The following is a 144,179-nucleotide window of genomic DNA, read 5'->3' as shown; positions in this document are numbered from 1 at the left end:
CTGGGCAAATGGCAGTGCAACACAAAGGGAGTTGTTTGCCACATATGGTGGAGAGTGCGGGCAGACACTGAAAAGTCTGTGGGCTTGAGAAAAATGTGGGGATTTAAAATGGCCTTTTAACAGGGTGGGTCCAAAAAGAACCCCAAAAGTTCCTATATCTGTCACTCACTGTTGCAAAAAGTGGGTGAGTAATTACTACATGAGATATGAATATCCCTAACAGAATGGTCAATGACCAGAGGCTAACCATCAGCTGACATATATAATACATATATGTCTACAAAGGACTAAAAGTGAAAAAAAAAATAAAGTTTTAATAAACATATAAAATGAAATAATGAACATATAATGTGTGGTGTAATAAAATCCTCTTAGGAAGTGGGCACCACCTATAAAGCTGTTGGCATACGCATCATGTAACCAAATATGTAATCCCCTATACAAAAATGAATTGCGGAAGGATTGTCCATACTGTATGCCAGCTAAGACCAAAGGTAAATGGTGCAGCAGATAAATCAGATGTATACATGTAGTTGTGAGAAACCTCACTATATCCAGAGAGATAACGCAAAGTGTATATAGGCATGGACAAAGCTATATAGGAGATGAAACCACATGTACCTATATAACAGAGAATCATACAAATAGGGTTACCCAAGTATGCACCCATAAGGCAAAAACAGAGTAAAATAGCATACATATAGATATATAATACTAATAGATATAATACAAATAGATATATATATATATACTAGCTTTTGTGCCCGGGGAGCTGCCGGCACATCTCCTCGTGCTGCCGGCACATCTCCCCACCCTCCCGCTGCCGGCACATCTCCCCGCCCTCCCGCTGCCGGCACATCTCCTCGTGCTGCCGGCACATCTCCCCACCCTCCCGCTGCCGGTACATCTCCTCGTGCTTTTGGATTTTATTGCTGTTATTGCTGATCCACTAACTTCAGGTACCAATATTATTGCCGTGCGGTCACAAGTTCAGTGTGCTGTGACTGTCTGTTCCTATTGGGATGGTTACCTCCGCTGTCTGTATCCACGTGCCTCTAAGCACACACCACCGGGTCACGCAGAGCTGCAGACGCAGATTGCTGAGCTCAAGATACAGCTCACCAAAAAAGAATAGACGGAGGAGTCGTCAAGTGGCCAACCTGACACGGAGGTATGAGGCCAAAATGGTCGATGCCTGCAAATTTTTGGGACCAGATGACCAATGAGACAAGGTCCGGGAGGATCACCGGCAGCTGCAGGTCAGAAATAAAGAAAAGTAAACATATTTAAGCCTTGCTCTGAGTCAGCTGGGAGATGTGGAATCACGTCAACTCCAAAGAAGCTGAACTGGCAACTGCATTGAGTGGGAAAAGAAGTGCAGAAGGACAGCTTCAAGAGCTGAAAACTGAAATAGCTGGTCTTGAATGCTCTTTAAGTGATACCACGAAAAGGCACAAGAATAGGAAAGTAGAAATAGATTCTGGACATCACACAGAGTTCAAAAGCAAGCTGGCAGAGGCTTTGTAAGACCCGAGCAAGTGTTACAAGGAACTGACATTTAGTACTAAATTGAAGTTTGAAAAGATGAAGTTAGAGAAAGAGATTCCAAAGCTAAAAGACATACGACGGTCACAGAAGGAGACCATGGACAGGGAAGTCAATGCCCACACTGATGACAAAGAGGAAGGAGAAACATTTGGTTTTGGTAGTGCTGCTTTTATTCCTGAAGCAGATAAGCACCCTCCTGGGGCTACTGAGAACAAACTCCCTGATCTGGGATTTAAAAATCCAGAGCTTCAATTTCAATTGCTGTGTACAGATGATTATCAAACTAGTGAAGGCACCCTGGCCACCAGAGAAGATGTTTTATGGGTGGCAGTTCCGGGAAATACAAAGTGGATGGAATCCTGATGAAGTTATTAATATTGACTGTGTGCAAGATACAGCAAGCGTTAAAATGAAGTCTGCGGATGTAAATGACTTGAAGTCAAGAAAAAAAGAAAATGAGTTGTAACTAACCGATTAGGTTACACGTGCAGACTATGTCACTGACACTTAACTGTACTAGTTTATTTGCAAGGTTATGTGGTATTATGCCTCTAGGATGAGCAGTGCATGAATATTGCAAGGTTGTATTTTCTGAAAATGTAGGTAAGACTACAAGTTAGTATACAGGGCTGACGGCCCTTAACAAGATTACTAGGTAATGTAAAAAGTTAATGGCCCTTTTTTTAAAATATTGTTCATATTCTAGAGTAGGAAAACCCCAGTGAGGTGGTAGAAACTGTCCGGTTTCGTGAATATATATAGATAAGGGTTATCATGTCCTGGGGTATAGGAAGTTGTTGTTACTAAGAAAAATGGTTCCTTATTGAAAGGCGACAAATTAGGTTCGTGAAGAATAGTATGTTATGACGAAACATGGTGTCAGTAATTGCTGCACGTAGTCAAATGGAACTCTTAGGAAAAGGTTCACATTAGTTTCCAGTGAGCGCTTAATGTGTGGGATTTAGCTCAAGTGTTTTAGATGGGACAGAAAGTGCATGGGGCCTCATGCAGTAAAGTGTGATAGAAAAAAATCGGAAGCAAATTTAAATCGCCAGTTTTGACAGCGTTGCTATTCCGGTATGCAGAAAGGCAGAATATCATGATAGCAACATTTCAACAAATGGCGAGTAGCCAACTGCAAGACGATCTGCCCTTCGAAAAGGGCTTACCTGGCGAGTTGATTCTGCTGCAGAGAGAGCCGCCTCTCTCTGCGCAAATCTCGTCCGAAATCAACAACATTTAATTTACATTTAATTACTAATGTAGATTAGCAGGGGGTCTCTGGAGAAGAACTGCATTGGTTTCAAGTCCGGGGTCCACCTGCTTCCCGATATACAGGCCCCGCTATGGGGTGTCGGTATCTCCTATGCATTGAAATGTCTCGATCACGTGACGCGAGACATTTACATGCATAGGAGATACCGGCACCCCATAATGGGGCCTGTATCTTGGGAAGCAGGAGGTCCCCAAACCTGAAACCAATGCCGTTCTGCTTCGGAGACCCCTGCTACAATACACTAGTAATAACATTTAAAATATGTAATAACCACCAATACACAACCCACCCCTTGTGCCCCCACATAAAACCACAATTTATTTATTTTTACACACAGGATTTATACCACAGGCTGGCGGGGTCCCCACGGGTGTCCGCAGGTCCACAGTGCACCCCGGGGGTACCCACGGTTGTCTGTGGGCCCTCGAGTGGTCCCTGCTAGGCTCCGTGGGCCTCCAGGTGGTCCCTGTGGGCCCCAACAGGGTCCATGAGTGGTCCTCACGGGTGTCTGGAGGTCCCTGGGTTGTCCCCATGGGTGTCTGGGGGCCCTCGGGTTGTTCCTGCTGGTCCCCAGGAGCCACCTTGAGAAAGGTCCCGAAACGTCGGTTTATGTATCTTTTTTTCAATACAAAGAACTTGTGATCAAACTTACCAGAGTGCTGTCTCCTGATCTCGTGCTTCAAACTGTATTGTATGGTTTATTATTGCTTTATGGGACAAGCACCCAATTTTTTCTACTTGCAAGTGGAGTGCCGGCTGCTTCTTTGGAGATATATATATATATATATATATATATATATATATATATATATACAGTGGTTGACAAATCACCAAAAAATCTACTCGCCACACAAAAAAATCTATTCGCCACCTAGTACCAAACGTGTGCTGCTTGGGCCAATATTTACTCGCCTGGGGGTTAAATCCACTCGCCCGGGGCGAGCAAATGTATAGGTTTGTCGAACACTGTATATATATATATACACACACACACACACACACACACACACACACACACACACACACACACACACACACACACACACACACACACACACACACACACACACACACACACACACACACACACACACACACGGTAAATGTATATTAGTCATTGAATTCTCCATGAAAGACACAATACTTTAGCTGAAGTATGTGAAACCACATTGGATATCACATTATAATATAATTCAATTAATCAGAACAACATCACCACTTCATTAGCTAGTAGATCCTATACAACAACTGTAATGGCAAAACATGTTGTATGTGATGTTATATCACCTATAATTAGTGTTTATATGAACTTGGTTGAAGAACAAATATGTTTCAGTTTACCCAAACAGCACCACCTTTTTAATAGCTTTTTAATCATTGAGAGAAACCCACACAGGCTACAGTTTCTTGTAGTTGCATCTAATGTATCCGTTAGGATTTTAGAGCTAGTGCTCTCCTTATTGCAACAACGACAAAGATGGCTTTTTAGTGGCTAGTTGATCATTTAGTGAAACCCACAAAATATAATTGTATCCAATGTATCCGCAATTTGCAATAACACCACCTTTTTAATGGCTTGTTGATCATTTGGTGAAACCCACAATATATAATTGCATCTAATGTTTATGATGATATTTCAGCTAATGCTCTCTTTGTTGTCTAAAGCTGAATGCTCGCTCGTGTCCTGCAGCAAAAGTAGATGCAACAGCATTAGGTAGTTAGTATTTCAGCCTGATACGGGTTTCATCTTTAGGAGGAAAACAGTGATCTCGCTGTACAACCAGGTTCTGGCGTCTGTGTCGATCAGCATCCGTCCCCATCAGCTGACGTCATTGTCGTGACGTCGGCGATACCCCATGGGTATAAAAAGGTGGCGTTGTTGCAAATTGCGGATACATTGGATGCAATTTAACGAGCCACTAAAAAGGTGGTGTTGTTGCAATAAGGAGAGTACTAGCTCTAAACTCCATAAGGATACGTCAGGCTACGGTCGCTGGAAAAATCTAATTGAGATGACTTCCAGCGATCACGACCAAGTCATCACGCTTACTATAAGTGCACGCGACGGCGGAAATGCATTTGTTTTGACGTGACTTTGCGTCGCTGTCGCCATTGCCGGCACTATAAGCGCAGCCTTAGATGCAACTTCAAGAAACTGTAACCACTGTGAGTTTCTCTCAATGATTAACTAGCTATTCAATGGTGGTGTTGTTTGGGTGAACTGAACCATATTTGTTCTTCAACTAAGTTCATATATACACTAATTATAAGTGATCTAACATCACATACAACCATTTTTTGCCATTACAGTTGTTGTATATGATCTACTAGCTAATGAAGTGGTGATGTTATTCTGATTAATTGAATTATATTATAATGTGATATCCAATGCGGTTTTCACACTCTGTACTTCAACCACAAGTTATCTGTGTGGCTGTTGCTAAAGGATTGTGTCTTTCAAGGAAAATTCTATGACTAAGATACATTTACCTACTATGTGTAGGTATACTATAATTCTAAGTTGGATTCCGTTTGTTTGTTTGTATGTCCGAAGCATCGAAATCTCAGAAACGGCTCCACGTAGCACAACGAAACTTTCACTGGACATTCTGCTGTGGATTTGTAGGTCAACGCAACTATTTTGAGCTGCCAATGTGACTCACCAAAAAGGACATTCTTAGTTTCCCTCGACTGTCCAGCAAATCTGTTAGAGCAGGAGTGGGGGATGGGGGGGGGACATGGCTACTGAGGGAGGGGGCGTGTCCTTGCCTGGACCGGGACTGTGTGTGTGTCTCTGTGTCTCTGTGTGTGTTTGATGTGAAATGGGGGGTGGGGGGGAGATGTGCCAGTGGGGGGTGGGGGGGGGGGGGCGGGGAGGGGGGAATATGTGCCAGCAGGGGGAGAGGGGAGGATATGTGCCAGCGGGGGGGGAGGCAGGGGAAATTTGCCAGCCGGAGGGGAGGGGGGGAGATATGCCAGCTAGCAGGGGGAGATGTCTCTGTCCTCTCTCTCTCTCTCTGTGTCTCTCTGTCCTCTCTCTCTGTGTCTCTCTGTCCTCTCTCTCTCTGTCTCTCTGTCCTCTCTCTCTGTGTCTCTCTGTCCTCTCTGTCTCTGTCCTCTCTCTATCTCATGTTTCGCACGCGTGACATCACGCAGTCGCACGCATGCTGGCACTATAATCGCTGCCTTATTCTCTCTCTTCCTCCTCTCTCACTCCCTCCTCTGTACTTCTCCTGCTCTCTCTATCTTCTCTCTTCCTCTCCTCTCTCTTCCTCCTTCTCACCCCTTCTTTCTCTTCCTCTCTCACCTCCCTTTCCCTGCCCCCCCCCCCCCAGGTTGAGGACGCTCAGGGGAAAGGGAGAGAGTGGATCTCTACAGACGGCACAACAGCTGCGGATGGGATGAAGCTGAAGCCTTGGTTTCTGCGGGAGAACGTGCTGCCAGGGGACAGTGTGGGGAGGAGTGCCCTGTACCACCGCTCTAAAAAAAAAATCAAGCACCTTCCCATGCTTCTGCCGAACCAGTCTGCAGCCAGCTGCCAGCAGGATCCAACGCAAAGGCTTAACTGCTCATTACCACTGGCCCGGCAGCCTCCCGATACTTTCTGTCAGTGCCTGCTGCAGTGTAGGGTGGGAGCAGCTTGATAGGCAGCACAGACAATGTGCTATCGGCCCAGCGCAGGGGTCCTGAGAGCATGTGCCAAAAAATTGGCTCTGATCACATACATGGCAAACAAAGAGAGACTCCCTATGGCCTAGATTCACTAAAATGTGAACTGAAAAAATGTATGTATTTAATGCCAAGTTTATCAATTGAACTGTTAACCTGCATATGACAAACTCATGCAAAAGTCCTTATTTACATGAAACTCCAGCACCTGGCGATATTCGACTATCTAAAAAAATGCCCATTTTTATCACCTATCCCAGGTTGGTATTAGAAATAATAAATTGAGTAATGCCAGCTTAGAATAGTTGATTAAAAAAAATACTTTATTACATATAGGTGTATGAAACCCTTGGTAGACCAAGTGACCAGCTAGTTGTGGTGAACACATGAGTTACCAGAGGTTAGTATTTGCACTTATTAACATTATGCTGTTTGTGTTTTTATTTGTAGGGTGTGAATGTTGGGTAATTTATGGGTTGCCTCAGACATCAAAGGGGTTTACTAATGTTTTGCCATAGGGTTTTGTGAGAAATCCTATTACATAACTCTATGGTACAGAAAGTGTGATATCTCCCACCCTACATCAGTTGCATCTTTCTGTGGTTCAACATTCCTGCTTGTTTCTCTGTTACCTGGTGTCTGTGAATATTGCTGAATAAACTGTAATTTGTTTGCACTCTTGCGACCTTGGAGCTGTGGACTTTTTATTTTTGTTAGTATTTATATCAGATAATTTCTTGGCATTCCTCTATCCTACGTGCACCTTTTATTTTTTATAGCTCCTATTTTTTGCACATCTCATTTTTTCTAAAACAAAAAGGTTGAGCTGGTCCTGCCTTTTGTATTCTCTCTTATTTGTAGATAGATAGATATATTTAGAGATGATAGATGTCCCCCAAAATTGCCCTAAATGTGCTCCAATTGCTGTATTTGTATTTATACAGTATATCTCTGTGCATATGTTATTGCACACATTAGGCTACAACTTCTCTAAATCATTCAGGAAAACTCAGTGGAACAAAATATAATATTGTAAAGCATACATTAAACTATATATTTCAATTATAGTAGTAAGAAACCTCTCAGAACAGGGTGTAAATGATTATGACAACACTGTGCCTCAGGTCCTCAAATTCTGTGGCCGGGTTAATTCATGGCCATGGAAATAATCACAAGGGTTGGCAATACCTTTCTGTATTATTTATTGTTAATTATTATTTGCAGGATCTTCAACAGAAATTGTGGGGCCCGGGACAAACATTTTAAGCAGCCCCCCCCCCGTGTCGGCGGTAATGCGAGCCGACCCCCCATTTCACACTTCACGAGACCCCTATCTCCCCCCCTTCCCATGTATTTATCTCCCTTCCGTCTCACCCTCTCTCACTCTCCTGCCTCACATTTATTTCTCTCCCCTGCGTCCCACTCTTACTCCCTCTTTTCCTCACTCACCCCCTCTCTCCTCTCCCTCCGTCAATTACCCCACGCTCACTCATTCCCTCCCCCTCACACAATTCCCCCCACAAGATATATAACAAAAAACTTTCCACCCCAATGCAAAAATCTTCCCACCCCCAAATACATTAAAAAAATTCCCATTCCCCAAATATATACAACCTCACCCACCCCCCAAATGCATACAAAAAACCCACCTACACAATACATGTAAAAAAAAACATACATATAACACATACATACATACATACATATATGTATATACATACATGAATACATACATACAGTACAGTGCATGATAAATCACCCAAAATCTACTCACGAAACCAGAAAATCTACTCGCCACCTATTCCCGCCTTTAAAAAAATGAAATTGAATAAATGCCTAGTAAGAACTAATAACATTAGTTTTTGACGTAACAGTTTATTTATTGTATTCAAATTCTACTTTACTACAATTAGTCATTGTTACGTAGTTATGTGTGTGTGTGTGTGTGTGTGTGTGTGTGTGTAATAGTGAAAATATCAGATGACCTCACTAATCTAGAAAAAAAGCCAGATATGAATGACTAGTTTCCTGAACCCTTAACCAGTGTCAGGATTCGCCCTCTTCACAATTTTCTAAAGCAGCAATCCCACCTGGGATCTTCCCTAATCCGTAGTCCCTCAATGTCCAGGTACCCTCATTCCCGCAATGTTATATATTGGAGGGGAGGTGTTCCCTACCCGTCTTCTGGGTTAGGGGGGATTCCGATGTCTCCCATGTGAAGCTTGAGAGTCAGTTCTGGAAGAAAGCAGTATAGGTTATTTCGGTGTAGGTATAGGGCAGTTAAGAAATATAGGGTAACTAAGATATCCAGAGTGTGAGAGAGAGAGAGGGTGAGAGAGAGAGGGTGAGAGAGAGAGGGTGTGAGAGAGAGGGTGTGAGAGAGAGAGACAGAGACAGAGAGGGAGAGTGACAGAGAGGTAGAGTGGGGGTGACTGACTGAGTGGGTGGGGGGTTGACGGACTGGAGGAGGTGACTGACTGGGGGGTACTTCTGGTGTACTGCACACACACTCACACACACACACTCTCTCTCTCTCTCTCTCTCTCTCTCTCTCTCTCTTCCTCTCTCCCACATACACTCTCTCTTTCCAATACACATACACACACACACAGTCTCCCATACACTCACACTCACAAACTGGAGCACGAGAGGGAGCGACGGATGTGAGTAACAGGATCGGGGGGTGAGGTAGGAGAAGAGAGCAGTCGGCTCCCCACCTCCCCCTGCACGCACCGCCCACCCCGGGTGCCATCCAGCCGTCACCGCGCCACCACCACCCCGCTCCCCTCGCTCATCTTCCGCTGCACCGGGAGGCAAGGGAGCGCATTGTCCCATTCTGAGGGAAGGAACACCCCCCCAGCGGGCGCACCCTGCTACCATCTCCCGCCCCTGGGCGGGCAGCCACGGGGACCGGGGGCCAAAGGGGACACATCGCACAATGCAAGCAGCCACCAGAAGACGGTGGGTGGGAAGCCGCAGCCACCTCTGTCCCACGCCAAGCTTCCGACTGGTCTCCCTATCATGCCATCAGGCGCCGGAAGCACAGAGTGCTGACGTCAGAGCAATCAGGCGCTCTGACGTCAAAGAGGCACGTGGGACAGAGGGATAGAGTCATGCAGGCTGCTGCTAATGGAGAGGTGGGGCCCAGCCGCGAGAGGACCGGCAGACGGGCCTGGCCACAGGTCGGGCCCAACTTGCAGTGCCGGCCTGCCGGGCTCCCCCGACTCACCGGGCCTGGGACACCAAACCCAGCAGACCCACCCTGTTGGCGGTCCTGATTGTTTGTTATACTCTCTTTCACTGTCAGTAGTTCAATGGTTGCTAACTGTGCAGTCATTTGTCAGCAACAAATGTATACATCTGAGAGGGGACTATAGACATTATGAATGCTGACAGTCATTTAGCTTGCAGACCATAATGGGTTCAGTACAGAACTTACACAGTTTTGTCCACAGTTTATGTGTGATGGAATGATGCATGTGCAGACCAATCACAAGCACCAACTATAATATCTACCACAACATGTAATACTCTGCTCTATTAATAAGGGTTCCACTGTGCCAATGAAGGGAGATGAAAGAAAGTGGACCCTTTGTACAGTACATGTGATCTCATGGATGATATGGTTGGACAAGTCATAGCACATGTTGAAGAACCAATGTCCATGCAGGCACTACACCACAACCACTGCACCTCACAGGAAGGTTTTCTCAATATTATTCATTTTTTTATATACATCCATATCTATTTAGTGAAACAGAATTAGGTGAGCTCACACCTACCCATATGACAAAATGCAGCAGTAACACTATATACTGTATCTTTCAATGCCTTAGGAGTGCCGCTAGGGGAAAAGAATTGGCTTTCAATGTATTAGTGACATTTTCCATTTTTGATCCTAAGTCTTGGAACAAAATGTATTTAAGTCTGCTAGCCAGGTCAAGGTAAACTCCATTTAAGCAGGTGCCTACACTATATACATAATACTGTATTTCTTACTGTCTTGTATTACGTATTAGTGTAGCTTCCTGCTGAAATAGAGTTTACCTCGATCTGGTTCGCAGACTTAAATGTATCAAACACCTCCATCTATGTCTATATCATTGGATCCATGTTTCATACAATTTCTATTTATTTGGATGATATTCCATTCACAGGTATATATTTTTTAAAGATTCCCCAATCATGCATTGTCCCATAAATGAAGTATTTGGAGAGCCATAAAACATACTGTACTGAACTTGTTGTTTTTGTGTGTGGGGTTTTTTTTGTTGGAATATACAAGCTTTGCTGATATATGGTTGTAAATTAGCAACATGTTCTTTGTCCTTTGTTGACATAACAGTAAAATGAGACTATTACTGAGGATCATCTAATGATAACATATACGAGCTTTGGTACACGTATTAAAGCATAACCTCCAAACATCTTGTACTTGGCTTAATGGTCATTACCAATATATAGTTTTGTTTTATTACACTTTGCCAGCTTCCCTGATTCAAAATGTCATATATAACGATTATGGAGTCCTTGGACCAAGGACTAGTACTTTTCCTTCCAATATCGTCCTTTTCTTATTTAGATATCAAGACCAATTCCATTGGCTTCTGTTGCTTATAGGGTCTATTACTAAACTACTTGCAGGGTGGGGTGAGAAATTAGGGATTGGGGTGAGGAATTCCCTTCTCATACTGTACTTCTTTTAAAATAACACATTAGGTGACCATCTAGCTGAAGTTAGGTTCAAATGATAAATTCCACTGACGTATAATTATTTGCACAGCAACAGATCCAAAGTGCAATCTAACACACGTAGTACAAAATTGCTATAAATTAGAAACAGATATGTATGTGAACAGTGAAAAATCCCAACCACACGGCGTATTATAAATAAAAGCGTTTTCTATATGGTGTCAGCAGCACAGGTAGTTTAAACCGGTTATGAGGTGGGCTGATAAGTTGCGTCACCAGGTGCATTTATGCTGATGTTTATCGTACACTACGTGAGTGAGATTTCTCACTGTTTACATACTGTACAGAGCTTTTCACATTTGTAGCAATTTTGCACTATATGTGTTATATTTGTCTCTTCACAAGCGGCCTGGGAATGCTGTGCTTTGGATCAGTTGCTGTTCTGTCGATGAGATGTTGAGAAACATCTTTTGTTGCAAAAGCGGCATCTTTCTCAAGAGTTGTATTGATTTTATTATTCATCATTATAGAAAAGACCCTATTTTTTCCTCTTTTTTTGATATTTGGTGTCACTTTATTGATCTATTATTAGCAGCAAATTTCCATATATTGTAAGACTATCACAGTTTGTATTCACATATTCACCTTTTAAGGAAATTTTGCGCTCGTTCATTTTCTTGTATTTTTCTCACAGTATAATTATTTGTCACTGTGTCAATCTTTTTAACGTGTTGTACATACAATTAAAGTCATATCTTAGGCTGAGCTCACGGTGGCGGCCCGGATGCGCGCTTCCGTGTGCACCCCCGCACGCACTCCTGCAGCCCCAGCGATGCGTGCGCTAGCTGCTGGAGATGGGTCGCGGTGATCGGGGGCGTGGCGGGGGGTGTGGTGAACGCGTCACGGAGCTGGTTCGCCCACATTGGCTGAACCAGCTCACGACTGCAGCCCACAATTTCAATTTATGTTGTGGCAGAAAAATGTAGCTGTGTTGACGCGTGCAGCGCCGCGGGCACTTAAGGAACTATCTTAGACAATCAGGTAAGAGTCCTTGAAGTGTGCACGGACGTAACTGGAATAAAAACCACACATTTTATTGAACATTACCTATGCAGTATGAAGACTCCAGAGTCTCCCTCCTTTCCCTTTAAATGAAATAAACATACGCTTGCATTTGTGACATCACATTGCCATGGCAATGCGTCATCATATGACATTGTTCACGGCATTTGTGACATCACATTGCCATGGCAATGCATCATCATATGACATTGTTCACGACATTGTTCATGGCAAGGCAATGCTACAGGAGGCAGGCCACTCCAGAGAAGGTAAGGACCCCCACCCACTCTCAAAACACACACAGACACCTCTCTGTCACCGCGAGGTGAGAAGCGGTCCTGCCGGTCCAGAATGACCACACTCCCTCCTCTTGGATCCTGGTGCCATCAGGAGGAGCACAGGGCTACCAAGGGCGTGGGGCCCAAGGAGACTGCTTACTCGCCTTGCCCTAAGGCCGGCTCTGCGCCATGGCAATGCCATTGCTCACAGTGATCTCGCTGCTGCCGGAACTCCAGACCAGCCGATGTATTTCTGATAATGGGGAACACTCCCCAAACTAAGTACAGGCATACCCCGCATTAACGTATGCAATGGGTCCAGAGCATGTATGTAAAGCGAAAATGTACTTAAAGTGATGCACTACCTTTATCTCACTTGCATGTACTGTACTGCAATCGTCATATACGTGCATAACTGATGTAAATAATGCATTTGTATCATGCTCTATAGTCTCCCCGCTTGCGCACAGCTTCGGTACAGGTAGTGAGCCGGTATTGCTGTTCAGGACGTGCTGACAGGCGCATGCGTGAGCTGCCGTTTGCCTATTGGGCGATATGTACTTACTCGCGAGTGTACTTAAAGTGAGTGTCCTTAAACCGGGGTATGCCTGTAGCTCCGAATAGGCTGAAGGAATTTAAAATCAGGGATAAAGTAAAAACAAATATTTTTGCAGCTCAACTTCAGGGTGTCTCGGTGACAAGTAGGGAGCACAACCACTGTTTGGCCTCGTGGCATCCCTGAGGAACAGCAAGACTGCTTCACTGGAAGTCAGGAATGTAAGAGTCCTTCCACATGTGACCACCCTCTTATAAGGTCACTCCTCCAATAGAACATAACCCTAAGCCTCCCTTGTGAAGTGGTGGGAGAGGGCAGGGCGGCCTAGTCATGCTGGACCAGCCTCAGTGCAAGTACTTTCTGGAGTATATCAACTGTTACAGAAGGACAGACATTGTTTTTTTTACATTTGCATTTTATTGTTAAGATTAGGTCAAGTAAGTTTGAATTGAATTAATAGTGCCATTTAAAGAAGTACTTCAATATTACTGATGCAGCCACGAGTTTCCGAACACTTGCCTGGGAAAATCTGGGGCAATACCCCAGTCATGCTGCAACATTTCTGTGACATTTCTGCAGACAGACTAATGGCCCATCGGATTAAAACAGCGAATGGGACTGCCAGGGACCCCCGCTGTGTTAATCCGATGGGCCATTAGTCTGTTTGCAGAAATGTCACAGAAATGTTGCAGCATTACTGGGAGATTGCCCCAGATTTTCAAAGGCAAGTGTTCGGATACTCGTTGCTGCATCTGTAGGTGAGTTTCTCTCTTCCTTAGGTCAGAAAAGGGACGGAAAAGGAGCCCAGGGACTAGTAAAAAAAAAGGTTAAGTCCGGAAGAATCTGACGAACGCATGGATACCACTGAAGACAGTCACCTTTGTTCTCTTGAGTAAAATTACATCATTTATTTGTAAAAAATATATATCTTCTCACATTTTATATGATTCTGATCGTGTATATTTGCAGTTTTCAGATTTTTACCTGACATCACTGAGAATTGAACTGAACATTAATAATCTTAATAATACAGCAGAGAGCCACTTCCATCACCCTTGGCCAGAAACGGGCAGTATATGATTAGCTCGGAATCTGTTCAATCCAGATAAGCATCTTTCCCATTGACACCTTTGGTTTGCATGCAACCCATCAACTGATGTGTGTATCACTGTGTATGTGTGTGTGTGTGTGTATGGGGATATGTGTGCATCAGTGTGTGTTTATGAGGATACAGTATGTGTGAATCAGTGTGTGTGTGTGTGTGTATGAGCATGTGTGTGTATAAATGTGTATGTATGGAGATATGTGTGTATGTATGAGGATGTGTGTATCTCAGTGTAGATGTATGGGGATGTCTTTGTAACAGTGTTTATGCCTGATATATGTGTGTATCTAACAGTGTGTATATATGAAGATATGTGTGTATCGGTGTGTGTATATGGTGCCATTTATATATGCAAATATATATGTACCCCGGTGTATTTCTGAGGATGTGTGTATAGAAACTGCACATTCATTCTCCTTCCCCCCAAACGCACATCAATTTGCCATGCCTGGGCCCTCGGGAAAGGTGAGTCTGCTTAGGGCCCCAAATAACCTTGAATCGCCTCCCCCCATACAGTATATAAATGTGCAATACAATATTTTATGTTGCAAAGGTTTCTCTTCAGTTATAAGTCCCCAAATTTAGATTTTATATATGGATTTGTTAATTGCACCAGTGGTTTTAAAGGCTGTTACCCTTATTGCGTAAAGTTGGATAGCGCAGAATTGATAGAATTAGGGCTTCCGGCTCAATTGAACCCACTGTGAAATAAATAAATCAATAGCTTCTAAAGAAAGCACTTTATTTACAACTTTGATTTGCCTGTGTTTATGTTTGTTTACCAATCTGATTGATTTTAGGTATAAATATAAAACAAAATACTCTTGGAAGTATTTATGAATAATAGTTACACAAATGAAAATTCAGTGTAAAGTGAGTTTATGCTTTTATTACTGATATGATTCTCCTAAAACAAATTTAGGACCCAATGCTTCAATTTGTTTGTATCTGATATTTTTTTTTTTTTTTAGCACTGTAGACTGTGCTGCACTTTATATATTTTAGATGGTGGTACCTGAAAGAATGTCACATGTGATATTGATACAGATGAAACTGCTGGTTCTTAGCCACTTGCCTTGCGAGTCCTGCACGGCATCCACTTCCCAGCTGCGATATTCCAGCAGCCAGACTAATGGCCCTTCGGACTAACACAGCGGGGGTCCCTCCGTGCTTTGTTTAAATCTCCCAATCACGTGGGCCGTGACGCGGGAGAATTTAAACATGTGTAGCGCACTTTCCCCCACCCCCTGGGAGATATGGCGACTATGGTGTGCGTGGTGCGTTACCTGCGGCTCACAGGAGGCCTGATCCTCCGCTGCTGGCAGTCTGTGGTGTGCCTGAGTCGTCAGTTGGTAGCGCCTCCACCTGTACGGGATCCTACTATGTGGAATAACCCCGTTACAGGACCCCCCAACCAGGCCACGCACGGTCGTACTCTCCTATAACCTCCAACACCAAGTCCACTCACACGGGCGAGATAGTCCCCCAAAGTTCTGAGGGGCCCTTGGGCACCCAATCACCCTTGGGTCCACAAGTAGCAATTCCCACCTAAATGTGTGAGACAGCGCTTCTCCACTAGCATGTGTATAGTTGGTGCACTTGTAGTACCTGCCGGGTTTTCCGACACCCGGTAACGCCACAACGGAAGAAGATATGGATCCACTGTTCTCAGCAATGTTGGCGTAGCCTCTGCCTCTACGTGTGGTGGTATCCTGCGTGGATGGTTCAACCATGAAGAAAATCTCTGATAGATATGGCGGCCTGGTCCCAGACCACTGTCCCTCTCATTAGCACTACAGGGGACGTGTCCCTAACTGATGGGCCGGTCCCTGCAACAACCACACACTGAGGGGAGTTGGGCCTAGTTGGGGCCTAAAGGGATCTCTGGCCTAGTGCAGGGGTCACAGACACCCTGCACATGCACACCCTACCACTTCCGCGTCCCAGCTACGACTGCCTGCTCCAAGCGCGCGAATAGTACCTATATATCTGAAAACAGGTGATGCTGTGCCCTATTGGCTAGTTTCACGCAAGGTGACTGCAGCCCCTCTGGCTACTGTGAACTGTAGTCCCCGCAGAGGACTTTCCTTCTATGCTGCCTCGCGCCTTAGCACTGCGCATGCGTAATTGTAGCCAAGATGGCTGCGCCCTGCAAGGGAAGCCGCCGGTAGCCTCCAGCGATAAAGTCGCCTTCCGCAACCACCCCGCATTCTCCCCCAACCTCCCTAACAGGCGCAACTGCAGCCAGAGGTAGGGGGCAGATGGGGGACCAGAGGGGATCCATGCTATACATGACTGGGATACTGGCACCCCATGATGGGGCCTGTAACTCGGGAAGCAGGGGGTCACCGGACCTGAAATCAATGCTATTCAGCTCCAGAAACCCTCTGCTACAATAATATGTTATTACAATAAAATAAAAGTCGCACGATCGACTGTTAGAGGTGCGTAGGTAGAGTGATTGATTCAGTCTATCTCTTACTGCGTGTCTTTTACAGACGGGTGCAGCCAGGTAGGATCCACACAGCGTGAGTCCCTTTAAAACGGAGGGACCCCCGCTGTGTTAATCCGATGGTCCATTACAGCGTGCTGTGGACTCACTAGCGGAGTGTTTGCGAGATGCTCAGGGATTTTCTTCAAACATTGGCTCAGAACAGGCAGTTGCATCTGTATTTCTGTGTGCGTCTTTGATTCTATCTTGCTATACAGTATACAGAAGACCAGCCATGATGCACAAGAACCCTGATTCCCACACTAGTTATTTCTTATCTGATTTACAGGAAGAATGATAATATCATAAAACAAGATTAACAACTTTGATCAGAGGAAAATCCCATCTGTGTCCACGTGTAATGGACTTTGCTTTCTTTAATAGTGTTTTGCAAACAATAACTAAAGGGCATCTAATTAACTAGCAAAACAGATAAACGTGTTCCAGGCACAACATTTTTTTAATAATAGAGGGGTAATTTTACAACCTCTGTGCCACGAGACAAGTCAAATAAACACAACAAGATTGATAAAAACAAACATTTTCAATGGAAAATTTTCCTTGTTAGTAAAACATTGCTAGCCTCTAAGGTAGCCAAAAACGAATAGGCAGAGATGGGCTGACCTTGGTGGCAAAGGGGCTATTTCCCCCCCCAAGCCGCCTTTATTTTTATTTGGGCCAGTTCCTCCTAAGGAGGACCCAGAGGAAATGTTGGTATGAGTCAATTCTCCGCTCTCTGCTCTGCCCCTCTGTCTCTGCAGAGAAGAGGAGCGGCCGCAGCACTGAGAGGAGGAATGCAGCTCCCACCCCAGCATATTTTAAAACATTTAATGGGGAACATGTGGACAGTGGCGGTGGAGACATTGGGCATATAGAACAGACATTGCAGGAGAGAGACATAATGTAGGGTCCATATAGAAACACAAGGGTATGTGGAAGAGAGAATGCAGGGAGAGAGACACAAGACACATACAGTAGGAGAGAGATATATTGCAGGGAGAGAGACAAAGGGCACATGCAGGAGAGACACTGATGGGGGTAACACGTCAGACAGATCGACTGTGACAGAAGTGAGACAAATTTGAGGCACTTTTTGGCGTTGGACCATGTACCACTAATATCGGAATGTGAAGACTAGCATTAAATTGAGCAAAATTGCGTTATTTCCTCATTTTAATGCCCGGCTCCGATTTTTCTAATCAGTGCAGTAGAAAATACGTTATTATTAGCGGTAACAAGTTGATGACTTGCCTCCTAAAAATAACACATTTTTGGGGGCTATAATACTGTACCTCATTTCAGGCCTACCACACTTTGATGACGCTAGGCCTATATATCAATACAAAGACGTTTATTCCTTGTCTCAACACAATTACTTTCATTTCCTTCTTGAGGTTGTGTTGAATGTTAGAAGTTTGTTAAACAAGGTTCTTACATTAGATGTGGATCTTGACTGTGACAAGCTTACGCCAGCTCAGAACTGGGGCAAAGTTGGAAAGAAAAAGGGAGTATTAACAAATAGGGACACAGAATTTTAGAAATACTATTGTAAAATGATGCTTTATTCCACCTTATCGCCTTACAGTATATCGATACCGTTAAAATAGTAAGTCAATGTAAACAGGACATATAGGGGGTTATGCACAAAGCAGTGATAAGTGTTTTTAAGTGAGATAAATGCCTTTATGGCGCAATATTGCGTGCAGCGCGATTCACAAAGCAGTGATAACAGTGCAGTATCGTGCTGGAAAGGCTTTTTATCACCAAAACACAGTCATTGATAAAAAAGTTGCGCCAGAAAGGCATTTATCTCTCTTAAAAACACTTATCAGTGCTTTGCTCATAGCCCCCATAGTACTGGTAGCAAATTACTGTGATACATTGACAGACACAGAATGTATTGCTTTGATAGATATAGGGGATGATGTATAAAGTCTCCTGGCTGTAAAACTAGAGCAAATAAACAGCACCGTATTCTCCAAATGAAACAAATCTCACTTTATCCCATGGGTCCTTTTCGCTGTGATACATCTGTTCCGAGATTTTTTAGTCCAGTTTTGCAGTTAGGGAGATTTTAATATAATCCTATAAACCCTCTGTTGTTTGGCAAAGTTATCTTACATAACTTTGACAGTACATACACTAATGTACAAAGTGCAATGATTTAGCTAAGTGGAACTGACAGAGGAGTCATTTCCAATAGCCACTCAAAGTCTGATGTGAAGAAATGAGTTAGAACAGTGGTTCTCAAAGGTTTTAACGTTGTTAAAAAGAGAATATATAACCCCAATTATTAAATCTTATTGCCTACTCATCAGACTATTGCTAATAAAACAGTTTAATTGGTCAGGCAGCAGGGACGGGGTTACCTGTTGTGCGGCCCAAGGCAGCATGCTGGCAGCGGGGCCCCTCCAGGCATCGGGGCCCCTCCTCCATGCAGCAGGGCCCCTCCTCCATGCAGCAGGGCCCCTCCTCCAGGCAGCAGGGCCCCTCCTCCAGGCAGCAGGGCCCCTCCTCCAGGCAGCAGGGCCCCTCCTCCAGGCAGCAGGGCCCCTCCTCCAGGCAGCAGGGCCCCTCCTCCAGGCAGCGGGGCTCCTCCTCCAGGCAGTGGGGCCTCTCCTTTGGCAGCGTCATGATGTCATTACTGTACGGCACAGCGGCATGTGATGTCGCTTTGTCATGGCAACGTGTCATCATGTGACGTTGGGTCGCCATGACAATGCAACGCTGCAGGAGGAGGGCTGCTCCGGAAAAGGTAAGACCCCCCTACACAGCTCATCTACACACCTCCCCTACACACACACACACACACACACACACACACACACACACCTTGTGGTGAGCAGCGGAGCAGCAGTCCTGCACCAGTCGGTGGACACCCAACCTCCAGGTCTCCTCTCTCCGGTCGGGCGGAAGTTGGATTACGGTGCCGACAGGAGGAGGGAGCGTGGGGCCCCTCCGAAGGCGAGGGGGCCCAAGGCTACCACCTTGCCGTAAGGCCGGCCCTGCACAGGCAGTATAGTGTCCTGAGCTTATGAAGGGAACACACACTTAATAAGGCTTAAAACTGCACCTCGGTGTGCGCAGACAGCACGGGTAGTATAGCTGTCAATCCCACGGGAACTTAAAAAAATCACTCCCCGCAATGCTTTGCCACTGTGGATGCAAAGCATTGTGGGGAGCAACTTTGGAAGCTCTGCTGTATTGACAGCAATACCTCCCAGTTTACAGTTTGGAGCTTTCCTAAGTGCGCATTCTCCCCACGGCTCAGGAACCCACTATACAGCCTAGGATCCGCCATTACATTTTTGGGGGGCGATCCCCTTGGATACACCTCATGAACCCCCTGTTGGGAATCACTGAGCTAGGAAATGGCTGGACGTTGCATGTTTACCGGGGAACCCTGACCACTGTTCCTGGAAGCCTTTGGTTTCTCTGATTGTTAAACTATTATAGTAACTCATTGGGGACAGAAGTCATGGCCTTTTTCTGTTGTACTTTTGTTATTTGATGTAGATGACTGATTTATAAAGTTCCTTGTACCATTCTCATTCAACATAGAGCGGCATCTACAAGTTTTTCCCTAAATCTGTTTCCTCTTATACATTAGGTGACCAATATGTACATATAGACGTAGCCAATGTTACCTGTATCTGTGGATAAAATAGCGTGGTAGGTCCATCTCGTATCGCGCTATTTCACTATGTAGGCATATATCAAATGGATAACATTGGGGAAAAACGATTGATTCCACAAGCATAATATTTCCTTGTTTTCCTCTGATGTTTATACTGTGTTGTCCAAAAGCAGGTTTTTTTTTTTTTTTTAAATGATTGTGTTTTTATTATACAGTATTTCCTAATAACAATAATACTGTATACAAAATTTGTTAAAATATTGTATGTACTACAAACTAGTTTTTATCAAGTATTTGCAGTTGTTATCAAAATGATCATTTATTACAAAATGTCTCTTACAATGTGATCCGGTAATCTGACCATCTCAAAAAATAAAAACAAGCCTTGTATTTTTCTTAGGGAACTTTTCCAGTGAAACAAGCTTAGTTCTGTCTCACAAACATAAGCGTAGAATAGAATTCAGTAAATGTTGAAATACTCTGTTACTAAACGGAATTAGTAAAAGGTTTATTTAATGCACTGTGTCCCTTGATATCATGTTCTACGTGTATTGTGCTAGTCATAGGGGCCACTTACTCCGTGAAGAACTTTCATCTTTCTCAAATGAGACTTTCATCTCCGGCTGCAATACAATAAAATATTGCGTAGCAACGCTGCAACACATTTTTTATGGAAAACATTAGAGCTACATGAACAAGTATTTCAATGTTACATACTGTAGCAGATAAGGTTGAAAAAAAGACGTATGTCCATTGAGTTTAACCTATGTTAAATTTAGACAACAGATACTCATCCTATACATGTATTTACAGTATTTTCATCCAGAGGAATGCAAACAAAAAACCCTAGTGAAACATTATTCAATGATATCACATATGGGGAAAAATACATTCCTTCCTGACTCCAAATATTGACAATCCGATTTCTTTCTGGATCAACATCCTTCCTATGTTTACTCATTTGGTATATCCCTGTATACCTTCCCTTTCTAAAAAGATGTCCAACCTTTTTTTGAAGATATCTATTGTATCTGCCATTACAGTCTCCATGGGTAATAAATTCCACATTTTAACTGCCCTTACTGTAAAGAACCCTTTTTTTTGTTGCCGGGGAAATATTCTTTGCTCCAATCGTAAGGAATTATCCTGTGTCATTGATACTGTCCTTGGGATTAATAGTTATTTTGAAAGTTCCTTGTATTGACCACGAATATATTTGTATATAGCAGTGTTTCCCAATTAAATGTAGTTGTGGAACCCTTATATATTTTGTAAAATAGAATGGAACCCATTAAATATTTTTAGCGTAGTACATGGAATTTTTTTTTCTTGGTTCAAGATCATTTTTAAAAGACCCCCACCGCCCTAATACATTTTTAAAAGACCCCCTCAGCCCCAATACATTTTTAAAAGACCCCCACCACTCCCTCCCCCCAGTGTCTCTCTCACTTTCACTCCCCCCGTGTCTCTCTCCCTCCTCCAGTGTCTCTCTCTCCCTTCCCTCCAGTGTCTCTCACCTTCCAGTGTCTCCCCTTCCCCCAGTGTCTCTCTCCCCCTCCACCCAATATGTCTCTCACCCCCTGTCACACTTTCACCCCCATCCCCATGTCTATTTCACCCTCCCTCATTACTGTATGTCTCTTCTTCACCTTCCCTCCTCATATCTTTCACCTTCCCTCCCCATGTATTTCACCTCCCTCCCCATGTCTCGTTAACCCCCCCTTCCCAGGTCTTTCACCCCTCTGCCCATGTCTGTCTTTCACTCCCTCCCCATTTCTCTTTCACCCCACCTCCCCATGTTTCTCTTTCACCCCCCCCAACTCTCCATGTCTCTTTTTCACCCCCCACCTCTCCATGTCTCTTTCACCCCCCTCCCACCTCAACACATCTCTCTTTCACCCCCCTTCCCATGACACACTCACACACTCAATCTCTCAATCTCTCACCTTATCACAGCTGCATGCAGCAAGGAGGTGCTGTCTGAGCTGTGCAGCACAGCGCCACCTAATTGCTACAGACTGCTTTCTCTCTGCTTCTGCTCCTGGAAAAAATCGGGCGGGGGGGGGGGGGGGGGGCGTCCGTGGGCAGAACCCCTGAGACTGTTCTACGGAACCCCAGGGTTCCGCAGAATCCCATTTGGGAAAATCTGGTATATAGTAATCATATCCCCTCTTAGGCTGCGGCCATGCTAGCAGTGAGCATGCTGACCGCGCGGTGCTTGCCGAGTTTAGTTTTGGCAATTTAAATTGTCTCGTCCTTGCTCACGCAGTGTGCACGCGCTCGTGCGGGGGCACACATGCTCACCCACACTTGGCGCTTAGATAAACAAAAAAAAAGAGACTTTGAAGTGCGCTCAGCTTGCCTGCAATGCCCCCCCCCCCCGTGCGCTTGTGAAATGCTAGGGCATCCGGCGCTGATGCATGGAGAACTGGTGACGTCACCGCTCTCAAGCATGAGCGCGGTCAGCGCCAGCGGGGCTGCAGGCTTAGACTACTCTTTTCTAATGTAAACAATTCTAAATTAGCTAGAATTTCCTTATACGCAAGTTAGATTTTCCAGCTCCTTGATTAATTTGGTTGCTTTTCTAGTTCCAGAATGTCTTTTTTTATGGAGTGGTGCTCAAAACAGTACTCCATATTTAAGGCGTGGTCTTACTAATGCTTTATACAGTGGCATAATAATGCTTACTTCCCTTCCATCCATACCCGTTTAATGCAAGATAAGATCCTATTTGCCTTTGCAGCTACTGCCTGACATGGGGCACTATTGCTAAACCTGCTGTCTACACGCACTCCTAAATTCTTCCCAATCAAGGATTCCCTTAATTTATCCCCATTTAATTTGTAAGTCACCTGTTTATTCTTGTTTCCCAAATGTATAACCTTACATTTATCTGTATTGAACCTCATCTTACATTTACCTGCCTAAGTTTCCAGTGTATCTAAATCCTTCTGGAAATAAATTACATACTGCTCTGATTTTACTAACATTCAATTAAGTGTCATCAGTAAAGATGGCGACTATGCCAAACTTAATTAACAAACAAACAAGTTAAAAAGTAGGGGTCCCAGTACCGAACCTTGATGTACTCACTTACAAATTTAGCCCACATTGAAAAGGTTCCATTTATGAAAACTCTTTGTTGTCTATCCTTCAACCAGTTTTCAATCCAGGTGCAAATATATTTTACCAAGACTTTATTTTATACACTAACCTTTTGTGTGGCACTGTATCAAAAGCCTTTGCAAAATCTAAGTAGACCACATCAACTGCATTACCCTGGTCTAAATTCCTCCTTTTTTAATTTTCAATTTTTGCTAATTTGATTGCCCTTTTGAAACTTTTGTTGCATTCCTTATAATTCTGATACGATGCCCCTGTCCCTTCTGACTTAAAGAATCTAAACGCCAGTCTCTTCTTTTCCATTTCCTCCCCTACCTGTTTATTTAGCCACATTGGTTTATACTTGTTTCTTTTATATTTATTGCCTAAGTGTACTGATAAGTGTACTTATCAAACACAATGTTGTTTTAGCAACTGCCTATTTATTTTCCACATATTTTCCTGTAAAAATGTCATCCCAATTCATTCCTTGTAAATTATTCTTAAGTTTATTAAAATCGGCCTTTCTAAAATGTAAAGATTTAAAGTCTTTGTTGATCCCGTATAATATGGTTTAGATAATTTATTTGAAATGCGACCATGTTATGATCACTGTTTCCCAAATCTTCCCTGACGTGAATATTTGTTATTACTTCTACATTGTTTGTGTAGCCCTCAGACCCCCCCCCCCGGTCGCAGATCAGACCCCCTGAGGTGTACTAAGGTCTGGCTACGTGTCTTGGTGTGGTGCATACCTGCTGACAACAGGAGGGCCTGAGTCTCCCGCGATGGTGTGGGGGATGACAGGACCAGGTTTCTGGGGTGAATGCATTCATCTCTTCTCAGTGGTGCAACGCCTCCATCTCTGTGAAGCCCCAGGGATATGGGGTGGAACCCTTACAGAGAACTTCCCACACAGGGATGAGAGATTCCAGTATCAGTAAGGATTGATAAACTCAGCAGCAGCTCTTTATTCACAGCACACAGCAGCAGAGTAGCAGCAACCACAGCAACAATCAGGTATCACAGATACATGGTATTCTCTTCCTCCAGACTGCACACCCTCAGGATGGTTTCTGGGTACTCTGTCTCCCTGCCTCCACCCCAAGTCACGGGCACTCAGGGTGGGGCTAGCTCTTCCCTCACCCCCTAGGCAGGGTGAGAGGCACTGGTCCACCTATAGCTCACTAGGCCCTACTCCTCAGGAACCTAGCTAGCTCACACACTATGACTACTCCGGACTGAACCCAGGACTCAACTCCTACTGTCACTGACAGGAACAGGCAACTTCTAAATAGAGACAGCCCTCCCCTTCATGACATCAGCAGGTACCGCCCCTATGTCTATGCCTTCCACACAGGGTCAGGTGACCTACTTCCACCACTCAGAGCAGGGCTTGATGTGGGGGAAACCCATGATAACTACTAGCAGCCTGTCTTTACCAGGGCTTATACCAGTAGGAGGAAAGACATATAGCCCTATTTCTTACCAGGGCTACATTTGATTCACCAAACCTAGTTTTAAACTTCTCCTGGTTTGTTCACCAATAATTTGGGTATGGTAATTGTCTTTTAGTACCCCCAAAACCTGTTTCCTTACATTGTAATGCTGATCTCATTGCTCCAGTCTATGTCCGGATAATTAAAATCCCTGATTATGAAAACATGACCTAGTGTTGCTGATTTCTCCATTTACAGTATTTTGGCTTGCTCAATCTCACAGATATTTGGTGGTTTATAGCATAACCCTACAAAAATCTTCGTTGTACTTTTACCTCCACTGCTAATTTCTATCCACAAAGTCTCTACATTTTCCTCAATCCCTTCATAAATATCTTCCCTTATAATAGATTTTAAATCCAGTTTAACATATAAACATACTCCACCACCTCTTCTATTTGCTTGATCCCTCTGAAAAAGTGAATAACCCTCCAAATGAAGTGCCCAGTCATGAGTTTCATCCCACCATATTGCCATAATGAATATATTATATTGATCTAATTTGGCTATTATTTAAAGTTCCCCCATTTTATCTTTCAGGCTTATTGCATTAGCAAGCACGCATTGAATGTTTTGCACCAGTCTGTACTATTCAGTTATGTTGTCTGCACCTGCATCTCTACTCCAATTGAATTTAGTCTTTAGATGTTTACTAATATTATCTGTATTTATTATGGGTGTCTTCCTGCTTGCTAATCTCCTACTTTACTCCACACCACCTCCATGACCAATAGCTATTTCCCCATTCCTATCTATTTTGTCTAGTCCATTACCTCTTGCATGTCCCTCCCCCTCCTTCCTAGTTTAAAATCTCCTTTAACCTTTTTAACATCTTTCCCCTAGTACAGAAGATCCCTCCTTGATGAGGTGCAATCTATCCCTACTACAAAAATAGCACCATTAGTAGAAGGATTCCCAGTGCTCTAAAAACCCCAAACCTGCATTCCTACACCCCTTTCTTAGTCATGCATTAACCTGCCTAAGCTTCAGCTGCCTCCCTGGGCTAGCGCATTGCAGTTGTAGTACTTCTAAAAATGCAACATTGGAGGTCCTTGCCTTAAGCTTGCAGCCTAGATCCCTGAAATAATTTTTCATCTTTCTTTAACTTTGTAATTGATGCCAATGTGTACCAAGACCACCGGGTCAGTCCCAGTCCCTCCCAACAATCTGTCGACCCAAGTACCCAAGACAACAAACTGCTTGGTTCATGCAGTCACTGCAATTGATTGCCCTCTCTACCCTCCCAATAATTGATTCCCCTACCACCACCTTTCTTGGTCTCTGAGTATTCTGAGCCCCCTCTGTGCTGGAGGAACTATTCCCCTGGCTGCAGGGCCAGCTTGATGGCAGTTACATCACACCGAGCCCCGCAGTTACAGAGGCCCCGTGCTCTTTCCCACAATAATTAAACTGATTGCTGGGTGAGAGCACAGGGCCGCTGTAACTGTCTCTTACCTTGTCTGGTGGCATCTCCTCCTGCAGGGTCATGTTATCATGGAGCTGTGACATTATGTTGCTATGCCAATGCTGCAACGCCACATAACACCGCAACATTTGAGGAGGAGATGCCACGCCAGACAAGGTAAGAAGCCCTGAAAATGACTGTGCACCGAGCCCCATGCTAATCCGAACCGACCAGGCCTGGCTGCCAGAAGAATCAGTCTCCCCCAGCCTTGCCATTCTTGCTATGATTCTCCAATATCTTCACTCAATCTGGCAAATCTATTGGGATGGGTAAACTCAGAACTCCTTGAGAAAGTGCAACTGTTGCATGAAACGCATGGGAGAACACATTCTCTTTGAGACTACCCCTTTCATTAATGGTCTAATAAAGCCTTCACTATTCTTCTATACCTGGGTTCCCTGTCTTTATGATCGAGGATTTTCTGCGTGAGTGCCCTTGATCTCCTGTTGCAGATTCACTAAACTTACAGTAGAACTGGCCTGCCTTTTCCTCTTCCCCCTTCTAACTGTTAAACAGCTACATACCTTGTCCTGTTTCTCAATCACCGCTCTACCCTCTGCATCACTACTCCCAGCCAGGGCCTGCTCAGTGAGCACTAAAATCCTTTCAAGATTGTCAATGTCCCTCAATATTGCAAGTTTCCTCTTCAGATCAGCAATCTCTTACTCTAAAGAGACCACTTGCTCACACTTCTCACAGCGTTATGATCCCTGGAACAGCTTCTCCAAGTGCACATACATGTGGCAAGATGTGCATTGAGTGGCATTCTCATTCCTTCTCATTCTATGGAGAATTACGTGCTAACAATTTACTGTGCTTCTGTATACCTTGTTTCACAAATTCCTTTAACCATTCCATTTAACCATTTTGCTATGAGAATGCCATGAACGCTTCCAATGCATTACTTAACCCTCTGACATCAAAAGAGTTCACACCCTATGCAGTCATGTGAAACATACTGTAGTTTAATAATGTTGACCATTTGGGCTTCATGTCTGTCTCCAACTGACGTACTTTCAATCAAATCACACAGGAACCCAACTTTACTTTCAAGGCCTGTTGGAAATACCACCAGTTGATTTACTACTTGGCTGGGGATCAATGTTTATTATCATAGTGTTTAAAGGGAAGTTTTGACTTAAATCGAATATAAACAAATGGGAACTTACAAGCACTTTGACAACTGTTTTATGTAATCATTTTAAATTGGAGTCACATTTCCTAATTCTTTAACACAATACTACATTGGATTTCTACATAAACAGGAAAGGGGTCACTTGGTCATTGTTCATGAAAAAAAATAATCGCTTTGTTGTGCTGAAACAATTAGTATTTAGCATAACAGATGAACCTAAGGAAGCATTTAGGGTCATTAACCCCTTCCCTACCAGAGGGGCGGCACACTATACTGTACTAGAAAACATCAATTTTTCCCCTTAGAAAAGCAAAGATGTTACACCAATGGCCTTTACACCACTAAGACTTCTGGTGTATCCCCAAGAGTAGGATGTAGTGTGGACTGGTGTGTGTCCCCGAGTAGTGAGGCCCCGGTGCTGTGGTGTCTCTTCCTAGCTGCAGCAAGGCCTCTGAGCCAGTTACCCTTCATCACTCATGGCCCTCTGACTCCCAGCCGCTTGATGATGAGGGGTGGCCCAGAATTCTTGGATGACCTGGAGTACAGCATGAAATGACTGTTCCCTGTGAGTTGGTTGTAACTGGGCGCAGCTGCGTTTAATGATGATATTGGGGTCCTTTTCTTTAAGGGTCTTAAATTCAGATTGTTTGAGATAGTTCCGTCCTGCAGTAATAGATGATTTCTTAATATCTGCTGTTACCAACTTAGAAAATGTATCTGCATTGATGCAAGTCTCCATTGGAGGTGTAAATTTAGACTGACTTCTAAGGTCAGTGAATGGACCTTCCTCATGTGTCCTCTCACTTTCCTCTAGGAGGCTACTCATATTTGTAAGGTTGGTAAAGTCCATATGGACAAAATCTTCGAATGGCGTGTTACGAAAATTACTTTGTTGACGTCTAGTGAAAAATTTGTGTAACAATAGCTTGCAAGAAAAAAGATTAACACCTTTGATATACTCAAAAACATCAAGGTTATGGGTATGGGGAAAAGGATAAACCTTTTGAGAGGACTTGAATATGTTTATGATCAAGGATTTTGCCTGATAGATTGACTATCTGTGTTTGTTCTTCCACCTCTCTCGGTATGGTTCCCTCCATATTACCTGACCTCGATAAGCCCAGATCTCTCGATCTCTTAAGAATCTATCCCTTCCCTATAAATGTGTATGGTATGGTATGGGGATTTATATAATGTGTCTCATCCGGGAGTATTAGATTTTTCCAACAGGGGGACATTGTAGCCATAATGAATTTCCCTGCCCTAATACTGTCAGTTCTAGTAAGTGCTGACAGTGCTAGGGTTAAGTCTCTTGCACATGGGCCTGCATGTGAGATGGCTAACAAGAGAGACACTAAGTACAGGTGCAGGAGCCTGGCAGTTGGAGTCACATGTTAGGGGGTGAGCTGATTATGCCTGTGATGTCAGCTGGGCCTGCCCAGATATTGGGGAGAGGGATTAACCCCTCCCCATGTGTAAAGGGTGAGGGCCCGTCCCTATTGTGGCTGTTTTCTCCCCTCTGAGGGAAGAGAGTTCAGAATGAGTCCTGTTCTGCCCCACCCCTTAGGGCAGGGGTGAGCAAACTTTTTATGCCGAGCCCCCTTTTTATCCATGAAATTTCTCGGCCTGATGTAATCAAAATTAAATTAAAAAAAAATTATTAAACGGTATACAATGTAAATACAAATATGTCTAAGTCCGCGCGTATAGTGCCCGCGACGGCAGCGAAAGTTGTATTTCGCTTTGCAGCAGCGGCGTGGGCGATCAGGCTATTGATTGGTTCAGGGGCTGTCACATGAGGCGACAGCCCCTGAAAAATCAAATATTGCCGGCTTAAAAAAATTGCGTCACCACGTCACGCTTACTATAAGCGCACTAGGCGGCGGCGACAATGCATTTGTTTTCAGGCGACGTCGCGTCGCGGGCACTATAAGCGCAGCCTAAATACTTACATACTTCAACAGCTCGCTCTTGCAAAATTAGGCTGCGTCCACGCTGCCGCGGAGAACGGTGACATCACCAACTCTCCAAGCATGAGCGCAGGGTGTCCTGCATAATTTTGCAAGCACGAGCGGGGAAGTGTTTACACTTTATTTTTATTATTTCTGTACATTCATAGTATGATTGATTTAGTGGCAGCCGACCCTTTCACTTGCAGCGAAGCAGGTTGCCAGCGGAGGAGAGCAGGAACACAGCGCTATTGTAGGGCAGACACCGGAAGGAGGGGCGTTTGACATCACAGCGCTGGGGTGTGCTCCTCCCCCGTACCTCCGTATCACGTGGCCGCCACGTTAACTATTCTGTTTGGCCGCCCGCGCGCGCACATCTTTTTTGCCTGCGCACCCAGGTTTTGCTGCAAGCCCCCTGCCTAAATAATCTTGCGCCCAGGGGCGCCCCCCCCCTCAGTTTTTGCACCGCTGAATTCAATCACAACACCCACACACAATCACAACACACACAACCAACACTCAATCACAACCAACACACACTCACTCAATCACTATACACACAGACAACCAACAGGCACAGCACACACACACACACACACACACAATAACAACCAACACACACAACACACACACAGTCAAAGTCACAACACACACATAACCAACATTCACATAATCCTCAATCACAACACCCACCCAATCATAACACACAGACACAGACACAACACACACTCAATCAATCACAACCAACACACTGCAGTATATATATATATATACACACACACACACACACACACACACACACACACACACACACACACACACACACACACACACACACACACACACACACACACACACACACACACACACACACACACACACACACACACACACACACATAAAACAAATATAATCACTGCGCTTCTCCACGTGAGGAGCATGCAGCAAGTGAAGGATTTGGCCATACAAATGTGCAAAACAAAAAGTGAATCCCTGCGCTTCTCCCTTTGGGATAGCAATCAATGGGGAATATATATATATATATACAGTATATGTATGGTGTAAATACCTACAAGAAAAAAGGAGACTTTTGGTATACATCCTTAGATCAAATAATGCCAAACCTGGTAACCACGTCAAGTTATGTCTCATTATAGCAGGTCCCTACACTAAATGCACTTTTTGTTTTGCACATTTGTATGGCCAATTCCTTCACTAGCTGCATGCTCCTCACGTGGAGAAGCGCAGTGATTATATTTGTTTTACATTATTTGTTGGACCGGTTTTAATCCCTAGCAGCACGCTCCTAGAGGGCAACACTGCTATGGAGTAATTTAATATATTTAGCCAATCACCTGCAACTGCTTATTGAGCAGGTTGTGGCAGGCCAGCCCCTCCTCTTCCAGGTATATAATCTCCCAGCAAGGTCCCATTATTTCACTTCACTTGCAGACATGTGAGTATCTGTACTGGTATATACCAGTTTTTAACTGCACTAGGTTATATAAGCATATGCTTTGATATTTTAACCCCTTCTGGGCTTATTTCACATAACACTAGTATGCATTTAGTGTAGGGACCTGCTATAATGAGACTTACCTTGACGTGGTTAGCAGGCTTGGCATTATTTGATCAAAGGATGTATACCAAAAGTCTCCTTTTTTCTTATAGGTATTTACACCATACATACATATATATTCCCCATTGATTGCTATCACACATATACACACACACACACACACATATATGTAGCCAGGTCCCCCCTCTGCCTTGTGGGCACCCCTCTGGGTACTCACCGCGGTGGTAGAGCGGCAGCTTTCGGGGGCGTGTGCGCGCACAGCGTGCCTCTTTTCATGTGTGGGGGGTTGCTAGGGCCGCAGTCGCGTTGCGAGGACTCCCGGCGGTTCCCGGTGCAGGGCGCCGCCATGTTCGTTGCCTTGCGCATGCGCAGTGAGGACGATCCGACGGGAGGCCCCTGTAGCTCGCGCATGCGTAGTGAAAGCGCGCGAAGGCACCACCAATGGACTACAAGTCCCATGAGCCTTAGGGGACCCCACATGACGCCAGGGAGCCAATAGGGCGGTAGGATCTCCCGGCAGAGGAGATTAGAAACTTTTCGCGGGGTTTGAAGCACGTTAGTCGACGTCAGGAGAGGCTAGGCAAAGGAGGTGAGGGTGGAGAAGTAAGTGACTCCCTGCACTAGGCCAGCAGCCCCCTACGCCCCAGTTAGCCCTGAGCCATCTAGTAGCTTGTATTGCTTCAGGGACAGGCCCCAGGTTAGAGACCCTGCCCCTTACTATCAAGAGCCAGTTAGGGACACAGTGGATGCTGCGCTTCCCATCCAGAGGCTTGGGATCAAGCCCGCTCTGCAGAGAGAGCGGAACTGTACCAAGGGTGGACCGCCCTGACCGATCATCTCCCCGGAGGAACCGGACATCGCCAGAAAGCACGTCTGATCCTTTGCGAAGACCCTTTAACGCCCAGGTACCGTCGCACTGGGCAGGTAACGTTACGCACGTGCACACACGAGAGTACTCTCACATTGTGGCAGCGCTGACCACGGGACAAGGGGGGTTATACTGTGGACACGGTGTGGGGGTACACGGTGGTGGGTGTGGGGATTATGTCATATCCTAATGCAGTGCTAACCTTGAATGTGATTGGTATAAGTTATGCACATATATGCAGTAATGCCTGTCCTGTTTTACAACCGTGTGATTACCGTGATTGTTTCCTGTGAGGGCCTCCTCCCACTCCGTTGGGATCCCTCCCAGGTGGAGGCATTGCACCACGAGATTGTTATATGTATGTACCCCAGGCTCCCCGAGCGGAGGCTTAGGCTCCTGAGAGCCACACAGGTATACACAGCAGTAGTAGCGTCTGTATTCACAGGGAATACCCGTTACATTTGGAGGCGCTGGTGAGAGAGCCCTGGGGTGCCCTACTCAGTAGTTCACGTAGTATCGTATCAGCCAGCATGCCCGCGTTCACGCCACAACAAGTGGGCGCCTGGGCCGAAAGACTAGGAGAGGCCCTGCGACACGTAGTTGCCGTAGAAGGGGTACCTGCCGATGTACCCATGTTTACTGTCTGCAGCGCAGAAAGGACATTAACTGGTCTGGCGGGAGCCCGCCTCATCAGTAAGCACTACAACATTGACCGGCAAGAGAACACCCTACTGCTGGCCACAGAACAAGCTCTACCCCCTAATGGAGGCCCACAAGTAGTGTATCTACCAGAGACTTTACCGCAAGGGTGCCCTCTCATTTACCCTGGAACCGTTTCCAGTTACGATGTCCTGATGTATGGATTCCACCTTTTTCTTGAAATAGTCAGCAAAGTCCTAGAGTGAAATGAAGAAAGTAAAACAGGCAGCAGAGGATGGTCTGAGTAGGGAGTTAAAGACAGAGAAGAGTCAGCGTGGGATACAATGGTGCGTGTTGATTAGTGTGCCATTTATTCTACCCCATCTTAACCACAATTCTATTATTGGCAGCAGGCAGCACATATCTTACCCTTGAACTGTTACAAAACTTCACATAAATCAATAATATTTAAAATGTGCTCAAATAGTGACAATGGCATTGATTACCTTAGTGAATTATTCACATTTCTTATCTTAATCTATTGCTGATAATTTGAGGCAAGCTTGCCTTTTTCCTAAAATCATTCAGAGGAAGACCTTCCAGGCTGGGTCAAGAGAACACATCACACTAAAAGGGTTTTAAACTTGAAAATACACTACTGAACCAGTTGTATGCATAAATATTTTTAATTCAGAGGGGCGGTTAAAATCTCTAATACGACATTAACTAGAGGTGGAAGAGGCCCCTTAGGCTGAGTCCATAGAAGGACAGGCCGTGCTGAGCCGTGCGGACGCTCTGCGCTGAGCCCCTGCATCCTCAATAAGGATGCCTTTAGAGGGGGCTAACGCGAGCGTCCGCAGGCGTGCTGAGGCGCTGGAGTTTTCAGCCGAGCGCTAAGCTGTTTTTCAGCGCGCTGTCGGCTGAAAACATCCAATCAGCGTGGAGCTGCGTCAATGTCACGGCGCCGTAACGTCGGCGCCGTGACGTCAAAGTCAGTAATAGTGGGGGAGGTGCGGTGGCTGGTGGGAGTGGTGGAGCGTAGGAGAGGAGTGGGACGTACAGGTACGGTCCGTCCTGTCAGGGCAGGTAAGTGCCGGGACGTCCCGTGATGATACTCCAGGTGGGGAGTGCAGGTGGGTGAGGGTAGCGGGAGTAGTGGACAGGGAGAGAGGGACACTGTCCACCATACGAACAGTGATGCAGAGGAGGAGGATGGAAGTGATGAGGGAGCCAGCATCAAGCCAGGCACGTACAGAGGGCCTAAGAAACCCACGATTTACCCCTCGGGAAAATTACATCCTTGTTGAAGTTTTTTGTAACAATTATTCTATTATAATATAGAAAGTATGTTGTATAGACCGCACTACCTAATGTATAAACTATATTTGACATATGTAAGTTGTGGGTGCTGGGGAACAATGAGGAGACCTCTAATCTCTCATAAGTACATATAGAACATAAAAAGTGTTCCCGCACTCATAATGAATACTAAACAATCAATGATACTTGAAATGCTGATATCTGTGTAGCCAGGTCCCCCTTCTGCTTGTGGGCCCCCCCCTCTGGGTACTCACCGTGCGGCGGTTGGGAGTAGATGCGGCCGTTCGCGGGGAGGTGTGGGGGCATGTGCGCGCGGGACGCGCGCTCTTCATGCTGCGGCCGGTTGCTAGGGCCGCGGTCTGGTTGTGAGGCGCGCCCGGCAGTTCCCGGTGCAGGGCGCCGCCATGACAGTTCTTTGCACATGCGCCGACTGCCGATGCGACGGGAGGCCCTGGTTAGATTGCGCATGCGCAAGATAAGCGCGCGAAATGCTACCAATGAGAGGAGGGCTCTGTAAGGGGACTTCAAGTCCCTTGAGCCTCTGGAGCGGCCCCATGACGCCAGGGAGCCAATAGGGTTGCAGGAGCTCTCTGCTTGCAGGGAATAGATACATTTCGCGGGTTTGCAGCACATTGGCAGTTGGTGCAGGAGCAGCTAGGGGAAGGAGGTAGGGTGCAGGAGTCAGTGACTCCCTGCACTAGGCCAGCATTCCCCTAGGCCCCAGATAGCCCTGAGTCACCCTAGTGGAGTGTTGTAGGGACAGGCCCTAGGTTAGGGACTCTGCCCCACTAGCTATTTGATAGTAGGGAACAAAGAACTTTGCCTGTCTTGCTGGGAGAGAGCTGGACTATTATCAGGGTGGGATCGCCCCTGATGGATCATCCTGTGGTGGATCTGGATATCGTGCAGGAGTTCGCCTTGATCCTTTGTGAAGTCCGCGGCAGGTCCGAGCACTGGAGTGCTCGGCAGGTAACCCATAACCTCACGTGCACCAACAAGGCCTATCACCAGACATAGTGGCTGCGCAGTCACACACACACACTTGTATTTGACTTGGGAGTGCGAGACATTGGGTTGGGTTTACTGGACACGGGGGGGATCATTCTGTGGAAGTGTTAGCATCCGCCGTGGCGCATAAAGTGTTAGCGTCCGCCGTGGCGCGTAAAGTGTTAGCGTCCGCCGTGGCGCGTAAAGTGTTTGCGTCCGCCGTGGCGCAAGATAGCGTTAGCGTTGTGTGAGACGCAGTGGTTAGTGTCTCCTCTAGAGAGGGACACCTGTTATATTCAGTGTGATGATATATGTGTTTCTTATGCTCCAAAGTAAAAGGTATTTGGTTAACTCACATACGTGTATATGGTTATTGTATGATGTCCTGCGAGGAACAATTCCTGCTCTGCTAGGAACCATCGCAGGTGGAGGCGCTGCACCAAGTGAGTGCTTACTCATAGTATCATATTGCCCCAGGTTTCCCTTGGCGGAAGCTCAGCCCTCCTGTGAGCCAACAGGTAACGCACCACACGCAGGTAACACTGTAGGTTCTCCGCACCCACACTATAATCTGCGATTGGGTGGGGGAAGACCCGTTACATCTGAATGAGCTAAACTGAAGAACATTAATTGACAATGTGCCAAAAACTGTAATCACATACAATTAACAGGAGGGGGAGGGATGGTGAGGGAAGGGGGACATGTGACATTATTAAAGTGAGGGATATGATAAAGAAATCCCTAACAGGGAAGGAAGTGTGTGCGGTGAGATGCAGGGGAAACGTAACGTTTCGTGGTCACTTACCCCGTCTACAGGCCCATTCTCAGTCACCACATAGTGGGACTATGGTACTTACCGACTCCCTCACACTAAATTCCTCCCAGTGTTAAAACAAATGCAACAAATATGGCATCCATGTTTAATCAAGACATGAGTAACGTAACATTGAGCATGTAAACACGTATGCTATAACGGATGTGTACTGATGATTGGGCACATGTAATTTGTCACTAATGCGCGCATTACATAGCCTAATAGGGGTTGGTAATTATATGTATAGGGGCCAAGGTTTATGTATGAGGTGTAAATTATCAGCCATGTTGACTAAAAAGGAGTGGCCGAAAGATTTGAATATAGACATAGACCTGGGGTCTTTCATATAGTTTCCAGTACTCTCCGCCACTCCTTTTTTAGTCCGTCCTTTTTAGTCCCCCCCCCTTTTTAATTCCTCTTTTAATTCGCCAAAAAATGTTTAATCTTCTATGCCCACATTTTTTCATAACTGTTTTAAAAACATTTAGAACACATGAAGCATAACACAAGTGAAAATAAAATATTTACACTGTGTTTTAGTATTGCCTTAACAAAGTTATAAGCACATGGAATATAATACATGTGAATTCACCCTTATCATTTCTGATTTCTTTTTAGATCTGGAATCATCCATGATATAAATTTAAAAAAATCTCAATTCCATTTTTATACGGCATTGTAAAAGACTGTATACTTTGTTCTAGCTTATGCATTATTTTGCCTCAAAATGAAATGATTAGATATATGTTAAAGGTTCCGTGCAGCAATATAAAAGACTGCATACCTCATCTTAATCCAATACACTATTTTGTTTCCTAATTAATTGTATAGTATTAGTCTATAAGTGTATAGAAGTCTATAAGTATATATGACTATCTATATCAGATACCCTTTTAATATATTTGTATAATCTTATGTATATTTTATGACATCACATTATGCAATAACCATGCTATTACATTATTATTAATATTGTCATCATAAATCACTTTTTAAGATAGGTTAACATTAAGTCTTTTAATATTTGGGTCATATCCATATTTTTAGTTACCAACGAAGACATACAGATCAGTGTAGATATATGTGCACATTTAATTATCCACCTTTCAACACTATATATCAAATATATACTTGGTAATGCCAGCACTAAACTGTATTGATATATCTTACCGGATTACACTGTACACAATGATTTGTTTATTTATTAAATAATTCATATATTCACTTTGGACTATATCATGAACATTAACATGTCACGTGATTCACTCTTAGGGGCCTATGCAGAGAGCTGCGAGAAGCCCAATCTCGCCAGTGTTTTGCCAAATATGCCTACAGCAATTTAGTAAATGGCGAAAAACTGTGGAGATGAGGAAAATCCACCAGTTTTTGTTTCTTTGAAAAAAAACTCGCCGCGCGGGTGGCGAGAAGCAATATCTCGCCAGATTTAAAACCCGCCATATGCAAGTAGCCCCGATCAGCATCTCGGCGCTTATCGCGTCAATAAAATGGAGAAATGTTCTCCAAATCCAAAAGTTGGCAAAAAGCTGGAGCTGTGCGGCAATAGGGGACATAAAAAAAACCAGGCCCTTTTCCTGGCTCGGATTGATGCAGGGGGGCTCCAGAGCTGATTCCCAGGAATATCAGCACCGGAGGCCCCCGGCATGCATCCGAAGCAGGAAAAATGCATGTACAGCCCACTTCATTACCTTAGCGGCTAACCGCTAAGGCAATGAAGTGGTTAACCAACCGTGCCAGCTTTATTGTGGGTAGCGGGGGTGGGTGAAGGGGGTATTTGGCCCTTGGTGTGAGTTTAGGGCTTGCGGGGGGGTTGCGGGTGCATGTTACCCCTTCATGACCGTAGCAGTTAATACCGCTACGGTCATGAAGGGGTTAACCCCTCCCGCTACCCCCCCGCAAGCCCTAAACAACCACCGTTGGGGCTAATACCCCCTTCACCCACCCCCACTACCCATAATAAAAAAAAATAACACACAGCAGCCCCACAATAAATAAATAACTCTAAATAAATAAATAAATGAATATATATATATATATATATAACAACAACCCCTATAACCCCTAACATACACATATATGTACATCAATGATACTATAGGCCGGCGGGGGCCCTCGGGTGTTACCCGCAGGCCTGCAGTACCAATTATGTGCCCCCCCCCAAATTAATGAATAAACACATACATACTTTTAAAGAAATAACCCCCCCCCCCCCTAACACATACAGTATAGTTATGGCCACAATTACTATTATCCACAAAGGGATAATAGTGAATGTGCCCATTTTAAATACATTAACAACCGGGGACTCGCGTGGGCTGTGTTATGAACCCTGTTTGTAAAAGGATAAATCTTGTATTTATGGGGGGGGCACAGGGGGTGGGTAATGTATTTATAAATAGAATGATGTTTATTGTGGGTCACTGTATTGTTTTTATTGTGGGTACTGGGGGTGGGGGGGGGGTCCCCAATGGTATGTGGGTAGGCCTCCCTTGTGGGTTGTGGGTAAGGGTTGTTAGGCCTCACGGGGTGGGGGGTTAGTGGGGGAGGGTATGTAGGCGTCCCGAGTGGTTGGTGAGGGTGGGTTAACCCCTTAATGACTGTAGCGGTTTATAACCGCTATGGTGATTAAGGGGTTAGGGGACATTACTTTGGATGTTTTAATTTTTGTGTCTGTTTTGCAGCAGCGGAGGGGGCATGGGCAGGATGAAGAGGAGGATGGCCTTCATCGTGGCAGCCGGAAATGGGTGTGAGTACTATATGTATTTAATGTATTTATTGTTGTTTATGTATTTTAAATACACAGTGGGTGTATGTTGTTTATTGCAATGTTTATTGGGGGCAAATGTCACGTGATCGGGACCTTTAAATGCAGAGGGATACTGGCACCTCATAAAGGTGCCTGTATCTTGGGAAGCAGGGGGTCACCGGACCTGAAAGCAACGCGGTTCAGCTCCGGAGACCCCCTGCAAATGTACACTATGAATAAAAATGTATTTTAAATAATTTTTAATGTGTCGATCTTTGCGCAGAGAGAGCAGCGGATCTCTCTCTGCTGCAAACACATCTCGCTAGGGGACGGCTTCTCGGCAGCTTCTCGCCAGCCAGCCGTCTCGCCACTGGTTACTAGCCATTTTATCAAATGGTGGTGGCGCATTCTTTCGCCAGGGATTCGGCCCTTGCTGCATACAGCGAGGTTAACATGCCAAAAACCTGGCGAATTGAAACTCTGGCGAATGCTATTTTTCGGGACCTTTCTGCATAGGCCCCTTAGTTTTATAATTGGTAATGTCAGCACTAAATCGTACTGATGTATCTTACCAAATCACACTGTACACAATTATTTGCTTATTTATTATTAATAATTCATATGATCACTTTATATTATATCATGAATATGTCACGTTATTCACGCTTAGTCACGTCAGCATTAGGCTGCATTTATAGATTTAGATCACCTATTCAATGTACTGTTTGTCTTTTTTTGTCATTACATGTATTTAATTATTTAATTATTTATTTAACGATCTAATAGAAGATGTAATCATTGTGCCCAATTATAACTGCTAAGGGAAGTGCATTAAACAGCACTCATTAGCCTTCATTGCAAATCAGATACGAGCCGAAGACATTGCTTAACTGGACAGGGGATTGGCTAATATTTACATAAATACATCCTATGAGCCTTACCCCCCAATCTACGGAGCCTGAGGAAACACAAAAAGGGGCGAAACGCGTTGCTCTCACCACTAAGCAATTTTTGACTAACACAGCCACCGTCAAGGAGTGGATCAGAGGGGAAGCAGCACTATACCCGGACGCGGTGCCAGTTATCTGCGTACCACAAGATCCACGAATAACATCCTACAGACGGGCTGTAATTTTTTCTGTATTTTTCATTGTATATGTATTTTTATGTAGTGCATTTTTTAGTGTTTTAATGGTTCAATAAAATCACTTGTAGTCCATTTAGACCAAGACATTGCTCTGCTTTGCACTGACATCAAGGAGGGGCTACTTGCTATTCTTCCTACTTTTGGAAGTTAGCACCACTATCTCAAAAAGAACTCAAAGATACTTTTATGTGTATTTGCTCACACGAGGCCGTGTGAGTATTATTTTATATTTATATTTTCATTTATATTTTATACCAGACCCCTATCATCCCTGTAGGTTACAAAATATGGAGATCCTATAAGAAAGAAAAGACACTTTCCCTAGGAGTGCACTCACACTTGCCCGTGTGAGTGTTTGCAGTCTTTGCTGCTTTTTTATTTACAACAGTCTGAGATTTAAAAATATTATTTGCATTTTCCCTTAAACATTTCTTTTTACATCTGTTCACTCTGAAGGGGGACATCCTAACTGAAAACTGCCGGTGAAAACCAGGAAAAGATCCGGACCTGAAAAGGAGAAAAAAAAACACTCCGGGGAATACAAAGAAAAGAAAACCGCAAAGAAACCTTGCTGTGATAGCATTTACACAAGGCCGTGTAAGTGTTTTTTTTTAATATATTTTGATTACACCCACCTTCATCTATTAGATACCATACACACCCCAAATTCCTCAACCTGTGCTCCCCCTTTTTTTCTGTATCCCTGTACCAATAAGGATCCTGGATAAGATCCTATTGGGGTCAGAGCCATAGGACGAGACGACGAAACTGAGGAGACCTTTGTTTTTAAGGTTGTAAAATTCCTTGTTATATTTCCCCGGTCACACACTTCCCAGGGAGCGCCCGGGTTTTTCCCTGTTCCATCAATTTTACACAGTTATATGCTATGGAGCCTGCACTTCTCTTTGTTTTTTGTTTATATATATACAATTCTAGCGAAACAAACCTACTTTTCTGCACTGATCAACATGCACAAGTCTAGCCCACGTCGACTCTTCTCTGTCTTTGACTCCCTACTCAGACCATACTCTGCTGCCTGTTTTTCTTCCTCCCTCTCTCCTCAGGACTTTGCTGACTATTTCAAGGAAAAGGTGGAATCCATACTTAAGGACATCCCCTCTGTATCCTTGTCCCATCCTACACCTCTTCCTAACTCTCCTCCTGCCTTCCTCGACTCTTTTTCCGCTGGTACAGAGGAGGATGTATTGTTGCTGATCTACTCTTCTCTGTCTACCACTTGCCTTCTTGACCCCATTCCCTCCCATCTCCTAAAACCTCTTGTTCCTACTATAATCCCTACAATCACATACATTTCTAACTCCTCTCTCTACTCTGGTGCCTTTCCCTCCTCCTTCAAACATGCAACAGTTATATTATTTTTCCAAAAAAGCAAGGTTGACCCTACCTGTTTTTCTAACTACTGTCTTGTCTCCCTCCTGTCTTTTGCCTCTAAACTCCTTGAACGTCTTGTATTCTCTCACTTGCTCCATTTTCTCACCACCTACTGTATTCTCTCCTAGACCCTCTACAATCTGGCTTCCACACGAATTACTGCACTGAAACAGCCCTCACTAAAATAACTAATGACCTCCATGCTGCCAAAGACAAATGACATTACACTCTGCTCATATCACTCGACCTCTCTGCAGCATTTGATACTGTGGACCACCCTCTCCTTCTTCACATTCTCCATACTCATGGTATTTGTAACAAAACTTTACACTGGATTTCCTCTTACTCTCCCATCAAATTTTCAGTGTCTCTTTTGCTATCACTTCCTCCTCCTCTATCGATGTCTCTGTGAGGGTACTTCGGGGCTCTGTCCTGGACTTCTTTGCTTTTCTCTCTTTTTTTTTCCTTCTCTCTACGAGACCTAATCACATTTCTGGGGTTCAAATATCACTTCTATGCTGATGACACACAAATTTACTTTTCAACCTCTGACCTTACTCCTGCTGTACAGACCAAAGTTTCTGAATGTCTTTCCACTATATCATCCTGGATGACCCTCTGCCGACTTAAACTTAACATGTCAAAAATGGAGCTCCTCATGTTTCCTCCCAAACCTGGCCTTACTCCCTCCTTCCACATTACTGTTGGAAGCAGTATCATACATCCAGTAGTACAAGCACACTGCTTTGGGGTCACACTCGACTCCTCTCTCATATTATCCTCTCAAATTAAAAAAGTAGCTAAAACCTGTCGTTTTTTTCATCCACAATATTACAAAGATACGTCCTTTCCTCTGTTGCTCATCTGCTAAAAATCTGACACAGGCCCTCATTCTCTGCCGTCTCGACTACTGTAACCACCTGCTGTCCATCCTTCCTGCCTCTCACCTGTGTCCCCTACAATCTATCCTTAACGCTGCTGCCAGAATCACTCTACTCTTTCCGAAACCTGCCTCTACATTTCCCGTGCTGAAACCCCTCTCCTGGCTTCCTATCAAATTCTGTATCACACACTCAATTCTCTTCCTCACTTTTACAGTGTTACAATGTTCTGCCCCTCCTTACATCTCAGTTCTAATTTCTTGCTATACACCATCCCGACTCTTGCATTCTGCTCAAGGATTTATTTTCTCTACCCATTTTGTGTCTAAAGCTCTCTTCCGCCTTAAACCTTTCTCACTAACTGCTCCACACCTTCTGGAATGCCCTTCCCCTCAATATCTGGCTAGCACCCTCTCTATCCACCTTTAAGACCCATCTTAATACCCACCTCCTTAACAAAGCATATGAGTACTGTTGCTCCGTGGCTGATACAATACACCTCATAAATAAACCTTGACCCCTTGCAGGCACACTAGATTACCTTCTTACTATTTACCAATTAGATTATAAGCTCTTCGGGACAGGTGAATTATTTTCCAAAATTTCACTTTTATATGTGAATGCACTTCTTCTCATTATGTGTTATTTGTATTATTTGTTATTTAAATGATTATAACGTGTATTACTGCATTGAAGCGCTATGTACATTAATGACGCTATATAAATAAAGATATAAATACAAACTTGTCAATGATGGCAAGCCGTTCATGTCCTGAGGCAGCAAAGCAACCCCAAACTATCACACTCCTACCACCATGCTTGACAGATGGATTGAGGTTCTTCTGTTCGAACATAGTGTTTGGTTTTCGCTGTAGCTAAAGTTTCTCATCGAGGTAAAAACTTTTTATCTTTGACTCATCTGTGCAGAGAACATTGTTCCAGAAGTCTAGGAGATCATCTATGTGCTCTTTGGTGAACTTCAGATGGGCAGCAATGTTCTTTTTAGAGAACAGTGGTTTCTTCCTGTCTATCGTTCCATGAGCACCATTCTTGTTCAGTATTTTTTCTGATAGTTGAGTCATGAACATTCACATTCAAGACGAGAGTAGCATGCAGATCCTTGGAAGCTACTCTCGAGTTCTTTGTGACTTCCTGGATGAACTGCCGGTTTGTTCTTGGAGAGATTTTTTATAGGAAGACCACTCCTGGCTAGAGTGACTGTGGTCTTGAACTTTGGTTTTGTAACCCTTTCTAGACTAATGGGCATCAATAATTGCTTTTCTGAGGTCATGAGAGATTTCTTTTGATCATGGTATGACGTGTTTCCCCACAACTGTATGGTGAAGACCAAACTCACAAAGTTTTTGATCTTTATATAGGGTGGGGCTGCCCAAACTCAAATCTGAAGATCTACCTAATTATTTAAACACCTGATTCTAATTATCCCCTTTAATTTAGCTGATAAAACCAGGTGTTCACTTACTTTTGCACATACCGTTATTATTACTCATTGTTTATCTAATTCATACATCATTTTGTTTCAAAAGACAGGGAATTGGTTAATATAAAACATATTGAATATTTATAAAAAGACTGGTTTTGATTCAAGAAGGTTATCATGGAAAAACTATGGAATTTCCATCATTATCATTGGTGTTCACAAACTTTTTCTTGCCACTATACATGTATGTATTGTGACAGAAACCAGGGGATGGTAATAAATTCCATATATAGGGCTCCCAGGATACTGAACAGTTTCTATCCTGTCTGGCCTGGGAGTGCAGCCTTATAATACATGCACTCCATCCCACAGTTTTGGGCAAGCGCTGGAACTGAGGGATTTCTGTCACCTGTCATGCTAATTAGAAATCAGGTATGTAAGACTGATTTCCTGTTTGCTCTTGTCTCTTCTCCAGAGCCTGGAAGGCTGCTGAACACAGTGGGGAGAAGCCCCTTCCCCACACAGGTTCAATTGTTCTATTCATTTGGCTAACTCTGCAAAAGTACCTTGTTTTGTTGTTGGAAAGTGGAAAAGCCACTTCCACCCTGAGTTAGGGAAATCTAAGTTAAGTTATCGCTCAGGTGAGCAGCTTTTGTTTTGATGTGTTTTGTTGTATGCACTGTGGCAGTCTCAGTGACTGGGACTGAATAAACCAGGCACAGCCTGTTTAAAGGAACAGTACGTGACGCCTCCTCATTTAACCTACCCCAAAAGACCGTGTTCTAACCGTCCCGGACAAGCAGCGGAGCCCCGGAGTAAGCTGTTTGTCACATATGGTGGAGAATGCGGGCAGAACACTAAAAGGTCTGGGGGTTAAAGAACTTTAAAAAAAAAAAAAAAAAAAAAAAAAAGAAAGTTTTTTTTTCTCTCTCTCCAAACAAGATGGAAGACATGGTGAGTGCGCTGGTACGCAATGTCGCTGTCCAGAAAGACGCGAATGAAGCCCTGCAACAGGCGAATGCAAACCAGCAAGAGACAAACCGCTTGCTGAGAGAGGAGCAACAGCGGTTCGCTCAGGGCTTACAGCAGGAACTCGAGATCCTGAGGAGGACTATCAGTAACCTTCCACTGGCAGCGGCAGCACCAGTTCCGAAAATGACCAGGGCAAGCCACTACCTTCAGAAGATGGGACCCGCGGATGATGTGGAAGCCTATCTTCTCACGTTTGAACGCACGGCACAGAGAGAGGGATGGCCAGAAGCTGAGTGGGCTGGTCTAATCGCACCCTTCCTAAGCGGCGAACCCCAGAAGGCTTACTTTGATCTAGAGCCAGCCGAAGCTAACGTCTATGCAAAATTGAAGTTCGAGATCCTCGCCCGCCTCGGCGTAACCACGGCTGTTCGCGCCCAAAGGTTTCACGCATGGTCCTTCACGATGGATAAAGCCACCCGAAGCCAGATGTATGACCTCATCCACCTCGCCCGGAAGTGGCTACAACCCGAGATCAACTCAGCAAGCCACATCGTGGAACGGTTGGTCATGGACCAGTTCTTGAGGAAACTTCCCTCTGCCTTACGCCATTGGGTCAGTCGGAGTGACCCCCACAATGCGGATGAGCTTGTGGCCCTCGTAGAAAGGTACAATGCAGCAGGAGAGCACCCGCAACCCACAGTCGTGGAGCAACCCCACTACCCGAGGTTCCAGGACTCTTCCAGAGACGGTAAAAGGGTACCGGGGTTAAGGGGAGCTGAAGAGCGGCGACCACCTTCACGCAGCACCAGCAACAGTGGTTCGCACACTAAGGGCAATAGCCAACATGGGGAGCCGGGAAAAGGCTCTAAGTGGGACACAGACTATGTACCTAAATGTGTAAATTGTCATGAGAGGGGCCACACAGCAAAAATCTGCCCACTAAATGATGAGCCCATGCAATGCAACAGCGTGGAACCTTATTCGCTGTTGTCCCAATGTATGCGCCCTAGCCCAGAGGACCCCTTGAATAACCATCTGTGGGCATCTGTAAAGGTTAATGGTAGGAGGGTTCGGGCACTTCTGGACTCTGGGAGCATGGTCACACTAGTGTCCGAATACCTCTTGCCCATTAAGAAGAAACAGGGAAACAGTTCACAAAGAATGGCAATTTGTTGTATACATGGGGATAATCATGAATATTCCACTGTTGATGTTTTTTTTGAAACAGAGTTTGGTTCTTTAGATTTCAAGGTGGGTATTGTACCCAAACTGGCACATGATGTGTTAATAGGGACCGACTTTCCCCATTTTCTAAAAATGTGGTCCCCCGCTCAGAATAGCGCCCAGAGTTCAATAGCGGACCATAACGAAGTATTAGAAGAAATAAATCCTTTCCCGTTTTCAGAAATGGAGGTTGACGAGGGCCCAAATAAGAAGGGGGAAAAGGAGGAGTGCTGTAAAATTCCCTTCCCCATCACTACTTTGGTAGGGAATACCCCAAATCAGGATGTTGATCAGACACTTACCACCCCAGAACCGGATAAGACCCTCGCTGACCTAGAGGTCAGTCCTGGGAGTTTTAAGAAGGCCCAGTGGGAGGACCCCACATTAGAGGTAGCAAGGGGAAATATACGGGACCTGAATAGTACTCTTGGCCAACCAGATAGGTCGCTTGCTTACCCCTACTTCGAGGTAGAGAACGACCTAGTATATCGGGTTGATAAAAGAAAATCAGTTACAACTAAACAATTGTTGGTACCACGGACATTCCGTAATGTAGTGTTACACCTCGCACATAGTCATCCATTGGGGGGACACCTAGGGGTGGAAAAGACAAAAGAAAAGGTTCTCCGAAGCTTCTATTGGCCTGGGGTTCTGGCAGAAATTACGAATTATTGTTCCTCATGCCCAGCATGTCAGATCACCGCCCCGTTCAAGGCGTACCGCAGCCCATTGGTACCCCTTCCCATAATAGAGGTACAATTTGACCGGATTGCTATGGATCTCGTAGGACCCCTAATAAAGTCTGCTAGGGGACATCAGCATATATTGGTAATATTAGATTATGCCACCCGATATCCGGAGGCAGTTCCCCTACGTAGTACCTCTGCCAAAAACATAGCAAAAGAGTTAGTAGTTCTGTTTTCCCGGGTTGGAATTCCTAAAGAGATTCTATCTGACCAGGGAACACCGTTTATGTCCCAAGTAACAAAAGAGTTATGTAAACTCCTAAAAATCAAGCACCTCAGAACCTCAGTCTATCATCCACAAACAGATGGTTTAGTGGAAAGGTTCAATAAAACCTTAAAGAGCATGTTACGGCGGGCGGTCGATAAAGATGGGAAAAACTGGGATTGTTTGTTACCGTACCTGTTATTTGCCATTAGGGAAGTTCCCCAATCATCCACAGGCTTCTCCCCGTTTGAACTATTGTATGGCCGACACCCAAGGGGCTTACTGGATATAGCCAAAGAGACTTGGGAACACGAGGTTACCCCTTACAGAAGTGTAATAGAGCATGTTGCCCAGATGCAGGACCGCATTGCTGCAGTCCTACCCATAGTGAGGGAACACATGGAGAAAGCTCAAGAAGCACAGAGGAATACGTATAATAAGGGTGCTAGGGTCAGAATTTTTTTTCCAGGTGATAGGGTACTAGTTCTGTTTCCCACCGTGGAAAGTAAATTCCTTGCTAAATGGCATGGGCCATATGAGGTCTTGGAAAGAGTGGGAGAAGTAAATTATAAGGTAAGACAGCCAGGTAGGAGGAAACCTGAGCAAATTTACCATATAAACCTACTCAAGCCCTGGAAAGATAGAGAAGTCTTGTCAACCCTAGTAACCCCAGGTCCGTCAGAGAGTCAAGAAACTGACCCAGAGGTTAGCATAGCTGAAACCCTGTCCGTTCATCAGAAACAAGAGGTTCAGAATTTAGTGAGCAGAAACAAAGAAATCTTCTCTACACAGCCAGGTAGAACTAGCGTAATTGAACATGACCTAGTCTCTGAACCGGGGGTCCGAGTTAACCTTAAACCGTACCGAATCCCAGAGGCCAAAAGAGAGGCTATAAGTTTAGAGGTTAAAAAAATGCTAAAACTAGGCGTAATTGAGGAATCCCAAAGTGGGTGGAACAGCCCTATAGTCTTAGTCCCAAAGCCAGATGGTACAACAAGGTTTTGTAATGACTACCGGAAACTAAACGCGGTGTCAAAATTTGATACTTACCCTATGCCCAGGGTAGATGAACTTGTAGAGAGACTGGGCAAAGCCCGATATCTCACAACCCTAGACCTAACAAAAGGGTACTGGCAGGTTCCCCTCACAGAAAGGGCAAAAGAAAAGACAGCCTTCTCAACCCCAGACGGCCTCTTTCAGTATAGGGTGCTGCCTTTTGGCTTACATGGAGCTCCCACCACATTCCAAAGAATGATGGATAAAATTTTAAAACCACATGCTCGGTATGCTGCTGCCTACCTGGATGATGTGGTAATCCATAGTGAAGATTGGCAATCCCACCTTCCAAAGGTCCAAGCTGTGCTCGACGCAGTTCGGTCTGCTGGACTAACTGCTAACCCCGCTAAATGCACCATTGGTCTGGAGGAGGCCAAGTATCTGGGGTATTCTATTGGCAGAGGTTTACTCAAACCCCAAACACTCAAAGTGGAGGCGATACAAGGTTGGCCAAGGCCAGTTACAAAAAACAAGTAAGGACCTTTTTGGGGTTAATTGGGTACTATAGAAGGTTTATTCCCAATTTTGCGACTAAGGCAACCCCACTAACCGACCTCACAAAAGCAAGAGGACCACTTATGGTAAAGTGGTCCCCCGAAACCGAACAGGCCTTTAGAAGCCTGAAAGAAGCTCTCTGTGCCCAACCAGTGTTGGTCACACCTGACTTCTCCAAAGAGTTCGTAGTCCAAACCGACGCATCTGAGGTAGGGCTGGGGGCGGTATTTTCCCAGGAGTCTCAAGGTGAGGAACACCCCATCCTTTATTTAAGTAGGAAACTAAATCCCCAGGAGAAAAATTACTCCATAGTAGAGAAAGAGTGTCTCGCAATAAAGTGGGCTGTAGAGACGCTCAAATACTACCTGTTGGGGAGAAAATTCCGGTTGGTCACAGATCATGCACCCCTTACCTGGATGTGTCAAAACAGGGAAAAGAATGCTAGAGTGACCAGGTGGTTCCTAAGCCTACAACCCTTTAAATTTTCTGTGGAACACAGGTCAGGGCACAAACATGGCAATGCTGACGGGTTGTCAAGGATGCACTCCCTAATATCCATGGTCGCTCATCCCTCAGGGTCTGAGCTGGGGGGGAGGATATGTGACAGAAACCAGGGGATGGTAATAAATTCCATATATAGGGCTCCCAGGATACTGAACAGTTTCTATCCTGTCTGGCCTGGGAGTGCAGCCTTATAATACATGCACTCCATCCCACAGTTTTGGGCAAGCGCTGGAACTGAGGGATTTCTGTCACCTGTCATGCTAATTAGAAATCAGGTATGTAAGACTGATTTCCTGTTTGCTCTTGTCTCTTCTCCAGAGCCTGGAAGGCTGCTGAACACAGTGGGGAGAAGCCCCTTCCCCACACAGGTTCAATTGTTCTATTCATTTGGCTAACTCTGCAAAAGTACCTTGTTTTGTTGTTGGAAAGTGGAAAAGCCACTTCCACCCTGAGTTAGGGAAATCTAAGTTAAGTTATCGCTCAGGTGAGCAGCTTTTGTTTTGATGTGTTTTGTTGTATGCACTGTGGCAGTCTCAGTGCCTGGGACTGAATAAACCAGGCACAGCCTGTTTAAAGGAACAGTACGTGACGCCTCCTCATTTAACCTACCCCAAAAGACCGTGTTCTAACCGTCCCGGACAAGCAGCGGAGCCCCGGAGTAAGCTGTTTGTCACAGTATATATATATATATATATATATATATATATATATATATATATATATATATATATATATATATATATATATATAAAATAAGAGAGAGAGTGAACCCCGCATCTATACGACTATGTAGAAGGCAACCAAAAAACTGACAACATTAATATATACTTAATAGTATGTCAGTGGTGCTACAGTAAATGGGCCAATGGATATGTAAGCAAAGAGGAAAAGAACCCCAAAAATATAGCACTCTAGTTTACCATATGAAATATCAAAATTACAAGTTTATTAATTAACGGTCACAAAACACAATAAAAGATAGCATAGAATATTTAAAATAAGGCATGAATCCCCTGTACGTAAGCCACAGCAATAGCTCACTAGCAAGTGAGTCAAATAGGACACAATATCTCAAATGAGAAATCACAGATAATTGAGTCTGAAGCAAAAAGGAAAGTAACCATGCATATACTGTACCTCCCACAAAGCAGTATGAAGAAAAGGACTGGACCAAAGTTACTCTATACAATCAGCCTCTAAACTAGGAGTAGGGGTAATGGTCCCCTAGTATACTCAACCAGACTATACAAAAATTCAATGCTGCAGAGGAAACAGAGTAACTAAATATCTGTCCAGATATATAAATAACACAGTCCTGGAGCTAGTAGAGTGTGCAGCACTATCCTATAATGCATAACAACAGTGTCACAGAAAATGCATGGAGCAGCAGCACTTGGTATAGTTACGTGTCCCAGAGAGGGGACAAACCAGGGGATCCTGCCTACTGCACCCACTCCACTCTCGAAAGCTTGTCCTATGACATAAATTGTTATTCCAATAAAAAAAAGTATCACCTAATACTGAAGAACATATATATATCTAGCTATCTAGACAGACAGACAGACAGACACATATATATATGACAGAAAAAAGAAAGCGCCCGATCCTAGTGTAATATGAAAAAATATATACTTTTAATACCAATGTTAAGTCCAACAGATTTAAACTCACAAACAAATGTGAAATATATGCATGTAATGAGTATACTCATTCGCCAACCGCCAAACGCCAAAGCTGCTCCACTCTGCTCACACGTCTTTCCCTTCTCTTGTGAAATCCCGGCTCTCCTTAACCACCGTCCAGCAGGGGCCTTGAAGCATGTACAAACTCTCCCAGTATAACCCGGAAGTCCACCGCTTCTGCAGCAACTCCGGATGGGGAGGATAGGGGATATAACCTCGTGGGGGCACGGGGGAGGGGGCAAGAGTTCGCCGATATTATACGGCTTAACAGGCAGTCCCGGCAGCAGGCAACGTGGGAATGAGTGTGATGGTCAGTAACTCACACTATACTGACTTTCCCAACGCGTTTCTTCACACTACGGTGATTTCTTCTGTCTTGTAGATCCATTGGGAGGTCGTTGGTTCCTTGCAGAGAGCAACCAGTATCCAGAATAGGGGGCCATCATCTTCATTTCCTATATCCAGGAATATTTATTTTTTATGGTTTTTTATTGATATATATATATTCCAGCATTTTTTAAGTATGCATACTATTGGACAACAAGTCACTAACTCACACTATAATTTTTATTAATTAATTTTTTATTTATATTTTATAATTTTTTTAATTTTTTTTATTATTATTTAGTTTTAACGCTGTTTGCATTTGTGTATATTTAAATTATTATTAACTCTGCTATTGACAATATTTGTTAACTCAGTTCTCTAGTTAATTCATTTGTTACATATATTATATTGTAGTTGTTTAGACAGGTACTAGAAGGGCGCAGTCTTTTTTCTGTCTGTTTACATATATATATATATATATATATATATATATATATATATATATATATATATATAATATACAGTGTTCGACAAACCTATACATTTGCTCGCCCCGGGCGAGTGGATTTAACCCCCGGGCGAGTAAATATTGGCCCAAGCAGCACACGTTTGGTATTAGGTGGCGAGTAGATTTTTTTGTGTGGCGAGTAGATTTTTTGATAATTTGGCAACCACTGTATATATATATATATATATATATATATATATATATATATATATATATATATATATATATATAGAATCCAATGCACAGCCAGCACACCATATGCAAGTAAATAAGTTTTGGTGCTTATCCCATAAAGCAATAACAGACCATACGATACCGGTTGCAACACGACATCAAGGGACAGCACGCAGGTAAGTAAATCATGAATTTTCTATATTTGATAGAAGACACAAAAACCGTCCCCCAGTGGGACCTTTCTCAAGGTGGTGCACCGAAACGTCGTTGCAACCGGTATCGTATGGTCTATAATATATATATATATATATATATATATATATATATATATATATATCTGTTCTTTCTCTAGTTCCAAAATGTTTTTCTAAGGAGAGGTGCTCAAAATTGTACTCCATATTCAAAGTGTGGTCTTACTAATGCTTTATAAAGGGGCATAATTATGTTTACTTCCTTTCCATCCATTGCCCGTTTAATGCAAGATAAGATTGTGTTTGCCTTTACAGCTACTGCATGACATTAGACACTATCTACAAGCACTCCTAAATCCTTCTCCATCAAGGATTCCCCTAACTTATCCCTATTTCATTTGTAAATTGGCTGTTGAGTCATGTTTCCAAATGCACAACCTTACATATATCTGTATTAAATATCATCTGACATTTACTTGCCCAAGTTTCCAGTCTCTCCAAGTCGCTCTGGAGAGAAATTACATCCTGCTCTGATTCTACTACCTTACAAAATATAGGGGCCTATTCAGGTTACATAACTAACTCATCAAGCATTTTGAGCACTTCTCGAATGAGTTGGCATAAGTAGCTATTGATAAAGCTTTGACAGAATGCGAAGATAAGTGCTTCTCCCCGATCGGTTGCACTCTCCCAATTTCAAACAGTCAGACAAATTTCTCTTGTGTCGAACACTTCTAGAACATTTATATGAGACTTGTTAGAGTGCACTATCCAGATACTTTTAGACATAGACATTTCCGTAGGGTGCATCATATACGGAAATGTATACCCTACGGAAATGTCTATGGTACCAATGTTAAAAGTATCTGGATAGTGCACTCTAACAAGTAAATGTTCTAGAAGAATTCGACACTAGAGAAATTTGTCTGACTGTCACAATAAACTGTAATAACAGCAAGTAAAAGTATACTGCTGATTGGTTTAAAGAGAAGCTATAAGTATAAAATGTGTAAGTTCTAACAAGTGAGCTTACTGCTCTATGTCCAGAATGTATAAAGAGCGAGCATACTGTAGTGATAGAATGGTTACCAATATGCTTTTCAGTGTAGCCAGGTCCCCCGAGCCGTTGCTGGCCCCCCCCTCGGGACACTCACCGCGGCGGTAGGGAGGTTAGTAGCCGCTCGTGGGAAGGTACGGGGGCATGTGCGCGCATAGCGCGGCTCTTGTGCAGGCGGGCGGTTGCCAGGAACGTGTGCGGACGTGTTGTCAGGGCTCTGTCGGGTCCCGGTGCAGGGCGCCGCCATAGGGAATTGCGCACGCATGCGCAGAAGGGATTTCAGCGCGGGGACCGACAGGGAAGTTCGCGCATGCGCAGGACAAGCGCAGGAACCCTAACCTATCAGGGAAGGCTCTTGGAAGGGACTACAAGTCCCATGAGCCTCAGCAGCGCCCCACGTGACGCCAGGGAGCCAATAGGGCTGAAGCATCTCCCTGCAAGGGAGATTTAGATACATTTCGCGGGCTGGCAGCACGTTAGTTGGTGACCGGAGCAGCTAGGGGAAGGAGGTAGGGTGCAGGAGTCAGTGACTCCCTGCACTAGGCCATTAGTCCCCTAGGCCCCAGATAGCCCTGAGTCACAGTAACTGAGTGTTGTAGGGACAGGCCCTAGGTTAGGGACCCTGCCCCATTAGCTATTTGTTAGTTAGGGAAACAGCGGACACTACGTTTCCTGTTGAGAGACTTGGGTTCAAATCTCTGTGATTAAAGAGAGCTGGACTATCTTCAGGGTGGGAGCGCCCCTGATGGATCATCACGCGGGAGTATCCAGGATATCGTGTAGGAGCTCGTCTGATCCTTTGTGAAGCCAGTTGCAGGCCCGAGCACTGGAGTGCTCGGCAGGTAATCCGTAACATCAAGTGTACCAACAAATCCTATTACCAGATATAGTGGCTGCGCAGTCACACACACATTTATATGACTTGGTAGTGCGGGACATTGTGTGGGTTACTGGACACGGGGTGGGATGATCCGGTGGAGTGTTGGCGTCCGCCGTGGCGCATGAGGTGTTGGCGTCCGCCGTGGCGCATGAGGTGTTGGCGTCCGCCGTGGCGCGTGAAGTGTTGGCATCCGCCGTGGTGCAAGAGTGTTAGCGTCCGGTGAGACGCAGTAGTTAGTGTCTCCTCTAGGGAGGGACACCTGTTGATGTTACATACACGTACGTTTCTATGCTCACAAGTAAAGTCACTGATTGTTTGCATACGTTGTGCTGGTTATTTATATGTGTCCTGCGAGGACCAATTCCTGCTCTGCTAGGAACCATCGCAGGTGGAGGCGCTGCACCGAGTACAGGGTTACTCATACTATAATTGCCCCAGGTTCCCCGTGGCGAAAGCTCAGCCCTCCTGTGAGCCAACAGGTAATGCACCACACTTGGTAACAGTGTATGTTCTCCGCCCCCACACTATATCTGCGATTGGGTGGGGTGGAATACCCGTTACATTTGGAGGCACTGCTGAGATCTCAGACCTGGGGTGCCCTGTTCCATTTTTTTTTCTCTCAAAATGTCACCCCCATTACCGTCCCCATCACGCTCAGAAGTGTGTGACTGGGCCGTGGAGCGGCAAGTGCCGCCGCTCCACACGCTAGCGGTGAGCCGGGTTCCTGTTGATATGCCGTCTTCATCAATACAAATGGCCTTGAGACAGCACCCACATATCCGGGATGCTGCCAAAATAAGAGTGTTACAGCGACGTAGGGATGCGGACCAGGAGTATTGCTCCGTGTTAGTGAGTATAGAGCAAGATATAACTGAAGATCAGGGTCCGTCCAGCTTGTGGCTCGCGAGGTCAACCGGTTCCTGCTGTATTGTTGTCTATCCTGAACTGCCCATAAAATCAGAACCCGGCAGCTCCCGCACAAATTTACAAGAGGTTGCTATGCATACATCGCCTTCTCCCTCTGAAAGTTATTGCGGGGCCGACAGGGCCGCTCCCACGACTATAGTCCACCATTAAGTATGGCCAACTCATCCTCTAAACCTGGGGATGAAATCCGAATACTAGCTCAGGCCCTCCTAGAAATGGGGCCGTCCCGATCTGAGGCTCAGACCTCGCAACAGTATCGCAAGCTAGAGATCAAATGCTAGAGACTCTTGTGTGGGCTTACGGGAGCAACGAGGACATAGGACAATTGATGAAGCTCTACTTCAATCTTTGCCAGAAAGACGGAGAGGAGCTATCTGATTTCCTAAAGCGGATTCGAGCAGTCTTATGGGAGATGCGAAAAAGGAAAAGTATTACGGCCGCCGAGGTGGATGAATATTGCCGTAAGCAATTTCTGAGAGGAGCTCTACCTGAACATCATATTGTAATCATGATGAAGCGCTCTTTGATGCGAGGTGACCCCCCTTCCTGGGAGGAGCTAATGGATGAGATAAAAGAACATGAAGCCTACGCCCAGTTGCATACTCCCAAGAAGACTAAGGAACCTCTGGGGGCTGCTGCGCCAAAGGCCAAGAAAACCCCAATTCAAGAAGAAGAGACCGCAACCACGGTCCTGGTCTCCAAATCTAGACCCTCCAGGAAATCATCTTCCCCGTACATGGGTCGTCCCGAACGAAGAGAAATCGTTTGCCATAACTGCGGTAAGAAGGGCTACTGGAAAGAATCTACGCCTCTGCCTTACTCAACACCGGGTCCCAAGTGACCATTATATACCGCCAGTTCTACGACCAGCACCTTCGACACTGCCCCCTGAGGTCGGCCGAACATATGAACGTCAGGGGTTTAAGTACTGAAGACTACCCCATCGACGGGATCGTAAGGGTGGAACTAGAAATACTCCAACTAAACACCGGCAAGAGACACCCCATGCACGTAGCGGCCATGGTATGCCCGGAGCCCCAAGACCAGTGCAAGTATCCGATCATCTTGGGAACCAATACTGATATAGTGCAAGCGGTAATCCGAGCATACCTGAAAGAGACCAACGAGTTGCCGCTGGCCCATTTGCTCCTGGACCCCGTTCTACGAGAGTAGTGTAACCGGGTATATGCCTTGGAGAGCCACGGGGATATCTACAATCGTCAATGAGGATTGACGACCATTTTACCAGGGGGAGTACAATGAATGGCCGTATGGTGCCGCTATCCCGAGCGAGATGAGAACGACCAGCTTTTCTCTCTGGAAAGTACCCCTGAAGAAGAAGTTCAGAGAGGTTACAGGGTACTACCCGAAGTAAGGGAGTGGACGACTAAGATCTCTCGGTGAACTTACGTATATGTACAGAATATCTCCCCATTCCCGATGGAACTTGATGCCGGACAGAGTCTGGGTTGCATATATCCAGTCAGCCCGGTGGAAACCACTTCCCAGGTGAACGCTGTTGCTGTGGATGAGCAGTTAATCGATTTGAATTTCAACTTCGGTGAGTCGACATTGCCCCCTGAGTGGAAAGAGCGGCTAACGACCCAGTTGAATAACCGACGGACTGTGTTCTCCACGAGTGAGATGGATGTGGGGTGCAGTCGCAGCGCCCAACATGCCATTCGGCTGAGTGATGTCACTCCGTTCCGGGAACGCTCTCATCGTATCGCCCCGCGGGATGTGGACGATGTGAGGAACGTCATACAGGAAATGGAGACCGCTGGGATTTTGACGGAGTCTCGGGGCCCCTACGCGTCCCCCATAGTGGTGGTGAGGAAAAAGAATGGATCCGTACGCCTGTGTGTCGACTATCGAATCCTGAACAATCGTACGATACCGGATCAGTACAACCTCCCTCACATTGAAGAGATCCTGAATGCTCTGAACGGAAGCCAATGGTTCAGCGTGCTTGATCTACGATCCGGGTACTATCAGGTACCTATGAATGCGGAGGATCAGAAGAAAACAGCCTTTGTCTGTCCCCTGGGGTTCTACCAATTTACACGTATGCCCCAAGGCATATGTGGGGCCCCTGCTACTTTCCAACGACTGATGGAGAAGACTATCGGGGACATGAACCCCCGGGAGTGTCTCGTCTACCTGGTCAACATCATTGTCTTCGGAAGAACTCTGGAAGAGCATGAAGAAAGGCTGCTTAAAGTGATAGACCGTCTGGGGAAAGAAGGGTTGAAATTGTCCCTAGACAAGTGTCGATTGTGTCACACCTCGGTGACCTACATGGGGCACATCGTGTCTGCTCAAGGGATCGCCACCGACCCTGCCAAAGTAGAAGCGGTCGTGAGCTGGCCGCGTCCCGAGAATGTCACAGAACTACGATCCTTCCTGGGGTTCTGTGGGTACTATTGTCGCTTTGTGGAACGGTACTCTAGTAGAGCTAAACTCCTGAACAATCTGTTGAAGATTGTACCCCAAAGAAACCGGAAGGAAGTCTGTATCGGCCCGCCAACCGTTTGGTGATAAATGGACATCTGAGTGTGAACAGGCCTTCCTGAAATTGAAGAAATGTCTGACCGAAGCGCCGGTGCTTGCGTATGCTGATCCCGAACAGCCATACGTTCTGCATGTAGATGCCAGTCTCCATGGACTGGGTGCCATCCTGCACCAGAAGCACCCCGAGTGTCTTCGGCCTGTAGCCTACGTCAGCCGTAGTCTGACACCCAGTGAACAGAGATACCCCGTCCACAAGTTGGAGTTCCTGGCTCTCAAGTGGGCGATCACCGAGAAGCTCCACGATTACCTGTACGGTGTGTGACAGAAACCAGGGGTTGGTAATAAACTCCATATACAGGGCTCCCAGGATACTGAACAGTTTCTGTCCTGTCTAAGCTGAACAGGGCAGCCTCGTGGTACAGGCACTCCATTCCACAGTTTGTCTGCTGCCTGTTTTCTGTCACCTGTCATGCTGATTAGAGTTCAGGTATATAAGACCTGTTTCCTGTTTCCTCTGGGCCCCGCCCAAGAGCCTGGAAGGCTGCTGAACTGCAGAGGGGTGAGAAAGCCTCTTTCCCAAATCGCTTCATTCATTCTGTTAGTTTGTCTAAAGACTGCAAAGGTACTTATTTTGTTGGTGGAAGTGGACAAGCCACTTCCAACTCTGAGTCAGGGACATCTAAGTTTAAGTTATCGCTCAGACGAGCAGCTTTTTTGTTTGGCTTTGTTTTCTGTTTAAACTGTGGCAGTCTCAGTGCCTGGGACTGAATAAACCAGGCATAGCCTGTTTAATGGAACAGTACGTGACGTCTCATCATTTAACCTACCCTAAAAGACCGTGTTCTAACAGTCCCGGACAGACGGCGGAGCCCCGGAGTAAGCCGTTTGTCACATATGGTGGAGAATGCGGGCAGAACACTGAAAGGTCTGGGGGTTAAAGAACTTAAAAAAAAAAAAAAAAAAGAAGGTTTTTTTTTTTCTCTCTCTCCAAACAAGATGGAAGACGTGGTGAGTGCGCTGGTACGCAATGTCGCTGTCCAGAAAGACGCGAATGAAGCCCAGCAACAGGCGAGTGAAACCCAGCGACAGCTGTTAATAGCCCAGCAAGAGACTAATGCAAACCAGCAAGAGACAAACCGCCTGCTGAGAGAGGAGCAAAAGCGGTTCGCTCAGGGCTTACAGCAGGAACTCGAGATCCTGAGGGGGACTATCAGTAACCTTCCACTGGCAGAGGCAGCCCCAGTTCCGAAAATGACCAGGGCAAGCCACTACCTTCAGAAGATGGGACCCTCGGATGATGTGGAAGCCTATCTTCTCACGTTTGAACGCACGGCACAGAGAGAGGGATGGCCAGAAGCTGAGTGGGCTGGTCTAATCGCACCCTTCCTAAGCGGCGAACCCCAGAAGGCTTACTTTGATCTAGAGCCAGCCGAAGCTAACGTCTATGCAAAATTGAAGTTCGAGATCCTCGCCCGCCTCGGCGTAACCACGGCTGTTCGTGCCCAAAGGTTTCACGCATGGTCCTTCACGATGGATAAAGCCACCCGAAGCCAGATGTATGACCTCATCCACCTCGCCCGGAAGTGGCTACAACCTGAGATCAACTCAGCAAGCCACATCGTGGAACGGTTGGTCATGGACCAGTTCTTGAGGAAACTTCCCTCTGCCTTACGCCGTTGGGTCAGTCGGAGTGACCCCCACAATGCGGATGAGCTTGTGGCCCTTGTAGAAAGGTACAGTGCAGCAGAAGAGCACCCGCAACCCACAGTCGTGGAGCAACCCCACTATCCGAGGTTCCAGGACTCTTCCAGAGACGGTAAAAGGGTACCGGGGTTAAGGGGCGCTGAAGAGCGGCGACCACCTTCACGCCGCTCCAGCAACAGTGGTTCGCACACTAAGGGCAATAGCCAACATGGGGAGCCGGGAAAAGGCTCTAAGTGGGACACAGACTATGTACCTAAATGTGTAAATTGTCATGAGAGGGGCCACACAGCAAAAATCTGCCCACTAAATGATGAGCCCATGCAATGCAACAGCGTGGAACCTTATTCGCTGTTGTCCCAATGTATGGGCCCTAGCCCAGAGGACCCCTTGAATAACCATCTGTGGGCATTTGTAAAGGTTAATGGTAAGAGGGTTCGGGCACTTCTTGACTCTGGGAGTATGGTCACACTAGTGTCCGAATACCTATTGCCCATTAAGAAGAAACAGGTAAACAGTTCACAAAGAGTGGCAATTTGTTGTATACATGGGGATAATCATGAATATTCCACTGTTGATGTTTTTTTTGAAACAGAATTTGGTTCTTTAGATTTCAAGGTGGGTGTTGTACCCAAACTGGCACATGATGTGTTAATAGGGACCGACTTTCCCCATTTTCTAAAAATGTGGTCCCCAGCTCAGAATAGCGCCCAGAGTTCAATAGCAGACCATAACGAAGTGTTAGAAGAAACAAATCCTTTCCCTTTTTCAGAAATGGAGGTTGACGAGGGCCCAAATAAGAAGGGGGAAAAGGAGGAGTGCTGTGAAATTCCCTTCCCCATCACTACTTTGGTAGGGAATACCCCAAATCAAGATGTTGATCAGGCACTTACCACCCCAGTATAGGATAAGACCCTCGCTGACCTAGAGGTCAGTCCTGGGAGTTTTAAGAAGGCCCAGTGGGAGGACCCCACATTAGCGGTAGCAAGGGGAAATATACGGGACCAGAATAGTACTCATGGCCAACCAGATAGGTCACTTGCTTACCCCTACTTCGAGGTAGAGAACGACCTAGTATATCGGGTTGATAAAAGAAAATCAGTTACAACTAAACAATTGTTGGTACCACGGACATTCCGTAACGTAGTATTACACCTCGCACATAGTCATCCATTGGGGGGACACCTAGGGGTGGAAAAGACAAAAGAAAAGGTTCTCCGAAGCTTTTATTGGCCTGGGGTTCTGGCAGAAATTACAAACTATTGTTCCTCATGCCCAGAATGTCAGATCACCGCCCCGTTCAAAGCATACCGCAGCCCATTGGTACCCCTTCCCATAATAGAGGTACCATTTGACCGGATTGCTATGGATCTAGTAGGACCCCTAATAAAGTCTGCTAGGGGACATCAGCATATATTGGTAATATTAGATTATGCCACCCGATATCCGGAGGCAGTTCCCCTACGTAGCACCTCTGCTAAAAACATAGCAAAAGAGTTAGTACTTCTGTTTTCCCGGGTCGGAATTCCTAAAGAGATCTTATCTGACCAGGGAACACCATTTATGTCCCAAGTAACAAAAGAGCTATGTAAACTCCTAAAAATCAAGCATCTCAGAACCTCAGTCTATCATCCACAAACAGATGGTTTAGTGGAAAGGTTCAATAAAACCTTAAAGAGCATGTTACGCCGGGCGGTCGATAAGGATGGGAAAAACTGGGACTGTTTGTTACCATACCTGTTATTTGCCATTAGGGAAGTTCCCCAGTCATCCACAGGCTTCTCCCCGTTTGAACTATTGTATGGCCGACATCCAAGGGGCTTACTGGATATAGCCAAAGAAACTTGGGAACACGAGGTTACCCCTTACAGAAGTGTAATAGAGCATGTTGCCCAAATGCAGGACCGCATTGCTGCAGTCCTACCCATAGTGAGGGAACACATGGAGAAAGCTCAAGAAGCACAAAGGAATACGTATAATAAGGGTGCTAGGGTCAGAATTTTTTTTCCAGGTGATAGGGTACTAGTTCTGGTTCCCACCGTGGAGAGTAAATTCCTTGCTAAATGGCATGGGCCATATGAGGTCTTGGAAAGAGTGGGAGAAGTAAATTATAGGGTAAGTCAGCCAGGTAGGAGGAAACCTGAGCAAATTTACCATATAAACCTACTCAAGCCCTGGAAAGATAGAGAGGTCTTGTTAACCCTAGTACCCCCAGGTCCGTCAGAGAATCAAGAAACTGACCCAGAGGTTAGCATAGCTGAAACACTGTCCGTGCATCAGAAACGAGAGGTCCAGAGTTTAGTGAGAAGGAACAAAGAAATCTTCTCTACACAGCCAGGTAAAACTAACGTAATTAAACATGACATAGTCTCTGAACCGGGGGTCCGAGTTAATCTTAAACCGTACCGAATCCCAGAGGCCAAGAGAGAGGCTATAAGTTTAGAGGTTAAAAAAATGCTAAAACTAGGCGTAATTGAGGAATCCCAAAGTGGGTGGAACAGCCCTATAGTTTTAGTCCCAAAGCCAGACGGTACAACAAGGTTTTGTAATGACTACCGGAAACTAAACGCGGTGTCAAAATTTGATACTTATCCTATGCCCAGGGTGGATGAACTTGTAGAGAGACTGGGCAAAGCCCGATATCTCACAACCCTAGACCTAACAAAAGGGTACTGGCAGGTTCCCCTCACAGAAAGGGCAAAAGAAAAAACAGCCTTCTCAACCCCAGACGGCCTCTTTCAATATAAGGTGCTGCCTTTTGGCTTACATGGAGCTCCCGCCACATTCCAAAGAATGATGGATAAAATTTTAAAACCACATGTTCGGTACGCTGCCGCCTACCTGGATGATGTGGTAATCCATAGTGAAGATTGGCAGTCCCACCTTCCAAAGGTCCAAGCTGTGCTTGACGCAGTTCGGTCTGCTGGACTAACTGCTAACCCCGCTAAATGCACTATTGGTCTGGAGGAGGCCAAGTATCTGGGGTATTCTATTGGTAGAGGGTTACTCAAACCACAAACACTCAAAGTAGAGGCGATACAAAATTGGCCAAGGCCAGTCACAAAAAAACAAGTAAGGACCTTTTTGGGGTTAATTGGCTACTATAGGAGGTTTATTCCCAATTTTGCAACTAAGGCAACCCCACTAACCGACCTCACAAAAGCAAGAGGACCGCTAATGGTAAAGTGGTCCCCCGAAGCCGAACAGGCCTTTAGAAGCCTGAAAGAAGCTCTCTGTGCCCAACCAGTGTTGGTCACACCTGACTTCTCCAAAGAGTTCGTAGTCCAAACCGACGCATCTGAGGTAGGGCTGGGGGCGGTACTCTCCCAGGAGTCTCAAGGGGAGGAGCACCCCATCCTTTATTTAAGTAGGAAACTAAATCCCCAGGAGAAAAATTACTCCATAGTCGAGAAAGAGTGTCTCGCAATAAAGTGGGCTGTAGAGACACTCAAGTATTATCTGTTGGGGAGAAAGTTCCGATTGGTCACAGATCATGCACCCCTTACCTGGATGTGTCAAAATAGGGAGAAGAACGCTAGGGTGACCAGGTGGTTCCTAAGCCTACAGCCCTTTAAATTTTCTGTGGAACACAGGTCGGGGCACAAACATGGCAATGCCGACGGGTTGTCAAGGATGCACTCCCTAATATCCATGGTCGCTCACCCCTCGAGGTCTGAGCTGGGGGGGAGGATATGTGACAGAAACCAGGGGTTGGTAATAAACTCCATATACAGGGCTCCCAGGATACTGAACAGTTTCTGTCCTGTCTAAGCTGAACAGGGCAGCCTCGTGGTACAGGCACTCCATTCCACAGTTTGTCTGCTGCCTGTTTTCTGTCACCTGTCATGCTGATTAGAGTTCAGGTATATAAGACCTGTTTCCTGTTTCCTCTGGGCCCCGCCCAAGAGCCTGGAAGGCTGCTGAACTGCAGAGGGGTGAGAAAGCCTCTTTCCCAAATCGCTTCATTCATTCTGTTAGTTTGTCTAAAGACTGCAAAGGTACTTATTTTGTTGGTGGAAGTGGACAAGCCACTTCCAACTCTGAGTCAGGGACATCTAAGTTTAAGTTATCGCTCAGACGAGCAGCTTTTTGTTTGGCTTTGTTTTCTGTTTAAACTGTGGCAGTCTCAGTGCCTGGGACTGAATAAACCAGGCATAGCCTGTTTAAAGGAACAGTACGTGACGTCTCATCATTTAACCTACCCTAAAAGACCGTGTTCTAACAGTGCCGGACAGACGGCGGAGCCCCGGAGTAAGCCGTTTGTCACAGGTGTTACGTTCGAGGTAAGGACGGATAACAATCCCCTCACGTACGTCAATACCTCGGCCAAACTGGACACCGCAGGACACCGATGGCTGGCAGCCCTAAACAACTACCGCTTCTCCTTGAAGTATAAGCCGGGACCTTTGAATGTAGGGGCTGACGCTCTATTCAGACGACCCGGGCTAAGTGCTACCCCAGATGATGAGGAATGGGAAGAACTCCCGGGACCAGGGGTGCGCGCTATGTGTAGCACTGCCGCCATCATCAACGATCAAGTGGCCTTCTCCGAATTACGGGTTGCAGATTCCTTGGGATGCCAGTCACAGGCCGTTCCCGCTGCCTATTGCGACCCGAAAGGAATGCACATAACTCATGACAAAGTGCTAATGTAAAAGGATCTAGTAGACTATCAAGATCAAGACCAAGTAGTTAGTATTATTCGGCAAGCCGTTGAAAAGAGGAACCCAGCTCTATTGAAATGTGCTCCCAAAGACTTGGTTGCTTTGCTCATGCGGGAAGCAGACAAATTTGAGATTGACAACTGCTTACTCTATCGGGTGGTGCAATACCACAACCACCCCGATAGACAACAACTAGTCCTCCCTAAGAACTTGCAATACATGGTGTTGAAGTCCCTACATGATGAGCATGGACATCTCGGTGTAGAGAAGACATTTGGGTTGGTCAGAGACTGCTTTTTCTGGCCCAAGATGCGAGAGGCCGTAGGTCAACATTGTCGCCGTTGTACTAGGTGTGTCCAACGCAAGACCCTACCTACTAGAGCAGCGCCTATGGGCCATCTGAAAAGTTCTGGCCCCATGGATCTTGTGTGTATGGACTTTTTGTGCATTGAGCCAGATAGTCGGGGAATATGCAATGTGCTGGTCATCACGGACCATTACACCCGGTATGCCCAGGCTTTCCCCACGAAAGACCAGAAAGCCATCACTGTAGCAAAAGTATTATGGGAGAAGTACTTTGTTCACTATGGTCTTCCCAACCGTCTTCACTCAGACCAAGGTCGGGACTTCGAGAGTAAGTTGATCCGAGAACTGCTCAAATTGCTGGACATTTCTAAGTCACGAACGACCTCATACCATCCTGAAGGAGATGCGTTGCCAGAACGATTTAATCGAACCTTACTGGACATGCTCGGAACTCTAAAGGGTGGGCAGAAAACCGAATGGAGTCGACATGTAGAGGCTTTGGTTCACGCGTACCACTGCACCCGACACGAATCAACTGGATTCTCCCCGTACTTCCTCATGTTTGGGCGAGAGGCGAGACTGCCCGTAGATGTGTGCCTTCGCGTATCGACGGATGGGATACACAACGCTACCCATTTCAAATACGTGCAAAGACTCAAAGACAGCTTGCATCGGGCGTACCAGCAGGCTGAGAAGTCTACTGCTAAGCTGAATGCTGACAATAAAAGGCGATACGATCATAAGGTTAGATATAGGGAGCTTCGACCTGGAGACGCTGTGTTGCTGCGGAATTTGGGAGTTCCCGGAAAACACAAATTGGCCGACCGATGGAGAGACGGTGTCTATGAAATAGAATCTCAGATGCCTGGCCTCCCGGTTTATCGCATCAAAGACACTGAAGGCCGGGTAAAGGTATGGCACCGAAATCATCTTCTTCCCATTCCACAATTGGGAGATGAGGAAGCAGAGATACTGGCCACGCCGCTCAACGGTGAGCCCGACTTAGCAGAGATGGGTCAAGAGACTGTAAATAATGAAACTCACTCTGAAACTCCGGAAGATCCTATGGAAGGACCCTCTCAAAGGGAATCTTCCACCGAAGGGGCATCTCCCGGAGGAGCTACGGGTAAAGGGCTCTGTGGGCCAACGCCTACTAAGGTGGCTCCAGCGGGCCAGCCTTTGGAGCCACAGAGCCCATGCTTTGTGCCGAACAGAGACTGTTCAGAGACAATTCTCCCCTCAAGGGACGAGGCTGAGCCTCAGGACTGTGTTTATTACTCCCACGAGGGAGTTGCTGAAGAACAGCTTTGCCGGAGCCAAAGAGTAAGGTACCCTCCAAATCGGGTAACCTATGATCAAATTGGGGCACCCCATTATGAGGCTCAGCAGTGGGCTCGCGGCAGAGTGCAGTCTGTCATTGTGATGTTCACTGAAATGTGCAATCTGATCTAGAGATGGTTAAGATCGTATGTGGTTGTTGCATTTTTATTATATAACGGTGTTGTGCCATTTTCATTATATAACTTCTGTACATAGTTATATTGAGTTGTGTCCCAAGCGAGGACGTTGGGGATTTTACCAGGGAGAGGATGTAGCCAGGTCCCCCGAGCCGTTGCTGGCCCCCTCCCCTCGCTACACACCGCGGCGATAGGGAGGTTAGTAGCCACTCGTGGGAAGGTACGGGGGCGTGTGCGCGCATAGCGCGGCTCTTATGCAGGCGGCCGGTTGCCAGGAACGCGTGCGGACGCGTTGTCAGGGCTCTGTCGGGTCCCGGTGCAGGGCGCCGCCATAGGGAATTGCGCACGCATGCGCAGAAGGGATTTCGGCGCGGGGACCGGCAGGGAAGTTCGCGCATGCGCAGGACAAGCGCGGGAACCCTAACCTACCAGGGAAGACTCTTGGAAGGGACTACAAGTCCCATGAGCCTCAGCAGCGCCCCACGTGACGCCAGGGAGCCAATAGGGCTGAAGCATCTCCCTGCAAGGGAGATTTAGATACATTTCGCGGGCTGGCAGCACGTTAGTTGGTGACCGGAGCAGCTAGGGGAAGGAGGTAGGGTGCAGGAGTCAGTGACTCCCTGCACTAGGCCAGCAGTCCTCTAGGCCCCAGATAGCCCTGAGTCACAGTAGCTGAGTGTTGTAGGGACAGGCCCTAAGTTAGGGACCCTGCCCCATTAGCTATTTGTTAGTTAGGGAAACAGCGGACACTGCGTTTCCTGTTGAAAGACTTGGGTTCAAATCTCTGTGATTAAAGAGAGCTGTACTATCTTCAGGGTGGGAGCACCCCTGACGGATCATCATGCGGGAGTATCAGGATATCGTGTAGGAGCTCGTCTGATCCTTTGTGAAGCAGGTTGCAGGCCCGAGCACTGGAGTGCTCGGCAGGTAATCCGTAACATCAAGTGCACCAACAAGGCCTATTACCAGATATAGTGGCTGCGCAGTCACACACACATTTATATGTCTTGGTAGTGCGGGACATTGTGTGGGGTTACTGGACACGGGGTGGGATCATCCGGTGGAGTGTTGGCATCCGCCGTGGCGCGTGGAGTGTTGGCGTCCGCTGTGGCGCGTGGAGTGTTGGCGTCCGCTGTGGCGCGTGAAGTGTTGGCGTTCGCTGTGGCGCAAGAGTGTTAGCGTCCGGTGAGACGCAGTAGTTAGTGTCTCCTTTAGGGAGGGACACCTGTTGATGTTACATGCACGTACGTTTCTATGCTCACAAGTAAAGTCACTGATTGTTTACATACGTTGTGCTGGTTATTTATATGTGTCCTGCGAGGACCAATTCCTGCTCTGCTAGGAACCATCGCAGGTGGAGGCGCTGCACCGAGTACAGGGTTACTCATACTATAATTGCCCCAGGTTCCCCGTGGCGGAAGCTCAGCCCTCCTGTGAGCCAACAGGTAATGCACCACACCTGGTAACAGTGTATGTTCTCCGCCCCCACACTATATCTGCGATTGGGTGGGGTGGAATACCCGTTACATCAGTATTATACCAGTCTGAATAACCTTGTCATATTGTACTATGTATTAGTGGCCAATAGTTTGTTTTTTATTTTAATGTTGCTGCCCGCAGAGGATGCAGAGGATATGGAGGATGGTGATGAGGGCGCGGACAACCTTCATCCTGGCAGGAGTAAGTAGAACTTTAATTTACTTTATGCTGGCTGGATAATATACATCTTCTCTAACTGTGCATGCAATGTATTGTATATAATGTATACCATGTTCATTTATGTAACTGTATTTGTAATCATGTATTATTTGTCATATTAACTATGTCCAGGACATACTTGAAAACGAGAGGTAACGCTCAATGTATTACTTCCTGGTAAAACATTTTATAAATAAATAAATAAAATAAATAATGCTTTCTTTTTAATGGGCAAATGAGCTATTATCCAGATCTGGATAATATGGATTTTTTCCCATTACTGTACTGTATGTGTTGGGAGGGGTTAACCCCTTAATTACCTTAGCTGTAGTAACCACTAAGGTAATGAAGGGGTTAACTCCTCCCGAAAACCTCCCAATAGGCATATACATGCACTACAGGTCAAATATCAGCTTCACCCACCCCCTCTACTCCCAATAAACTGGAAACTGGTATTTAAGGCAATGAAGCTGCATGTAAATGTTTTTTATTACCTCGGATTGAAGCAGGGTGTCTTCAGTGCTTGTATTAGTGCGGGACAGCTCTGGAGACACCCGGAGTGAATCCAATGCAGTTAAAATAAAAAATACATTCTGTCACATCGCGGATCCCAACAGATCTGAACCTACGAGTTGCTTGCGAGTTGCAGCAGCAATGTGATTAGCGAAGATACCTGAATTGTTTTATATCTAATAAAATGCGAGTTTGAGCATTTTTTGAGCTACCGCTCGGTTTGAGATTGGGAGATGCAACTGATCGGGGAGAAGCACATATCGAGCAATTTTGGCATGCTATCAAAGCTTTCTCAATAGCTACCTATGCCAACTCATTTGAGAAGTGCTCAAAATGCTTGATGAGTTAGTTATGTAACCTGAATAGGCCCCTACATTTTGTAAGGTAGTAGAATCAGAGCATGATGTAATTTCTCTCCAGAACGACTTGGAGAGACTGGAAACTTGGGAAAGTAAATGGCAGATGAGGTTTAATACAGATAAATGTAAGGTTGTACAGTACATTTGGAAACAAGACTCAACAGTCAATTTACAAATGAAATAGGGATAAGTTAGGGGAATCCTTGATGCAGAAGGATTTAGGAGTGCTTGTAGACAGCAGGCTTAGCAATAGTGTCTAATGTCATGCAGTAGCTGTGAAGGCAAACAAGATCTTATCTTGCATTAAACGGGCAATGGATGGAAAGGAAGTAAACATACTGTAAGTATGCCCCTTTATAAAGCATTAGTAAGACCACACCTGGAATATGGAGTACAGTTTTTGGCACCATTCCTTAGAAAAACAATATGGAACCAGAGAAAGCGCAGAGATGAGTCACCAAATTAATAAAGTGGATGGATAATCTGATTTATGAGGAGAGTCTAGCTAAATTAGGTTTGTTTACATTAGAAAAGAGGCATCTAAAGAGGGATATGATAACTAGATACAAATATATTCTGGGACAATACAAGGAGCTTTCAAAAGAATGATTCATCCCAAAAGCCGTACAAATGACATGGGGTCATACCTTAAGGTTGGAGGAAAGGAGATTTCACCAGCAACAAAGGAAAGGATTATTTAAAGTAAGGGCATTTAAATGTGGAATTTGTTACCAATGGAGACTGTGATGGCAGATACAACACATATGTTCAAAAAAAGGTTGGGCATCTTTTTAGAAAGGAAAGTGATACAGGGATATACCAAATAAGTAAACATGGGAAGGATGTTGATGCGAGGAGTAATCTTGGAGTCTGGAAGAAATTTATTTTCCCCCTTATCAGATATCATTAGATGATGTTTCATTGGGGTTTTTTGTTTGCCTTCCTCTGGATCCATATACTGTAAGTAGAAATATAGGATAAAGTATCTGTCGTCTAAATTTAGCATAGGTTGAACTTGATGGGCGTACTGTAGTGCCGACGATTATTCTAAAACAAACCTGGGGCAATCTCCAAAAAGAACCAGGTACATGCTGGGTACATGCTCAGTTATTTCTAAGGGGCTATCTTTTGCCACAGTGAGAGGTCATAACAATTTTGACCTATACATTGATGCAAACAAATATTTGCGTAAATTGACCCTGGAAAGGTATTTCCTGGGAAGGAATTTAGAACCTAGGAATGATGTAGTGACTCCATTAGTAGTGCAAGAAGAGAGAAATTTTGTACACACAGATTTGAGACCCAGATCCTCTTTCTACCCCCAGTTCGCTAAGGGCAACAATTTGGAAGTGTTCTTCAAGATGATCACGAGTGATTTCGAGGATCTAATGAAGAACCAAACGAAAATCAAAGACAATCTCACTAAAAGTGAAAAAGATGCATTAAGGGACCTGGTGGAGAATGAGGATTTGGTTATCAAACAAGCCGATAAGGGAGGAGGCGTTGTCCTTATGGACAAAGGAGATTATGACAAAGAGTCACTACGCCTCCTCGAGGATAGAACAACCTACACGAAACTAAGATATGACCCAATAAAAAAATACACAGTACAACTAAAATGTCTCTTGGATAGGGGAAGGGATATTGGCATCCTCAATGAGAAAGAATTTAATTTTTTGTATGAAGATAAAGCGAGAATGCCAATTTTCTATCACCTTCCAAAGGTTCATAAGAGTTTAGCCAACCCCCCAGGCAGACCAATTGTCTCGGGGATTGTCTCACTCACGGCTAATCTGTCAATGTACACTGGCGACACACTTTATTCGAGCTTGGCTAGTCCCACGAATTCGGGTATACCCGGGTGTATTGAGGTTTGTGACTGTTTTCTGCCCGAGTGCATTGGGTTATTTTCCAGGCAGGGATTGAAGCATTTTATTCCCGCTGGCTGCAATACTGCACAGTATATATATATAAACTGCATTACAATTCATGAATTTATGCCATCTGGTAGACACGCGAAGCATTGCAGCCTATTAAATCCTAATCATTATCATTTAACAGATCAGCCGCCCATCAGCCAGGCATGAACCCAGGCTGGGAAGGCAAATGCAACGGGGCTTGTCAGAGGTTAGGAGTGGCGCATTCCAGGTATCTGCCAGGTACATACCGGGTATTTGCTCGAATAAAGTGTGTCGGTGCAGTATATCGATAAGTTTCTTCAAAAATATGTAACCAAACAAAAAATCATATGTAAGAGACACAATGGATGTTCTGAATGCACTGAATGAGTTAAAATGGGAAGATAATTTTTTCATGGCGAGCTGTGATGTACACTGTGATCTCTTTACACTTCTATACATCATGACAAGGGTTGTTCTGTGATTAGACACATACTAAGACAAGATATAGATTTACCGGAGAGTCAGGCAGACTTTATTGTAGAGAGCATACAATTCATTTTAACACATAATTATTTTTGGTATGGTGGTAATTTTTATTTGCAAAATTGTGGAACGGCGATGGGTTTCAGGTTCGCCCCCAGTTATGCCAACCTCTTCATGGTGGTTTGGGAGGAGAAGAACATCTGGCATTAGGGGGGAGGACCCGGGGCGGGCCTGGTACTCTGGCGCCGTTTCATCGATGATGTGTTTTTAATTTGGAAGGGGAGCGAAAAAAAATTGAATACATTTTTTGAGTATATCAATACGAACACATGCAATCTAAATTTTACTAGTATATACAGTAGAGAAAAGATCATTTTTTTGGATCTAGTAATTTATATAGAAGAAAATCTAATTAAGACCAAAACTTTCTTCAAAGAAATTGACAAAAACAATTATATTCTGAGATCCAGTAGTCATATACCCCGATGGATGGATAACGTACCATTGGACAATTTAATAGACTCAAAAGAAATTGCACAGATAGAGACAAATTTTTAGAACAAGCAGATTTTATTAAACATAGATTTTTGGAGAAAAATTATGATGAGGGGTTGTTAGACAGAGCAATTATAGAAGCAGACGGGAGAAATAGGAGTGATCTGTTGATACCAAAAAATAATACGAAGAAAAATGATCATTTAAATTTCGCATTTATTACAGGTTACAACAAAGAATCAAAAAAGATTAAAAAGATCCTAAACAAGCATTGGGATATACTAAAGAATGATCCTGTATTAGGAAAAGAAATTCCAGATAAACCTGATGTCTTGTTTAGAAAAGCTGACAATCTAAAAAATAAACTGGCACCCAGTGCACTCAGACAAAGTAAATCTAGCCAGAATAACTGGCTGAGTCATAATATGGGGTTCTATGGGTGCAAAACTTGTAGGGCATGCCAGTTTAAATCCCCCAATACCATGAATTTCAACTCCAATGTTACAAATGAAAGTTTTAACATCAAAACCTGTCTCACCTGTAGATCAGACCATGTCATATATCTATTAGAATGCCCGTGTAAATTACAATACGTGGGCAAAACTGCTATACCAATTCGAACTAGGATCCTAGAACATCTAAGCACCATAAAAAGACAAATTAAAACACATAGTGTGTCTGATCACTTTTTATTGCTCCATCAAGGGAATCCAACAGGTTTGACATATACAGTCATTGAACAGGTCAAACAACATTGGAGAGGGGGGGATAGAGAAACTGAACTCTTAAAAAGGGAATCTTTCTGGATCCTCCGTCTGGGGAGTCTTACTCCCAGGGGGTTAAACATATGTAGCCATGCATAACAATGTCTACAGTCATCTCTCCTGCTGGCAGCAAAACCTGGTAAGTTACAGGAATGCCAGCAGTAATTATGGAGGTTTGCCCTCATACCCTGGTGAGGTGCCCTATGTATGGATGGGAGTGCCTACATGCTCTGAGTCCCTTATTAGTGACATCAGAGATGTGCCTGCTTCCTGAGGTATATAAGTCACTGCACTGCCTAAAGTTAGTGTGGTTGCTGTGGGTTGATGTTACAAGGTGAAGCAGCAAGTTCAAAGGTGCCCACTAGTGCAGTAACTAGTGGCACCATTCGATATCTAGCCATAGAAGGCCAACTGTGTCCAGGGACCTGGCACAGGGGTGATCTCCCTGCGGGGAGAGGGAATCCCACTCCATTGGGAGGGCGTACCTTTTTAAGGGGATCACGGAGCAATGTGCGGCTGAGACAATGACTGTGAGGGGCAGCTGGCCCTTATCACCACGCACAATAAATATGGCTTGTGCAACGAGAACCCCATGGTGTGTCTGCAATTACTCTCCAGGAGCCCTCACCACCAAGAAGGAGTTCCTCATCAGGACCATCTAAATGCATATGCTTAGATCCTGATGAGGTGGAGGCGCTGCACGTGATGTAAGTAGGACTTGCACCCACTACCTCAGCTACCTGTCTGCCTTGACATCCCCGAATACCATCATGCGGGAGACTCAGGAGTCCTGTTGCCTACAGGTGCACCACAGACACGAACATGTAACGGGGCTGGATAGACCACAGGGGCCAATGTGAGATTGGGTGGGTCAGACCAGACACGAACGAGCGTTACACATGTAATTAGATATCATGCCTTTTTTTAAATGAATTTGCCCTAACTTTGGCTTTATGTCTCCCCTTTAGGCATTTTTCTGCGTCTTTCATTATATGTTATTATTTGTGCCATATGGGTCTCAGTGACTATTTTGTTTCATATTTTGTTTTTTGTTGATCGGAGTTTAGTGTGCATATGTTAGAGTTCCCCTCCTAGTATTAATATCACCACCATGCCATAGGAATTTTATAACTAATTTGTATAATTTTTGCAATATCGCTGTATGTACTACCAATGAGTATTATAAAATCCAATTAAGGATCATAATATGTGCAATTGCAATTTTAATATGTGCATTATTATATGTGTCCCTCCTAATAAGTCTTCCTCTTAACATATGTTAGATTGTATATAATTCATCTGAGTCCTCATGTTTAAGTCCATTAGGGACATTAACCTCCATATGTTTCTGCACTTTTATGTAGTGTATTCTACCCTCATGTATTGTATCGTATTCGTGTGTTAGTTAGTATCCAGCTGTGAATTTTAACCCCACTAGCGCTTTAAGGAATAGTTAGTTCCCCAGAACCAATTAACAACCAAGCTATTTAAGACACGATTGTTACCATGAGACTCCACACTCCTGACGAAGCCGACGTGATTACATAGCGAAACGCGCTGAGTGGGAGTCTTTCCTTGCGGAGCTGTCGGATGAGGAGTTCCAGAAGATCCAGCCCTCACCCAGTGACGAAACCGGATCTGACGTCAGACGCCGAGCTGTGCAGTGTCGCAGCAGCTCAAAGGCAGAGACAGACGAATGCGGAGAGTTGCGGGATGGTGAGCCAGCTGGCTGTTGATATCCTCTTTAACACTATTGTAGTGTGACATGCCCGATTTTATCTGATATATTGTGAGTGTTATTTTTTACTTAGATAAACATTTTTATATCTTGGTTGATCTGCGCTATGCCAGTTTGTTTTTTCTCTTGTCATTGGACCATACCCTCCTGAGTACCCGAACCACCTTGATGACAACTATATCACGCATCTACCACTGACCATTGAGTCAACCCTGTTTTCTTGACTCTTACATCTTGTAAGTAGTCACTTCATAAGAGCCAAGATATCTGGAATCATTACTTCCCTATAGCTATTCTGCTGCACTTAGTTTTTTGTCTTTGTTTCTCCCTATGCTCCCCCTGGATTTCGTGTTTACTACATGCTGGGTACATGCTGCAACATTTCACACATTTCTGCAGACAGACTAATGGCCCATCGGATTAACAGCGGGGGTCCCTGGCAGTCCCATTCAGTTTGCTGTGTTAATCCGATGGCCCATTAGTCTCTAAAGAAATGTCACTGAAATGTACCAAGCATGTACCTGGCTAGTTGAAGGCAAGTTTAAGGCAAGCTTTAGAATACTCGTTGGCTCATCTGTATGTCTTTTTTCAACCTCATCTACTATGTAACTATATCACGACTTCTTGGAGGTTTTTTATGTGGTCAATTGGTACACATCTTAAGCTACCGATTGAATATTTGTAGTTTAAACAAGTATCTTGCTATGGCTTGATCAGATGTGTTATCATAAATGGTCATCCTAATGCTAGACCGATGCAGTGCCATATGCTCCTTGAGTTGCTGGCCATGTATTTTCATGTAGTATTCGCCACATTGGTGTTTGATAATGTATACTTCAGATATAGATGTACATGTTTGTCTCTGCCTTGCCGTGTACGTTGTCCCATTTTGCGGGTGTGTGAATTGATTGAACAGGCTGCGGAAGTTAATGTATTCACAACATTTGAACACACCTGGTTTAGGGGATAGGAACTGTCTGCCAGAAGTGGTATATATATGAACAAGGTCAGTCGGTAGGATCGTAACCTGTAGATTCCTTCCTCTTTACTACAGTAGCTAAAAAGTTGTTTGCTCCTAAGTTTATTAGACATTCTCTGGTCACTTGTAAAAATGGGCCATCTAGAGTCAATGGCATTTCTTTTAATCATTGAACCATTAGAGAACGTATTTATGATAACGAATTAATCATCAACAGCTTTAGTTGTAGTGTTTGGTTTGAACAAGTAAAAATTTGTAAGTTCACCAGCTTTTGTATCAGTCTTTAACCAATGCAGGCTTACATCCTTGCTGTAGGAATTTATTGCCCTTGTCAGAGAGGCGCTCTTTCCCAGTGTCAGTGTCCTGTGTAGTCAAGGCATCTTAACATTTGAGAATAGGGGAGTTCTTTCTTCAGTGGTAGTGTGCGCTTACTATCCGTACGTAGAATGGCGTTTCTATCAGTTGGTTTATGACAGATACTAGTGCTTATATTATGGTCATGTTTAGTAAACTGTACTTCGAGGTAGTTTACTGTCTCTCTAGTCCAAGTCCCTGTAAGTTTAACAGGTGTATCTATGCGATTGAGGGAGTCAATGAACTCCTGCAGGGCATCTGCTGGGCCAGATCAAGTGAAGAATAGGTCATCATAATGATAACCAGAACCAAATTTGATGAAGGCTGGGTTATGGTAGATACGGGTAGACTGAAGTGTATGCATAGATGTTAGCATACGATGGTGCCATGTTTGATCCCATAGCCGTTTGAACAAAAAGGCGATACAATTTGACACTCCCCCACACCAATGTGATATGTGTTATAGTATATTCAAGTGACAAAATGAATCAATAACAAAAATATTGTGACTTTTTAAAATAACCAATGTGATAAGTGCACAGTGAAATAATTAAATAAGATTGCAACTCCCTGCTCGGACCCTCTGGTAGGGACTGTTTCTATAAGTCCCAACAGATTAGATATTTCTTCTTCGCTTATCCAAAGTTGTAACTCCTGACGAAGCTTTGGATGAGCGAAATGCATTGAGTGTGAGCCTTTGAGACACCCTGCAGCAGACACGTTAGTTCGCAACCGAAAGGACGTCGGCGGTGCCGGAAGTGACGTGTCTGGATCTTGTGAGACTCCGGTGGAGCAGAGACGCTGCCCCAGACCACCCAGAAACACAGGAGAGGGTGGAGGAGACACCGGATAGCCCGTGAGAGAGACCAGCACAGCGGGGACACAACCACGCCACCTAAGGAAAATGGGGTGGTGATAAACTCACAACGTCAGATAACTACACATTACACTGTGTTATATGTTTTTATTGATTGTACAAATTGTGAGTGCATTTCCTATTAATTTTAACATATAAAGTTTATATTTTTTGGAGCTACGCAATGGTCTCCTTTTTTCTTTCGTACACTGAGGTAACAACCACCTAAACCCTGAGGTGCAGACCACAATGATTTCTGATGTGCCCTGATAATATGCCTGACTGTCAGTAGGCATCACATAGGAGCCAAGATTTCCTAATTTAAACACTTGATTCAAACATCTAAACTTAGTTGTGTTTATTTCTTTTTTTTGCAAATCACCCATGCTCCCCCTGGGCTTTTGAAGAAATTATCCCATAGCTGTACCAGACAGTTGTAGGTAGAATTGGTTCTCAAACTTAAAATCGTTTTTGTGTAGCACAATATGCATCAGAAGTAATGGAATCAATAGATGGTCCATTGTAGTTGGAGTTGTTAATGAGTAGAATTTCTACAGCCAACAGACCTTCATCATGTGGAATGCATATGTAAAGACTAATGACACTAAGAGTTAGCATGAAAAACAGGGAGGAGGTTGAATCCTTCCGGTAGCCAGGTAGATACTGGACTATCGTTTGTAGGAAGTGATTAACATACAAGGAGACGAGTTGGTATAATGATCCTCTTGCTGAGATTATGGTTCTACCTGGTGATTTATACAAAGTCTTATGGATTTGTGGTAAAGCAGAGATGATTAGGCGTATAGGGTGTGCCTAGATTAAAAATTGCAGTGTGTTCTCTATCCATCTATTGGGGAGTTCTGCTATAAGAATATTGTCGATTTCAATGTTATATGTGGTAGTGGAATAATTGTGAGTAATGTATAGCTTATGGGGTCAGGCATCTGTCTGTGTGCAGTATTTCATTCCTAAAATTGCTGTAATGTAAGATGACAACGTCTCCCACTCATTATTATTCCCTAGAGTTCTAATAGCCTGTTTTTCTACTTGTGTTAAATAAAAGTTTGCCCTCTTTTTATATATAGACTTTTTTAAATCTAATACTTCCTGGTCTACTAAGCAACAGAAGGAAGAGATGGATTTTTTATGAGTGACTCGAATGTGGTGTCGTAAAGGTGTTACAGGAGTGGTAGGCGCAGGGGTCAAGGTGTTATTAGAGACGTTGCCCATATCATGGGTAGGCCCTTTTCTATTAGTGATCTTTCACGTGCAGTTAGAACATGATTGGACAGGTTAAAGATGACCGTTTATGTGTTGGAAATGGACATCTTGGGATCTTGACTTTACGGCCACCCCTCTTGATTGATTTTCTTTCCTTAGGGGCCCTAATTGTGTCCCTGTCTCTAAAAATTGGGGTGAAGATAATGTTAGTGTAAAATAAAATAATGTTAGAAAATAAAAGCCTCAGAGACCCTAGGTGTTAGGGTGGCTGGGATATTGCTGAGTATCAGATACCGGTGCGAAGTATGGGCACTTCACACTTGGTAGCCAAACCCCAGACTTGCTGTCACCAGGTAAGAGGTTGGGCCCGGTATGCTAAGCGGTATACTAAGCAGTTTATGTGTTATCTTGACGCATGCTCTTAGCAGACCGGGAAGCAACTTCTGCCCATTTTGCAAGCTACTGGCAAGTCTGGGATAGGTGGGATTAGTTGTTCCCATGGGAGGATTGGCTGTGTATTTTAGGGATAGGGCTCTTAACCCTATAAACATGTCTGCAGCCCAGTCCTTGTCTGATTCATCTAAGATCAACCAAGAAACGTCCAAGGTTTAGCGTCAGCGTTTCCGGAGTGTGAGGGGTTAACCTACATCGTAATAAAGATTTGCACCCCTCTTCCAGAATTTGTTTGAGCCAAGTATTCCCGAACGAATCCTGTCAGGACATTGCAAAATCTTTCCCTTCAGCGAAGATATAGGGGTGGCAAGTTGCGCCCCTAGCAAAGGACTTGCACAACTCAAATCACGCACCCACTTGCATGCGTGCAGAGGTGTCCAGAGACTTTGTTTCTTTCTGTGGACATTTGATTTCGTTTTCCCATCCCAGTAAGTGGTTTATCCAGTGTAATTATAAATATTGTGTGTTTGTCTTAAAAGGAAATAAATGAGAATTTATTTTGCCTGCCTTGTCGTGCTCAATCCAGAATCCCGGTATTAATGTGTTGGTAAGACCTGGTCTCCCGTGACACCCTCTTCCTTTATTTGCATTCACAGGAATCCATCTGGCAAAGTGGGGTAGGGAGGACACAACCTTTCCTATTGTACTGTGTGCAAATAGACAGTCAATAACATGTCATAATCCCCCCCTGTCCCAATGACAAGAGAGAAAGCATTGTTGCACTTGCAATGTTTTATTTTTTTAAATGTTTAGTAAAGATGATTAATGTTTCAGAGTACTGTTCACTATCTATCTATCTATCTATCTATCTATCTATCTATCTATCTATCTATCTATCTATCTATCTATCTATCTATCTATCTATCTATCTATCTATCTATCTATCTATCGCTATGTGCTGTGCCCAAGAAGCATGAAGTAGAAACATTTCGAAATTAAAGTAAAGAAATATTAATATTACACAAACATGCATTCAGTGGCATTTGCAATGCAGTGTTGGCTGGCACCTTTTCATTCAGTGAATTTCCCCTTAGTAGGAAAGTGTGTGAATAATGTAAAGTATATGCCATCGTGTTAGTTATCCAGAATATGATTTAACTATGTGCCCATAACGATTCTCCACTTTTTTTTGAAAGGTTGTCACATTGTTCACCAAGTTATTGAAATGCTAAATGCAGGGCTTGTGTCCTTTGTCTTGGTGTGCATGCGTAGGTATGGAACACAAAAGCCATGCGTATCATTCAACAGAAAATGGAATTTAAAAGAAGGTGGGCAGAGCTCAGTGTGATGGTGAAGGGGTTAACCAGGTTCATCAATAAAGGTCAAGCCCACTTGGTTAACCCTGACCGTGTGTTAGGGTCTTTGAGTGTCAGCTCTGAGACCCAGGTGTCGAAAATGTATTACTGCAACTGTATACTAATTTTGCGACAATAAAGATTTATGTGACTTTTGCCTTAACTGGGGTGATGGGATCGGGAGATTTCTAGGCTGTAAGTTTCAGGGTGGGTTTGTCAGAGAAAGTCTCTATAGAATGTGCTATGTATCGGAGTTCCAAAGTTATGGGATAACCCAAAAGTTGTATCCGGGGATTGAGTGAGATTCTCGGATACAGCAAAGCACATTACTCCGCCAAACTCTGTCTCTGGAAGCGTTATTACGACTCACCGCCAGGATCCCTGCTGCAGCATCATCCAGACAAGGTAAATGGGTATGAAGGGGTTAAACTATATATGCAGCTATTCCCAAAATCCCTAGTGTAGCAGGGGTTCCCCAATATAGCAGAGATACGCAGTTACCTACCAAGGTACACTGAACCTAGTGTAGGGGTTCAGGGGCTGCTCCAGCTAAGGTATAAAGCTGAGCAGGTATTAAAGTGTCTAAAAGTTTTAAAAGTTATTTTCTCATGTGTGCCAAGAATGAGGCTAGTGATTGTAAGGAATATACACTCACTCCATCCCTGATACCAGATTAGGAACTCATAACTTTTAGCACACAAAAACAGGACACAATATAGTTTATTAAATGGTTATAGTTTAATGTGTATATATATTGATAACCTGTATATGAACTGAGGGATTTTCTAAGTCAAGGATTCTGGCCAGCCCAGATGGCAACCAAGCTTGGCGCCTCTGTGTCTGTGCGGAGTCCGTACTTGAAAGACTCAGGGATGCCAGGGTGTTAGAACAGGAGGGGTACTGCAGTTCTGCCTGAGAACCCACATCCTGGGCTAACACAGGGTTATCCGGCAACAATTTGCCAGAACCCAGACTCTGTGGAGCCTGGGCAGCGGGTGGGCTTGGTATGCAAGGAGGCAGAGGTGCCAGGTTGGCGCATGTCCCTTTTGCAGACATGAGAAAAGGTGCCCTCCCAGCTTTACAAGCCACAAATTGGTGATTGGCTGGCAGGAGAATGCCCACGCTAAGATAGGCCTTAAGAGAGCTTGCAGCCAATGAGAAGTGCAGATTCCAAGCACCAAACCAACAGCGGCAAATTCAAAGTTGCTCAGAACTGAATAGATGCGAGCCGGCTTCAAAGATTTTCAAGTCAAAAAAGTTTCTAAGTCCAGCTTTTTAGAACGTACCGGTCACGGCTGGCATTGCATGCCGAAAACAGTTTCAGGACTTTTGCGAGTAACTACCGGTCATTGGAAAGTGCTCTAAAAAGGTAATTTTAAGGAATTTTGTTCTGAAAATGAATTTATTCATTAGCCCCGTTCCCAGTGTGTTTAACTTGAATTGTGTAACTTTGTGTGTCTGTTTTTTTCGAGAAATAAATTACCATTTATTTTACCATCTTGTTTTGCTCAATCAATGATCCCGGTAATAAATGGTGTTAAGAAACCTGGACTCCCGTGACACTCAGTTTTTCTAATCTTGTGAGTCAAAGTCTGAATGTTTGAAGAGAGGCATTTGGCAGCCCGAGGGAGTTGGACCAAGGTGGGCAGGTGCAGGTTAAGGTTTCTGTGTTGTCTCTTTAAACAACCAATTTGACAAGCGGCATAGAGACAAGGCACTTGCAATGTTTTTTTATATATTTAAATAAATATGATTAAAGTTTCAGAGAGTGCTGTTCACAATATACTATATATAAAGCTATTGCTATGTGCTGTGCCCAAAAGCGTGAAATAAAAACATTTACTGGTAGACAAGAAAAGAAAAGCAATATTAATATGAATTTCTCCTTAGTAGGATAGTAAAGCTGATAATATAAAAGAAAAAAAAAGAAAGTAACACATATATTATGATATGTACAGTAGTATAAAAGTGTCCTCTTGGTAATGGTTTTGGACTTCCATCGACCTCTTCTTTTGGCTTTTGATTTTACGCTGTCATGTCTGTAAACAAATGGAATACATTTGATCTAAAATATGAGTAAACAATAATGAACTGCTTTAAGTACAGTACGTATGCGTTGACAAAGTGAGAATTTGACGTTAGGGGAGGGTCTGACATAACAGCACTGGGATCTAAGCAACCATTTTGAGTCAGCATCCATCTTAGGTGCCTGATATTGTCTATTGTCTGTATGAAAGTGGAATGAACGTTAGTTTAAAATACATTTTTTTCTTCTGAAGTTCCAATTGATATTGAGCGGTTCAACTAAACCAAAAACCTTGAGAATGAGGGCTAAGTGCCAATGTTATGAAAAATACGAGACAGAAAGGCATGATTTCCCGAAGGTGGGGGTTTTTGAGGTTCTGTATGTAGAGAAAAGGTCACCAGCTTAATAAAGTATTATTGCTGAATCATCTCATTTAGACATCCCATAATGTCATCAACTCAATGTATTCGTGTGCATAATTTGTTTACCTTTTACGCTTACGTAGTGACGACACGCAACCTTGTAGAGGGGGCGTGGGTTTAGTATTTTGTGTATAAATAATGCCTGTATGCACCATGTCTTTGGGAGGGTTTTATTTTGAAACTCTCCTCTGCGTGTGCACCGCACAAGCAATAAACTTATTTGTCTATTCTGCAAAATATAACCTCAGACTCGTGTTGTTATTTCACAGAGTTTTATCAGATGGCGCACCGAATAGAAACCCAAAAAACACCGGAAGCTGAGCACCTGAAAAAAACACTCCTCGGTCACTCAAATCTGAGCGCTCGTAAGAATCAAGGTAAAAGGCACCTTTTAAGGAAAGCCTGAGTTTAAAAAGTTGTTTTGAGTGATGTGTAGAGAGATGTGTTTTGAAGGGTGTCTCAATCTGTGTTGACGGGTTAACCTAGCAGTGTCAAATAAGTTTATTTGTCTGTTCCTGTATCCATTTTAAAGTGTTAAGTTTTAAGTTTTATTGGGATTAAGGTGAGAGTCCCATTAAAATTTTTGGTGTTTTGGTGAAGAAGGTGAGTGTTTGTATGCGTAAGGGATTGTTTTTCAGACTGTCCTGGGTTGTGATAAATATTTTTGTTGTCTGAGCAGGAAGGGTCCCTGATTGTACATTTGCTCTGTCTTGTCAGTAACGTACCAAATGAGGTTATTTATGGATATCTGTTTAGAAGGTCTTATCTGTATCCATGTTATAAAAGTATAAGGTTTATCAGGGCTGGGTTGGACCCGCTGAAGTAATTCAAGTGTTTTCTTGGGTATAGTTATGGTGAAAAAATCAGAACAATAACATGCCAAAAGAGTTGTACGTAATCAGCTTGCGCTGATTATTGTATCAGGTGTATTGTACAGGTCAATTAAATTTGATTTCTGTAACCGAAGAAGTATTGTACAGGTCAATTAAATTTGATTACTGTAAGAGGAGAATAATGGGAAACCAAAGTTCTCAGAATTTGCCGTTAGAGGTTGTGTGTCTGCAGACAAAGATTATAAAGAATGGATACAGAGAACAAGAAGAGACAATATAAATATGTTTTGTTGGCCAATGAAAAATACATGCAAGTTCAAATGAAAATACATGCAAGTTCAAATGAAAATACACATGCAAGTCCCAGTGAAAAACATGCCACCCCAATGAAAAAAGTTTGTTTGCAATAAATTACTATTGAAGGAAGAGTGAAACTATGAGTAGCCGCACCGGTTTTCTTATCCGTAAGAATGCGAACGCAAGGGCTCATAGTGGAACCTTCTAACTTTCAGTAATCCCTGTGTGTCTGTGGTAGTATAAATCTTTGGATTTTATGAGGTTTTTGTGGCAAAAGTCAAGCATGGCAAGCCCGGCTGGCGGATACTGCAGAAATCAGTTGTGAACGTATAAGCTTTTCCTTCCATTTCCCCACATGCAATAAGTGGTTATAAATCATTTCCTGATATAAACTCAAGTTTCGGTGCCGGCAAGTAAAATTGTTGCGCCCTTAATGGAGAGTGGCTAGATGGATTTGATACCCTAATGAATTTTTCCTGAATGATTTGAAAGATAAACCATGCTAAGTATCACATGTGTGCACAAATCACCATCCAAAAACTTGCAAGTACGTACGAAAACATGAATATTTTTTGCTCACAATGAAATCAAAGGTCTGAAAGAAAGAGTTTCAGAATCGCAGCAGCACAGAGCGTGCCCCCACTTTTTTCTCCAGCGCGAGGAATGTGCTAAGATACGAAAGTTTAACTCAGAAAGCTCCGGAGCATCAGAGTAGTTTTAAAGTCAGGTTATTTATGAGAGTAAAGAAAGAGAAGGGAACTTTTATTAATAGTTGCAGGGTGAAATTGTTGCGTTATAGGGGAGAAATGTTTTTATTTTATTTGTTTGTTATTTTTGTGATGTTGTGTGGCTGTGTATGAGAGAAGTTTTTTGTATCGTGTGTGTTCTGTATTGTGTTTAACGAGTAAAAACACATTTTAATTTTATTTCTAGAGGATTAAGATGTGTGGGAATATTTTGTGTTCAAAAATGTGGGTAAAAGATCATAAGCATTGTTTGAAGTATATATTGTATTGTATGTTTTCATGTATATAACACCATTAATATGCACAGCGCTTCACAGGAGTGGTGCACGTCGTAATCATATAGGTAGCAAATGGTAAAGGTAAGAGGTCATGGAATAAGTGATCCAGACATAAAAGTAAAAGTTGAGCAAAGAGAAGTCACTGCTCTGAGGAGCTTACAATCTAATTGGTAGGTAGGGAGAGCGTACAGAAGCAGTAGGCTTTGATTAGAAGCCAGGAGACGAATTTCAGGAGGGGAAATGCAGAATCAGAGTTTAAAGAGTAGAGTGATTCTGGCAGCAGCGTTTGGGAGAGATAGTAGGGAAGACAGGTGAAAATCAGGAAGCTGGGATAGCAGGGAATTACAGTTAGCAAGAGGGGAGAGAATGAGGGTCTGAATCAGAGTTTTAATAGTTGAGCAACAGAGGAACAGGTGTATCTTTGTGATATTGTGGAGGAAAAAGCGACAGTTATAGAAATGTTTTGAATGAAAGAGGAGAATATGAGAGAGGAGTTGAGGGAATGACCCCTAAGCAGCGTGCTTAGAGCTACTGCATGGAAGATTCAAGAGTAATGTGGAAGGAGATAATAGGGTCAGGTTTGGGAGGAAGTATGAGGAACTCTGTTTTTGCCATGTTAAGTTTAAGGCAAAAGAGGGTCTTCCAGGATGAGATAACAGAGGGACATTCAGAAACTTAGGTTTGTATGGCAGGTGTAAGGTCAAGGGTTGAAAAGTAAATGAGGGTGTTGTCAGCATAGTGGTGATATTTAAACCCAAGAAATGTTATTAGGTCACTTAGAGAGAGTGTGTACAGAGAAAAGAGAAGAGTGTGGTCCACAGAGGCAAAAGCTGCAAGGAGTAATAGGAGCAGAGTGTAATGACCTCTGTCTGGGGCAGCATATAGGTCATCAGTTATTTTAGTGAGAATTGTCTCCGTGGAGGGAGCAGTGCAGAAGTCAGATTGTAGAGGGTTAAGGAGAGAATGGGTGTTGAGAAAATGGAGCAAGCAAGAAAGTACAAGACAAGTTCAGTAGTTAGAAAGACAGGTCAGGTCAAGCTTGCTATTTTTGAGTCATGGTATAACTAATACATGTTTGAAGGAGAATGGAACTGTAGCAGATTAGAGGGAGAAGAGGAGATCAACAGTGATGGTGACACTCTTTTGAGACAGTGGAAAAAGAGTCAAGGAAAGCAGGAAGAGAGTAGGAAGCAAAGTAGGATAAGAGGAAAAAGAGGGAATATTCTGGTGTATGGATTCAACCTCTTTCTTAAAATAGTCAGCAAAGTCCTGAGGTGAGATGAAGGAAGAGTTAGTGTGGGTTAGACTTGTGAGTGTTGACTAATGGAGAGAAATAGGTGTGTGTAGCTTGAGAAAGGACAGAATTGCAACAGGATAGCATAAATTTGTAGTGAATGAAGTCAGTGAAACTATGAAAGTTCAAAACAGAGAGATTAAAAAGAACTGAGTGGAGGGAAATAGCATGAGCGTGTGGAGTTATTTGTGTGTTAAGAAGTTATATGAACCTCAGCTATATAAAAGCCTGTTGGTTAATTTTTAAGAGGCCATAAAAAATGTAGTTCTTAGGGCTCTGGATAAAGCTCCATGTATTTAAACTTTAAGCAAAAGTTCCAATCCAATAATTATTATTTTTCAGGAAAAAGCCGTGGTGTACCATTATCTTATCTTTTCAGGGTCAATTGGCGAAACGCCCAGAAACAAAATGGCTCTTTGCCCGGAAACAAGTCTTATAGAAAATATTTTTTCTTTAGTCAGATGAATATGCAGAGTGTCTTTAAAATTATAAAGCTGACCGTGTGCTCAGCACTGTGCAAAGAGATTATATAAAGCAAGACATTAGTGTGAAGTCTTACACAAAATCATTTGTCTATTAACTGAATATGTGATGTATGTTATAACTTTTAACCATTTATTTTTCCCAAAGGTGTCCGTAAGCAGTGGTTATTGTAAAAATTGCTGTGTAATCTAGAATGGGTTTGCCAGGAAGTGGTGAATTTGGGAGTCACCTCTCATTTGTGGGTGTGTCGTGTGTATAGGGTTAAATACAGGGGATACATAGTTGCAAAAGCAGTTACATAAGTGAATAAGGTATGCATTATGTAGAAGGCATTTCAATTTTTTAACAGAATCGTTACAGTGGAGTGTTTGGGGTAAAAGCCAGATAGGGAGTGGCTAGGAAATTTGTATGGGTAAAATAATGGCTTAATTGGGAGGGAATATTTTTCCATAACAGTGGATAGTATTGGGAAAAGGGATATTGGCCTGTAGTTGGAGACAGTGTTTTTTTCCCCCCACTTTTGAAGATTGGGACAAACTCTGACAGTTTCCCAGGTCTTAGGGATATGGCCTGCAGACAGGATAGAATTAATTATGGAAACAAGTGGGTTAGCAAGGGATGAGGCCCTAAAGTTTCAGGAACTTAGATTGTATCAAAGTCAGGTTCACAGTGGCTACTTAGTTTTAATTTGAGGAATGAATTAGGAACATTAATAGGGAATACCTCTGTCTATATGTGGATGCTAAGACATGAGTAAACACATTGATACAAGAATTTAGTCCTAGGTATAAATTATCTCCCTATGATACACATATGGGATGACTTATGACTATCAGCAGTCCAAAGGAACGAATTAAGGACCATGTTATTGATAATAAAACAATAAGTTGTATGCAACTAATACATTTTTTGAGTCTCTCTAGGCAACGTTGAAAGTGCACCTACTCGAGATGGGGTTAATAGTCACATATTTCCTGCGCAAGCATGCTTTTCATCCCAGGTGAAAAGGCCTAAAGTAATCACCAATAAAGCAATTAAAGCGGCAGAGTCATTTTCCTGGATCCAAAGTACAGTAAAGCTCGTTCCAGCTCCACCAAATGTTCCAGCGCACCAAAGACCAAAGTCACCTAAAGCACAGTCGCATCAAGTTAACGTCTTGCCGAGTCAAAACTCTAACCGTTAACCAACGAGGAAAATAAGACACCAGGCTAAGGCCAGGTTTTATCAGAACTTTTCATTTTTTCAGAGACTCAATATTTTTATTCTTTAGAGTGTGTTAAGTTAGAAATTTAAGGTGTATGTAGAATTGAGCCTTGATGGGAGGATTGGTTTCCTGGAAGCGTGGCTTGTGAAAGCTCTTGTATGTGTTTTGGCAGTACTCATCACTCTCTATGTATGTGTCATGTGCAGCAAAACTTTGATCCAGAAGTGTGTTGCACCTCCACCGAAAGGAGGGGGTCACCCAGGGGCGTGTGTCAGCCACAAGGAAAGGATCATAAGTCAGCCATGTTGACCATCGCAGACATCGTCTGTTCTGATATTCTGAGTGAATGATGTATGCAATGCGTGCAGGGGTGAGGATCATGCATTCGCTTCCACAGATACCAAACCCCCTCAATTCTCAGTAATAGAATGTTGTGATGATTCTGAAAATATATGAGGATAGAGATAGATGCAATTTCTTTTATCTAGCAACTGCATATCCAAAGAAAGGTTGCTTGCATAAAATAAGGTTTTTAGTATTATGTGTATAATTTCTGTATTTTTCCAATTTTTTAAGGGAACCTCTTTAAAGGGTGTATCAGACACTAGGAACAAGAATCAATTTATGGGTGAAGTGTCTCCACCAACTAATGAAACCTGTGTAAAAATGTATGTTTAGTCAGATAACAATTTACAGGAAGGATGTGGCCTTAATTTTGCAGTTTTAATTTTATCATTAAACCAAGAACAGGTTCAGATTAGGCTTATGGCCTTACAAAACAGAATTGCTTTAGACTATGTTTTAGCTTCAAAAGGAGGGGTATGTGTCCTAATTGAGGAACAATGTTGTGTTTTTATTCCAGATCAGTGTAGCAATGTGCAGCATGAACTAGATGAAATACAAGAGATTCAAAAGAGGGTTACAAAGGGAAGTGACAGATTATCACCCTTGGGGTTAGGTGAATGGCTTAGATCACTTGGAGCAAAAACTTTTGAATGCTTGGAGGTGTGGGAGTGTTACTTGTTATATGTGGGTGTCCCGTGTTGCAAAGGTATGATCCACAAGAGTGCGACCCCCTCCCCCAATCGGATGCCACTCTTTACAGATGCCAGAAAACAGCAGTACCTTGAAGAAAGAAGATGCCGATCACAGTTATTCAATTCATCAAAAGACATATTGGCCGCAGCGCCTTACGAGACTATGACAGTAAAGGGCACGCGCCCTTGTCCTCTGAGTTATCCCTGGACTATCATCATGAACTTAATTCTCAAAAGCTATGTTTTAAGAATAAAAAGGAGGGAGTGACAAAGTGAGAATTTGACGTAAGGGGAGGGTCTGACATAACAGCACTGGGATCTAAGCAACCATTTTGAGTCAGCATCCATCTTAGGTGCCTGATATTGTCTATTGTCTGTATGAAAGTGGAATGAACGTTAGTTTAAAATACATTTTTTTCTTCTGAAGTTCCAATTGATATTGAGCGGTTCAACTAAATCAAAAACCTTGAGAATGAGGGCTAAGTGCCAATGTTATGAAAAATACGAGACAGAAAGGCATGATTTCCCGAAGGTGGGGGTTTTTGAGGTTCTGTATGTAGAGAAAAGGTCACCAGCTTAATAAAGTATTATTGCTGAATCATCTCATTTAGACATCCCATAATGTCATCAACTCAATGTATTCGTGTGCATAATTTGTTTACCTTTTACGCTTACATAGTGACGACACGCAACCTTGTAGAGGGGGCGTGGGTTTAGTATTTTGTGTATAAATAATGACTGAATGCACCATGTCTTTGGGAGGGTTTTATTTTGAAACTCTCCTCTGCGTGTGCACCGCACAAGCAATAAACTTATTTGTCTATTCTGCAAAATATAACCTCAGACTCGTGTTGTTATTTCACAGAGTTTTATCAGCGTGAAAGCGTAAATGTGTACGCATGCGTGAATGCATACTAATGAGAGCATGCATTAATGCAGTTACAGGCACAAAGAAAGAAAACGCACCACCACAGCAAATAACTAGGAAGAGGGCAACTCCAAAAATAAAAAAGTTTATTTGGCCAATAACAGAAAGACCAACATGTTTCGCGCAATGGCTTAGATGTTGCCCAGTTGGGAAAGTACCCAGTGTTGCTTACAAAGTTACTCTGGAACACCAATGGCAATGAAAGATTTAGCGAGTCTAGACATAGCAAATCCGCAAATGGTTCTTGGAGACCTTGTTATCTGTTTGACTTGTGTTCATGCTACCTGACTCCAGGCTAATGCAGATCCTGTTTCTCCTAGTTAAATTTCATTTACACAATTTCACATATATGAACAATATGGAAGTGTCTGTCTGTATCAATCATTACCAGTGCTGCAAACATTTTTCACTGGGCCCCCCCATCCCCTCAGTTTTGGCAGCCTTTCAATACCCCCTTTTATTTTTCATACCCTCATCTCACCTCCCTCTCATCCTCTCCCTCCTCTCTCTCTCACTCCCTTCTCACCTCTCCTCCCAAAACCCCACACCGTCCTCCCTCTTTCCCCAACCTTTCTCTCTCTTTCTCTCCTTCACACCCTTACCTTTCTCATTCACACCCCTAACTCTCTCTCCTTCACAACCCTACCTCTTTCAGCCACTTCTCTTTCCCATGCCCCACCTCTATCTCTCATGTCCGACCTCTCTCTACTTTCACCTGTCTCTCCAATGCCTACTCGTCTCCCACACACAACCCACATCTCTCCCTCCACCTCTTTTTCCCATGCCCCCACTTCTCCCCCTCTCAAGCCCCCACCTCTCTCACAACTCATGCCCCCACCTCTCCCTCCTTCCCACCCCCATCTCTTTCTCCATCATGACCCCACCTCTCTTTCCTCCAATATTTATAACCCATCCCCAATACACATAACCCCCTCTCTCACCATTCACATAACCCCTTCTTCCATTCACATAACTCCCCCCATAATAGCCCCCTCTTCATAACACACACACACCCTACCTTATGGAGAGACCTCAGGTGCTTTGCCGAACAGTTGGGCATTACTTCCAGGTGGGCCTAACCTCCAGTGCACAAGGGCAGGGCCTACACAGGAGACCAGGTAACAGTAGGGGAGAGAGGCCCGAAATCATCTTCCAGCACCAGAAAGGCCCTTTACAGCCACCACCGTGATGGTGACAGTTGTCCCGACTCTCCTCCTGTCGGTGGACCTGATCAGTAGAGGTCTCAGTAATTCTATGGTTGTTGATGAAATTTCAATGATATTGTCGATATGTCTGCTTTTAAAAAATTGTGTTTGAAAGGACTTAAAGTTTTTATACTTTACATTACCCTTCCTTGTGCTTTGAGCAGATTAAACTCTCATTATGCCCATCTGAAATTGTGGCTTCTAGAACCGAACCCTTTGCTCAAGGTAAAACACAGGATACATTCTATACTTTATTCTATATCACTTTTTTCAGCTGGTAACTCAGTTTATTGTACCGTTGGTCTGCTTTCCTCCCTGTCTGCCTTGACAAAGCGTCCTGAGAAGCGTGAAACGTTGGTGGGGCTTTTTTGCCCTTTTCTTGTCCTCATGACCGTTAAATAATTATTTTTTATGGGAAACGCACTCTCCTGTTTGTTTATTTTTCTATGGACATTTGTTGTAGTGCTCCACCATTCTTCCTTTTTCTTTTTTCCTGCCTTCTAACACTGATCTGGCAAACCAAATAATAGCAAGTAAAAAAGAAAACCATAGCAAACAAAGGATATATCGGCGCCACAAAATGGTTAATGAAATCAAACCGATTGGTGTACAGTCCAAATGGAGTCCTTTAAATGATGGAATTCGAGGATTCTCACATCAACGGAGTATATGTGGAAAAAAAGAGAGAGAAACAAATAATAGTGCAGTATATCAAACACTATGATTGTGGGGACAAACTGACAACACAAGACATACTGGACATACAGACGATAAACACTAGCACAGCCTAATATTAATGAAAAGCAAATTTATTAGGTGTGAAGAATACATATACGCACCTGGAGGGGTAAAATTACAACCCTACTCACAGGATGCTGGATATATACAGGCAACGATATTGGGATTTGGATATTTTGCAGCCACTGCGGATTATGCTGACTGTCTGCGCGCACATAGTTATTCGCCTGCACATGCTCAAAGAAGGTCTTGGTGTGCAATATATCATCTTTGACGTATATGTGAAGGTCCAAAAATCAATGTGTTCAGTGCCAAAACTACAAGTGAATTTAAGATTAAGGTGATTGTGATTTAGGTATGTGCAAAAATCATCTAGTGAATCCTGTGTGCCTGACCAAATAAAAATCACATCGTCAATGTAGCGCCGCCAGAGCACCAGGTTTGCTCCTAGAGGATAGTTGTTCCAGATGAACTCCTCCTCCCAACTGTCCATGAATAAGTTGGCATAACTAGGAGCAAACCTCGTGCCCATAGCGGTACCACATTTCTGAATGTAATAGTGAGAATTAAAGGTGAAATAATTGTGCGACAAAATAAACCAAATACTGTCAATCAAAAAATTCCTTTTGATAAGTGAATAGCCACTAGAGTTCTCCAATTTGCGAGACACGGCCTGGCAGCCTTGATGATGGTCAATAACAGTGTATAAAGATGTTACATCGGCCGTAGCAAGAATGTAACCATGCTGCCATTTTAGATCTTTCAAAATTTGTAATATATGTGTCGTGTCTCGCAAATAGGATCTACCACCAGTGACTAAGGGTTGAAGATGGTGATCAATAAATTGTGAAAGGTTTGAAGTGAGGGAAGAAATACCAGAAATAATAGGTCTCCCCGGGGGTGCAGATAAATTCTTGTGTATTTTAGGTATAAAATAAAATAACGGTGTGCGGGGAAACTGAACTGACAAAAAATTGAACTCATCTTCACATATCGCCCCACTATCTACGCCAGAAGTCAGCAATTCTCCCAGTTCGGCCTTGAATTGCACCAAAGGGTCACTGGTAAGGGGGAGGTATGTGGTCTTGTCTCCCAGTAATCTCATGGACTCTTCTAAGTAATATTCTTTGTCCATAACCACAATACCCCCACCCTTATCAGCCGATTTGATGACAATAGAGTCATTCTTCTCTAAATTTTGGACTGCCTCTTTTTCTTGAATGTTAAAATTGTCTTTTTTGATTTTATATGTTCTACATAAATTCTCTAAATCCATACTGACCATCTCAACAAAGGAGCTCACCAAATGTCCTTGTGCAAACTTTGGGTAAAAGGTGGATGCTTTCTTAAAAATCTTTTCTTGAGGGTCAGTAGTGCTGCGTACCTCTTGAATTAGATTTATTTGATTGGATATTGCATCCCTAGCAAAATATTTTTTCAAAGAGAGTTTACGGGCAAATTTGTGGACATCTATAAAAAGATTAAAACTATTTGGTCCACAGACGGGCAAATTTAAGACCTTTATTGAGTACCTTTTTCTCAATATCAGTAAGATGATACTGACTGATATTGAAGATATTTGGATATTCCACCTTGGACTTTACCCGATTTCTACTAGTACCTCCTCTTCTCCCTCGGGTCCTGTCTTTCTTTTTTTGTAGTTTATAGGAGGTTGGATTTCTGATGTATGTTTGACTATTTCCACCTCTGGGAAGATGTGTTCTCTTTCCTTCCTCCATTCTAAAAAAGAAAAGTTGGATTTAGTGGCTGGTGTGGGGAGGGGTGTGTACGAGATGCTCTCTGCATCACTCTCAGATCCTATGTCGGACAGCAGTGTGTATCTATTGCTGACCGGGATAGGCATTGACTGAGGTAATGCGAGTGCATCATACCGTTCCTTGGCTCTTTTTTGTTGCAGATATAGATTTTTATCATGCAAGGGTGGTTTGACCGGTATAAACGGTGTAGGAACTAGTACATTAGTAGTGGGTCTCTTTGGGCCATTTTTCACTTCCTTTTGTATATATTTGCTCCTGTTAGCCTTGGGTTCTTTGGATCCTATCACTGGATTAGGTTTCTTATTTTCTACCTTCGTGACATTGGTCTCTTTGGATTTCTTTGCCCAGTCTCTTTGACAACCAGTGTCATAGTCCTGCTTGTCCCTAAAGAACTTTTGTTGTTTAATTTGGACTATCTCTAATTCTGCCTGATCTAACCTTTTCTTAATTGTCGGTTCTAGAGCAAGCAACTCTTTGTTGTCTTTGTATGGATCAAGCTGAATTTTCATATCTAAAATATGATCATCCAACTCGACTAGGGTTTTTCTTCGTTGGTGCACCAAAAGCTTAATGAGAGCGAATGAACACTGATCTAGTATTTCATTCCACTCTTTCATGAAGCTCTCATTGTGTGCATCAGCGGTAGTTTTTTTCCGAACCCTGAGACCCCTTGGGATACGGTGATTTTCCAAATACTTGCTCAGTGTGGTGGCCTCCCACCATTGTTTGCTTTCTAGCATAAGTGTTTTCTCCAACTGAGCAAGTATTGGATGAAAATCTTCAGTCACATTTTCTATAAATTGGACTGAGCTTGGATCACTGAAGATGTGATCGACATTGACATTTTGACGAGATCTCATAAATAGAGAACTCATGATGACACTTATTAAGAATAATTTAGAATATAAAATAAAATATAAAAAGCAGCTAACACCAAATTGTACAAAACAAAGCAATCACAGAAAAAAAGATTGGTGTGAAACAGCGCTAGTAATAAAACTGAATAGTATAAAACACAGGCAGCCAAGTAAAAAACTGGTAGTACAACCAGTCAGAAAAACATAGCAAACAAAGGATATACCGGCGCCACAAAATAGTTAATGAAATCAAACCGATTGGTGTACAGTCCAAATGGAGTCCTTTAAATGATGGAATTCGAGGATTCTCACATCAACGGAGTATATGTGGAAAAAAAGAGAGAGAAACAAATAATAGTGCAGTATATCAAACACTATGATTGTGGGGACAAACTGACAACACAAGACATACAGGACATACAGACGATAAACACTAGCACGGCCTAATATTGATGAAAAGCAAATTTATTAGGTGTGAAGAATACATACTATAACGCATCCGGAGGGGTAAAATTACAACCCTACTCACAAGATGCTGGATATATACAGGCAACGAACTTGATACATGCAGCTGGGCTCCCAAGATGGCGACCGGAGCACTCTGATCGGCGTCCTCACGTGACAGGAGTGGAAGGTGGGTCACTCAAATGACAGGACTTCCGGGCGGATGTGACGTCATGTCCACTGAAGTCCCACCACAGACGTTCCTCCTCTAATCCTCCTCTGCAGGCTCACCGCGATGCCACCACGAATCAGTTGTTGCACTTAAAAGACTGCAAATTTCTCCACAGGGAACTGCAGACTTCTCCACAGCCTAGACAAACTCTAAAAACACTCGAAACTTCCCGACGCGTTTCGTACGCATGCGCGTACTTCTTCAAGGGATATGCTAGCCTTTTGGACTCTATGGTATATATACCGTCAGTCCTGAGTTCTTATTGGTTAATTTGATAATTGCATTATATTAACCCCATGTTGGACTGACTCAAGGCAGCACATAGGATGGGCCTATGCTAAACAGAACATGATAAACAAACATAAAACACTTGATACATAAAACATGATAACATTAATACATAAAAACATTAAAAACATTAAAAAGGCATTACAAAATAAATAAATAAATAAATATTAAGAGGCAGAACTTTGAAAAATGGTAAAAATTACAAAAAGGCTTTAAGTTCAAAATCAATATTCATTCCTTTTGGGGAGAGAGTTTTGAGTTCATATATCCAGTAAGCTTCACGCATACTGGCTTGCTGGAGTCTACTTCCACCTCTGGGATTAACATCAACCTGCTCAATGGCCTGACAGATAAGACCCTTAGGGTTTTTGTCATGGCACAAGAGAAAGTGATGTGAGACACTATGTGTCACCAAGCCCCTCCTGATATTGTAAATATGCTCATACACACGTCTTTGGAACGTTCTCCCTGATCTGCCTACGTATTGTAAGCCACAAGGGCATTGTAATAGATATATAACATACATTGAGTGGCAGTTGATGAATTTTTGTATGGAGTAGCTCCGATTGGTGACGTTAGATGTAAACTGTCTGGCATTTTTACTAAAGGAGCATGCTATACACTTAGCACAGGTGAAAAAACCTTTTAAACTCCCTCCTTGTTTCTGCTTTTGTTGTTTTACCGGACAACTCGGAGCTAACTTTGATTTCAGGTCATTGGCCTTTGAGAATATGATGTTAGGTTTTTTTGGAAGAATATCCACTAACACTTCATCTTGTAATAAAATTGGCCAATATTTCTTTATAATTTGTTTAATTTTTGGCGCCATCTCATTGTATTGAGTGATGAACGCTACCTGATTGTTACACCTTTCTAATGTGTCCTTTTTTTTGACATTATATTGAAGTAAAGTGTCCCTATTAATCCTACTGACCTGATTAAAAGCCTCCTTCAAATCAGACTCTTGATATTTTCTATTAATACATTTTTGTTTTAAATCTTCTGCTTGTTTCTTAAAAGTCTCTTCTTCGGAACAGTTACGTTTAAGACGCACAAGTTGGCCCTTTGGGATATTTCGTCCTCTAGGAGCAAACCTGGTGCTCTGGCGGCGCTACATTGACGATGTGATTTTTATTTGGTCAGGCACACAGGATTCACTAGATGATTTTTGCACATACCTAAATCACAATCACCTTAATCTTAAATTTACTTGTAGTTTTAGCACTGAACACATTGACTTTTTGGACCTTCACATATATGTCAAAGATGATATATTGCACACCAAGACCTTCTTTAAGCCTGTGCAGGCGAATAACTATGTGCGCGCAGACAGTCAGCATAATCCGCAGTGGCTGCGAAATATCCCAAAGGGCCAACTTGTGCGTCTTAAACGTATATATACCATAGAGTCCAAAAGGCTAGCATATCCCTTGAAGAAGTACGCGCATGCGTACGAAACGCGTCGGGAAGTTTCAAGTGTTTTTAGAGTTTGTCTAGGTTGTGGAGAAGTCTGCAGTTCCCTGTGGAGAAATTTGCAGTCTTTTAAGTGCAACAACTGATTCGTGGTGGCATCGCGGTGAGCCTGCAGAGGAGGATTAGAGGAGGAACGTCTGTGGTGGGACTTCAGTGGATGTGACGTCACATCCGCCCACCCACCTTCCACTCCTGTCACGTGAGGACGCCGACCAGAGTGCTCCGGTCGCCATCTTGGGAGCCCAGCTGCATGTATCCAGTTCGTTGCCTGTATATATCCAGCATCTTGTGAGTAGGGTTGTAATTTTACCCCTCCGGATGCGTTATAGTATGTATTCTTCACACCTAATAAATTTGCTTTTCATTAATATTAGGCCGTGCTAGTGTTTATCGTCTGTATGTCCTGTATGTCTTGTGTTGTCAGTTTGTCCCCACAATCATAGTGTTTGATATACTGCACTATTATTTGTTTCTCTCTCTTTTTTTCCACATATACTCCGTTGATGTGAGAATCCTCGAATTCCATCATTTAAGGGACTCCATTTGGACTGTACACCAATCGGTTTGATTTCATTAACCATTTTGTGGGGCCGGTATATCCTTTGTTTGCTATGTTTTTCTGACTGGTTGTACTACCAGTTTTTTACTTGGCTGCCTGTGTTTTATACTATTCAGTTTTATTACTAGCGCTGTTTCACACCAATCTTTTTTTCTTTTAAGTAAAAAAGAAAAATCAAAATAAAGGATACAAATGGATTAGTACATGATACTTTATTTTGTGGAATTCAGATACAGACAGTGCAGGTACATAACAAACTTTTTAAACAATATGTGTAAGTTTCTTAGTCACATACAAATTTAGTGCAAAAAAACAAGCGCAAGTGACTTAAAATGTGAAAATAAGTGAAAAACAAGTGTACAGTAAATATCAAAGTAACAATATTAGTTACACCACATGTGCAGTGCTGCTCAAAGAGACTAACCCAGTAGTCTCAAAAAGTGAAATATAAACAATTAAAGGATTGCAGATGTACTCAAGTGATATACATCAGCTAAATGGAACTATGTAAAAACAAAACTTGGTGAACCTTTTCTGTGTTATGTTTTGAGCCAAAAGGAATATATATATATATATATATATATATATATATATATATATATATATATATATATATATATATATATATATATATATATATATATATATATTTGTGTGTGTGAAAGAGTGGGAAACCATGTAGAAGCCACAGTTGTCATAAGATGTTTTGTTTTTTATTTGTGTTGTAGGAATCATACAATTGAGATAACTAAAAAAACTCAAACTTGTACTTGATTGAAGATCTCTGGTGAAGGTTCTCACAGTGTTTATGAAATAAAAAAATTAAAATATATAATGAAATATATCGTGGTACAATCCAATAGAAGTGGAGAGGGAAAAAAATGCCCAATCATATATGGTCCTAGGTGAACCCACAGGTGTAAGGTGGCATGATATCGGTCCAATGCCCTTTGTAGCAGATCCAGTACTACGGCTCACTGCTGTATACCCTACATGTTTCACTGCGTCAGTATACAGACCCCTGAAGAAGCTGCTGATGACATGATGTCCTAATACGGAAGCGCCCCCCATGATCCTCAGCTGGAAAACTAAGGAGTGGAGTTTTGGTTGTTGGAGATGGGCAGCGGCATTTAAACTTGACCCTGTGTGGTCTACATATGAATAGTGGGATAATGTGATTGTGTCTCCACTTGTTTTTAGTTTCTTTCAATTTAGAAAAGGTATTATTCTATGTTCTGCCTTTTCTTTTAACCATATGGAGAGATTCGATCTGGCTGCATCACAGAGGAGATTTCTATATAACCATCTCACCTTACACCTGTGGGTTTTAACCCATCAATTGCCTCATTTAAACTAGGACCATATTAGTGGGCTTTTATCCACGATATATTGCACTATATATATTTTTTTTTGTTTCATACACAATGTGAGAACCTCCACCAGAAATGTCTATACAGTACAAATTTGAGTTTTTTATTTATCTCAAATTAAGGATTTCCTACATACACCACGTTTGTATATAGTTCCAATTAGCTGATATACCCAGTAGAGTGCATTTGCACTCCTTTTTGCGTTCATATGCAAATGTAGATGGATTCCTTGTCCCAAAAAAACACAAAATATGCTGTTATAACATAGAATATCACAGTTTAAAAAGGGTTCAGAGGCAGTGTTTTTGTAAAACATACCACACTATATTCCAGCAAAAGAATCAATGAAGCCTACTCCATCTGTTTTTTTACAATTTAATTGTTTTTAAACAGCAAAAGTTTCTGTGATGTAATTGATATTAATTCCTATTACTGCTTAAATGAATGGCTACAGTATGTCTGAAAATAACATATTTTTCTAATTATTTGTGCAAATGTCATCAATATATTGTTTCGTCTGCATTAAACAACATTTTCTTCCACAGGATTTTCTTTCTGTAGCTTTTCTTCAAAATATTATTCAGTGCATTATTTCAATAGCTTTACATTGTATAGAAATTCACGCATCACTTCACACAATAGTTCACAGTACAGTATATTTTTTTTATATGTTTTATAGTCGGAATGAACTTTTATGCAAACAAGAAAAAAATATTTGACAAAATAAACTTGAATGACCTTCTCCTTATCAAATAAACATCCTGTTGACAGTCTCTCGATGGCAAGCTGATACACATGGAGAAAAAATAGAAGCAACGGCTTTGATATACTGATGCTAAGAGGAGCAATATGAAAATGATACTATTTGCCTCCATTTTTCTTTAAATAGTGCATAGCCCCAAAATGTTAATGGAGCAGTATCCCTTACAATTTTAAACCCCTTTTTAGAGGATAGGAACCTTGGTTCCCAAGATACAGTAATTATGGGTGAAGCAATTGGGTTTAAATCTCCCTCAGGGGAAACAAAATGTCTGCCACATCTCGGGTCAATAGGAAGCTGCAACATCATCAGTTCTGGATTCCTATTGGACGGCCAGATAAATACCATTTAAACCATGCACTGTATAAAGTAATATCAGTAATTTCACCAGTATGTATCTTGGGAAGTAGGGGGGGTGCCTGAAACAGTAAATAACGCATTTTAGCTCTGGATGATGCCCCAGTTCCAATTCTGTAAACCAAATTGGGGCTAGTTTGGTTGATTTGCTCTTTAAATCTTATTCACCTTTTCCAGTGCTATTATCATGTTTACTTCCTGTACAAATTGTTACAAATAAACAACTCTACTGTACCATTCTATATCCTTGGTACAATATCACAGACCTAGTCAGCTGCACACACTGAGGTTTATTGTTTAACGCACTAACAATAAAGGGCCAGATAACCATTCCCTTATATCCAAACATGTTAAATAGTTTCCTTGCAAAAATAGTACATTCTGAATGAAACATTCTTCCAGCATACAGCATCACCTTCATTTTTTAGATGACAAATATGCATATTCATAGTAGTGTTCTGTCTAAACCATGAGTATTTCCCCCCCCCACATCATTTGTGACAAGCAGGTGCAGTGCTTCATTTTGTGGATTTTGCATTCTGAAAAGTGATCGGAAGTGATGACAGTGATTAATGTGCTCTAAAAAAACGCAACATGTATATATCAGTTCTGAGTAAAATCAAGCAGCCACCTTGAGTTTAGATATTATCTATTTCCTTCCTGTCCTTCTTTTTCATGTTGAGGTAATAGCTTCTGTTTGCCTCCGGGTAAGTGACCTTAGACAGGGGTAGTCTGTATATAGCTGGGTTATTTGTTGTTAGTAAGAGGAATGTAAGAGCGGACAAACAAAAAGGCCATGTGCATGATGGCAATCCAACCTAGAGAAAACATACGCGTGTTGGTGTTAGCAGCATTACGTAACAAGTAAATAAGCATTGAAAGCTAAAATGCATTCTCAATAAAGTCAAATGTTTGCTCAGTGACAAGCATATACAGAATGTCTAGAAGAAATATAATATGATCATTAACATAACTGAGGGAAACGCAATTTCGAGGTTTATTTATCAAAATAAGGTTTTATAGACATGCACGTTTAAAATGAACAATAGTTCAGTGCATAATGTACTTAATATTTAGGGACACTATAACTTTCAGCAAACTTTCTACCTGTCTGTAAGAGATGTGCAGTGAGAGATAGGCTGAATCAGTCACTCTACCTGCGCGCTACTAACAGGCGATCGCGGGGTTTTTATTTAATTTTAACATTACAGTATTGTAGCTGGGGGTCTCCGGAGCTGAACCGCATTGCTTTCAAGTCCGGGGAACCCCTACTTCCTGAGTTACAGGCTCCAGTATGGGGTGCCGGTATCCCCCTGCAGAATTTAAATCCCACGTGACCCACATGAAATTAACATGGCTGGGATACCTGCACCCCATACCAGGGCCTGTAACTTGGGAAGTAGGGGCTCCCTGGACCAGAAATCAATGCGGTTCAGCTCTGGAGAACCCCAGCTACAATACTGTAATTTTAAAATGAAATAAAAACCCTGCCATCGCCTGTCAGGGGCGCGCAGGTAGAGTGACCGATTCAGTCTATCTCTTACTGCGCATCTCTTACAGACAGGTAGACCCCGGTAGGATTAACACAGCTGTTATAATCCGATGGGCCATTAGTCTGCTGCGGTCAACCTACCGAGGATCTCGGTGAGATCTCGATTTTTTTTCTTCGAGAAATGGTTGAATCCTGGCTGCTGCATCTGTAGCAAGGTTCAGCTCTGGTGGAACCCTCATAGAAATCATTAAATGGAAAAAACTATACTTACCACCGACATCATATTGGCCAGAGCTGCTCCCAGATATGCGCAAAATAAAGCTAAAAGAGTAATCAATTAGAGATGTTAATGAATAAAATTAAATGAATATGTTCACAGGTTCATATATTTGCACCATGTAGATATCCATGTACTGAACATTACATTAGTGCCAGTACTATTTTACCAATTGTCCTTCACATTTACTTATTCCAGAAACCACAATGTGTATAAGTACTGTATAACTGTGTAACTAGTGCACACGGAAGTTTAGAAACTAAGTAAATGTTACATTTCGTTATCCCAATAATTACTAATAAGTAGCATTTTAAGGTTTGTCATTTGAATTGAAGACATCATAGACGGCACTGTAGTGAATTTTTAACAGCAAATTAGTCTTATTATACAATAGTATACACATTTATAATAGTGTATGACTTTGTTTATTCTATCTCTACAGTATTTTAAAGATGTATATATGGATATATATATATAGCATAGTTACCAGTCCGTGAACTAATAAAAGAGACAGCATACAGCAAGGGGTAGTCCAAAAAAGATGTATTCAAAACATACTGTTACACAAATGCCAACGTTTCGGTCCCACAGGGAGACCTTCCTCAGGGCCGTGCAACCACCAACTGTGAGTGACCAACCTATATAACCCACTCTAAGTGCACATAAATCACATACAACCAATCACCAGCACCCAATCTATGCAATAATGCACCTCACCTGGCGATCTCCAGCTACAACCAATGTACTGCAATTAGTGTGTCTAGGGCACTCCCCCAACACAGGGGATTCAATAACTACTCAGAACGGGCCGTTCTGACGTCATCATCCAGCGACCCATGCTGTCAGGTGCAATGCAGGCCCCACTGCGCATGCAGGTTACAATCAACAAAATAGTTATCCCTTGGAGATATGCTAGTAGACAATTTCAACAGTACTACCCAGCAGCTGGTTTAGCCCACACTGCAGGAGCTGAAGCCCAGAGTAGCAGTGGTTGTGGATTCTAGTCCTGTTGGGTCTGACAGCAGTCCAGACATTAGTCACTTTAGGCTTGTTCTTATGGACAGCCTTTTAGAAAGTGTGGGAGGTGACTCATTTAAATATACTTTGCATATAATTAATATAGCTCCCAGGGTACTCCTGTTTTTTTCAGCACAAGCATGTCTCCCTACTTTATTTGGAGGGAGGTTTGAGGAGATAAATATACAACTGGAGATGCTACTACACTGGAATTCTTCCACCTCCAACAACTGACCAACCCTCATTGAATTCAAATTCTAGTTGCTAGTCTAAATGCTACCGTATTAAGAATGTTTTCAATTATAAGACATACATTAAATTGCACAGCATATGTTACATCTATGAGAGCACAGCAATAAATGCAGTTATAACGAGACCGCACACTCTGAAAATGTTATGGAGATGACCATGTTAATGGATGATGAGTTCATCCTACATATGTTATGTAATTCTCCTTAACCCTATTGCTGACAGAAGCGTCTTCATTGCAAATGGGTTACACATTTTAGCGAAAAACAAGCAAATAAAACCTGGTCTTTAAGTTGTGTTGAGTGTTGCGAGTGGGGGAAAGGGTCGGTTATGGCTGCCACACTTGACTTTTCTGTCACGTACTCACAGTGCAGTCAGATTGCTTATTTTACAAGAAACCTCATAGGATTTACAGTTTACATGTAAGTACTATAGGGGGATTTACTAAGGGTCAATAAACACATGGCGAGGAAAGAATTGTATAATTCATGCTTTTCTTCCTCACCTCACCTCTCTTATCTTTTTTTTACATTTTTTAACACGAAAACCCATGATTATGGAATAGCCCTTCTACAGGATCTTGTACAAAAAGGACGTACCACATGAAACAGCAAGTAGATGAGTCTGCCAAGTGAGAGCATAAAACATGCCCCCGACTGCAATACACGCAAGGACAGAATTGTAGCCCCACAATCCAAAGTATATTGTATGAAAAGGTGTTGCGATACTTAGTCCTGAAAGACAAAGACAGAGAGTTTCACTGTTTATCCAAGCAATTCACTCTTTGCTTTTGCACTTTTAATTGGAAAGGTCAACAATTCAAATGATGTTTTATTTGACCTACAACATCATGATCTATAAAAGAAACCTTCACTTTTAACCTCTTGGAGAACGTGTATTAAAGGTCTGGTGCACTTTTAATCCTGAGCAGGGCCACTGAGAGGAGGGGAGATCTGAGACAACTTTTCTGGGCCTGGTAGCTGCGGGGGGCCTGGTATAGTTCCCATTGGCCAATTTGAATTTCCCTCTCGCCGGGTACCTGAGCCCCTCGATACGCCCCCCTCCTCTGATGAGTGCAACAAGCCAAGCCTCCCGCTTGTGAGTGGTGGTTGCACTACGATCCTTGCGCTGGTTGGTCGGCAGTCCCTGTTCCATGTTAGACATAGGAAGGTCTATGTAAGGGGACTGCCCAATCAAAGAACCAGACCATCTTGACTATTCCTAGGCTTGGTCCGGAGAAGAAGAGGTGGGCTTTTCAAAGGTGCTTTGCTCACAATAGCAAAGCACTAGGCATTGAGGTGCCAGAGAAGCCTAGCCAAGCTGAGGACAAGTTCTAGGGATGCAGCCGAAGACCCGGCCAGCGGGGAAAGCCAGGTACCTATCCCGTAGATAATACCGTGGTGTTCCTGGACATGGAGCGGACAGGGTAAGCCTTCCTGAAGCAGGCACCCTGCACCTAATGAGACTAGAGACTCCCCCCAGACATCCAGCTAAGTGTGTATTCCCCTGTTTTTGTGTTACATTGTATGCCTGCTGGTTTTACCAGAATAAATCCCATTTTATTTCCCTACTGTGTACTGCCTAGTGAATTGAACCCTTAAGCTTAAGGTGTTAAAAGTACTGGTCTCCCGTGACAATGACTATTGAACACTTGAGACTCATTTTAAGCTAATGTACGCCTCACTTAAACTGATTTCACAGTTATTTAGCAACCCTCAAAATATATTTCACTGTGCCAAGAGAGCTAGCTCTCCAGCTCGCTCTCCAGCTCGCTCTCCAGCTCGCTCTCCAGCTCGCTCTCCAGCTCGCTCTCCAGCAACTGTTGCTCTCTTGGCACAGTGAAAGATATTTTGTGGATTACTAAATAAATTTGGGGGACATTAAATCCAAGTTCTCTTAGTCACAATAAAGGATAGGTAGTGGTATGTTTAATGTTCATCAGCATATCCTTTGTCCCTTTTTGTATGCACTGTATCTAACACAGAAGAGAGTATACACGGCTCAACCGCAATTGAAATGTGGAGATATAATTATAGTGCCCCAAATACATCTCAATAAGAAGGTGCAAGGGTGCTACCTATGCAAATAAGGTGAATATTGACAGCAAAAAGGAGAGACTGTGATAGAGGTCAGAGACCATCCCAGAAGATTTGCGTTGAAGGTGCACACCTGGGCAATTAGAACGTAACTTTTAATAAGTACAGTAAAATTAAAATAGGATTGCAAATAATAAGTGAAGTGGTGCACTTGTGCAATATACTTTATTAAATGTGGCAAAAAAGTTTAAAAAAAAAAACAGGAAAAGGTGGAGATCTCAGGTTATCCAATGGCAAATACATACTGGCTAATAAGTCTGTGTTAATACACTGTGACCAGCTAGGTAAGTAATCCGTATGCCAATTATTTTAATAGGAGCAGAGACAAAGATATAAAAAGTATGTTCTCCCTACCTACCAATTAGACTGTAAGCTCCTTGGGACAGGGACTCCTCTTCCTTAATGTTACTTTTATGTCTAAAGCACTTATTCCCATGACCTGTTATTTATATTATCTGTTATTTATTTGATTACCATGTGTATTACTACTGTGAAGCGCTATGTACATTAATGGCGCTATATAAATAAAGACATACAATACAATACAATACACCCTTTGTCTAGGAACATACTAGATTCAAGAGAGGCGTAATCAAATACCCAGTTAACCTAAGTAAATATTCTGTTTGCCAATTAAATCTCTAAACACAAAGGCAAAGATGCAGCATATAGCTTAAATAAGCATAGGCAACACAAGACTACATTTACCTAGATTGATTACGAGTTTCAAAGAGCGTGTGAATATATAGCTTGTTTTCCAAATGATTTATGGGGGCACACATAAAGATATAGCCTTAGGGTAAAGAAAACCAAACCAACCATCTCCTTGCTAAGTGTGTCACTGAAATCAGTGGGTGCGGTGGCTGCCTCTCTCAAACTGGACTAGTATCAGTGTGTAACAATGTAGCTAGCAATTGCCTGTTTAACTAATATTGCCAATGCCAGTAAGGTCGCGATGAAAAATTAGACAAAATCACTAATCTTTCCCTTGCCCTAGCAACATATTATCCCTCTCTGCCTCTTACTGAGCACTTCCTGATTATGACGTCAGGGGCAGAGTAACCGAATGTAGGGCGATCGAGCCTTAAGTAGTGTCTCGTAACCATGGAATGGTCAAGAGACTACTGGTAACCAATAGAAAACCTCCTGCTGCACTCTATGGGATTTAGCCATTGCAGCAAACTACAGTACAACTGTAAGTTAAAACTTAACTGACGTGAGCACAAGTGTGTTGAACAGATAGATTGCTCTATGTCAATTACAATGTCATCACAGTGGAATAGAATTCATCATTTACTTCAGTAAAATGTCTTGATTTGTATGTTGTTTCATTGAATAAAGGCTAGGAGGAGTTAGTTACACAGGATCAAGACCACTATTGAATAGGGTCAACCAAGGACTATATCACTATTATAATGGATTCTGTGCCATATCTTATTTCCATATAGAGTCCTGATTTCATCGTGTTTAGATGGGGAATTCTGGAAAATGTCGTCTCATATCAAATGAAAGGTGTATAGGAAAAACATTTATTGAGGCCAAATGGATTGAGGGGTTTGAGATTATATATCCACTCAGATTATTTCCTAGGTACGTAAACCATTGTCCATATTGCCACCTCTCATTGTGCTTGAGAGGTGATCTATGCCTCAGAAAGTGAGGTTGCCTTTGTCACCTTGATGTAATTGATTAACATGTCTGGACACTGGTGTGTCTTGCTCATTAATGATGGAATTTATGAGCTCGAGAACATGTCTCCTTAGTTCAATAATGGTCTTGCCTACATACATGTGGCCACACTTGCAAGAAATAATATATACTGTATAGCATTATTAGTCCTGCAATTTATGAAGTGTTTTTTCATAAATGAACTGATGTGTTCATTGTTAGAGAACTTTTTGGTTGGTTGCGTGTCTACAGGTTTTGCACTTGTTGCATCTAAAGAATCCTTTGCGTGTGGACCTTAACAAACATGTATTGGGTTTGCGTGAAAAATGACTATGAACAAGTACAGTACATCACGAAGATTCTGAGATCATATTCAATATAGTCTGGTCAGAATATTTTAATATATATCAATTAAATAGTTATTTTAACTCACCAATTATGCAATACATAAAGGACCAGAATCATTGTCTCTATTTGCTTATCTTATTGTGCAAGGGTACTTTCCCATATACAGACACTGATTGCACGATATAGGGACTTATCCATTTGGATCCATCGGTGTTTTCAATCCGTTGTTCATTATTCTGGTAAAACCAGCAGGCACACAAAGTAACACAAAAACAGGGAAAATACACAACTAGGTGCAGGGTGGCTGCTTCAGGAAGGCTTACTCTGTCCGCTCTACGTCCACGAACACCACAGTACTATCTATGGGATAGATACCTGGCTTTCCCCGCTGGCCGGGTGTTTGTTCGATTGTAGAACTTGGCTGCATATCTAGAACTTGTCCGTAGCTTGGCTAAGCTTCTCCGGCACCTCAATCCTGAGTGCTTTGCTATTGCGAGCAAAGCACCTTTGAAAAGCCCACCTCTGCTTCACCGGACCAAGCCTAGAAAGTCTGAAATCTCTCTTACTCTGATCGGGCAGTCCCCTTACATAGACCTTGGTGTCCATTGCCTAACCTGGAACAGGGAATGGCAGCCAATCAGAGTAGGGATCGTAGTGCAACATCCATTCACCAGTTGGAGGCTCGGCTTCTTGTCCCAGTCAGAAGACAGGGCGTACCAAGGGGCACAGGTAGTCGGTGAGCGGGAAACTCAAACTGGCCAATAGGAACTGTGCGTATGAGCAATGGCTTCCCTTTGCCAGCCCCTTACCTCCCGCTGTGTAGGTTACACAGTGTCTGAGAGAACAAAGAGTTTCCCCCATGGGTAGCCTTGTCACTAAACCAGGTTCTTTTCCCTTCCCCGCTCAACCAGATGTCCCGACACCTCGCTACTCCCATCGTCCCCTTTGACCCACTATCTCTATGCAGGCATCCCGGCTAATCAAATTACCGGGGCTGCCTCAATAGAGATGAATACCCATTTTCAGGATATCACATTTCAACAACTTGGGCTCGGAAACTTGGGTGGTAAAACTTGTCCTTGCAGTCAAGTTTTAAAACCAAATTCTAAGAACTTACTGGCTGGGCAATATTTAAAAGGAACAATAACGTTATGAAAATGCATACGAGTACCCGCAACTCAGGAGAGATTCACGGGTAAAATTATGGGACAACCACTAACTTTGTCCAGAATTTTTTTTCATGCATTATAACCTGTTTTGCCCCGCTGTATCCACTGTTAGGGTCCCGTTTCCGAAGTCCCAGTTTTCTACCTAAAACACATAAGAGGTCAAAACACACACACATTGTCCCCAGCTTATACAGTAGGTGTTATAAGCTGCAGGGGAACCACGGTTTTAGGGGTAGCAAACTGAGCTTCACCTTTATTATGAAGGCTGGCTACCCCGTACCGTCACAGTGGCTGTACTTTTTCTAAACATTGTTGTCTGAATAGCTTTGTTAGTATCTTTAAAGATTTTAAGATCATGAAAATAAATTTAGTTTATACTGAAATCTGTGGTTAATTTGAAATTCAAAATATCATCTATTTACCTGAGCCACAGTTCAATGTTCACACTGTACATAGAGTTTTCTATGGAGAACACAGTGTTAGCCTCCGAACAGCCCAGGTACAAGTTGGCATACGTGGAGCGCTGGCTGTGCCCATAGCTGTACCCTGGGTCTGGTGGTAGAACTTCCCATCAAAGAGAAAGTAATTGTGGGTTAGGACATATTGAAAAAAGGTCTAATGTGAATACATTGTAAGCAGTATCCTAATCCACAATTACTTTCTCTTCAATGAGAAGGTCTACCATCAGACCCAGGGTACAGCTATGGGCACAGCCAGCGCTCCTACTTATGCCAACTTGTACCGGGGCTGGTGGGAGGCTAACACTGTTTTCTCCTTGGAATCTTTAAATACACCAACAATCCTATTCAGAAGACAGTGTTTAGAAAAAGCATGGCCACTAATAGCCTTCTTCTGGCCCAAAGGCAACATCGCAGATTGCTTATCGTCAGTATCTCAATGGGTCAGTATCTGAGGCTAATGAGGGATTTCTCCACTGAAGAAGACTTCAAATTAAAAGCTAATGATCTCAAGGAATGGTTCCTCAATCGAGATTACTCTTTGAATACCTTTGAAAGGATTTGTGTGAATGTCCCTTTAAGGATAAGTACGAAATATGTTTTGCTGTTTCTTTTTAATTCTTCTTATAGGGTGTTACCTTTTTTCTTTCGTATCCGATACTTAATTTTCACAGGGCCCTAAATGAATTGCCCACCCATCTTTGCACCCGACCTGTTTTTTACACAGTATCACAGGCATTCCACACAAAGGCATTCATCACCCACCTATGGTGCACTCACGTAGACGCAACAGAATGCTTAACTTTCACCTACTTTTAACAACTGTAAAAACATAGATTCCTCATACTCTACATCCCTATTTCAAGGACAGGCTATTTCTACTGTACATAACAGAATATTAGCCAGTGCATATTTGCCATTGGATAACCTGAGCTCACCACCTTATCCTGGTTTTTAACTTTTTGACACAATTAATAAAGTATATTGCACGAGTGCACAACGTCACATATTTTTTGCCATCCTATTTTAATTTTACTTATTAAAACTTATGTTCTAATTATCCAGGTGTGCACCTTAAACACGAATCTTCTGGGATGGTCTGTGACCTCTATCACAGTTTCTCCTTTTCTTTGTCAATATGTATCGAACACCAAGTCAACTGTTGCAAAACCAAAGGGCTGTGGCTTTGTCTCACCCCTCTTGTGCTCAAAGTTCTGTCTTGAAGAAGTTGTGATAATGTACATTTGATGATAATGTGCTCGGGAATTGCTTCCATCATGGTTTTCTGTAGCAACAACCCATGAATGAGTAATGCAGAGCTAGGCACATTATAACATTACTATAAGTCATTTGTCACTTAATATAATTTTGATGATTTTTTTTTTTAAAGTAGAGGTTTTGTTAAGAAAAGCAGGGGTTTCATTTAGAAGCAAATGTAATAACTGCATTGGAGTAGTGTTTTATTATTATGTGGTAGGAGCCTTATGACATTTTTAAAAATGTATGCCGCATTTCTATCCTGCCCAAATAGTGTTATTTCAAATAAAAATTAGGCTTTTATGTGTGTTTAATTGTTGTAATGTATAAACATTTGTAAGGCATGTTATTAAGATTTTACCTGCTATCATTCCCACAGTTGAACCTATTGCAGCATGCAAGCATATAATGGGGGAAGACACGAACAGCGATATCAAGAACAGTCCTCCTGTCCATGCATTGTCACAGCCATAAACCTGGCCAACTCCGGCTGGAATAGCCTGCAGCAACTGCAAAGAAAACATGAACAAAACAATGCAACACACTGAAAATGTCACTTTTTGGTTACCATGAAAAAGCACACCTGTTACATGCAGTTTCGTCTAAGAAATGTTGATACTTGACTGACAAATTGGCCTACTCAATCTACACTGAGAAGGGAGTGGAGGGATTACATAGCTGCTGTCAATGATGGCTCATGTTATCGAAGGTGCCTTAACTGTTCCTGATTGGTACTGTTACTGCACGAATCCTACTGATTCTTGAAGAGAGAAAGTAAGGAATGATCATAGAAAAGTGCCTTGATTCATTACTCTGAACAACTGGTTAATGTCACTACAGAGCCAAAGGGCTGAGTATTATAGCTTCATATGTATACAGTATATCAGTATCACAGAACGCAATGTTACAGTCAATTTTCTACACAGTTGGGAAATTACTATTTATGGGATGATAAAATTATGTAAGACAATCCAACTGAAGAAGAAAAACACTTGTTCACATTTTCTTTAGTCTTTTCACTGTTTAATAAAACTGTCACAACCTCTTAAAACACAGGTACTTCTGCACGTCCTGTGCATGTAACAGAATTTTTTTACCAGTCTGAACCAATTTTAGTTTATAATTTAATAAATTTATAAATAAAACAGTATGTTAAGGCAGCACTCTCACACCCGAAGTGTAACACTGACAAGAAAACAGTGCATCTTCTGCAGTAGTTCCCACTGAGCAAATCCACTGTTGTCATCTCATCAACAGTGCCCTGTTCATCATCAATTAAGCCCCTCGCTGCTAGTGGTGGTGCTTAAATATAAGAGCTATTCTGGCGAAGCCAATCAGCAAGGCTCACTACATGTATCATAGGGATGTATCACCTTTTTAATGTCAGACAGTTTTGTCAGGAACTGGGGGTATCCTAGTGATAACAAAATAGCAGTTCTGCTATTGTTATAGTATCCACATCAAGGCAAGTACGACAAATAATTCTTATAGTGCAAATTGGCTAAAGCACTCTTACAGCAATGTAGAACAATGAATAATGTCGACAACATTCTGTTTTGAGATTTTAATTATGAAACGCCTAAATTTGATAACGTTTCAGCGACCAAGGTCAATTTACAATGGATCACTGTAGTGGAAACTTTTTTTTATCTGATTTTTAAAAACCTGCACATTGACTACCCACTATCCACTGTACAGTCTATGCAAAGGGATTCACTTTTACCATCTGGCGGATACACGCAGAACTGCACCCAAACAAAATCAGAATCTAGGTAATCAAGGAAATCAACAACGGTAAACAGGTTTCATTGACAGCCTTCCCGGAAGATTAACGAGTGAATGCTGCGTGGAATACAGCAAACTTTACTAAAACTGCTCTGAGAAATGATCGGATAACGGCCGCTGCATCTGTAGCATTAAAGTGCATTATATGTGATTTATCAAATAAATACATACCAGGGGTATTTTGACATCAGACCAGGTTATGTTTGGGACTGTGTTGATTGGCTCAATTGACACAGTGGGGAAGAATACATTGTAGTGTCCAGTGGCAGCTATATGCAGACAGACCGCAATGTTAAAAGGCAATGTAAAAACAGGCAGGTCCCATTTACTGAAGATAGAGGCCAAGGCACTGGATAGAATTGGACTGAAGAGGATAAAGAAGAGGATTACATGTTTAATAAATACTACATGGAGATATTAATATCATGTGCCACATACATTTGTGATGTGATAACAGTTCTATGATTTAAAAGTGCAATTTATTTCTTAAAATGTAACTTAGAAAAACACAGGAAAGTATTTTTTTATTTTCCCATTATAAATCATACAATATACTTTTAATTATTAGGTAACAAAACATTATTACCCATAACTAAAAATATTGAATAAAAAAAATATGATTATCTGTAAGTAGCTTAAAATTTTTGTTGAAACAACAATAGAAAAATGTAGCAACTGATGCACCCTTGAAGAATATATCATTTAGATACATAAACGATACCTTCCGGAATAATACACTTAGGGGATATCAATATCTAACCAGTATTTGCTAAATTATTAGACTAACAGCATGTTTAGAAAAAGAAATTGCACTGGTGAAAACACCCGGAGTGCAAGATGGGTGCGCTAATAATACACAGACTCCTTTAAACCGTAGATACCAGGGATGGGGTGTAGCAAAGGAGGGATCCTCCAGAGCGCATAAATCACAATTGAATAAGGATGATGAGAGTATTAGACAATACAGTTGCTTACAATCCTAATGTGCAAAATGAGCAATATAAAAAAAAAACGTATGTAGGGAAATTAAAATCACATCTTAAAGATACCAAACATCTCCTTGAAACTGTGAACAATATCACATGGGAGAATGAATACATAAGGGTAACTTGTGATGCAGCATCGCTCTACACATGTATTGAGAATTCCAAAGGAAAAGAGGCTGTAGGATTCTTTTTGGAGAAAGATACGACACAAGATACGGAACAAAATAAATTTATTTTAGATTGTATCGATTTTATCTTAAAAACAATTATTTTTTTATTTGAGAATGCTTTTTATTTACAACTGTGCGGAACGGCAATGGGGACGAAGTTTTCCCCCAGTTTTGCGAATCTATATATGGGATACTGGGAGGAGAATTTTATTTGGTCCAACAATCCATTTTTAAAAGATTTGGTTTTATATAAGCGTTTTATTGATGATCTGAATTTTATATGGAAAGGAGGGGAGGAGAAACTTGTAGATTTTATGAAGTATATATCAGATAATAATCTCAACCTCAAATTCACTCACGAATCTAGTGCAGTTTCAATTAACTTTTTAGATTTAATACTTTTTAATGAAGATGAAAGAATTTTAACCAAGACCTTTTTTAAAAAGGTAGACTGTAATAGCTCTCTGGATTTTAAAAGTAACCACTTGAAATCTTGGAAGACCAACATACCGTATGGTCAATTTTTAAGGCTTTAACGGAACTGCACACGTGAAAGTGATTTTAAAGATCAGGCAAAAACTCTGCTCACTAAATTTTCTGAAAAGTGGTATGATAAAAGATTGTCCGAAAAAGCACTTTTAAAGCTGATCTGAGGGATCGTACCAGCCTCCTACATAGTGAGAATTCCAACAGCGAGAAAAAGGGCAATATGGGGAATTCGAACAATAATTGTCTGTTTATTACAAAACACAACCGAGGTGCCCAAAAGATTCGAGATATAATAGGAAAACATTGGAAAATCCTTACCACTGATCCACTTTTGAAAAATACGATGTCAAAGAGACCCGATATTGTCTTTAAGAAAGCTAAAAGTATTAAAAACATTGTGGCTCCCACTGCTTTGCGCTCCCTAAAGGTTGATAATCTATGGGTCATACCAGCTAAAGGGGACTGGCTACAGGGCCCCCCGCCTGGCTGCTATAAGTGTGGACACAATAAATGTTTAACATGTCCACATATTACTAATAAACTAAAAGAATTTAAAACAAATACAACCAATGAAAAATTCAAAATTGAGAGCTTCATAAACTGTAATACTCCCTATGTGGTATATCTCTTGGCGTGTGCCTGTGGTAAACAATATATAGGTCGCACAAAGAGACCACTTAAGGAAAGGTTTAGGGAACATAAGCGGAATATTGTAAAGGGTTTCACAGGGCATGGAGTGTCAAGACATTTTTTAAATAAACATAACAAAGATCCAGCAAGTCTTTTAATCACAGGGATTGAACAAATAAGAATGGGTTCCCTTCGAGGAGATAGGTTGGGTAAACTTAGACGACAGGAAACTTATTGGATTTTTAAATTGAAAACAATGGCTCCAGACGGTCTTAATGAAGATCTGGATCTCCTTGCTTTCCAATAAACAGACATTTTCTGAAATGAAATTGTCTATTTTCCCACCCATAGCTCCAATAGGTTCACTGTCATTTTTATCTTTATTTTTATTTGTATTTATATGCATTCTCCCTCGTCTGTGTTTGATACTCTACCTGTATGTACATAATCAATATTGTGTGCCCTATAGACATACATGTTTTCTATATCTCATCTCCATCTACCAACTTGTGCTGTTCACCCATTGAGTATTATAGGTTTTTCCTATGAGTCCCCTGTATTCTTGCCAACACTTAGGGTCCCTTATACCCTAGGAATTTGTAACGTTATTAACCCATCCAGAATCTAGGAGGTTAATTCAGAGATCCAGTTATCAGGATATCTGATCCTTTTCTCTGTCACTCTGTAACCTCCCTAAGAGTTCATAATTATACATTTATAATTAAATTACATACAAGATATAATTCTGTTTGAAAATTAAGTTCCATACATCTTGAATGAATTATTCCTGTATATAGTAATATCTATTTAACTTTTAAATGTAATTTTAACAATTTTATATAAACATGTATATGTTTTTTAATAACATGTATAATATGTTTTTAATACTTTATAACACTGTTTAATAATTTTTCATTCCCATTTTTACATTTTACATTTGTTATACAATTGCTTCTAATAACCACTGATAACCTCCCCCACCCACCCCTTAGATGCAGACTAGTGAGAGCAGACAACGACCAAAGCAATTAACTAATCAATTGGTTCTATTTGAACCTGAGCTGCTCTGCACAATGTGTGTATATATAGGGAGGTAGGGGGAGGTGCATCCCTATCCCTGATGAAGTCACATCACGTGATGAAATGCGTAGGAGGAGCCAGCATTGAGTCCAGTGTACAAAGTGACAGAGGAAGCCGTGAGGTGAATATCCTGCTGCCTGCTGCTGATTAGGCTGACCAGCCTGCTGCCTGTCCTTACCGGAATCTAGTGACTGTGGAAGTCTAACCGGAGGGGTAAGCCTGTAGACACCCAGGACTGTACATCTGACGGCGCATGCCAAGGAGACCCACAACCCCCGCTTACTCACGGAGGAAGTGAGTCCCAACAGTGTATGCGCCCGATCCAACCCTGAAGCAGGAACTATCTGGTGTTAACCCCAGAGAGGAAAGACTTTGCAGGAACTGACAGCCAACAGCTGCAATCCAGACAGCATCCACCCAAATAGGCAATATCTCTGTCCTTTTACACACTATTATCAGTTCCTTTATTGAACTGATCATTATAGCAATTCTATTTATATCAGAACTGCATTTATTCTATGTGGTTGTTTAGTTAGTGTCTATACACTAGTGTAAATTATGTGCAATTTTCATGTTTATATGGTCTTCATAGGTTAATATAAAGTTGAATTTACTTGTTACTGCGCCTCCACTTAATTTATTTTCCTAACAGCATGTTTACCCTTTTAAGGTTTTTATAGTTCTAACTATGCAGTTTACAGTATACATCTTTAGATTAAATGGGCACAAAATATAAAGGAAGTAGCCTGTTCTAATACTACTGTGTTTTCACAGCTTGGATAGAAAGTGCAATGAACGTGACTTACCAGGTTATTGACATGATAGCAACTGGAAGAAGAAGCCACCAGTACCAATCTCCCTTGTCAGAAAAGACTGCCATGAGCAAGCCCACTAAGATGCCGTTGTAACCATAAAGTCCTGCTTCTATAGCTGATCTGTGGGGGAACAGAACCCAGAGGAAAGGGATTTTACTATTTGTTACAGTATTTCAGTGCAGAATTATAAGAGTAAATATGAAGATATGTAGATCTAATGAAATGGGACACATTTGCATAGAATCAAATATATACAAGCTAATACTGACTACAGTATTACTGAAAACGATACCATCTCCTTGTGATCTACTTGTATGATGTGTAACAATACTGCACATAATGTTTCAGTTATAGTGTATGAATTACTACTTTCAATGATGGCTTGCTTTGTATTTTTAAACATTGTTTGAAGAAATTACCTTTCCTGGCTGAGAACAAGAGCTGTGAAGGTGGATACCACTGTTCCCAAGCAGCCTGCTATTGCCCACCATGGGTTCTGGAGAAAGAGTCCAGCAATGATAATCAGTCCACTGAGAGGATTGCTCACAAACATCACCTGGGATGTTCCACGTAGAACCCAGTCAATGAATTGGAATGGGATGGGTTTATCTGAAAAAGATCACAACAGTGTTCTCTTATGTTGCAGCGTCAGTGTGCAGACTATTCTGTATTGTAAAAATAAGCAGGTGTAATGAATTCTGACTTAGGGCGTAATTCTATATAGTCCACAGCGGCCATTCCGTTGACTTCAATAGGGATCTTCGCCGAAAATGGCTGCTTTGCACAATATAGAATAAGGCCCTTACAATGCAAGTTTTGTACCCACTACTCCTGCCTTGCAAGCTGGGCATTAGCCATGAGGGAAGTACCCTGAGCCAGAGACCCTTTAGAAACCCGGATTTGGCTACTGAAACGATGAATTACCGGCACTAATTAAGGAAAAAAGTAAACGGTATGTAAAACAAGGTAAGAATCTTTTAATAAATGGAAAAAACCCACAAGAATAATTACATCACAAAGTTAATGATAATCAAAAAGTTATACAACATTCACAGAAAGTTCCCATCAGCCAATGGAAAAAAATCAATGTTACAGAGAACAAGTAAAATCCTCAGAGCTCGACCTAACCAGTGTATCTCAATGAAAGATCACGGGGTGGACAAATGCACACGGAACCCATCTAATTTATCTCAGACTAACACCTACTGCTAAGGCGGCAGCCCGAGTCCTATACATTACCCCACATGTGGCTGTTAGTTCAGACAAAGGGAGGCAGACTACAGTAATTTTTATAGTACAACAGTGTTTATAAAGAAATCAGCAATAGATACTCTACTCAGCAGAAGGATCATTCAATGCATTCACATTACATAGGAACATAATACTCCCCACTAAGCACTGTACAGGTGTGTGTCAGTGTCTTTTCCTGTGGCCATCCACTTCTGGGTATAAAGGCCTGTGTAATGGTGCCTGCACACTGTTGGAGCTCTTATTTACTGTATTAGTGGGGAAGGCCTATACTTCACAAATGCTTTGATACCCATGTACTTGGCTTCAGATTAGGATCCCTTCTTTTCCACCGCCTATCTCCTGATGCTATGCAGATGTCTCTCCATTGGGCTTCCACTCTCCTGATCAACCTACAAGGTCCCTTTAACCAGCGTCTGCTAACTAATGTGGATTGCAGTCTGGGTCTTAACCACCACCGGTCAGTCATGAAATCCCTCAGGATCCAGAAGCTCTGCCCCTGCTTGCGCTGCCAGGGACTCTTAAAGATCTCCTCCCTTAGTCCCTCTTCTCCAGAGTCTAATCTCATTGGCTGACGCCATGTCCATCACATCACATCCTACTGACCTGGAAGTGGCTCCTTGATGCAGCACAGCATGCTACAGTAGGAGTTGTAGTTTCCTATTGCAGGCAGGGGGCACTGTGTGTTTATCAGCTGCATACATCTTACCAGGGATTACACACAAAATAAGTGATAATAGTAAAAAAAGTACAGCATATACAATAATGTATACATTCTGTAGTTGTAATACAGTACTATCATAACAGACAGAGAATGCAGGAGATAGTAAAAAATAATCTCAAAGAGTATTATTTATTTATTTAATTATTTATTTATAAAATGTTTTACCAGGAAGTAATACATTGAGAGTTACCTCTCGTTTTCAGGTATGTCCTGGGCATAGAGTTATGGTGACAAATAATTCATGGTTACAAATACATAGTTACAGGGTATACATTATATACAAGACATTGCATGCACAATATAATATATTATAGCTGTATCTAACAGTTACAGACCAGATTAAAATGTGAGACAGCTTTAGTTTTGAAAGAACTTAGATTGGTGGTGGCTGTGAGAGACTCTGGTAGATTGTTCCAGTTTTGGGGTGCACGGTTAGAGAAGGAGGAGCGGTTGGCTACTTTGCTGAACCTTGGAACCATGAACAGTCTTTTGGAGTCAGATCTCAGATGATAAGTGCTGCATGTGGTAGGGGTGAGGAGCTGTTCAGATAGATGCGTAGCTTGTCCAGAAAGTATTTGAAGAAAGATAGGAAAGATGAACTTTGCGCCTAGACTCAAGTGATGACCTATCTAGTTCTTTGAGCATTTCGCAGTGATGTGTGTTGTAGTTGCATTGGAGAACAAAACGGTATATTGAATTGTAGAGGGTGTCAAGTTTGCTAAGGTCGGTTTGGGGTGCCTAGCCGTATACAATGTTCCCATAGTCGATAATTCACATTAGAATCTGCTGTGCGATATGTTTACTGGCCAGCAGATTTAGGGAGGATTTGTTCCTATAAAGTACACCTAATGTGGCATAGGTTTTGGATGTCAGGGTATCAATGTGCATCCCAAATGGTTAATGGGAGTCAAACCATATGCCCAAGTTTTTAAAACTAGTAACAGGAGTTACGGTGGTATTAGCATTGGTTCTGATCTGGAACTCAGTCATTGGAAGCTTTAAAAATATAGCCTTGGTCCCAAATACTATTGTTACAGCTTTGTCAGTGTTTAAAAACAGTTTGCTTTGGGAAATCCAATTATCAAGTCTCAAAAAGTCAGATTGAAGTACAGCTGAACCCCGTTATAACGCGGTGCTCAGGGTCCATATGATGAGACCGTGTTATAACTGGGATCGCGTTATAACCAGAATTATGAAATGGCCGCCGCTTAAGAACTTAACCGGCATCTTCTGCTCTCTCCTCCCCCTGCTTCATCAGGCTCAATCCACGTGCTTGGCGCACATCTCCTAGTTTTTTTTTTAATAACAGTCAATGCTTTATTGCTAACGGACACACACATACACACACACACATTCCCCCTACACTAATAATGTTAGCATTCCATGCAGGAATCAAACCCATGACCCTTCATACACTAATAGCGATTCTCTACCTGCTACACCAGAGGGTTGGTGTGATGTCATTGACTCTATTATCAAACTTTGTATGCGTGGTGTGTGTGTGTGTGTGTGTCCGTTAGCAATAAAGAATTGAATGTTAAAAAAAACCTTGGAAATGTTTTTAAATTGGGAGCCACGCTCAGACCATGTTATAAGCGGATCCACATTGTAGCGGATCGGTTGAGCTGTATGTGTTCATGTTCGGAGAGGCTAGGACTGTGTACATATAAGATTGTGTCATTTGCATACATGTGTATTGAAGCTCCCTTACAAGCTGTAGGAAGATCATTGATGAAGACTGAGAAGAGTAGGGGCCCCAGAACAGAGCATTGCAGGACACCACAGGTGATATCCAAGGGGTTGGAGTTAGAGCCTGAGATAGACACATGTTGGGATCAACCTGATCAAAACATGATCAACAGTTCAAAAGCCTTTGCAAAATCTAGGAATATTGCACCAGTGAGTTTTCCCAGTCCCATTCCACACTCTATAGTACTTATCATCAATTTCAAAACCCCAAAATAGAGGACAACAAAAAACAGAACACGTTCCTCTTTCAAATAATAAGGGGGGAAAAATGTTTTTGAGCTGAAATGCTGACCTTCTTCTGGCCTATTCCCCCAAACCAGGAGGGTTTCTGGTAATTCCCACATGAAGGAGCATATCAATGAACAAACACCCTAAACAGAGGGTCTATGGAATGGAAAAAATATATTTTCTAATTCCTTAAATAATTAGCCACTTAGAATATAATGCAATCAAGATATAGCAAAGGGCTACAACAATGATATTTTCAGTTTGCAGAATGTATGACACAAGGTCCTCCTGGGTTTCTATGCCTCACGATGCATTTTCTGTAACGGTTTAAGATTGCTGCTTTAAAAAATTCCTCAAATTACAACACAGATAAAAAAAATCCCATTATAAAATGGCTTTACATTTTTTTTTATTTTATGGTTGCTTTCTTACCTTTTATCCAGCCTCCGAACTCCTTCATTTCTCCTGAAATGTAAAGGATTGCAGTGCAAAGGAACCCTACACTTGTAACACCTTCATTGGAACTCTCTGGTTTCTTCTTCTCTTGTATGTCGGACATATTCATTGGAATGTGGCTTTCCATTGTTTTTAATTTTCTCCAATTCTAGATACAAGGGTAAGAGAAAAAAAGAATAGCCACTGTCAGTTTTCTTCTACTGTATATGTTTGCTGTCATAATATGTAATGTAAGTCTTTATTTATGTACATAGCGCTTCACAGTAGTAATACACGTGACAATAATATAAATAACAAATCATACAAATAACAGATCATGGGAATAAATGCTTCAGACATAAAAGTAATATTTCAGAAGAGGAGTCCCTGCTCTGAAGAGCTTACAATCTAATTGGTAGGTGAACGTACAGAGACAGTAGGAGGGCGTTCTGGTAAGTGCGTCTGCAGGGGGCCAAGCTTTATGTATCATGTGTATAGTATTGGCCACGGTGCTACTCATATGTTTCTTGTTTCTTAAGGTGGGTCTTAAAGGTGGATAGAGAGGGAGCTAGTTGGGTATTGAGGGGAAGGGCATTCCAGAGGTGTGGGGCAATCAGTGAGAAAGGTTTAAGGCGGGAGAGGACTTTAGATACAATTGGGGTAGAGAGAAGACATCCTTGAGCAGAACGCAAGAGTCGTGATGGTGCATAGCGAGAAATTAGGGCTGAGATGTAGGGAGGGGCAGAAGAGTGTAAAGCTTTAAAAGTGAGGAGGAGAAATGAGTGCGAGATGTGGGATTTGATAGGAAGCCAGGAGAGGGATTTCAGCACGGGAGATGCTAACACAGATTTAGGAAAGAGTAAAATGATTCTGGCAGCAGCTTATAGGATAGATTGTAGGGGAGACAGGTGAAAGGCAGGAAGGCCAGACAGCAGGAGGTTACAGTAATCGAGACGGGACAGAATGAGGGCCTGAGTCAGAGTTTTAGCAGTCGAGCAACAGAGTAAAGGGCATTCGTTGTAATAATGCGGAGGAAAAAGCATCAGGTTTTAGAAACGTTTTGAATGTGAGAGGAGAATGTGAGAGAGGCGTCGAGTGTGACCCCTAGGCAGCATGCTTGGGCCACTGGGTAGATGATAGTACTGCCAACAATAATATGGAATATAAATGTTTGTATATATATATATATATATATATATATATGCTCTTCTGATAGACACAAATCGACTTACACTGTATACTATGGATTTCGATTTGAACCACACCAGAGGTAAGAGGGGAGCTCGGCTACATATGTACATAAGAAAATAATAGAAGAAAATCCCATGATAGTCTTTTTAATAAATATTTGCAAAGTAGACGTAAAGGGGGTGGTGGGAAGATGAGGTGGACGTAGTTTTGAGGGAGGTTGTTGTTATGGTTACGGCATTAGTGGTGAGGAATCTGATAAAGTTAAATCAGATGAAAGTGGTGCTGTTGGTACTGGTGATGATCCAGCTAAAACTAGTGTAGCCCATGTTCCCCTCCCCCCCCGGTCGCAGACTGGACCTCTAGGGTGTAGTGAGGGCTGGCTAGATGTACTATGGTGGTGCATACCTGCTTGGAACAGGAGGGCCTGAGTCTCCCGCGTTGGTGTGGGGGATGATAGGATCAGGCTTCTGGGGTATATGCCTTCATCTTTAGTGGTGGTGGCGAAACCTAGTAGATAGGTTGGAATCTTCCCAGAGAAAGCCCTGGTCCCAGGGCGAGAGATTCCAATCTCACACACACAGTCTTTTGTATAAAAGCAGCAATGTCTTTATTGTCCTTTTTACAGTGATACAGCACACAGCAGCAGTTCATATGCACCGCAGCAGTTCATATACAGCAGGCTTCCAAATTTAGCTGAACTATTTCTCCACTCCTCTCCTCCAGGCTGTACCCTAGCAAGATGGGCTGTTGGGGCTTCAATACCCCTACCTCCACCCATGGGTAGGCCCTCTGGGTGAGGTTAGATCTCCCCCCTCACCCCACTAGCAGGGTGAGGGGCATTGATCCACCGCACTTAGTGCTATCAGCTCTACTCAGTATGGCTGAATGTCTTCTCTCCTGTTTCCTTGAACTCCAAGACCATGCTCTCTCTGTTTCAGCACTCTCCACTCTCACCACTCCAACAGACTTCACTCTCCAATAGACTCTCACAGACTGAACCCAGACACACACAGGAGAAGCCCACTAAATAGATACAGCCCTGCCCCTCATGATGTCAGCAGGACCTCCCCTCTGTCTCAGGCCTGCCACAGAGTCAGGGGCCTACCTCTATCACTCAAGGCAGGCTTGGTGGGGGGAAAATCCATGATTACTACTGGCGCCTGCCCTTAACAGGGCTTACTCCAGTAGGAGAAGGATAGGTAGCCCACTATTTCTTACAGGGGCTACACTAGTATTCAAAGCCATAACCATAACAGTAACAGCAAGTATAAGCAGAGGGACAATAAAGACACAGTCAATGAATAATATTCACAGCAATCTCACTGCACAAGGCCCACATCCCTGGCCCCGCCCTACTCCTGTCTATCAGTTTAAGTCATCCGACTATATCCCTACACTTAGCTAGTACTTCTGAAACAAAAATAGATAATGTGTGTAAGTATAATATTGAGAATGTTAATAAAACATCGGTTGTACTACAAAAACAATCAGGATTGATCGGACTACCAAGGATCTTTAAATTCCCAGATAGAACACAGAGGTTTAACAAACTGGAGTTTATTTAGCTGAAGCAAATCACACAATATATACAGTACAAACTATACGACATATGACTATGGGACAAAAGGGAACACCTAGTTTTGCTTGATGCCAGGTACTGCCATAGCCAAGATACATCTGCAAGTCCGTTTATTGAGAGAACAAAAAGTGAACAACCCGGTTTGTGCAAAAGTCCAGGAAAGTTAAATAATGCAGTCCACGGGGACAGCTGGGAACGCGTATTCCGTATAGGTACATGGTAATGTTGTAGCTGGCTTACCACCCAGAATCGTCTTAAGGTCGAAACAAAAAAATTATTTTGGCGAGAACAGCACAAAATATATTATTTTTCGTGGAATTAAACAGGTCTAACTCTCAGGACAACTGGGGGCACCTATTCCAGATAAGTGTAGGATAAGGCCGTAGCTGGCTTACCTCCCAGGATCATTAGAGCAGTCTGGTAATAAAAAAGGCTTCTTTTCCTGGAGTGATGTGGTCCTTAAAAGAACAGTATGCTTCCTTCGTAGGGTCTTCCATACATAGCCTGTATGGACACAGGTTTCTGAGCACATGCACTTTTATGGACAAAGAGAGCCAAAGTGTCCTGGGCGAGTGGGCAGTTATACCCTTTCATAATTAGCCGAGTGACTCTCATTCTGGCTGTCAACAAAAGATCTCACACTCGCTCAGCTTCCCAACTGTGAGAGGGGTCTGCACACGACCCAAATTCCTTAGCATCACCACGCCCAACATCACCATACACCCTGGATTACTCAAAAGCCTTGCACTATCTACTGAATGATGGTGGAGAACCCTGAAAACCAGCACTCCAACCACTGCACACTCAAATGGCAAACATCATAAAGTAACAACTTGCAAACAACTACTCAAATTTCTACTCATACTATTACTCTCTTTAGCAGGTGATATTGAACCTAACCAAGGTCCTCCCACTTCATCTCTGCCCCATACCCCTGAGAATACCCCCTTCAAATTCCAAAAAGGTCTATCTCTCACCCATATAAATATCCGGAGTCTGCTGCCCAAACTGGATGAACTAAGGGCATGGTGCCTTATGCATAAACCAAAAGTCATCGTTCAAACAGAAACATGGCTAACCCCTAAAACTCCTGATGCACATATTGCCATTCAGGGATACTCCATTTTTAGGAGAGATAGGTCAAAGAGAGGAGGAGGGGTGTTATTTTATATTGCAGACACCTTACAATTTACACTGTTAAATTGCCCCCCAAGACCAACTTCTTTTGAAATCCTAGTTGGCAGAATCTGCCTCCCTGTCTCTAAGCCCGCCCTGATTGCTGGCATCTACCGCCCCCCTAAAGCCCCTCTACAATCTCTGACTGATATCACCCAGTTTCTTGGCTCCATATCCTCTCTGAATGAGAACAGTGAGCTGCTAGTTCTTGGGGATTTCAACTTCAATTGGCTTGACCCTAAAAACCACAAAATCCACACACAAATCAAGTCGCTTAACCTATCGCAACTCATTTCCCAACCCACACGAACAAACCTGAAATCGCACAACCATTCCTTGGTTGACTGGATTCTCTCCTCAAATCCCAGCAGAATCTAATCCTCTGGCATCCTTCCTGACATTTTCAGTGACCATGCAATAGTGTACTGTGTAAGGAAAATTAAACCGCCCCAATCAAGCCCTAAAGTTCTCCTCACTAGAACATTTAGAAACTTTAACCCACAACAGTTTCTGGCTAACTTTACCAACTGCCCTGGGCACAGAATCAATTTAATTCCTGACCCTGATTCTGCGCTTGACTATTTCCAATCCGAGTTCTTAAAACTCTGTGATACCCATGCTCCACTACGCAGAATAAGGGTACAGGGTGCCCACCTTCCATGGGTTACACCTGACCTTATAGCACTGTACCAGTTCAGGGATGCCTTGTGGAAAAGCCACACAATAACTGGCACTACCAAGGATCTCAATCACTACAGATGCCTGCGGAACATGTGCACAAGACATACAAGGCTCGCAAAAGCACAAAATTACTCTGACAATCTCCTCCAGAACACATCAAACCCAGCTAACTTCTGGAAGGTTAGCAACAACATATTCCAGCCTTCTAACCATCAACAACCAAGTAATATCACTAAGGGCGATATTTCTCTGATAAACCCCACCGACATTGCAAATGCATTCAATGATTACTTTGTGGGGTGTGCTAATAACTTATTAGCAAAACGCAACCCAAACTACAAACCTGAATCTCATTCTGGGAGTACCCCTATAGCCCCACCCCCTCCCAACATTGCCCACAAATTTCAATTCGGCCCAGTATCCGAAGAGGAGATTACACAAACGCTTCTCAAATTAAAACTAAGCAGCCAATGTGGACCTGACTTACTACAATCTAGGTTCCTAAGACTTGGTGCCCCAGCAATTGCCAAACAATTGCTTCCATAGTCAACTCTATACTGTCTGCTGGCCATATCCCTAAGACCTGGAAAGCTGCCAGAGTTGTCCCAATCTCGAAAAGTTGGGACAAAATTACTGTCTCAAACTATAGGCCAATCTCCCTTCTCCCAATCCTATCCAAAGTCATGGAAAAATGTGTCCACTCCCAATTAAGCGATTACTATAACAAGACAAATTTCCCTAGCCAATTCCAATCTGGCTTTTGCCCCAAACACTCTACCGTAACTACCCTGCTAAAAGTTTGCAATGAAATCCAGTGTGGAATGGAACGGGGTCAACTCACTGGTGCAGTATTCCTAGATTTTGCAAAGGCTTTTGATACTGTTGATCATGCTATCCTGCTTAACAAACTCCAGAGCTCTGGAATAGGGAAGCATGCTTTAAACTGGTTTCAGTCCTACCTATCAGGTAGATCCCAACATGTGTCCATCTCTGGCTCTAACTCTAGCCCCTGGATATCACCTGTGGCGTCCCGCAAGGCTCTGTTCTGGGGCCCGTACTCTTCTCAGTGTTCATCAATGATCTTCCCACAGCTTGTCAAGAAGCCTCAATACACATGTATGCAGATGACACAATCATATATGCACACAGCCATAGCCTCTCTGACCTTCAACACATACTTCAGTCTGACTTTTTCAGACTCGAAAACTGGATTTCCCAAAACAAACTATTTTTAAACACTGACAAGACTGTAACAATGGTGTTTGGGACCAAGCCTAAATTTTTAAAGCTTCCAGCCACTGAGCTCCAGATTAGAACCAACACTAACACCACCCTAACTCCTGTTACTAGTTTTAAATACCTGGGCATATGGTTTGACTCCCACTTAACATTCGGGATGCACATTGATACCCTGACAACCAAGACCTATGCCAAACTAGGGGCACTTTACAGGAACAAATCCTCCCTAAGTCTCCTGGTCAGAAAACGTATCGCACAGCAGATGCTAATGCCAATTATTGACTATGGAGACATAGTATATGGCTCGGCACCTCAAACCCACCGTAGCAAACTTAACACCCTCTACAACTCAATTTGTCGTTTTGTTCTCCAATGCAACTATAATACACATCAATGCGAAATGCTCAAAGAACTAGATTGGTCATCACTCGAGTCTAGGCGCAAAGTTCACCTTTCCTGTCTTGCATTCAAATTCTTTATGGGCAAGCTACCCAGCTACCTGAACAAGCTCCTCATCCCTACCACATGCAGCACCTATCACCTGAGATCAGACTCCAAAAGACTCTTCAGGGTCCCAAGGCTCAACAAAGTATCCAGCCGCTCCTCCTTCTCTTACCGTGCACCCCAAAACTGGAACAACCTACCAGAGACTCTTACATCCACCACCAGTTTAAGTTCTTTCAAATCTAAGGCTGTCACACATTTTAATCTGGTCTGTAACTGTTTCATACGCCCATAATACAAATTATCTTTAACTGTGCATGCAATGTCTTGTATATAATGTATACCCTGCTCATTTATGTAACTGTATTTGTAAACATGTATTATTTGTCTTAACTCTGTGCCCAGGACATACTTGAAAACGAGAGGTAACTCTCAATGTATTACTTTCTGGTAAAATATTTTATAAATAAATAAATTAGCATATCTAACTCGGCCCCTGCTAGACCAAGTGGCCACTGGGCGTGCTTAGGATCCCAGGCTATACAGGGCAATTGAAGGCCACATACAGTAGGAATACATGATGTGCATAACAAATACACACAGGTATAAGGGAAGTACGGTACACACACAGGAATGCATTTCAGGCAGGGAAAATCATGTACCATCAATACGCATTTTATGAAGTGAGGAACCTAATTCCGGCTTGGTGCACTGGAGGCTTTGATGGGCACCCTGTACAAGTGTGGTGGGAAGGATATGGAGAAGTTGATGACAATGTTTTGTAATTTTGTAATGTGATGCATGAAAATTCTGCTTTACCATAAAACATCCTCTGGAAGTTACATAGGTCATAATAATAACTACTAAATCATCATCTTTGAAAAAATGTGTGGACCTTGTCAAGTAGAGATATGATGATTAGAATTACTACAAAAAATGTGCTATTGAATACTCCATAGATGAATGCAGTAAGAACATTGAATATCGAAATCCTATAATCAAAAATTACAAAATAAGTCTTACAGTACAGTATATCCAGACAATCTAACTCATATAACTACAAATATACTTATCATGGTAATTATTAAAATATGAGTAATGGTCAATTAATTAGGTGAGACCATAGGTATATCAAGTTGGGATACCCAAGGGGTTCAATACAGGGCTTAATACTTGAAAATATATCCATTTTGATCATGTAATCTGTTATAAGATCAAATGGATATATATGGAGTATTCAATAGTACATTTTTTGTAGTAATTATAATCATCATATCTCTACTGGACAAGGTCCACACATTTTTTCAAAGATGATGATTTAGTAGTTATTATTATGACCTCTGTAACTTCCAGAGGGTTGTACACTTGTTTTTACATTGGTATAGGAATTTGCTTTTTTTATCATATTTTTATGGATTGGGTAACTGTTTTTTCAGTATGTATTATTATATTCTTTGTATTGTTGTTACTGACTGCCAAACAGTAGCTCTCCCTCGGTCTCTGTACATATGTTCCTTAATCTTGGGCATTGCATACTTGACATTGCGTGCATTGTTCCCACTGATTGCCTTGCGCATTGTGTGGTTGCGCGCGCATGTTATTGTTATGTGAGCTTGTGGTAATGTTTACCTTTATTCCCACATGTGTGTATTATGGGGACGGAGGGGAGCTAACTTTCAGCTCTAGCCTCGTTCAATCGGCATTGCGCAGACCGACGGGACGGGGGTGCCTTGCATTACTGTGATTCAGCTCGTCATAGCTCACAGGCGGGTGTGACTCCCTGGGAGTGTTGGTTGGTTGTGCCATAGGGTGGGGGCTCCTCCTGGACCTGGCGGTGCGGACCATGCGCGAGATGACCGATTTTCATTGATTTTCATTGGTTAGCTTAGATTAGTGACGTCACTCGTTTGGCGCCAAAAACGGCAGTCAGCTGTATTTAAATGCTCTGTATATCGTATAAGGCACTTCGTGATAAAGTGCATAACCTGCACAAAACGCGTAGAAGGCTTACAACCCTCTATTTTATGGCTTGTCAATAAAGAGTTTATTTTGCCAGACCTGCTCTCTCTCAACTCCTTGCTGTGCGCTGCACACACACTGCATTTGGATCCCAGCTGAAGTTAACCTCATCACTGCTGTACTGCAGACTAAACATATGTTATCCAGGCATATAGCTGGTGGTTTTTATTTACCCTGTCACATGTGGCAAATAGGCATTGAGGGTTAATGGACAGAGTTGGTATGAGGGAACTAAAGTAGGTTTGCTTGGCAAGGGAAAGGGCCAGTGTTACAGGAGGAAAGTAGGAATTTATAGTGGAGGAAATTGGCTTTAGAGCGTGATTTCCTCCAGTAACATTCAGTTAGTGCATGAGCACTTTGAGAAATGTGACAGTAAATTCCATCCATTATGAACTTCCCTGTTGAGCTATAAGAATGGATTCACAAATTCTTGACAAAGGTCTATGACAAATCCAAATACATATTTTACTTGCATAAGTGTTTTCTACCTGAAGTGGATTACAGAGAATCTGAACATGTTTCATGCTCGTATGGGCAATGGTTCCATTAATTTCAAATTCATCCGATTATGATGCTATTCATTACCAGTATGATGGTATCGCTTGTGAAACAGAAACAGATGGAAGATACTTGTTGTGTCTATATAGTGATTGCTAGGCAAATGAGAAAAATAAGAGGGTTCATTACAAAAGGTTGTCCGAATATAACAATTAGGATAGTGATTAGCACAGATTCTCCTTAACTATGTTCTTCTGATTTAAACACGAGAAAATAAAATATTTTTATCAATTACACAAAAACTGAAGACAAAAGACCTAACTATGTGAACTCATTGGTCTATGTTAAATATGTTGTGAATCAGCTACTCTTTGGTAGGTAAGCCTCCACGCGCCAAACATTTCAATGATGGAGATAAGAGGTTTTCCTGGGGGAGAAAATTATGACATGTTGAAGCAGCACTCATAGCATATTGTATAGTAGCCAATGAGAGAGGTAGTATATCTACATATGGGTGGACTAGAAGTATGCATACCTGAAACACTTGTATTTTTCGTGTGTCCAATAAAGGCATATCTGGTTGGATGCCTTGGGTCTGGTCAGTGCTTCTATGGTGCATAGGTTCATAGTTTGTGTATCCACCAGGGAAAGTGTTTGCCATAGTTGAATTATGGGGAGTTTCACAAGGGATGTTCATTGTACTTCCTTCTTCCTTCCTTTGACCTAAATTACGGTAAAGTGGAGTAACCTATGATGTCTATGGCACTTCTTTTCAGATACAGTATAAGATAATGGAGAATTTGACTGAGATCATACACTTTTTGGGCCCAAGTTTCTAAAGTGGATGAAGCCTTAGGGCACATGCATCAAGTGCCGGTATGGGGTATTACAACTGTTCCAAAATAAACTCTTATTTAAGTCAATTGGAGTTAACACCAGAATGGCCGTGTAGCACATGTATCCCCACCCTCTGTTGGTGTCTACGGTGTACGTGTGGTGCAATACCTGTGGCTCACAGGAGGTCCAAGCCTCCGCTGCAAGGAGCCTGGGGTGGATTCTGGATCAAGCTTGGTCAGCGCCTCCACCTGTAACGGATCCTACTATGTGGATTTGTCCGTTACAGGACCCATATACATATATAGGCATACACTCACACAATGAATACACAGGGTAACACAGAATAACAGTTTACTGATAGTAACTTATATATATATATATATATTGGATACTGGTTACAGCTACCCACTTGCCATGCACGGCTGTAACCCGCCACCACTCTGTTACAGTCCCCACAACCTTATGAGGCCCTCAGGCACTCTAACACATAAGTGTCCACGATATAGCCCCCACCCCTTAGGCGTGATCAGCGCCATCACTGTACAGTTTATGTTGGTGCACGTGAGGAAGGTATTGTTAATTAAGGGAAAAATTTGAGAAATATATATAGTAATCACTGAATTATTGTTTATCACAATTAATTCACCATGTTTTTATTTAATGCCTACCTTATCAATAAACATCCTTGGATGCAGTAAGTAGGCAGCTTGGGAATTATATAACATTTTATAAAACTGTATCAATAAAATGATTAATATAACATTTCTTTGTAGATTAAATTAAAGTGTGCAGAGTTTTGGAAACCTCAAAGTTTTCTTCATCGAGTGTACTAGGGCACAGTTAAAAGGAAACAAATATATCCTGCACTGATGAGAAGGGGTAGACAAAAACTCTGTACAGAGTCTTCAGGTGGAGTGTAGAGAGGATTCACATAAATTAGTAGGAGCTAATTGTGCTAGAGGTGGGTGAATAGCAGAGGTGCAAAAAGGTGTCAGGCTGTGATGCAAACGCCTTCTCTATATTTTAATTCTCCTGTGTATTTAAAACTTTGCTTTTGAATCCTGTCTCCCCAAATAACCCTTTGCTGTGCCTAAGTTAGTAAATTCAACAGCTAACACCTGGGTAGGACCACTGTCTGTTTAGAAATGCCATTTGCTTTATGTGCCTCACATGTGCTAATTGAGCTATCTGGGTAGAACTTAATTCAGTCAGGTGACTTGTAAGACAGATGTAGCTAGAGACAGGCTGGAGGAGTAGCCTATGCAGGGGTAGCAGCCTACATGTAAAGGAGCCCATCTCTAAAGTGGTCATTTTTTAAGTGGCAAGCAGCGTGGAGTTGAACAGGCTGTTCAACAGGAGTGAACAAGTGGACAACACAATACCAACTCGCCCTGAATACTGGATTTGAACTACACTGGAAAGGAGGACATTTTCTAGCCCAGACCGCACATCTCAGCACTAAACTATTGCTGCCATGCCGCTGCTACTATTTTATATTTGCTCTGACCTCGCTTCTTTTCAAAATACGTGTTTCTTTCTACCAGCCTCATTATATCTCTAACTCTATTCATGTACAGTATCTCCAGCTCTCCTTTCTTCGCCACTTCTCAGTTCACATGAACTCCTTTCCTACCTGAGCCCTCTGACACCACACAGCTATACCCCCTGCACTAAAGCATACCCCTACAAATCATCCTCACACATTCTCTTTCTTTCCATGTTTCTCCTCCTTGCTTCTGGGGATCTCTCTCCCAATCCTGGTCCCTGTCTTATTTCTACATGCACTGTCCTCGCCTCCCAAATGCAACTTCTATTCCTTCAGGCGTCAAACCTTCTAACTTCATACCCATTCCCTGTCAACCTCCCTCCTCTCTCCCTTTCTCATGTGCCCTTTGGAATGCCCGCTCCCTTTCCAACAAGTTCCTCTCTGTGCATGACTTCTTTTCTCTCACTCTCTGCTCCTAATTGCTATAGCTGAGACTTGGCTCTCTCAGTATGACTCTGCACTGTAAGCTGTCCTCTCTTATAGTGGTCTTTCTTTCTCCCACATGCTGCACCCTGATAGCAGGAGAGGAGGCGTGGGGCTCCTCTTCTCCTCTATCTACCGTTACCAAACCCTTCCTGTTCCTCCCTCTCTTCCTTTTTCCTCCTTTGAGGCTCACTTTCCAGCTTTTCTCTCATCTCCATTTCCACGTGGCGGTCATCTATCACCCACCTACCTCTACTCATCCCCCTTCTGTCTTTCTCTCCCACTTTGAATCCTGGCTCTCCTTTTTCTCTCCTCTGACTTCCATATTCTTCTCCATGGAGACTTCAACTACCATATTGATGACCCCTCTCTCCCTTGGGCTTCATGCATTCTCTCTCTAATCTCTTCTTTTGGCATTTAACAGTGGACTGCAGCCTGCACCCACAAGGATGGCCACTACCTAGACCTGGTTTTCACTAAAAACTTCTCTCTCTCTGATTTCTCCATTTCCCCCTTCCTCTCTCTGACCATCATCTCATCTCATTTTCTCTCTCTCACTTCTCCCCTTCTCCACCTCCATCTACCCCTTGATTCTGTAGAGATCTGCGCTCTATTAACCTACCAGCTTTTTATTCCACTTTACATTCCCCCTTCTCCTCTCTCATCTTTGCTCGAGACTCTTAAAACCTTGTCAGGGACTACAACACTGCCCTATCCTCATCTCTTGATCTATATGGCCCACTTTCTCTCTGCTGTTCTCGCCCTTCTAACACCAGATCTTGACTCAATTTCCACATGCAGATGCTGCATTCCTGCACTCGTTCCTCTGAACGCCTCTGGGGAAATCTCTCACTCTCGCAGACTTCCTTCACTGCAAATGTATGCTATCCTGTTTCAACTTTGCCCTCTCTCAGGATAAACAAACCTACTTTTCTTCACTAATCAACAGGCACAAGCCTAACCCACACCGACTTTTCTCTGTCTTTGACTCCCTGGTCAGACAACCCTATGCTGCTTGTTTGTCTTCTTCCATATCTCACCTTAGGACTTTGCTGACTATTTCAAGGAAAAGGTGGAATTCATACGCCAGGACATCCCATTTGTATCTTCCTCCCACCCTACACCTCTTCCTAAATATCCTCCTGTCTTCCTTAACTCATTTTCCGCTATCACAGAGGAGGATATGTCGCTGCTGATCTCATCTTCTCCCTATACCACTTGCCCTCTTGACCCTATTCCCTCCCATCTCCTAAGACCTCTTGCTCCTACTTTGGGGAAGACACTTTGGGGAAGACACACCGGGGTGTTGTGGTATTGCATCAGTGTGTTATTGTATTGTGTTGTTGCATACTGTGGGGTTACAGTAAAACCAAGTTATATATATGGTGTGGTATTGTTATTTCTGTTTGTATTGGTTCCTATGAGGAGTCATCCCGCCCTTGCTGGGATCCCTCATAGGTGGAGGCGCTGCACTATGAACGAGAGAGCTCACCTCAGGATCTCAGAAGCGGAGGCTTAGGCCTCCTGTGAGCATACAGGTATTAGCATCATGCGTAGTCGCCTGCGGTTTACCTTAGGCTACATCCATGGTGTGGGAGACCGCGCGGAGGCGTCCACACGGGTCGCGATCAGACTGCCTTAAGGCATTGATCGCGCCCATAGACTGTGCGGACGCACGTGGGCGGAGGCAGGAGGAGGTGCAAGAAATCAGCTGAGGGTGAACCAGCTCCGTGACGCCCCTAGGCACGCCCCTAGGATCGCCCCTCCAATGCCCGTCGACCATGGCCAGGGAAAGCACCCCCTTTCCCACAGCTCCGCACGCCTCAGCGCGGGTGAAGGCAGCATAGCCCGGGCCTTACGCATAGGGAAAAGGGGGTACATAAAGAGTAGTTTATAGCTATTTGATTTGATTGCTATGCTCAAAGAGACCTTTCAAATGAATTCCCATATTACTTCCTAGTCCTCCCACTCCAGGGACTCCTTCCATCTCTTCCTCTCATTGCCTCATGGAGAGCAGCTTGTTGCCCTGCTCGGTTATTAGAAAAATTTGGTAGAAAGTTGAGATCATGCCTTTCGCCTATGGGTCTGAGCTGCAGATTATTTCAAAGCATTTGTCAGAGGAGCTCCAGGTAGGTTTGCCCGAGAAGCAGGAGGGGACGAAGTGTCTCAGTTGAAGACATCTGAACATTTCTCTTCTAGGTGCGTTGTGTTTGTCTGTGATCTCTTTAAATGTATGAAGCCTGTCAAAGATCAGCAAGTCGTATATTCTTCTGGATTGTCTTTTTCCCACCATGAAAACTCTGCCTCCGTCATTCTTTAAAAGCCGGGTCTCTAAACAAGTAGCTCATATTTGATTCCTTTGTGGTTAGCTTATATTTAAATGTTAGTGTGTCCCAGAGTGTGAGAGGAGACAGGTTGTAATTTGGTACTTGGTGTTCTAGATTTAGAGTTCTGGGTTTTATCTCTTCGGTTTCTATTTCTACCCATCTCTTTTTTTTTGTCTGATAAATGCCATAGAATTTGAAAACATTTTCATAATAAATAGATGTGATACAGTATATCTCATGGTATAACAGTATAAACTGTACATCTGCATTTCTGTATCTCCACCAAAAAAAAAGTGCCATTAATCATATTTTATTCCAGCAAACTGTTTTGCATTATTTTATGCAAAACGAGATGCAAATGAGCCAATTAGGCCCCAAATTATAATATTCCCAGAATTACTGTACTATGCAGTGCTATGATTAACTCTGGGAAATAATGCTATGTTACTGAGTCATATTTTAATTTGGCATTACAGACAAGTTTGTACAGCTCCAGCAGATTTATTAGTCCTAAGGAAAAGTAGATTTATTGTAAATTGTACCACCAGTTGAGGATTTACAAAACTTGTTCAAATAGGGTAAAAAAAGAAAGAAATTATTTTAGGTGGGATTACTTCTTTACACTATACAGCTTTATTTTTTTTTTTTTTTTTTTTTTTTGTAATCCTGTGTGCATTTAAAGAAAACATATGAAACCTCAGTGTCAAAATTAAATAAATCTATAATGAGGCTCCATGATTAACTCCATGTCTGAAGGTGATTCTTCAACTATTTTGTCCTGAGATGTTTTCATCAATCACACAACCCTTTTTTTTTGTCATGTTTGCTCTTCACAAACAGCAGATTTATACCTGTCACATTTTATATTGACACGGAAAAGGATAAGGCATGGAAAAAAATAGCAAAATACAAAGTCGTTGTTATATTCGCAGTCATAGGGACCCCCCTTCTTATTGTCCCATATAACTATAAAACCAATGGCCCAGTGCCGAAAATTTAAGCAAAAGCTTAAAAAATTAGAGATGCTGAGAGATGCATGTGTTAATTTATTGCGCATATATGTATCATTTTAGACATACAGTGACAACCAGAATGTGTTTCCAGGTTTTTTCCAATCAGAGCAGCCTGTAAATACCTGTTTGTTACTTGAGTTCTGCTCTCACAAGTAATAGGACTTGCTTGGCTGTTATGCTACATTCCAGGACAGATTAAGACAGAGAATTATGATGAGTTGAGAAAAATTATTACAGACCAACGACTGGGAGTGATGTCTGTTAAACAAAACACAATACAGTACCCAAAATATCAGAAGACAGTAAACTTTGTGCTGGACTGATACATTTCTATACTCTGTATTATCTTAATATATAAAATCGAAAGGTTTGTACTAGCTGCGGTGAATCTGATTGGTCCTCAGCCTCTGGCCAATCAGATTGGTGGGTCTGACGTCACCCAACTGCCACTCTCTTCCCACTCGGCGACACACACACACACACACACACACTCTCACTCTCTCTCTCTCTCTCTCTCTCTCTCTCTCTCTCTCTGTCCTCTCCCCCCTCCCCGGTGCTCACTCACCTCCCTCCCCGGCGCTCACTTCCCTCCCTCCCCGGTGCTCACTCACCTCCCTCCCCGGTGCTCACTCCCCTCCCTCACCGGCGCTCACTTCCCTCCCTCCCTGGCGGGGGGACAGGCAGTGGGCAGGCAGCCTACGGAAGGACCCCCGCTCCCCGGCGCTCACTTCCCTCCCTCCCTCCCCAGTGCTCACATCCCTCCCTCCCCGGCGGGGGGACAGGCAGTGGGCAGGCAGCCTCCGGAAGGACCCCCGCTCCCCAGCGCTCACTTCCCTCCTCGGCGGGGGGACAGCCAGTGGGCAGGCAGCTGCAGGCACCGAATGCCTAAGATGGTGGCGCCCGGAAGGACCCCCTTCCTCCCTCGCGACGCCGAGTGCCTAAGATGGCGGCGCTTGGAAGGAGAGGTGACATATATGTGTGTGTGTGTGTGTGTGTGTGTGCGTGTGTGACACTGTGTGTGTGTGACACTGTATGTCACTGTGTGTGTGTGTGTCACTGTGTGTGTGTGTGTCACTGTGTGTGTGTGACACTGTGTGTGTGTCACTGTGTGTGTGTGTGTCACTGTGTGTGTGTCACTGTGTGTGTGTCACTGTGTGTGTGTGTGTTACTGTGTGTGTCACTGTGTGTGTGTGTCACTGTGTGTGTGTGTGTGTGTGTGTGTGTGTCACTGTGTGTGTGTGTCACTGTGTGTGTGTGTGTGTCACTGTGTGTGTGTGTGTGTGTGGGACACTGTGTGTCTGTCAGACACTGTAGGGTGGGGACCAGAGCTGCGCATGGGGGGGGGAGGAGCGGAGAGAGAGGGGGGAGCGGAGAAACATACAGGGGGAGTGGAGAGGAGGGACCCGGAAATTTTAAGCAACCCCCCTGCCCCTCCTGTCTACTGCCCCACCCTCCTGTCCACTGTCACCCCCCCTCGTGTCCACTATCCCCCCCATCCTGTCCACTGTCCCCCCCCTCCTGTCCACTGTCCCACCCCCTCCTGTCCACTGTCCCCCCCTCCTGTCCACTGTCCCCCCCATCCTGTCCACTGTCCCCCCCTCCTGTCCACTGTCCCCCCCTCCTGTCCACTGCCCCCCCTCCTGTCCACTGCCCCCCCTCCTGTCCACTGTCCCCCCTCCTGTCCACTGTCCCCCCCACCCGTCCACTGTCCCCCCCACCCGTCCACTGTCTTCCCCACCCGTCCACTGTCTTCCCCACCCGTCCACTGTCTTCCCCACCCGTCCACTGTCCCCCCCACCCGTCCACTGCCCCCCCCACCCATCCTCTGTCCCCCCCCACCCATCCACTGTCCCCCCCCACCCATCCACTGTCCCCCTCACCCATCCACTGTCCCCCCCGACCCGTCCGCTGTCCCCCCCACCCGTCCACTGTCCCCCTCCCCCCACCCGTCCACTGTCCCCCCCCACCCGTCCACTGTACCCCTCCCCCCACCCGTCCACTGTCCCCCTCCCCCCACCCGTCCACTGTCCCCCCCCACCCGTCCACTGTACCCCTCCCCCCACCCGTCCACTGTCCCCCCCCCCACCCGTCCACTGTCCCCCCCCCCACCCATCCACTGTCCCCCCCCCCACCCATCCACTGTCCCCCCCTTTCCTAGCGGGAAATTTAACTCAAAAGCAACGCCGGGTCTCTCAGCTAGTAACATTATATTATTCATATGTAACACACTTTCCCCTAATGTAAAGAGGCTACTGCCATTACCTGTTGGCTCAAGGAGGCCCCAAGCCTCTGCCACGGTGAGCCCGTACAGCTACCCACCAAGCCTTGCAAGGCCGTAACCCATCACCGTGTTCCCCATACCATGTCCAAAGAGACCCACACCCAACCCCAATGTGTGTAAGCACTGCCCACTAGATGAGGTGTAACAATGGTTTGTGCACTTGGTTTAATAGGTACCTGCCGGGTGCTCCAGCACCCGGGCGCGCAGACGGACAGACAAACAGGATTCGCTGATACGGCGATGGACTCCGTCTCTGCGTGAGTGGTATCCAGCTGGAGTGTCCCACATGAAGATAGTCTCTATAACCTTGCAGTGCGATCTGGTCCCAGACCGCAGGCCTCCAGCGATGCGCAGCGTTGAAACTGTGTTCCTAATACTGAGCAACTAATGAGGCAGTGTCCCTATATAAGGGCCTGTCCCTGTAGCAGCCACAAGCTTTACAGGGGAGTCAGGGCCTAGCTGGGGCCTAGGGGAATGTCTGGCCAAGTGCAGGAGTCACAGACCCCTGCACACACACAATCTCTCCTATCTGTGTCCCAGCTCCGACTAACGTGGTCCCAGATTCGCGCCAAACCTAACCCCTAGCAGTGAAAAAGAGTGGTGGAGCACTGCCTAGAAAAATGAAAAGCTGGAGGCTGATAACAAATAAATTAAAAATGCTTTATTCTAAAGCATAAGTAGACCGAGCTACAAAAAAACAGGTTCTCTAATGCATTTCGCGCTGTCGTAGCGCTTTATCAAAGAGTAACCAGTGTGCAGAGAAATTACCTATTTATGGATGCCTGAATGAGGAAGTGAATTCGCGCCAAAAAAACACCCCTGCACACACACAATCTCTCCTATCTGTGTCTCAACTCCGACTAACGTGGTCCCAGATTCGCGCCAAACCTAACCCCTAGCAGGCCGTGATCCTGGCAGCCCTATTGGCTGTTCGCGCCCATGTGACTCCAGCCCCTGAGCATTGTGGGGCTTGTAGACCCCGTGGAGCCTTGTGTGAGTAATGGCCGCCACTGATTCACTGCCCCACGCATGCACCAGCTTCGCACATGCGCAATGCAATACACAACATGGCGGCGCCCTGCAGAGGGAGCCACTGGAGCCTCCGGCAATTCTGCCGCAACTGCCCGCAGCACCACCCGCCGTAGCGAAGGCAAAGCGGGGGGAAACAGAAGGAACCGGGGAGCCAGAGGAGACCTGGTTAGACATACATACTGTAGCAACATTAACCATCCGGGCAGTGCTTTCCAGCAAATGCAAGTAATCAGATGCTCTTGGAAGTTTGTCCTAAATATATATATATATTGTATTATGTTTGTCCTGATCTAAAAAGACACTTCTTTTTTAACAAAACCTCTTTACATTGTATATGTCATGAGGAGTTTACAGCTTGTACTCAGCTTTAATCTGTGCATGGAATGTCTGGTAATTCATGGCGCTATCTTGTGGAATGACTCTTAATTGTACAGGCACCAATATCTAAAGTACTGCAATACTACGTCTCACTTAGTTGTTTTTATGCCCCAGGGGGTAGTTTGTATATAGGGTTCATGTATGTAACAAATCTACTCACTGATTCTTTCCCAGCTGAAGTCTGTGCACAACTGCTTTTCAGGGTAGCAAGTCATTTGACATTATCGTCACTGATCCTGCGCCTTCTTAGCATCCACATTGTAAAGTCTGCCTCCGTCATTCTTTAAAAGCCGGGTCTCTAAACAAATACTCATATTTGATTCCTTTGGAACGGTATATCCATGTTTCTGTTTCTTCACAAAAAAGTACCATTAATCATATTTTATTTCAGTAAAATGTTTTGCATTATTTTATACAGTTCTAGCAGATTTATTAGTCCTAAGTAGAAGTAGATTGATTGTAAGTTTTACCACCATTTAAGGATTTATAAAACTAGTTCAAAAGGGTAAACAATATATATTTTAGGGGGATTCATTCTTTAAACTATTCAGATTGTTTTGTGTAATCCTGTTTGCATTTAAAGACACGTGGAAAAAGTAGTGTAAAAATTAAAAAAATCTACTGTATGATTAGGCTTCATAATTAACTTCATGTAATGTATTGTGGTTCCTTTCATTTTTAGGTTGCCCATTCATTGCCAATGTGGCAATCGATGCCCATATTGTGGGTATGGTTTACCACTTTGACAATCAATTGGATTGTTGGCAAATGTTTGTTTTTATTTAAATGTCATGTATTTTATTTAATGCTTGTTTTATATTTGTAGCTTGCCCATTCATTGTCATAGTGGCAATCCATGTCCATATTGTGGGTATGGGTTACCACAGTCACATTCAATGGGTAGAGAAGGCGAGGGATGGTGGTAGTTTCCCCGGGGCGTGTTTTTAGGCTTTAGACTTACCCCTTAATTAACATAGTGGTTAAAAACCGATTATGGGGTTACAGGTCAGTAGTTAGTTCTTTATTTTACTGTTGGTGCCCACTGAAGACAAGGAGGATGAGGATGACCTTCATCCTGGCAGGGGTAAGTGTCACGGGAGACCAAGACTTATACACAAATTAATACCGGGATTCTGGACTGAGCACACAAGATGAGTAAAATAAATTGTAATTTATTTCTTTTCAGACAAACATACAAATCTTGCACAATTACACTTAATAAAACACTTATTGGGTACAGGGAACAAAATCAAATGTCCTTGGAATGAAACAAAGTCTTTTTGCACCCTTGCATGCATGCAAGTGGGTGCGCAAATTGATCCGGGTAACAGTTCCTGGCTAGGGGCACAAGTTGCCACCCATATATCTTCGCCAAAAGGAAAAAGTTTGTTCAGTCCTTATAGGGTTCGTTCGGGAACCCTTAGCTCTAACGAATTCCAGAAGAGGGGCACGATCCTTGGTTATGATATAATTAACCCCTCACACTTCGGAACTGCTGACACTGGAACTTGGTGAATCCGTTGAAATTTTCAGATGGAACTAACAGGGACTGGGCAGCAGGCATCTTTATAGGGTTAAGGGTCCTATACCTAACATGCACAACCAATCCCTCCTGTGAGAACATTTCTCCCACCTATCCCCGACTTGCCAGTACCTTGCGAAGAGGGCAGAAGTTGCTTCCCGGTTTGCACGGAGCATATGCTAACCTCACACCTGAGCTCTTTAGCATACCGGGTCCAACCCCTTAACTGGCGACAGTAAGTCTGGGGTTTGGCTACCAAGTGTGAAGTGCCCATACTTCCCACTGGTATCGTGGCCACCCTAACACCTAGGATCTCTGAGGTTTTTCAACTCCGAACTTCTTATAGACACTGAGGCACCAATCTGCAGGGTGCCTCTGAAGTACGAAGATGAAAAATCCCTCAGCTCATTCACCCTTAACATATTTACATGTTAAAGGATTTATTACCGGGCTGACAGACAAAGTTTCCTGTCTTTATATTTAAAACCAGCACTGAAAAACATTTTATTCTTTATTTGTGGTTTCTACCTTTATAAACAATATAAAACAAATATGTATGTGTTTTCTATTTCTTCAGCTACCTGCGCTCCAAAAATTAGATTGCTAGCTCACTCCTAGCGCAAGTTTGCCACTTAATTGGATGGGCTGTGATGTGGACTGCGGTTTAACCTAGTTCCCACGCCAATACGTTCAGCTTAAGTGGCTAACGAGACCGGTGGATACATTTTGACAGGAAAGCACTTCAGCTAGACCGCAAATCACTTATCCAATTGACTTTGCGGTTTAGAGGTCTACGGCTTAGGAAGTGATACCTATACTTCAAAGTGGCCACCTACAGTATTCATAGGCACGCTTCTTCACTTAGTGCTGGGTTCAGCGCTAGAGGCTCCCCCTTGTGTCACAAATATAGTTGGCAAATAAAGAGAATAGTCTTGCACACCTTTAAATGTACTAATATCAGCAGTATACTTGCTCTTAGTGTACCGGTGCTCCGTGGTTCAGGGAAACAACCTGTCTGGTGTAGTTTCAGAGTGTATGAAAGAAAGTGGAGGATCCAGGGCACTTCGGATTTGCAGAGAAGAAATGTATTCTTTTAGTGGCACACACAACATTTCGAACTTATGCAGTCACTTGAGAAAGAACTTTGTATAAGTTCGAAACGTTGTGTGTGCCACTAAAAGAATACATTTCTTCTCTGCAAATCTGAAGTGCCCTGGATCCTCCACTTTCTTACAAATATAGTTGGCACATTTTCATTCATTCATTCCACAGCGGCTAGCTGCTAAGCTGCAAAATAGGGACAAAAAATGTAATGTAGGGGAAAACATGATATGGTGGGGACAATACAGTTTAACCCCTTCAGTCCCAACAGGGATTAGGGTTAACCAGCTGGGCCTAATACCTTTATTATTGGCTTGGTTAACCCCCTCCCGCCACAGTAAGTACAACTATTATTTACTATTTGCTGGCTTGTTAATGTTTTATTTTTTAATGGCCAAATGCGCTACTATCCAGATCTGGATAATAAGGATTTTGCCCATTACTGAACTGCATGTGTTGGGGGGGGGGGGGGGGGTGGGAGTTGTAGGTGGTAAAGTAGTGTGCGCATTTATTGCCATTGTTGTTATCTTTACTCCCATTGAGGGGATAGGTAACCACACTGGCAAGCAATGGGTGTTTTGGATAGTATTGGTGTTTGTGTTTTATTTGAATGTTTATTGGGGATAGAGCGGGTGGGCGAAGGGGGCAGTTACCATGGGGTTGGTCATTAGACCTTTCGGTTGGGTAGTGGGAGGGGTTAACCCTTTCATTACCATAGAAGTTACTACCGCTAAGTTAATGAAATGGTTGACCCCTCCCACAACTTTCCCAGTAGACCTAACAACCCACCCTTGGGCAACTGCCCTTTTCACCCACCCTCTCTCCAATAAATTATATACTCTGATTTAACCTCTTCATTACCTTAGTGGCAAGCTGTTAAGGTAATGAAACTGCGGCCATGTTAGGGGGCGCCGCAAGAGCCGCAGGGGAACTACAGGTTCCAGCATGCACCAGGGCAGGCACACCACATGGGAAGTATTGCCAATAGGGCTCTTGGATCCATGCTGAGGATGAGAGTGAGTTTGGCGCAAAGCAGAACCGCGAGTCAGTCGGGAGCAGGACAGCAAGGGGTGAGGATGTGTTCACGGTGCCAATGGCCCCTGAACTAGGCCAGATATCCCCTGTAGGCCCCAGCTAGGCCCTGAGCCCTGTTCAGTTTGTGGTGCTACAGGGAAGGCCCATAGATAGGAACAACAAAGTTAGAGTAGATTCAGGGCACTCAGATAGTAGACGTGCAATCCTTAGGCAGGAATAATGAAGAAAAATGGGGTACCCAGGTATGGAAAAATAAAAAGGCTTTATTAAGGCATTAGTGAGTGACAAAAAAATGACAAAATAGTCCTCCCACGCGTTTCACGCAAGTGTTTGTGCTTTTTCCAGGAGAATGGGACTAACAGTAAGTATGCAAATTTAAATGTGCTCAATGCTTAACAAGAAAAAACCTGAATCAGACACAGCTGATTGAGGCTGAGGTCATACTGACACACCGGTTGAATAGAATTACTTATGCATATCACATAGGCTGACACTCAAAAATAGAAGATATATACAGTACTTTGGGGGTTCCTCGGGGTGGTGTATATTGTGTGGGTACTGTATTGCGGGGCCTTGAATTGTTATTGTGTTAAGTATGTGTCAGTAAAGATAAATTAGTTATACCAGTGTGTGTATACTTATTTACTGATTGTATTGGTTCCTGTGAGTATCCCTCTCAGGTGGAGGCGCTGTAATCAGAGAAACGAGATCACCCCAGGCTCCCAGCGGCAGAGACCTAGGCCTCCTGTAAGCCACACAGGTAATCATCAGCACGCATAGTTCCCTTAGGCACGGGGAACGGGGGCTACAATTACATCAGTTAATTATACTGTATGTGCTAAGCCAACCAGCACAAGACCTTTTTTGTGAATACAGTATGTGCCACTCCACAATGTGTGCCTGTCCACACAATGCCCATCGGTCTGCCTGTTACTATCTGTGTGTGACTGTCAGTGCCCTTCTGATTATATGTGTATATCTGCTGGAACACAGCAGCGGATGTGCCTGACTATCACATTCACTTTATCTTATTTATCACTTTATATTTCTCAAAAAATGTATTATTCTTTTGGAATATCCACTATATGAACTATGTCACTGACCATAATGGTGTACTGACATATGACAACATATCACAGATTCTCAATGATTAAATGACTCTATAAAATACAGTACTATAACAATTCAGTGCTTTTTGACAGATGGCCAAAAGCACAGCTCATACACTGTAGTGACAAATACAAACTCAGCACAAACACCAGTGGTTACCAAACCTCTCTATGTGGATCTTCAAGCAGAGTATTTTTATGATATTACAGCATCAAGACTGGAACCAACACTGTACAAAGATGTTACATATTTATTAAATACATTAAAATAAACAATTCAAAGCAACTTTTTTTGATCAGTCCATTTCTAATACAATAACATTTTGCAGTTGGGGTCCTTTGATAAATTATCCAAATGCATTAATATTCATGTGTTTGTAATGACTGGTTTCCCTAAAACTGCAGTAATCATAAGTCCATGAGGAGTCTGAATAAAATAAATGGAAACACATACACAATTAAATAGCAATGTCATTGTTCAATCCCTAATCTGTTAGGGATTGTCGCTCTAATACAATATATGTGATAAAACATGTACAAAAAAAGAAATAGCCTGAGTGCAAAATCAAATGTTTCCTTTTTTGGTTTACACAAATTCAGCACAAAATTGCAATCAGTACAAATTGTCACAAACAGTTGCTAAACCCTTCAAAAGTTTCTCTTTACTTTTCTCTCCATTCTCTCCATGAAAAAAATAAAACATCCAAGTATGCAATCCATGCAAACACATAAAAAAGCTGCAAGCTTACCTTCTGAATAGATCTCTTTGTGTACTGCAGGCTTTGAAAGAAAAACGGAGTCCTCTTATCCTGAAGTTCAAGTTTCTCATGTTCAGTAATACCCATTACAGCTTTTATACTGTTATTGCTATAGATGGTGCTGACATCTCATGGCCCCACCCATTTCTTGGAATTTGTCAGAAAAGGGACAGTATCCTCCTCTTATCGAGGCACTGCACCTTAGCCAGGTTTCTGCAATCATCTTACACTACAGTAACAAACAAAACAACAACTTTCATAACGAGCTTACAGCACCATATAACACTAATTATGTGTAAACTCTGGAGAGGTGGTAAATATTTCCATTCTTCATGCATACATTTGGGTGTGATGGCCATGTTAGTCGAGTTACAATTTGTTCAAGAAGAAGTGAGCACTTCAATGGTTATATCTTCATTGATTTGGACTAACACAATGCAATATATTTGGAGGACAAACTTTCAAGAGCATCTGAAAAAATATATTGTTATTCTGCATCAGGATTTCTCGAACTTTTCCATATCACAGGCTATTTCACTGTTAACAATCGTGTTGTGAACTACATAAAAAACTAGCTCTGCTGATCAGCAAATGTTCACTGTACCTGTACGTACAGTACTGTATCTACAAATCAGCCTTGTGCATGGTAGAAAATGCATACCTGTAGACTGCAGTAGAGAGCAGCCGGGAAAGTATTTTGAAAGACTCCACTAAAGACCACCATTATAGTCTTCTTCAGGGTTCACATTTTAAGGACCATGAGTTGAAAGAACTAAGGTTTAATCTGCTGCTGAAATACTTATTGTTGCACATCTTTTTGAACCTGTAATGATGTTACATAAATACAATTATTGTAAAATTCAAGAACAGTTTCTATGACTTTTGTATGCTAAATTTGAACACACAATGCAAAGATAAACCATTTTAGCATTAACAGTTTCCCACTAAGGGCAGGAATAATTACTTTTTAGTCTGTGCTTTCCTATTTAGAAATACCCCCGCCTATTTTCTGCTTAGACTCTCCTGCAAGTAAATGGCAGGTAACGCCAGAACAGGGTGTGATACCGCATCGGCGCTTAATGAATTTCCGACAAAACATAATGCCATTTATATATATAAGATATGAACATATATTAACTGCATTACTTATTAATAAATAATCACTATATTTGTTAATGTGATATTTTTTATTTATAGATTATATTAATATAATTCAACAATAAATGTGTGTTACATAGTTACATAGTTACATAGTTACACAGTAGATGAGGTTGAAAAAAGACATAGGTCCACCAAGTTCAACCTATGCTAAATTTAGACAACAGATACTTTATCCTATATCTATACTTACTTATTGATCCAGAGGAAGGCAAACAAAAAACCCCATTAAGGGGAAAAATTAATTCCTTCCTGACTCCAAGAATTGGCAATCGGATTAATCCCTGGATCAACATCCTTCCCATGTATACTTATTTGGTATATCCCTGTAAACCTTTCCCATCTAAAAAGATGTCCAACCTTTTTTTGAACAAATCTATTGTATCTGCCATCACAGTCTCCATGGGTAATGAATTCCACATTTTAACTGCCCTTACCGTAAAGAACTCTTTCCTTTGTTGCTGGTGAAATTTCCTTTCCTCCAACCTTAAGGGATGGCCCCGAGTCCTTAGTACTGCTCGTGGGATGAATAGTTCTTTTGAAAGCTCCTTGTATTGTCCCCGAATATATTTGTATATAGTTATCATATCCCCTCTTAGACGCCTCTTTTCTAATGTAAATAAATCTAATTTAGCTAGCCTCTCCTCATAAGTTAGATTGTCCATCCCCTTTATTAATTTGGTGGCTCTTCTCTGCACTCTCTCTAGTTCCATAATGTCTTTTCTTAGGATTGGTGCCCAAAATTGTACTCCATATTCAAGGTGTCATACTAGTGCTTTGTAAAGGGGCATAATTATGTTTACTTCCCTTCCATCCATTGCCCGTTTGATGCAAGATAAGATCTTGTTTGCCTTTGCAGCT

The 144,179-nt window shown here is 43.1% G+C and overlaps 1 protein-coding gene across 11 annotated transcripts; it reads right to left on the bottom strand.

The window, feature by feature from the left end:
- Positions 1–91,084: 91,084 nt before the first annotated feature.
- On the bottom strand, positions 91,085–142,287 carry SLC14A1 (solute carrier family 14 member 1 (Kidd blood group)). Of its 11 annotated transcripts, none has more exons than XM_075585374.1 (13): positions 142,152–142,238; positions 136,796–136,988; positions 127,334–127,521; positions 117,969–118,140; positions 114,007–114,196; positions 113,579–113,707; positions 109,589–109,781; positions 107,994–108,141; positions 107,571–107,660; positions 101,236–101,370; positions 99,365–99,414; positions 98,233–98,419; positions 91,085–91,223 (listed from the first exon to the last, which is right to left on the bottom strand). In XM_075585374.1, exons 2-12 carry the CDS (start codon positions 136,848–136,850, stop codon positions 98,240–98,242), a joined length of 1,530 nt encoding a protein of 509 aa, XP_075441489.1. In that variant the 5' UTR covers positions 136,851–136,988; positions 142,152–142,238; the 3' UTR covers positions 91,085–91,223; positions 98,233–98,239. The 11 variants fall into 11 exon arrangements, with proteins under 11 accessions (XP_075441489.1, XP_075441481.1, XP_075441465.1 ...); XM_075585366.1 differs by lacking the exon at positions 91,085–91,223 and adding an exon at positions 95,310–98,140; XM_075585350.1 differs by lacking the exon at positions 91,085–91,223 and having other exon boundaries at positions 95,310–98,419.
- Between the last annotated feature and the right edge of the window lie 1,892 nt (positions 142,288–144,179).

Source organism: Ascaphus truei, chromosome 1, assembly GCF_040206685.1.
Source record: "Ascaphus truei isolate aAscTru1 chromosome 1, aAscTru1.hap1, whole genome shotgun sequence".
Taxonomy (NCBI): Eukaryota; Metazoa; Chordata; class Amphibia; order Anura; family Ascaphidae; genus Ascaphus; species Ascaphus truei.
The sequence above is the reverse complement of the archived record's forward strand: the minus strand, read 5'-3'. Positions and strand labels throughout refer to the sequence as shown.

What these genes read in the sequence shown, in the direction of transcription:
- SLC14A1 (XM_075585374.1), bottom strand. Translation starts at nt 136,850, where the DNA reads ATGACTTGCTACCCTGAAAAGCAGTTGTGCACAGACTTCAGCTGGGAA. An exon ending in AACTGTGGGAATGATAGCAG is followed by an intron (nt 107,661 to 107,993) that starts GTAAAATCTTAA and finishes TTGTTGCTACAG; the next exon opens with AAAACCATGATGGAAGCAAT. An exon ending in TGGCCAATATGATGTCGGTG is followed by an intron (nt 98,420 to 99,364) that starts GTAAGTATAGTT and finishes TGTTTTCTCTAG; the next exon opens with GTTGGATTGCCATCATGCAC.